The sequence below is a fragment of the Strix aluco genome, chromosome 3, assembly GCF_031877795.1.
Source record: "Strix aluco isolate bStrAlu1 chromosome 3, bStrAlu1.hap1, whole genome shotgun sequence".
NCBI lineage: Eukaryota > Metazoa > Chordata > Aves > Strigiformes > Strigidae > Strix > Strix aluco.
Window position 1 is genome coordinate 83,110,454 of NC_133933.1, and position 144,179 is coordinate 83,254,632.

At 39.6% G+C, this 144,179-nt stretch overlaps 1 protein-coding gene across 2 annotated transcripts; it reads left to right on the plus strand.

Annotated features, from left to right (window-relative positions):
• Positions 1-10,315: 10,315 nt before the first annotated feature.
• PREP (prolyl endopeptidase) lies at positions 10,316-119,142 on the plus strand. Of its 2 annotated transcripts, XM_074819426.1 has the most exons (15): positions 10,316-10,553; positions 11,834-11,908; positions 18,792-18,925; positions 21,887-22,017; positions 24,792-25,001; positions 25,601-25,722; positions 38,680-38,785; positions 64,310-64,501; positions 74,760-74,957; positions 79,130-79,233; positions 101,852-101,988; positions 107,936-108,030; positions 110,932-111,063; positions 115,874-116,030; positions 118,330-119,142. In XM_074819426.1, exons 1-15 carry the CDS (start codon positions 10,347-10,349, stop codon positions 118,622-118,624), a joined length of 2,295 nt encoding a protein of 764 aa, XP_074675527.1. In that variant the 5' UTR covers positions 10,316-10,346; the 3' UTR covers positions 118,625-119,142. The 2 variants fall into 2 exon arrangements, with proteins under 2 accessions (XP_074675527.1, XP_074675528.1); XM_074819427.1 differs by lacking the exons at positions 115,874-116,030; positions 118,330-119,142 and adding an exon at positions 111,242-111,979.
• Positions 119,143-144,179: the final 25,037 nt, after the last annotated feature.

The following is a 144,179-nucleotide window of genomic DNA, read 5'->3' on the forward strand; positions in this document are numbered from 1 at the left end:
GATTAATTCTTGAGTTTGCTTTCAAATTTAGTCACACATGGAATGTCTTAATTGTTTGTTAAAGGAACAGCAGGTTGTGGTCAGGGTCAAATGCCCCTGTGCTCAACAGATTTTAACTTTGCGTAGTACTAACTCTTGAGACTATGATAAGCAAGCAAAGCAAACCTAGAGGAAGATCTTCATGCTGTATGTGAGGGAAGCGCTGAGTGTGCAGGTATGCAAGGGCAGGGGAAAGGGAGGAGGGGACCTGAGTTCATGGGACTGGGCATTTTTTACCATACTGGACAGCATAGTATGTACTGGTAAATGGGCTTTCAGTGCATACATGTCGAGGAGTAGAGGATTCTGCAAGATTAGTAGCAAAACAATGTGAAATGTCTCCACTGCAAAGTTAACTTGGATGTTGGAAGAAAGGTTTAGGTATATGAGCTGGAAACTTGGTTCTGTGTTCATTCCTGTTAGTAACGCATCACCTGCTTTGTAGGTGCAGGCTGGACCACAGACCTGCTGATGGTCCTCCAGTGGTGCCATTCCAAAATTCCCTGTTTTCCTAGACCAGGTAGGGTCCTCCCTGAGACACTGCAGAAGGATCTTCAAGTAGTCTAGTCTAATACAGCACATTGAGATTTCTGCTCACACATGGTGAAGATGTCGTTCAGATGTACATAAGGAAAGGCTAGGGCCTAGTGGAGTGACAGAACCATGAGGTACCACAGGACACTTGCCTGTAGGCGTAAGACCACTGGTTGGACTAGTGCAGTCATGAGACCCATGGGCTGGTTGGGTGGTTTCTAAGGCAGACTCCCAGGGAGCTAGGGGATGAAGGTTCTTCTCATCATTTCCTCGCTGTCCTTCCAAACCTGACCTTGCCCATTCAGGGACACATTATGAGGGGGATTGGAGTGGTTGGATGACAATGGGGAAGACATGTGTAAACCTCTTTTTATGTGATCAGGCTCAGGTGTAGCACTCTCCGTGATCACTGAGTCCCTCTCCCCAGTGGTGAGCAAATCCTCCCGAAAAGGAGCAGTTAACAGAAGTAAATAAGGGGCGCTTGACCTCCCCTGGCTGCAGTGGGCCAGAGGAAGTGGAGGGCTCAGTAGGCAAACTGCCTGTTCCAGGTTGGTGGTTGGCACAGTGTCCTTCTTGCATATCAGGCAGCCTCTGGGGAAGAAAAAAGGGTTATTTTAGCTCAGTCAACCACAGTTTCAGCTCTGTGCTCTTCTGCAAGGAGAAAGGGAGGCGTCTCCTGCATCTGGGACCAAGGGACTAGTTCTGTTTCGTTTCCCTTGGCGAAGACCAATTGCCAACTTTTCCACTCCCTGGAACAAGGTGGGTTGGCTTCATTTATTTTCAGCAGCCTCCAGGAAATGAGGCTGTTAGGTTTATTATCCTGAAGCTAGAAGGCCAGTTCAGTCTCTTTAGTAGGTGTAGGGGCATGGTTACTAAATTTACTGCGCTTTTTCCAAAGGGTTGAGCCTTGCAGCAAGTCTGTTATTCCCACTCATTACCTGATGCCCTGATGTGTCTTTGGCTGAAACCTGCCAGCTCAAATCATGACCTGCCAGCACGAGCAAATACTTTATGTAGGCAGCAACCTTCAGTTAGCTCTGGTAAAAGAGAAATCCTAAGAGCTGTGTAGAAATGTGTCTATTTCCATATGCCTGCAGTTGTGTCTGTATGATATTTAATGCAGTGGTGGTATCAGTTAAGGGCAATGAGTGCACAAGTGATTAAGAAGGCTGGTTTACAGCAACATGCTAGTCTCCTACAAGACAAAAAGAAAATCCAGGTAGCATTACACAAGAGAAAGGTACATTTCTTTCTCTGATCTCTTTAGTGCTTACAAGATTTAGATAATGTGCTTATCATGAAACAAATGAAGATATTTTGCAAGTTTTACTTGGTGTGGTAACAACTATTACCCTTTATACCTTTGTAAATACCCTGAAGTTTGCAAGAGTAAGGCCATAAATAAAGTGAACAAACACAGCCTAACTCCAAATACCTCTTGGCTTTTCACATACATCTCTAATTAAATTATGAGGATGAATTTTTGTGAGGTTATAATAAAATACAATTATTTAAATAAATATCTGAACAAAATAGTCGTACGGCCAGAATAAATTACCGACATATTTTTAATTACTGAAGTAAGTTTTGGTAGGAGGGAATGAATAATATTCAAAGATTTAATTAGTGAATTCAGAGAGGGGTTATTTACAGCACTAACATCAACAACATAACATCTAACATAATTAGAGATCAAAAAAGCCTACTACAACACTAACATCTAACATAATTAGAGATGAAAGAAAGTCTACCAGGCAAGCAAGACCCTTCTTGCAGAAGAAGATGTGGTCTCCCAGTCTTTAATTCTTGCTTTTCTCTCCTTTAAGTTTCTTTCCCAAGTAGTCATATTTCCTCTAGAATATTTAACCATAGCTAATTAAATAATTTTTGTAAGAGATCAAATAACCTGCAGCAGTAGCTTGTTGATTCTACAGGAGCTAGACGTCAGAAACAGTTGCTGAATATTGATTTCACAATACCACTACATATGAGAGGAACAGGGCAAGGAGAAGCAAGACATGTCATTGCTATGTAGTACAAATGCTAATTTAAAATTTTTTTCCCAGGATATATAAAGTGTCATTCTGACCTGGGTAATTTCAGCAGTGCTTTGGAACAGTAGGTCTATAAAGCTATAGGGCAGAAGCCTTGTTCTACCTTGGCCTTGTCATGTGCCTTTTGATGAGTCTCAGGCATGGGCAGGGTTTACAATAGGACTCCCGTCAAGAGGTAAAAATTAATTAGCTTAATTAGTTTCAGTGAATTAGAGGAAAGTTCATGAGGATTTTTTTGTGGAATTTTCTTCCACCCAAATGTGTCATGCGTGTTTCTTCAATTTCTCTGACTTGCTCCATGTTTCCTGGCTGTGCTCAGGAACTTGTTCCAGTCTAGTGAAAAGGATGCCTCCCCTGCCTAGACTGAAGGCAAAGGGAGAACATCTAATTTAAATGTTCAGAAGAGGAATTTATTTTCATGAAATTTGTCTCAATTTCTCCTTCACCTCATTTTCTCTCAGGATTCAAAACCCTATGGATAGAAAATTTCTTTTTAAAAAAAAGCTTGCAAAAATTTCATTAAAATTTCCCCATGAAGAAAAATGTTTAATTTGTTCTAATATGCATTGTATCTTTGAAATTTCTGTTCTTCTGAAATTCCTGCACACTCCTCCAGGAGAAGGAAATAATAAAATATGTAAAAGGTATTAATTTTCAGTAATATTCTAACTTGAGAAACTTAAAATTAATCTCCAAAAGTGACTGTTTACTCAGTAAACCACATAGGGCTTCTGTATCAGATCCATGCTACATTAGAAACTATTCCTTTAAAAGTTTTTGTAGTAGGATTTAAAATTAGTTATTAAAAGCGTTTATTATCAACAAATCACATGCTGGAGCAGGAGAACAGCATGCCCTCATTTTTATTCAGCTCTCTGTGGGTTTCAAAGGGCTCTGCTCTTGGTCACCTTCCCTCCTCCCTCTGGAGAGGGCACCTCCTCTCTGGGGTAGCTTGTCTGTAAACACAAGCCCAACTGCTCATGATGATGACTCAAATCCACCCGTATGCTGCCTTCTGTCCAAGCCCAAAGCTCAGCCTGCTTCTCTCTTAATGTCTCGCCATCGGCTCAAGCTCAGTATGGCTCACCAGAGCTCTTAATCTGTCTTCTAAACTCTCTTTGCTGCTGCTTTTTCCAGTCACTGTGGCTAACATCACTGGCCTGTCTGCTGCTTAGGCCTTGAACTTGTCAGCACCTCTGGACTGGGACTTTCTCCACCTCGTCTTCTCATATCAAGGCCCTGTGTAAATCTTGATACATAAAACTTCAAAGCTATGACCTTCCTCATACTTCCATATAGCTAAAATTACCAGTCTGGCTTTCATCCTTTTGCCACAAGATGCTTCTCCCTGGTTTTGACAGAGCGCGTTTCCTGCTCTTTCCTCTGTGCCCACAGCTGTAAGCAGGTTTCCTCTCTCCTCCCATCTTCCCACCAGCTCTCCCGTCATCATGGACAACATAATTCTCTTCTGTGCAGATTGTGGCCCTGCTGCTATCTCTGATAACCCACAGCACCAGCCGTCATCACACATTTGTAAATCTTTCACACCAGTAACGTCCTCTTCCTACACTGCCCTGCCAGATGGGGAGGAGCTTTCTGTAAAAATATACAGCACTCTGCCTTTATGCACCTTCAAAATTTCCCTGGCAGCTTTCCTTTTTCACACTGTCTGCAAAAAACAGGTTGCTGGCATGCTGTGTTACATGCATAATGACCAGTGACATCACATTATTTTCCTCCACATCCCTGAATGTAGCTACCTGTTGATTTGTGGTTTTTACTTTGATCATAAATGTTAGATCATAAATGTATCAAGCGTCTCTACCACTTGGCATGTGTGGAAAAGGGCACAGTGAAGCCCTGGTCCACATCTGAATTGCACAGATGCTGCAGTACTAGAAATACAGAGATTTCACATTCAGCTACACAAATGTTGGGAATGTGTTAATTCAGTTACAGGACTAAGTTTAACTCATACTCCTTTAGAGGAGAGGTTAAAGTAGTCCCTGGATGTTAAAAAAAAAATTTGATTTTTTACAAATATAATTATTTGGTGTCAACCAAAATTCAGCACCTTTCCTAAAAGGCACTTCTGGAATTGAAATTTTATCTTTCTTCTTATTTTTTTCTCCACTGTGGAATTGTAGTGGCAATATTTTAAACAAATTGTTATACAGGGTGTCTAGAGCACTACTGTGTGTGATAACCTTGCACATTCTCCAATGTAGTTTGAATTTCAGATTTGGTGGTCACTGAATTGCATAGTTTTCTTTCTTTCTTTTTCCCATGTATCGAGAGGTTTTTCTCAAAGGCATGTGCAAGTCTCACTTGGAATCACATTTTTGGTGCTCTGACTCTAAAGTGGTTTTTTTCTGCAGAGATTTATAGTTTCTATAGTGTTATAACACAAACCAAATGTTTTCTGAGGCACAACAGAAAGCTCTGTTTTGAAGCCATTTGAACACATGTATTTAAAATGTATTAAACATGGGTAGATGATGACTGCAGAAGAAGATATTTCTAGATGTGGAGTCTTTTAAAAGGAGCTAAAACTGTTTTCCTTTCCAAGAAAAATATATCAGTTTCCCTGTGTTTAATGTATTCCAAATTCTGTCAACAAGTCATAAGCTGTTAACAGGAAGCTTCCTCCCGTTTTGCTCACTGCCAAGATTAGGGGTGACATTTCTACCCTCTTGAAATCAGTGACAAAACTTCCTTTGACTTCAATAGGGTGAAGATTTCATCCAAAGCAAGAAAATTATTATCCTTACATTTTCAGAACTGAAAAGAATAGAAAGTCTCCTTCCAATTCATACTTATCTCCATTTTCAGATACTGCCATGTAAGAATTATTTATACTGTCATCCTTTTCAATATAAAGGTTATCTTAGTTGGTTTTGATGCCTGAAGACAGGAATTAGCTTATAAAGTATTTTTGCAGCATATAACAACAAAAAAAAGAGAGAATAGTTCAGAAAGGCAAAAGCAAACACATAAAAAGAAGCACTTCTCTTTCCATTTTATTAATATGGATTTGCTGCCCTTCCACACAAAAGAATGAATATCATTTCATTATACAGAAAATGGTGCTTAATAGTTCTTTCTGCAGAGTGATGTTTGGTGGGAGAAGATGGAGGAATGGTTGATTCAAAGATCAGTGAAATAGATGGGGAAAAAGTAGACAGAAAATCTTCTATTTTAACTGTGTTGGGCTTTATGTCCTAACCTTCCCCCCTGTTAAATACTGTGTAGCAAGGAATGTTCAAACCCTTCTAACTTTTCTGCATGAGCCTTCTTGAGAAGAACAGCAAAATACACAAGCCCTGGAGTATGAATTGTATAAGAGAATACATTTCCAGAAATGCTGAAGTATGTATAACCTTGGTGTCAGGAATACACAGTGATCTGGTGCATAAGCAGACAGTACCTCACTTTGCAAACAGTGGAGGTCTCCCTGATAACTTATTAAAAGACTCAAACACACCAAATTCAGTGAAAAAGTATTGATTATCTACCCAGGGACACAAGAGTCCAGATTTTCCAATGACATCACTGGTATTTGGCAAAACTTTCTTTTAATGGTCAATTGTTATCAGTTAAAAATTGAAGAATAAAAACAAAGCATCAATTAAAAATATTTGGTCATCAACCTCTTCTAGGATTAGAATTTTTTTCATTCTTCACTTCACAAAGAAGGTCGCTACAGAAGGAAAAAATTCCTTCAAAGAAAAGTTATTTCTAATTGGGTGTAGTTATATTATGATCTGCGTGTTGATACTCATACGTCAGTTTAGATATGTTTATCATACCATAATAATGGTTTAGATTGCCTACCTGATGAAATACTTTGAAATACTACTTTGTAATTGCTATTCCATACTAACTCCCCATGTGGACATCCCCACATGGCTTAATTGACTTCACAGCACCAGGAGTGTAAGTATACCACTGCACAACCCCAAGGCAAGCTAGAGTATGATTCTGCATCATGCCACTGACTTCAGTACATCCACCCTGTTCCATGGTGTGCACAGCAGTTTACCAAAATGAAATACTGCCTTACTTGATTGTTTCAAATATCGACCAGACCTATTTCAGGTAGAAGCTTCTGTAACTGAGATAATAAAACCATAAGCTGCTTCATAATTCAGCTCAAAAAACCAAGCAACCCTTCAATTATCCATAAACAATACACAATCTTCATAATTAATACATACAGTAGATGAACATAATTTAGGAATCAAAGATTCACTGAAAATCAACAGGATTTAGGCTCTTGAGTCAGTACTTTCAAAACAGAAATCCAGCAGGACAGATACTTTCAGAGTCACATTCCTCTGAAACTCGAGTTATTTGTACACCTCAGCACATGCTCATGATAGTGAAAGACTGAGGTTCTGCTGACACCTGTTGATAAGTGTCTGAACAGCAGAGCTGCTGTCTTATAATTAGGTAAATGAAATTAAAAATATATGTAAAAAAACAGGAGTAAAGGTACAGACCTGCCTTCTTTCTATAGCAGAAAAGTTTCCAGTCATTGCAAAGTCATAATGGTGGAGTGAGGTTGGGGAAAGGACAAAAAGGAAAGGTAAAAACAAAATTTGCTGCTAGATTTTTTGTAAGATCTTCTCTGACAAGAATGATGAAGTCACTTCCTACTGAGTCAATACACTACTTGTAGTGAGTCATTGTGGAGATGCTGACTAAGCTGAAAGAGATTTGCTAATGACTGGATGATCAGCAGAAGTATAATTAATATCAGCAGAGACCAGTATCTGGTTTTGAAATGATCAGATTCATGCTAACATGGGAGTGCGATAAGATGACAAAGACTAACAAGAGATTTAAAAAAATTTTTTTTAAATATGGGAAGAGAATTTTTTGCTTACACAGCAGCTTATCCTCAAAACAGCAAATACCATATCTGAACTTCTCTGGGGCTTGTTAGACCCAAGAAAAAGTAAAATTTTATTAGAATTTTACTTGTTGCTACAACACCAAACCATTAAGATAGGCTCCAAATTTTGTTACACTACAGCCCTAACAGTAATCACTTTTAACTCTGTGTTAAGCAAACATACTGAAAAGGGAGAAGATTGCTACACCTTTCATAATAAGTAATTGTGTTAACAGACTGCACACTGCACTCCCTTTCATTTGTACAGGGGCTCTATGGTCCCTAGTAAGGAAAACATGTTTTGGGCAGTGTTTTAGACACCATGTAACCTGTACTAATTGCTTTTCTGATAAGAAAAGATCAGACAGCACAATTTGCTCCTTTTGCTGTTGTTCATGTGTGATCCTTCCCTGCCCGCCCCCCCCCCCCCCCCCCCAAGAAACAAAGGAGAAATTTACAGTAAAGAGAAAATTCACTTTCTGTCCCTGGTGCTCACCTTTGAAAGAAAATTACTGCTTGTAAAATACAGGCCCAAAGATCTTATCTTGGACAACCATGTACTTGGGTTTCTTTGTATGTTCCCGCCTTCTCTGTATCCAGGGTGAATTGGAAGGTATTGTAATGGATAATTACTGTGATTACTGGATGTTGGCCAGCCCATCCTTCGGGAATTACCGTGCCCGGGATTGAAAGGGTTGCTGAAGCCTGAAAAAATACGGGCGCTGCTGTGTGTCAGCTGCACAGTGGTGTGCAGCCCGGCTGCCCTCTCTCGGCAGGTCGGATCTCTTCATAGGCGTAAAGCACATCTGCCCAAAACTTTCAGTACTCCTCAGCTTGGCTACTTTCACAACTTGAAGCTCATCTACGGAGACGTGGTGGAAATGCCTAGGATATTTGGATGTACGGCTGCTCAGTCAGAGCTACTTGCAAGTCTGACCGAGCTGCCTAACATCCAGGAATTCTGGATAAATGTAAAATATGTTCATCCCACACCACATCTTCAGGCTGAAAAAAAGACGTTTCCTTCAGGCAAACTGCAGCAGTGAATCAGATCCAAGGCCTTTGCTGTGTATGAAGTAAATTTGCAGTCGAGACTGCTCAAAACTCTGACATACTGTGCACATACAGCTTGTTTGCGTAGCACACAGGCAAGCTGCAATGCTTTACAGAGGTATTGAGCTAGTATTTCTCACTATGATGCAAATTTGTGTGCATATATAATTCTGTCCAGGAAACTCTAGACAGAAACGTGGCAGCCTTTGCTTGCCAGTATTTATCTGAGCAAGTTGCTCAGACAATTAGCAAGCTTTATCAGCATTGGGCATGTCAAGGCACTGCCATTAACCACCTTGCTGGATGCATGTTCTTGAGAGCCAGGACAAAAGGTGTAGTCAGCAACTGTGCTCCTACCTGGAAAAGGGAGAAGATTAACAGAGAAACAAAGCAAGAGGGGAAAAGGACCAAAAGAGAAGGGACAAGAGAGAAGCAGCTGTGTAAGTGTGGTTTGGGACGTAAATGAAGCTGATGAACACAGTTATGTCACTTAGTAACAGTGATCATTATGGGTCTGGTGTATTTCCTCATATGCACACAACCCTCAACCTGCCCACAGGATGCCCAATTAGAGATGGTAACTCTTTTCATTAAGAGTAAGCAATCAAGGCACAGTTCTGAACTGGTAACTATAAATGTTTGATGACACTTCTGAAATGTTTTAGATTATTGTCATTCCTGGTGGTTACTTTATTCGCAACTGTGAATGCTCTTCTGGCTGATTGAACATTTAAACACCACCATGTGCAAATCTCCTTGTCTCCCTCTGGTGCCACGCACCGCACGTACACACGAGTTTACCCTGGGATAAGCTGTGGTGAAGTCCTCCCCAGGCTGACAGGACAACTGGGTGAGGGCTGCTGGAGGCAACTCTGAGGCAACACCCCTTTGGAAGAAAAGCAGTTCAGCCATGTTGCTAGCTGAACCACAACCTGTCCTCTGCACGTTTCCAGTGTGTGGGGGTACAGCGGGTCACCACCTGGGAGGAAAAATGTTTGAAAGTTTTCTGACTCGGGAAACTCTACTGTAAAATAAATGCCTGGTGGGTGAGCCCGAGGTCACCCACCCGAAACACCTTCAGTGGGTGCACTTTCATTCAGGTCGGCTGCACAGGCCAGAGCCTGCGCCAGCACGGGACTGGAGCCCCTGAAACCAGCCAGCCAGGCCGGTACGCTGGGGTGGCCATCCTCCCTAGGACTCGGTGGCCAGCTTGGCCTTTGCTTTTAGGGTGGTGGGGAGTCTCAGGCAGCTTGCAGAGAAGCGCGTTTGATGGAAACACACTAAAGGGTTGGGTGGACCTGGCCTCAAGCCACCCAAGCCCCCACCCGTGAAACAGCTGCCGGTTTTGGGCAGCGCAGAGGAGAGCTCTCCGGGTCGGGCCTGGGCCTCTCCCCTACTCCCTGTGTCAAGGCTGGGGAGCTGAAAGGAAAAAAAAAAAACCACCCCATGACTTTTCTTTTTTAACATTTACTATAAGGAGGATGAAACCCGTTGGCCGGGTGGTGAGGGGGAAACAACTCCTCCGTCGGCGCACGATGCGCCAGGAGGGGTGAGCGGCGAGCCAGGGCGGCACGCACAGGGGCGGGCGGGCGCTCTGCCCGCCTCCCTCGGCCCGGCCCGGCCCGGCCCGGCGCCGCCTGCGCCGCTCTCTGCCGCCGGCCGGTGCCTGTGCGGCGGCTCCCTGCAGGGGGCGCTGTGCGACTCGGCCCGCCGCCGGCGGCCTCTCTTGGCTGGGGCGGGCGGCGGCTCGTTGGCAGGGGGCGGATCGTATGGCGGCGCCGCTCCGCCTGGGCCGCGCTGCGCGCCTGCTGCCGGCTGCCGCTACGGTCCTAGCCCCAGCCCCAGCCCCGCGGCCGCCTCCGCGCCTCGCTTCATCTTCCTTCTCCTCCTCCTGTTCTTCTTCTTCCCGCCTCTCTCCGCTGCCGCCCGCCATGCAGGCCTTCCAGTACCCCGAGGTGTACCGCGATGAGACCGCCGTGAGTACGGCACTGGCCGGCGTGTGGCGGCCGCCGGGCCCGGCCGCGGGGGCAGCCTCTCTCGGCAGCCCCTGCGGTGCTGCGACGAGCTGCCTTGGGGAGGGGGGGGTTGGGGCTTTCTCGGCTTTCAGGTTTAAAAGGTCTCGGGTTTTTAGCGTCTGTGGGCCGTGGCGGCTGCTGGGGGCTTGTTAAAATCAGGGTTTGTGGCCTCTGGGCCGGTGCCTGAGGGCACGTCCCGCGTGTGCGAGGCCAGCGCCGCCGGCCGAGCTGAGCCGAGAGCCGGGCCGGGGCCACGGGGCGGCCGGCGGGGGCTGGTCTCACGGCCGTGCCGAGCCGGGAGCCCAAATCCCGGAACTGTAGTACCGCCGCGTGTTTCGGGGACATCCAGGCCTCCAGCTGGGCTGGAGTAGCACGCAGAGGAACAAGCACTCTATTTTTGTGTGATGGCACATCTGTAAAATAGTCCCTCTCCTTGTGTTCCCACAGTAACTTGATAGGCAAGGGTTACGGTCTAAGTTTAGCTAAAATGGGTTCAGTTTTCTTCTCCTTCCGAAAGGATTGTGCTTTAGGCGCCAGCCCAGGAATTATTTACAGAACTAACATCGCTTTTAAACCAAAACGTTTGCCGACGTGAGTGAACACTGGAAAAACTTAAGTATTATTTTCATAGTTGAGCAAAAGACTGAACTATGCAACTCCTAACGGTAGGTATCTAGTTTTATTTTGTATACTGGAGGAAGGAAGGTGGTAAATTCAACCACGTGGGTTAGGGTTTTTTTTAAGTTTATGTATGTATTTTACTTGCATGTTTGTGAGCAGCAGTAGTAGGTAGGGCTAAACCAGAGACGATTAATTGCATAACTCGAAACTACATTTTGGGTGCATCGAGCGATCGGGGTTTGTGATTTGACTTGAACACCTGGATTTGGGGGAGGGTTTGGGTTGTTTGGGGTTTTTTTAGGGGTTTTGATTTGTTGTTGGGGGTTTTTTTTATTACTTATCGGTCTTGTGGAAGGAATTTATGTTCATGTTCTGCATTTCTCTGGTGCTCTGTGTTTTTTCTGAGGACAGCTCTGCTGCCTTGGTGCCATCACCAAAGAATGGCAATACTAACAACTCACTTGGGAGCAAGTTGTTGCTTTTCGCTTCCTTTGCTTCTTAGCACTGTATGCTTTTGTGAAATTCCAAATACCCTTCACCTTGATGACTAGCATTCCTTGATGACTAGAGTTTGCTTGTGTGCATGTCTTTTTTTAAAGTGTTGTCTTTTATAAATTTAGGTCTTGGATTACCATGGCTGTAAAATAAGTGACCCATACTGCTGGCTTGAAGATCCTGATAGTGAACAGACAAAGGTAACGTTTCTTTGTACAGGAATGGTGTTTTGACATGGTTCTCTTTTATAGACTAGGTTCATGGGTATTCTGTTTTTGAAGGACCTGCCAATACTTTCTGAGAACTTACATAGTGAATGTAGGTGTAGTTCATGTGATATCTTACGACACCAACAGCAATGCCATTATTTTGTACATTTGTGTTAATGGGGGAAAGACTGGAACACTTAGTATAATCTAGATCACAGAATTTGGAAAACAAAGGCCTTGTTTATCTTGCACCCATTTTTCTTAGACAATTTGAATGCTCAAGGTGGTGTTGTCACACTGAAGAGAAACACTCTGATTTTAAAGCACTTCATCCACTGTCCTAAGTACATCTAAAGTTGCCATAATGAAATAGTTAGGAGAAGATAGAAAACTCCATTGGTTTGCTTTCTTTGTACAGTGACAAAGTGTGTGAATGTATCTTTTTTTTTTCCTTTTTTTTTGAAATCCTTTTTTTAAAAGAAAATAATGAAACATTTTCCTCCTGAAGTTATGCATTCTTAGTGGTTTTATTACAGATTGCAGATGTTGCAGTGTTTTCAGCCTGAAGTCTGGTGTAGCTAGACTGTGCTGCTGGAACTGGTCTTTTGCTGAGGAAGAATACTCAAGAATAATAAGTATGGCTGTGATACAGTTCCTCATGGCATAGGGAGTTGCAGGGGTGGTGGCCAGAAAGTGGTAGGTGGCAGTGTGGAGGGGTTTCCTCTGTAATGGCTAATAACTTTGTGATAAATGTAGTTCCGGATCTAAAACACTGGCGTCTGTCTAGTATGTGTGATTGTGTCAGGAAGATGGAGGGCAGGATCTCCGTTTAAAAATGTCCTGCAAGGTGGCTTTCCATTAGTGAGATTCCTTCCAGGTTCTCTCGTGTATGTGCTTCCATAATACATTTTGATGAGCTAGAGATTGGTTGACTAGAATTTATTGTAACTGTCAAGAGCAAGATAAAATATGTACAGTTAGGATCCTATTCCCTACTTAGAAATGTGACAGCAAATATATAAACTCAGGTAGATTAAAAACGTTCATTTGAGACCAGGTTTTAGTGAAAAACTCCGCCATGGACGTTAACACTGAAAATTAGATATTTAGTAAGTTGTGAGTATTTTAATTTTTTGATTCTGGCATCCTTAAGAAACAGTACACACAGGATAGCTTTGTGCCAGATTCAGAGGGATATAGGCGTGGGGAGGTATGGTTATGTCTGTCTTCTATAGAGACCTTACAAATACCTATTAAAGTGGTTTTCGGGATCCAGTGGAAGAATTGGGATTGAGAAAATGCCAAGACCTGACTTTTTGTGTCCCTGTGTTCTTGCCACATACTGTGAACAGGTTGGGTGAGAATGGTTGGAGGAAGCTGAATCTCATTCTCCAGAGGTTGTAGTTTATATAGGAGGCAAAAAAAAGATTGTGGGATTATAACATCCTTGTAAAAATGCAACAGCCCAGACACAAGATGTCACACTGGTGGAATGAAAATAATGTTAAATCTTACTTGCCTACACTCTGAAAAAACACACACCTTGTCAGAATTTTTCAGTGCAGCAGTAGTATGGAGCAAATAGTGAATAGAGTTCCTGTGTGTATAAGTACGTATGACATCTTTTTCTGAAATTCCGGGAGTTACTGAACAAAGGGAATTATTTTGTTGTTCTACCTCTGTCATAGAAGAGGTCAGAAAAAAATAATTTTGAAGTGCTAAACTCCTTTCATCTACTTTATCACTCACTTTGTGCCCTGCAGCAGAGGTTGCTGACAGGCACTCTTTCTTGCTAGCTTTTCCTAATAGTTTTATCTCCAAGTTCTTGAGATAGTTTGGAGAACTCCTGCAGAATAGCCGTTCTGCACCTACCAGGTCAAAGAATAACCATATGCTGGTATAGAGGCAATTGAATGACATGCAGGCTTCAGAGAGAATTTGGAGCATGCTTTGTAAACTTCTCAAGCCTTCAGGTTGCTGACCTTGAGACCTGTGTGCTTCCCATTCTTCCTCCAAGTTGCTCTCTTTATGCATGCCTAAATGTCCCAAACCTCCATTTGTTTTGAGGAAAAATAAAAATATCCTGTGTACACCTGCAACAATAGGATACCTTTACTTTTCTACATATTAAGTACAGAACTAGAAGAAGAATTCCTTGGTCATCCATGCTTATCTGTATGAAAGAGTCCCTATTTGATTCCTGTTTACAACACACTTGTTTGATTTGAGTATGTATAACAGTGAAAATTCTGGTTTATGCCAGGAGTGAAGACTGAACGTCATTCATTTATTAAGTTAGGAATCTTTTCTCATATGCAAACAGTCACAATTATTTGGTGTGTGCCATCGAATAAATAAACATATATGTTGGAATTCTTCTTTTCTAGACTGAGCAGAAATACTCATGTCAAGCATTGGTGTGGTCACAAAAAATAAATGGGTAGGCCTCACTTTGTTTCTGTGTTGATGTGAGTCAGTGAAACATCAAGTTTACTATTTCTTGAAGCATGGAGAGAGAAGCACAGGCAAGTGAGATGATTGTTTTTAACGCTGGAATTTTTGTGGTAGTTTCACCTGATGTCCACTGTAGGGTTAACAGGACTGGGACTGAAAAAAAATTACCCACAACAGCTGTGAGTATAAAGAATTGTGCTACTTTTTCCTGTGGCTAGCCCAAATGATCTTGTGGGCTCTGATAGTTAGCAGCTTACAAACAAGTGAACATAGAAGGGTGGGACTTTTTTGATTGGCTTAATCAGTTCTTTTTGCAATGAGAGTAGAGTGCAGATGGTCCTGTGTCTGATCCACTGTAGTTTGCAGGTTTACATTAAGTCAGGTGGTTCTGTGGTTTCTCTCTGCCCTCACTCCCCTTCTTGTGCTGACCTGAGTGTTTCTGTTCCCCCCCATGCCTGGGTATAGCCATCGCAAGGTGATGTTCTGGGAGGGGGAGGCCTTTGGCAGATTCGTTTTCTGTTGGCACACACGCCTAATTTAGGTCATTCCAAGGCCACGTGATAGTTGGAACTAAGATGGTTCAAGAATGGGATCTTTCCTTTTCTAGCAGCCCACAGCCTACTTTTAATTAGGTGAAAGTCAAATAGGTCTAGAAATTTTTCAGCCAGGTCACCAAGATGATCTTATTCCATACACAGTGTATATATCTGCTATAAAAAGGAGGTTATTGAAATCTGCAGGTGTCTTAAGCAGGACTGTTTCTTGTCAGATGCACAGTCTTAGAGCTGATTAAGACAATCATCAAGCCACATCCTCAGTCTCTTGTGGAAAAGCTGTTGTTCAAGAAGTATGCGCTTCGATGTTCACGATCTATGTGCTTTACTATATCACTGTTTTCCCTGTGTGTGCTTGGTTGGAGTAGTCACGCACAGCTGTAAGCAAACAAAACTCCCTTGTCCAATATGTAAATAAAAACTTTGCTCAATACTGAAGTAAATGCTAAGAGGTGAGCCACCAGAAATCTGCTTAGTTTTACCTTGTAATACTTAAAGGTGTGTACCTTCTTGTAGGAGTTGCACTGAACTACCTTTTACTGAGAAGATATATATGAAGATTTTGGGGGTAACTATTAAACTGTAAATACTTTACAGGTTAATAACAAAGACTGCTGTTAAAACAATTTCTATCTTAAGACTTCTCCTTGGAAGGCATACTGTGAGTGGAAATCATTATCTTGAGAGAATAGCTTAGTGACATGTGGAAAGCTGATAGGTTGTAACAATGCATGGTTAAAAAATTTGGGGGTTTTAGATGAAATTTCATGGGGTTTTTTAAATAACAGTTGGCCTGGTCAAGTAATGGCCAAACACTTCAGCATTGAGTAGAACATCTGTACTCTTAGAACAACACTTCAGAAATTCTTTTGCTTTCCAGATACCATAAGCATATGCCTTACTCAGACCCTTATTCTATCCTTTCTTCTGCTAGCAAATTCTGTTCTGGTTCAAACCTTGTGATAGGTTGTCAGGTGCAGGTTTCTACAGGTAAAATAAGAATCTTTCTCTGTAGGCTCATGAAGATGTATAGAGTTACTATTAGCCCTATGGCCTGGGTGGCATCTGTTTAGGTCAGTGTGGTGGATGGAGTTGTTTACTGTGAGAGTTTCTGCTGACATCTGTTCCTGTACTTTACCTAGAGCAATATTTCAATTATGTATTGCTTTTTGAACATGAGTGCAACCTTGTGCTCGAAAGCGTAAGAATAGACAGTTTCCAAACTGGACTAGTGGACTCAATGGAAGTCTTTCAAAAATTCCTACCTCCTTTTTCAGATAGCAATGGCATTCTCTTTTACAAATAGTCTTGGAATCTTTGGTGCATACTAAGTGGAAATGGGAAAAATATATTAAGTTCCTCTAAAAGCAAAATTACTAGTGATTCAGTTGTGAGCGCAATAGTTAATATGTAAGCATGCTCTTGTGCAGTGAATGTTTGTGAAGAAAAGTTTGTGTCTCCTCTTTGAATATCGGTAATGAAAGCAGATGTGGTAAGGTCTGACTGCAGTTAAAAATGGTAATGCAGAGTCCCTTGCAGCAAGGTTACCATTTTGGTTGAGTTACTGATAGATGAAACAAAGATGTGGGCCAGTTTGTGTCCACTAAATGCAACTGAAAAAAGCTTTTGCCCATCCAGTACAATGGATTGTTTTATACGTGTTTTATAAGACATCTTTTCTCTGAAATGTCACAGCACTTTGAATAGTTAGTTTGTTTGTGTAGCATGTGGTGTCTAGATTTTTGTGTATGTGGTCTTTGAAATTCATGTGTTTGCATTTAGAGAAATTCAGATACACGTAATTCTTGGGTAGATTTGATTAAGTTCTGTCATGATCTGATGGGAGGGAACAATTACAGCAGTACTGTATGGAAGCTGCATGCCATTTTGACTTACCACTGGGATGTGCTGTGCTGCCGTGCTGGGTGTTAAAGCTGTCTGTGCCAGTATGATCCTCAAAGGGAGAACAGAAGCAAAAATTGGTCTTCCCTTGACAATGCATTCACCTTTTTCCTTTTTCTCGGGATTGCTTCCTGACTTGATCCTTGCTGGTACATAGAGTCCAACTTTGAGTAAAGGTTCAGAAGTCATCACTGTTAGCCATCTGTATCTTTTCTTATCTGTTCTTTTTCAGTGCTGTAGTGCTTGCTTTCTTGTGTCGTCTTTGAGTGGTGACTTGTGTGTAACCAGCCCACGTGTTTTTAAACTAATACGTTTCAGTACTTAGCCAAGTGCTATTAGGGCATTACTAATTCTGCACTCACATGTTTAAAGCTTATCAGTTCCTCTATGCTTTGTTAGGCATGAACAAATACCTCTCAAGTGGAGCTTGACCATAATTAATGCACTTTCTCCTCTACCTTTTGGCCTGACAAGTCTCTGAAAACAGCTGGGCATGTAATGCAGCTCTTGACTGTGCAGTGCTGTGGCAGTGAGGCAAATGGGAGGGAGAGTGTCTCTCTGTTTGCCCCATGTGCTCAGTTCTCACCACGTGAAATGTCTGTAAAATGCTACCAGAAGAGTTTTATGTTCTATTCTTTCCTTTTTCTCACCTGAAGAATTAAATGAGTAAACACTGAGAGCATTTTGTAAATGTGTGACAGGTACTCTGTACAGCAGTTGGCTTTTCTGAAGAACTGTGAAACACAAGTTGTGGAATATGGATTGTAGCCCTGCTGTTCCTGTGGGTCATGCCCTGTGGTGAAGTGTGGTTCAGATGTTAACATGTGTTGATCTGTTTGCTGCATGATAGATTCAGGACAGGTAGAAACAATAGCCTCTTTCAAAGCAACTGGGAAAGAGACTGTGTAAGCAAGAGGTGAGTGGACAGGGTTTCAGGCTGGAGGCAAGAGGCTGGGGTCCGAGAGTGATACAGCAGCCATCATTGTGACATCTGGCTGTGAATTACAGTCTCACGCGCACTGTCCTGTCCTTCCTACTTCATGTTAGAGACAGAAAAGCATGTATGTCTGCTTCTTAGCAGCTGTGGTTCACCTTGAGACACTTAGGTATTAATTTAATGTTAATGTACTGTACTATAAATAGGGATGGTGAAACACCAGCAGAGCACCAGTTTTTCTATGCATGCCATGGGAGCAGCAGCCTCTAACAAACAGCTGGAGTGGTAATGGTTTTGGCCACTGTCATTAAGTGTTTGTAGTGGGGAGGTGGTGTGTTTTAAAGAAACCAGACTCCTCAAAATTCTCTTCTCAGAAATTAGGCATTCTTGCCTTTTGTAACTAAGAACTATCTGTGGACAGTACTTTGGCCTTTCAAAGAAATACTGGCTGGGATTAATCCTGTGTGATATGTTAATAGGATGAACAGATGGTGCACATGATGTTTTGTATCATCTTCCAGCCCTTCACAGCCCCTGAAATGATAGTGCTGTCTGTGAGCAAAAGGGACTCTGTTCGTTATCGATTTCCTAATTTTTTTATCATAGAGTATTGGAGTATTGTATATTTGTGGTGAAGTAAGGGAAAATGGTATTTCCTATGTATATACTGTAAGTTAGCTTTTTTATGCCATTTCGGCAAATATAAGGAGGGTTTTTAAAAGCATGAGGTTTGGAGTTTGTTTTTAGAGGAGAATTACATGAATCTGGCTTCTCCTTGGCTGAACCACTGGTTACCCCAGTGCATGCCCTGAAGAGATGTTATTCAAGATAAAAGATCAGTCAGGCTTATTACAGTATTGTGACATAATGCAAATAAGTAAGACCCTTCAGGTGTGACACTACACAACCTATATGGGGGGGGGAAAGATGTCTGTGATGCATTGCTTCAGAAAATAGTGTTTCCTGTAGGAAACATGTATTTCTCCTTGAGTTCATGTCTTTTTTGGGGGGTATTGTTTTCTTTCAGGCATTTGTGGAGGCTCAGAACAAGCTTACAGTACCCTTTCTCGAGCAGTGTCCTGTCAGAGGACTGTTCAAAGAACGAATGACTGAACTCTACGATTATCCTAAGTACAGCTGCCACTTCAAGAAAGGAAAAAGGTATGCGAGGAATGTCTTTGGTGATGAATGTGAAGCAAGTCAAAAGCAACTACTAGTTAGGAAAACAAATTATAAATTATGTTTGTATTTATTCCTTTATAGTTGGGAAGTAGGAAAAGTAAATCAATGTTAATACATATGGTTGCATGATGCAGAGCATAATGTGCTTGACTCTCCAGTTCCCAGTCATATTGTTTTCTTGTTGTTTTGTCTTTTATTTTTATAGGAAGATTTGTGAGTGTCGATAGACAACTTTGTAGAATAACTGTTGTAGAAGTAAAAGTTTGAGGAATTCCTTTCAAGGTTGGTCACTGTCAGTATAGTTAAAGGCACCTCATCCTGAAAACAGCACAAGTCTGTCATGTGCATGTTGTTCTAAATATTTACTGAAATACTGCTCATGGGTTGGTCATACTTAGAGCAACTGGTAGGATTTTTGTGTAGTCATAGCCAGTGAAAAGCAGTGGGAATTCCCTTGTGAAAAACAGCTCCCGTATCTGCAGGGGATAGGGAAAAAATAATTTGGAGGATTTAAGGCAAAAAGATCTTCTAAGAGATAAAGAAATCCTGCTATATTCCAATACCTAGCCTATTTACATCCCTGTTTCATTCCTGTGGCTAGATAAAGAGATGGTGCTTCTGTAGTTTACCCAAGGTCTGGAGACTGCGGCTGCTACTCAATTTTATGTGACCTCTTTCAGAAACACTAGCAATCTCCTAGAGTAAGAAAGTAAAGGGATGAAACTGCTAGTTAACTTAGTAACATCTAAAGATTGTTTTAGCAGTTGAAAAAGAGGTAGTGCAAACAATCGGCCATTTTCTTAATCATAGGCAACGCAAATAGTCTTTTTCAGTATTTTCAATTTGTTTGATCCTTGTTGAGTGGGCACTCAGATATGCCAGGTGTGTTTTCACTGTCATCCACAGGAAAGAGCAGAAGATGTGTCATTGCCTTAAGATTTCTGCACAGATATTGATGGGAGATCTGCTGCTCTTTAGTTACCTGTTCTATGCTGTCAGGAGGGTGTGGGTACTTGTTACTAAGGAAGGGAAAGTCTGTACTGTGTGGGCTTTTATGAAAGTATATTGTGGGTAGTGAACCCAAGCTGATGCTGATTTAACTTGTTGCTGATGTGGCACTTGTCAATGTATAGAGGTGTGAGGTTTAAGCCCAGAAGCAGTGGAACTGTTCAGGGCAGTGCTGCACCCGGGGAAGTAAGCCTTGTTGAGCGAGTCAGGCAAAGCTTATTAGTTTGTATGTGATGCTCGTGCAGATGTAGCTATGCTGAATCTGATTCTGGAGCAGGCCTGGTCAGTGACTGCTCTGGATTTGCTGATGCATTCTCCCTGTGCAGTGCAAACATGCCTGAGTGTGGTTATCTTCAATGCTGATAAAGCTTGATGTTTCAGAAGTGCTCATGGCAGTGATGAATATAGTCTCCACTAGAGATAGAGTCTTAATTTGATGCAGCTGACTGTCCACCAGGAAGAACATTTATGCCAGGAGCTTAATGTGCTTTAACTTACGACAGTACTTTGATTTTAATAGATGTCTTTTAAGTTTTTCTGAGCATTACTCTATGTCTCGGAACATGCTGAACTTAAGTCACAGTGGTTTAAAAATCATACCAAAACGCCATATATCATGGTGTTTGAGGAGATCAAAAGGGCTCTATCGAGTAACAGTAAGGGGCAGGAGGAGGAACTATTCTATTTGAAGAACTATCTTAACTTCCCATGACACTTAGAAATTCTTAAATTTAATTACTCCAGTTTTCTGCTGAAGAATAGCTGCTAAAGGACAGTGTCTCAAGACCTGTTCTGTAGAATCTGCAGAAGGCAAGAGTGCCCAGGGAGGTGCTGTGACTGTCGCATAGTTTGACCTTTGCTTCCCAGCTTATTGCCCAGCATTGCAGAGGTGAAATTGGCTAGAAATTGCATGGTCAAATGGAAAATAATGTATCTTTTTCTTCTATTCCTTTGAATCTTTCAACTTTGTCACTCTCTGAACATTATTGTTAGTATTTGAACCTATTGTTCAGATCGTTAGCCAGGCCTTTGAGTATAGTTCTTCCTTCTGGGCTTACCAGGTTCCCATGCTTGTATCCAAGTACTGGACAGTCTTGGGAAATACGTGAACTTATGTTTAGGTTTGAACATTACCCCATAAATTCCCCTGTTCCCCCAGGTGAAGCTTCTATTTGATTTGTTAAGTCATGGGTTTGTGTGGTGAAAGTCAGAAGTTCTATGAAAGAAGAAGAGTGTAGGTACCTATGAATTGCATAGAAGAGAGTTATTTAATTTCTTTGAGCTCTGTAGTGTCTTATGATGTGAAGAGTATCCCTCACTAAAGAGAATTCTGTAAATCTCTGTTCCTACAACTTTTTAAAAACAGTTTTAGGGACATTGGAAAATACAGATGAAACAATTTCAGTTCTGTTTCATTTGAACATCTGTCTGCCACCTGATACAGATTGAAAGCAGCAATATGGATGACAAAGCTTAGAATATAGGGGATGGGAATCTGTGCCTATACTTGTAACAGAGAAACACTAAGGCTGCCAGAGCTGTTTAACATACAGTCATGTAGATTTATAGTATACTTCGCTTTGTTTGGAATGCACCTTGGCAAATGCAGCTTCTATTTTTAAAAGATGTTTTGGATGCATCCTGCAGTCTCTTCACATTGGGATGAGAGACCTCTAATTTTTAGAGGCCTGGAAATTGGTATCTGGACTTCCTCTCTGCTAAGAGGGAGAGAAAGGCACCTACAGAGGATGGTTAAATCCCTGGCAGCCACAGAGGAAGCCATGATTCCTACTCTGCTGTGAAGCTTGTGTTTCCCTTATATATTTACCTGTCTTTTATTCACTTAATGACAATCTCATACAAGTTTTGCTTGCTTGCCTAACTGAAAATCTGAGTTCTTCCTACTTATTTTTCCCTCTTGCATTCTTTTAGGTATTTTCACTTCTACAATACAGGACTCCAGAACCAGCGAGTTTTATATGTACAAGACTCCTTGGATGCAGATGCCAAAGTTTTTCTTGATCCAAATAAGCTTTCCGATGATGGCACTGTGGCTTTACGAGGTTAGTGAGACAGCAGTTCCTGCTGAATGAGTCTGGGTCTTCAGCAGAAGTTGGAAATGGTTTCCAGTTCTTCACCTATAAAAGTATGGCTAGAGTGGCTTGTTTTAATCAAAGTAGTCACAATAGCCATATGTGGATTTGTATTTTGTTTCAGAAGAACACTTCTAAATCTACACTGTATTCATGATTGACTTGATTCAGTTTCTCAATGTCTTTTTTCACAACTCTGTAACAGGTTTCCACTGAAATATGAACAGATCTTGAGGGTGTCCATAGCAGAGAAAAAAAGTTCATGTATTTATACTAATTCTCTTAAAATTGTGTTTTGCATCTTTAATACAAGCCAGTAAGTTCAAGTAAGAGACTGTGAAGGAATGTAGCATTAACTTTTATGAAAATCAAAAAATTACTTGTGTTCACCAGGGCTTTAACTTGTGTTAGCTGTCCATTTTCCCACTCCCTGCTGGCTTATTGTAGGAGCAAGCCTCTTAGACCTGGAAGTCCTTTAAGTCTGTTCAAGGCCAGTTAATAAAAACAGAGGACAAAATTAGTGGATGCTTCTTTATGTGAGACCTAGTTGAAGAGAATCAATATGTTGGGGTTTTTTTAGTGAGAAGTCTTGCCTTAAACTGTGGATATAAGGAATTGGGTTCATATAATATTTCTGTATTTCTAAAAAGCTTATGACAAAGTCTCTTTCCAAATGCAGTTAGAGAAACAACAGTCATGGAACAACAGGGGTCAACTCTTGGTGTTGATAAATAATTGATTTAAAGGCAGAGACAGGAATAACTGATCATCTGTCAAAGTGGAAATCGCCAGTAGAGTTCTCTCAAGGACTATGCTAGGACTTGCACTGTTCAGTATGTACATATATATTAGAAAAAGGAATGAGCAGTAAGGTAGAGTTTGGTGACAATACAAAGTTATTCCAGGTAAAGGCTGAAGAATGACTGAAGAGCTGCAGGAAGACCTTAGCGATAGTGAGTGGGCAATAAATTAACAGGCAAAAGTCTCTGTGCAGATACATTAAGTGATGCACAGGGAACAAACAATCCTAACTTCATTTGTAGAGGAATGGATGGAATGGACTCTGAGCTGATCATGACCACTTGGGAACAATTCTTAGGCTGTAATAGATAGTTCCATGAATATGTCATCCTGGTTCTTGGTAGCAGCCAAACAAACACATCAAATATCAAAAATGATTAAGAAGGAAACAGAGAACAAAAAAGAAAATGACGTTACATTAGCAACCCAGGGGTTTATAGAGTAGCATCAAATACGAAATATAGTTCTAGTCCCTTTGGCTCAAAAGGGGCTCTGAAATATGGTTCAGAGAAGGGCAGTAGGAACAATCAAGGGTATGGAGCAAAGGTCAGAAACAATTGAGTATGTCCAGATCAATCAGCTTGGAAAAGGGACAGTTTAGTAGGGATGTAATAGAGGTCTAGAGAATCATTTGTGGCATGCAGTAGCATGGAGAGAGTGAATACGGATTGGTTAGTCCTAATTTTTCTATTACAAGAATGAGGGGATATCAGTTGAACACAGTGGGAGTAGAATCCAAAGCAAGCAAAAGGGGATGGTTCATGCCCCAACAAGTAGATTTGTAGACCCCTTACCAATTGATATTGGCGGTGCAGAAAACTTACAATGAGTTTAAAGGCAAGCTGGGCAAGGTCAAGGAAGAGGGAAGCATTGACGATTATTAATCAACTACTTCATGGAAAAGAAGTCCCCTAAGCTAAAAATGGTCAGAGGCTGTACAGATATTTGAGGGAAGTATTACATGTGCTTGCACTGTTCCTTTGTAGGCATCTCATTGTGGTTATTCCTGAGGATAGCTGGGAGAAATCTTGTTCTGAATCAGAATGGCTGCTCTTATGTTCTTAAGGGGGAGAATATGTTAGGGTGGCACAGTAGTGCCTCTCAAACCTATGATTTCTATGAAATGCAACTTTTTTTTGTGCTTTTTTTTCAGTAGTTACTTTCAGGTCTGTATAGGCCTGTGATAATTCAATCTCTTCACCTGAGTTGATTTTAAGAGTGAGTTTGATCCTTATCAACTATGATGGAAGCTCTCCTGAATTTTTGCCAGAATCATGTTTTCCTCACAGTTTGGATAGAGTGACATGTATCAGAGAGGTCTTAGCTGAGAATACTGGTGATTAATCCATTTGTGTGCTAGTGGCAAATTTTTCCAGTTACTTCAGTTTTCATGGCTTTGCAAGGTCTAGTTTTCAGCAACTCCAATCATTTATTTCAGGTTGCATTGCTTGCATGTCAGTTTCTGTTGACTTCTTTGGTACTGTTTCTCTCTTAAAATCTTACTTTAAGTTCCCTACCTGTGTGCATTTTCAGTCTCCACCTCTACCCCCAAAACTCAGGGAAGTAGAAGAATTATTACTCAAATCATAATTCAGATGTTGGGCATAAGCAATGTTATTGAACATCCGTATCAAGTATGCATGCCTAAACTCAGTTCTGTGAACTACTTGAGAAGTCTACAGAGACTGGAAAAGTGCTGTGAATCACAAATGATAGCAGATGTAGTTTCTTACACTGTCTTTAAGAAAATAAACCCTCTTCTCTCAGTGTTTGGTGAGCACAGTTCTTTTAACTACTTTTCCAATTTTACCTCTCTTTCGTTGGAGTTTGGCTAGTGTGTAGTAAAATAAAAAGCTGTGTGGCAAAATAATGAAACAGTTTTTTGAAAATACTGATTCCTTGTGCTGGTTCTTACTTCATCATGTTTGGTTCAAATTTCCTAGGTTATGCATTCAGTGAAGACGGTGAATACTTTGCGTATGGGCTGAGTTCTAGTGGCTCTGATTGGGTTACTATCAAGTTTATGAAAGTAGAAGGTCCTGAGGATCTTCCAGACACACTGGAGAGAGTTAAATTCAGTTGCATGGCATGGACCCATGATGGAAAAGGCATGTTCTATAACTGCTATCCAAAACAAGATGGGAAAAGTGATGGTATGTATGGCTATACTACTTGCATGCTATGTGGAAGCAAAATGACGTTTTTGGTAGATTGGTGCAACAAATAATTAGCAAGTAGTAGTTTATACTGATATAACTAGCTATACTAGTTTATACAGTTAGATACCAGATTATGTCTTGTATGACCAAAGCCTATACTCATTTAGTGTGAGTATCCTCTTATCTGCCTGTCCCTCTCTTTCTCTTAAAAGTTTGCTGCTCCTTTTCTTTTTCTCTGCAATGATTTACTTAGCTTTCATACAGGGTGTTATTGTCTGGAATTTGATGTCTGGTGACAGCTTACTTAAATGTCTTCCCCTCATGCATTTGTGTGGGCATAGGTGAACTGGCTTGGGAGATGGACCTGATGAATAGCAATCTGGGACATAAGGTTTTTGTTAGTGATCCAGATTAATTCATCTGTGGTTCACAGCACAGCAACACAAAATGTTTATGCTAGCAGAACTCAAGGAGCAGCAGACAAAGTGAAATAAAGTGCTGAGAAGCATCAGTAAGGAAGGAATTTAGCAGCTTTTATTATAAGGCAGTGATAGTGAAAAGTTTAATTGGTTTAAATATCTGCATTTCACTAGGCACTGAGACCTCCACTAACCTGCACCAAAAGCTGCATTATCATGTATTAGGAACTAACCAGTCAGAAGATATCCTGTGTGCTGAATTTCCCGATGAACCGAAATGGATGGGTGGAGCTGAGGTATGGTAAACACCCTGAAGCATGTCATCGTTATGTTCAGTTTTTCAGATTCTAACTACTGATAGTAGGTATAAAGTGGAAAACATTTTATTAAAAGAACGCTTTTTATTAGTGTTGCAGAGTTGACCATTGAACTAAGAATCATTGATAAGGTTGCTGAAAATAAGACTATCTAGTTTGCTTTAAATCAGTCCTCAATCATGTAATGACACAATCACATGCCCTTTTTCTTCATTGAGCACACTTCTCCCTGATACACATTCCAGAACAGAGAAGGATCATTTGATGGACAATGTGTCACTGTTCTTGTTTCTTCTTAGTCAGTGCTGAGCCCCAGCCTTTGTTTCCCATGCAAAAAGCTTATTTCAATAATCAGCATGTGTGGATATTCCCTACTGTGTGTTTATTTTGTTTCCATTTGTTTTCATATGTCTTTCCTGAAAATGAAATGCACCCATTCTACATACTTGAAGAATGGAGATATATAGGTTAAAATCTGTTAATACTGTGTGTGTGCACAGTTGGAGGCCTTTAAGCTTCCCTACAACAAGCTTTATCAGCACAAATATGGTGTGGATTGTGTTATTGGAGATGGAACAAGTGACTGCTGGAATTGATTTCTTAAGCTTATTTTGTTGAATTACTACTATATTGTGCAAAATCCTAGTGAACCAAAATGATAGGTAACTATGCTCTGTTCTCTCTTATTTGAATGATTCAAATGATCCTAAGTTTTTTAATTAATGTGTAGTTTATACTTAGATTTAACAGTGCTTGATTGAGTGCACTGTTCTAAATGCTGTGGGAATGTAGCGGTGGTCATTCTGTTTATCAGGGAACTGACATTTTTGCAGTGGATAAAAACCTGTTGTAGTTCTTTGTACTCTCCTAGCTACTGTATTTAATCAGTACATTTTGTTTCTATATGGGGTGTCTTGGTCTGACAGTTGATAAATATGATATGTTTTTACCCTGATTTGGGATATTCAGTTCCTGGAACTAGTCTTCCCTGAAACTATACACCTCTTTTAAAAATTTGATCATCAGTCTGTGTCACTTTTCAACACATGAACCCGTGAAAATGTTGAGGGTTTCTTTTCTGTGGGCTGCTAGAAAAGAACAGTTCTTTCAAAGAATTTGAACAGAGGGATTCAAAATGAGACGGTGAGTGAGAACGTGAAGGGCTCCCCAGCAGAGTGACCAAATGTCCGGGTTTTGGCTGGGGTAGAGCTAATTGGGGTTTTTTTTCTTCCTTCTTAGTAGCTAGAACAGTGCTGTGTTTTGGATTCAGTATGGGATTTGATATGAGAAGAATGTTGATAATGTACTGATGTTTTTAGTTATTGCTAAGAAATCAAGGACTTTTCAACTACTTGTGTCCTGCTAGTGCGCAGGTACACAAGAAGCTGCCGGGGAGCATAGCCAAAACAATGGACCCAAACTGGCCCATGGAATATTCCATATCCTCTAACGTCATGCTCAGTATATAGATAAGGGTTGATCAGGAAGCTCTGCTTGGGTTTTTGGGATGGTGGTTTTGGGATTCTTTCTTCTCTGGAATCACTAGCTGGGAATAGGCATCAATGAGCAGGTGGTGAGCAATCACATTGTGCATTACCTGTTTGTGTATTCTATTATTACTATTATCATTATTATTTTCATTTTATTTGAATTATTAAATTGTTTTTATCTCAACATATGAGTCTTCTTACCCTTACCCCTCCAACTCACTCCCCTGTTCCCCAGGGTGGGGGGCTGCGTGATGTTTGGCTGCCGGCCAGGTTTAAACCATGACAGTACTTTTTGGCACCTGAATATTGGTGTAAACTTGCAAATGGGGCTTTGAAATGTTTTTTTTTTTACCATTCAAAAACTAGTCAGTTCTGTTGAGTTTAACTGGCAATAAAATGAAATTTGGAAATCATTATCCTTATCTTTCCCTAGTTCTGTAAATAAATGGGCTTTCTGTTGGTGACAGATGTCTTGTGAATCAGTGGATACATCACTACAAGTGATGCATATTATTATTATTGCTTTGCAGTGTCGTGAACTAAACTACACATGTTGTTGTGAAGGCATATTCCTTTTCCATGGGGGAGGGCTGTTGCAGTCTGATTTATTAGACTATACAGCTTTTTAGGGTAGTGAAAGTTTGCAGTCTCAGATGGTATTAATTCCTGTGGAAATGATGTCTTCTGTATTAGGTGTAGAGGTACACTTGTCTTAAAGGTAGCAAAACCTCTGAGATAATAGCACACTAACGGAGCCTTTTCTTATCTAAGTTGAAGAAACAGGGCTGGAGAATCTCAAGATCAGAAATACAGAACTGAATATGAGGAGGACCATGGAAGAGAATTCATGGTACAGTGCTTGTAGTGAGTAGCAAAGAGTTTGCCTGTCCAGAGCACAGAGAAGCAGTCGTCCCGCATCTCCTGGCTCTTCTGTTGTGAAAGAAAAGCTTGAGGCAGCTTTAAATGTAAAAGTAGTATGTGTTTTTCTGATACCAGATGTCTCAGGTAATTTTTGTGATTAATGAGAATATATAGCCCTTACAATCAAAAGGTCTTTGGAGTGGGAAGAACAGACTGGTAGTAGTAACTTTTGCTGTGGAATAGGAAAATAATAGAATGTAGTGCAACTAGCAGTTCTGAAGCTACAGGAATCGAAAACAGACCCATAAGTACTGGGAAAGTGGGAAGGGTGGTGAGTAGAGAAACACCTCACTGCTCTGGGTTGTTGTTTAATAAATTTGTATTGCTGCTTATGACTGTTCTGTTGACGTCTAGAAGGCGTAAACTTCCAAAGATGTTGGTATTTAACAAGAAATGCTATTTTAAGGAGAAATGGTAAAGCTGAGATCTACCTTGGTAAATAATCATGAGCTTATCTAAGTGAAAGTACTTTAAAACAGCTGATATAATCTGGAGTTCTGCTGTGAGCTCCAGCTGTAAAATGTGGCTCTGTCATCCTGAATCAAATGAAAAGTGGTTTTTAATGGTCAGGAAAAAACATATTCTGCAATTAAAAAAACCCAAGCCAAAACAATGCAATTGCAAAATGTGCTGTAGGTTAAAAATCTTCTTTTCAGGCCATTCAAACAAGTTTTCTGGTCAATTTTTTTGAAGTATGTGTTTGAGAAAGTGGAAGACCACAAAGTAATGGGGGGAAAATTAAAATATCTTTAGTAAAAATCAAATTATATGGCTTATTGTCACTGTCCTGAATATTCTTACTTGGTGCTAATGTACTGCCACAGATTTTAAAATACAGCTTTGCACAGCTCAACATTTTATGAAGGTCCACTTTCATGCATTCCTGTCAGATTAATAAACAAATGTTTTTATTTTACAGGGTCTTGTGGGACCAAATAGGTAAAGACATTTTGGTTCTTTTATGTTTTACACAAGCTCCAGTGAAGACAGCTGGATTATGGTGTGGGTGGTCTAGTCTCAACTACCAAACCTTTCTCTATAGTGGGGGTGGAGCTTGAACTTCTGTACTCAGGTTTAGAGCAGAATTTGCAGGTCTCACAACCATTGGGTCGAGGGAGAGAAATACCTTGCTTGCAGGTGAAAAGTGCCTGACAAGGAGATCCTGCAGAGACTTTGAAAGTAATAATGTTGCCATGATTTAAAAAAAAAAAAAAAAAAAAAAAAGAGTAATCTCAGGTGCACTGTAGGAAGTCGGTGTGGTGTGTATTTTCAATGGAGAGAAGAAACTAGGTTGCTGATTAGGACAAAAGAGGGTTGTGTAAAATTTTGTCAGCTTAATACATTTACAGGACAACATGCAAGAAAATAGCTTCAGGTTTTTTCCTCATTACACATTCCACTCCAGCCCCAAGTATGGTTGATTTTAAATCTGTGGTGCTGAAAATGGTGTTGGCATAGAAATATAGATGCATTTCCAACTCCTTACTTGAATGGATTGCTTGTGAGGTAAAAAACCCCTGTTTATTGTTAGTCAGATACGTAAGTTTTGTAAAAGTCTATCAAATCATTTTGTTAGTCTAGAAAAAGCATATGTATTCCTGGAACAGATTCTAGGGTGGTGGGGGAGTTGGGAAGAGCAGGGATGGAGGCTTTTTGAATAACATCCCAGTAGAGGGCAGTCTGGTATGAAGATTTTTAAAACCTTGGCAATGTCATAGCTGCTCTCAGAAAAAAGGAGCTTCCCGTGCTTCTCTGTTTAAGTAGCATGTTCTTGCTTCCTCTGCAGACTCACGGAGCGTATCTGTCTTTCACAGCCAGACTGTTATTCTCAAAGTTAAACAATAAGTTATATAAGAGCCTTTCACAGTTGGTAGTGTTATAAGTCCCTATGGTACTGGCAGGAAAGTAAACAGGAGAGAAAGGAAGCGGTGAGGGGAACCTTTCCATCCCATTTCTGCCACCAGTGAAACAAGTACAATTTTTCATGTTGTCTAACACACATTGTCCCTGAATTGACAATTTTATTTTATTTTTTTTAGAGCTGTCAGTTAACATCAGTGGTTCTCAGCCAGGAAGGTGATCTTGCAAATGAAATTCAGAGCACAGAGGAGTAAGCTGTGCCAGATGTGTGCTGCTTATGGTGTGTTTTCACTGCAGGAATGTGCAACTGCAGCATCCACATAGAAAGAGTGAGCAGCATGAAGGGGAAAGGCTCAAAACATTGTCAGTTTGCTCAAGTGAAACACTGCTGGATGAAACAGGTCTATGGGAATTTTTCTAAAGCCTTACACTATCTTTGTCAAGGCTGAATTTGGAATAGAAGCTTACTATGAATATCTTCCTACCACCCTGACAATAGCTCTGGAGAATTTTACCATTAAGAAACAGGCAGGCAATATTTCTCAATATTTCTGGCTGCACATGAGGCTGTGGTAGAAGGTAATCTCTTACATAGCCAGGGTCCTGATGCTTTGGTGCTTTCATTGCACTCAAAAAAAAAAAAAAAAAAAGGCAAACTGAAAGCCACAAGAAAAATGATGATGATTGTCACTTCAGAAGGCTACTGATTTTTACTCTGCTAGATTTAAGAAAGAGAATGCATGTAAATAAGCATGTACATATTGCTGTGTTTTTCTTCTGAACAAGGCTGGCTGGTGTCCCGCTGCAGTTGAAACAGTCATAAGCACGATGAGCCTAGGGACAAAATCCCAGTTTTCTGGCTTTGGTAGGTCTCCTTCAACCCCAATCTTAGAAGTGTATGGTCAGAATAGAAATGCTCTTTACACCAGCTGTCATCAGAGGTTCTTTATACTAGCACCCTCTATCTGAAATCCAAGAATAAATGATTGTCTGGAATAAGGTAATTGAATTAATGCCCAAAGCAATTTTTCTAACCCAGAGAACGGAGGGATAGCACACATCAGCATGTTGTTTCCTTATAACCAGGCCGTGTCCTTCCTAGAGTATGTCAGGCCTGCTCCTCAGAATATGGTAAGTGGTTTCTGTTGGACCTGATCTTGAAATTATGCATTAATGTGATCACCCATCATTAGGGCTTCTGAAATCTAGTTGATTAAACCAGTATGATGCAAATAGAAAACAAAACCAAAGCATTTGTAGCCTTTAAGTACCAGTGCCAGGAGCCTTGGATTGTGCAGACGGTCCTAAGAGGTCGCTTAGTGAAAGGCAGTTCTTGCCTCAGCCTTATCTTCTCGAAAGACTGCTAGAACATAAAATGTGATGGGAGCTATATGCAAACTTCATTCAGTGACTTTGTGGCACCACTGCAAAGATAATGTTGGAACATAGCTTAATGTTCCTTTCATTACCAAAAAAAACCACATACCCCTAAAAAACCAACCCTTCACAATAATTTTATCTAATGAAAAAGTTGTTTCCTATTCTAAGAAAGGAAATAACTTTGCTTTTTCTAATAGTTAATAAAATTGGAATTCGAAAGGCTGGGAGATTACAGTTCTTGACTTTGTTGTTGTGCAAGCAGAACTTTGTGGCACGGGGGCATGTGCGCATCTGTGATGTTAGAACACTTGAGGCTGTTCAGACAGTGTAATTGCTCTCATCTTTCACTGACCAAATGTTTCAGCAAGTTCTACAGGAATTTTTACTTACCACTCTCTGTAGAAGGCATGTACTTGTGGTTTTTGTGTTCAGTATTTTACTTTACCTATCTGATGAGAAGCTTTAAAATACTGATAAGTAACACAAGGCAGGTAATTTCTGCGTTGATCTGAAATGTCTCTTGCATGTATATTCTTAGTCAAGTCATTCAGGTTTGGTGGTGTTATGCAAAAATCTTTGTGCAGCATGTACCTAAAGTTTAGGAAGTAACTGCTGTCATCAGTCTGTTTTATTGTGGCAACTGGGTACATTTCTAAATGAATATTTTAAAAAAAAAAAAAAAAAGTCTAGTCAGTCACTCTGGGTGGTTTCAAACTGTTACATAGATAGTATATAGTGAAAACTGTAGCAGTGTTAAAATGCAGCTTATTGATGCTATGAGTTTTTAATTTCTAGCTTTTAATGCCATGCATTGCATGGGTGCATCTTTATTGCCACCCACCTTGCCTTCTCTGGATGGTTTGATCTTCCCATGACTGGGTACATGGAGTCCAGTTACTAATTTAACCATTTGGCTCTGTTTGAAAGCTTTGATTCTGTCTGATTTTTGTGAGCTTTGATTTTTTTGGCATGTGATTCATTTGCTCTGTTTCATTGGAAATGCATTAGATAGCAATGACGGTTGCCGTGTTCCATATGCAAAGGGCACTAGTGCATGAAGAGCAGTAGTTTGTAAAATAACTGCAGATACAGATCAGGTTGTAGATTAAAAGGAGTAGGTTTGTTTTTTCCTCAACACAGATGCATATTACCTAATAAATAAATTTTACTTATAATTTTTTTAATATCCTGTGCAGAAACAAATTATACAGTGATTCATTTTTTTCCACCTTGATGATAAAAAGAGCAAAGGTGGTAAAACTTTCAACGAGTTAGCTTAAAAAGGAATGATGTGTATATACAGTTGCCTTAATATAATACTATGCACTCAGAGCTCCTGTTTGTGGACTAAAAATAGAGACCTCTTCCTTATCCTGAATCTTGCAGTGGTGACTACCCAGGTAGTATTCAAAGAACTAGCATTAATATTCACTGGGGTTGCTGTCATGCACTTTACTTGGAAGCAAAGCACTTTAATGTCTCTCCTATTGACGTTTTAGTTGAGGACTAATACATAAAGCCAGGAAGTCTGAAAACCCAACAACCTTCTCCTGTTCATTCTTTTTCTTCTTTTGTTTAATTATGTATGAATTTTTGATCTGAAATGTGCTGCTAGTAGACAAAATATTTAACTTCACTTTTGCTGTGGATCCTTATAGATGGTTACTGCTATTATAAATGCAGAACACATAACCCTTTGGGGTTCCTTATATGGCTTATATGATGAATTAACTATATTTTGTAATGAAAGAAAAAATTTAAGTAGTTGAAAAACTCCTTTTACTAATTAGGCTTCAAATATTTTTTTCTCTTTTGCTAGCAGTCAGTCTATTGAAGTTACAGGTAAACCACTTCACCTCTTAATGTTTTTCTAAGCAGTGGTTACTTTTCATCAAAATGGAGAGAATGGGTAACATTGGAACAAAATTGCTAGTAAAAACAAAAAAAACCCCACTCCACTATAAACCAAAACTTCTCTATAAAGATTTTACTTTAAAGAGTTTGACTTCTGAAAGACTAAATAGAATAGCACTTGGGAGAGCACAGTATCGTGATACTTCTGTATGTTTGTATGGTGTAAAGATGGTCACAGCAAATATTTCAGAAATAATAGATCTAATTAACTTAAAATTGCCAAGTGACTGAATGGCAGCAGTGAAACTACAAACTATATACCAACATCAGCTCTTTGAAATAATCCTTCCTTTACTGGTGCTGAGTTAGGGATTAGTGCTGTGTTACGCCAATAAAATCATTGTTGTGCTGAAGGTTTTTAAAAGCTCCAGTTGAAAGGCTACAGGATATCTTCTGTCCTATTTTGACAGGACTGAAATGTCATTTTAACACGCTCAGTTGCTTTATATCCTCCTTACCTTTTACCAGTGGTTGCTGTTTGAAACGTTAGAAATTATTTTAATGAGAGAAATATACACAGACTAACATTCCAGATCTCTCTCAGAAATTCTTGAGATGTGTTTCCTTTTCAGCTTGGATGTGAGAAACCAGGAGAATTTACTTCTGATCGAGGCTGTCAGTTCTGACATTACAGCTGTCTCCCTTATGCTGAACCATGAATGCCTTCTAAGATTTGAGTGAAGTGCTGGTATGAAATTTCAGTTCATAAGTTTGTGGGCCAAGAGCAAGGATTGCAGTTCAGCTCATAAAGATGATGTAGCAGTGTAAGGATAACCCAAATGATAGTTGGGAAATCCTATTTCCTTTTGCCGTTCTGAAACACAGACTCTTGTCTGTTTACAGTATAGAAGAGTCAGTGTCATTCTGGCCGTGATTACACATTCATCAGTAGTGCCATATGAGATGCCTTAAGTAATCTCTGCCCCTATTATTCATGTTTCCAGCTGCTTGGTGCAGTGTGTGAGCTCAGACATTTGTGCAACTGCACAGTGAACTGACTGAGATACTAGTCTGGCAGAGGGACTTTTTATTCTTTTTTTTTTTAATTGTGTGGTTTTCTTTTTTTACCTTCCTGGATTCTTCTTTGGTTTATTTTTTCTGGATTCTTCTTTGTTTTCTTTTGGTTTTTTTTTCTGGATGATTTCTTTTTCTTTTTTTAATTTTTATTTTCTGTTGGTTTTTTGTTTACCATGCTATTTTTTTTTTTCAGCTGAATCAGCTCCCCAGTCTGGTTTACCACACAGATGGTAAATGGCTGTACTGACATGACTTAGGGGAATGAACTTGCATGCATAGAAGCAACCGTAGCAGTAGGAAGAGCTAGAGGTGGAGACCACATAAGCTGGTAGTGCCGCCAGTATTTACTCATCAAAATGTAACTTTTCAATGTGGATGTCTAAATCTGCGGTATAGTACTAAACATTTTAGCATGCTGCGGTCAGCAGTGTCTTGTCATGTTTCTGTCAAACTCCTTTGGGTTATAGAACTCCCTGATGTAAGAACAGCTTTAGTGATAGAGGCAGACCTAATTGGCGTCCCACCAGCAATATGGTTTGGGAATTCCTAATTCAAATTAAACATAAACTGCTATCAACCCTTCACTAGTCCAGCTGGGAATGTGGAAGGAAAAACTCATTAGGTGTATTCAGATTTGCTGTCATCAGAGGTTCTGAATCATCCGTGTAACATCATAATCAGACATTTGCAAATAAGTTTTGGGGAAGCGAACAGTCTTCTGTCAACCATTAACTCACAGCATCAAAGAACAAATTTATGTGGGTTATCATTATGCCTGAAAAAATTTTGTGTGTCTACTCTTGAGTTTTAATGGAAATTTATATTTGTATATACCACTTGCAGTTATTTTAACACATTTTATGAGTTGGTGAGGAAGAGGAGGAAACGATGCTTTTACAAGTATGAACAGTTGTTTAAGCAGCATATTGCAGTCACTAGTTTAATTAAAACTGACAACTGTAGTTATTGTTTGTCTGAAAACACTGAAGGTGCTTCTTTCAGAAAAGATCACCAAATCTTGTTTTCCATTTCTGGATATACTTCAGTCTTGGCAGGAGGAGGCAAAATGTCTCAATTTTGCAGGCTGCCCTGTTAAAGCTGTCTTAGCTGTTTCGTTTATTTTTTTTTTGGTCCAGTGGGAATCTTAGGTGTTCTTTTCTATTTGCCTTGTGAGCTTTTGGCTGTATGGGGTTTTTATAGTGGTATAATTAGTTGTTGACAAAATGCCTGTAAAAAATACAACTTGTAAATACTCATTTGGAGTTTTTTTAGGTTTTGAGGAGTTTGTGGTGGTTGGGGTTTTTTTTGTTGGCTTTTATGTACTGAGATTCGGCTCTGTATTCTACTAAGTTCCCTTCTTGTGTCTGCAAAACTGAATCTATTTGAATAGCAGTATAGTTAGGACCTAATTCTTCTGAAATTTATTTTGCATAACTAATTCTACAGATATTTTGCACAACTAATGTTACGAATTTTAAGCAAAGTAAATCTAAGAAGTAATTACAATATATGAATAAGAAGTTTTTTTAAGATGTGATTAGGGCCAAGTGGAAAGTTTCCAGAACTCAGATTCATATTTTGTGACTAGGGGTTTAAATTTCCATTAGATATTGTCATGTAAAAATGTGGACAGGAAACAGCTTTCTGTATCAGCTGTTAATAAAATATCTAAATCTGGGCATTTTGGAATATGCTCAAAACAGCTCAGTCAGGAGAGGGAAATTTTAAGTTGATGACTTCCTGTTACTTCCTGCCTTTCCTTGATGGACTTGCACTTTCAAAAGCTTTGCCAGGAAACAGAATATGTTTGTAAAGCTTGAGTAGAAAGAAGGATTCATTGATGACTTTATGTACCAGCAGATGCCATTTTGGAAATTTTATCGTGTGTGTAGATGTGCAAAAGCAAGCCAAGAAGCTTCATCAGAAGATTTATAATGTGGTTGTAGCTTATAATGTTGATTTAGTAGTAGCATTAGATTTTTTGTGTGTGTAAGCCTAATGAAAATTACAAAAATGAAAACTGTGTCATTTAGTTTGCCACAATAAGCAAAAGTACCCTTAAAATTACAGGCTTGGATAATTTCTAAGAAATTTCGTACTGCTTTGTGACACCTTATTAATTCTGCCACTTGAGAATTTGAGGGAAAATCTGCTGTGAATTAAGTGGCTGTCATTCAGATGGACTAAGCTGCCAGCCTTCTTCCACCTCTGAGATGGACTTTGGCATATACCTTAAGGCAATCAGAAATCCAAAGCTAGCCTCTACCACTTAGGTAATTTTTTTCTGTGGGATGTCATACTGTGAATAACAGTGTTAAGTAAGTGTGTATTCAGCTTTTGCAAAACTAGATTAACAGAGCAGCTATGCAGAGTAAGCATGTTTGCCATATGCCAAGTGCCAACTTTATGGTTTTCACTGTCCTGCCATTGTGAGCAAATAAATTTTGTTTTTTCCATTTGAACAACAGGTACTGTTTTGATTACACTCTACTGCTCTCTACGTAGTACTGTAATGGCATGTGTAGAGGAGTGCATGTGTCAGCAAAATGATCTTACAGGGCTTAATTCACCAAGAGTGTGAATCTGGAGTCATTTGATGAACCTAGATTTCAGCGTATCTAGGATATTCACATCTCTAACACTTGACCATGTTGGAGTTACTAGAGAGAGGAAGCATGGTGAGGAGCCCTTGTCTAGAGGAGGCAGCAGTCAGTTTATGTAGACCTGTAAGATGTACTGAAGGTCCATTTTAAGAAGTTAGTGAAAAACTCTTCTATAAGTTCAGTTTAGCTGACAGGTTACCTAGGAGAACTTAATAGGGACCGAAATAAAGACTTGACTGAGATAAATGCTTCTTTCACTTAAGCATTAGCAGTTTCAGCAGCACAGTTTTTCCTTTGATGAGCAGGTATAGTGCTGGTACATCTCTGCATCTCCTAAAATACTTGAAATAATAATTATATTCCAAATTAACTGTTTTTCAGTGAGATACATGTCACTGATCCTTCTCATATCACTGCTGGACTCCATTTATTTTCATAGGATTTTGGGGAGGGGAGGTAAACTTCCTTTTGCATGGAATTGATACCTTGATAAAGGATTTTGAAAGTTCAGAAGTTTTGATGTCATCTTCACAAAAAACTTGAGGGTTTTTTGGGCAAAAGCCACTGGTTGCTCTGTAGTGTCTTTACAAAGGTGGCTAAATTAGCATATACTCTTGCACAATTTAATATTGGATTTGAATGCTGACATTATAGTCAGTGATTAGAGAGAAACTGAAACACCTATATCACCAGAAGTGGCTGCTGCACAGTTTTTTGAGAAATTTCTATTGAGCTACATGAAGTTATGTTTTAATTGATGTAGGAGTGTTCTTTTTTTTGAGTACTGTAATTCAGTAGGAGCCTGGCAATCCAGTTGATCACAGGACTAAACAGTGCTTTATATTCAACATAGTGGATTCAATTAAGCTTCTCCATGTTGAAGACATTGACTGTGAGATATTTTTAATGTGACTTGTGTTTTTGGTGGGGCGTTTTCTGTTGTTTTGTGTTTTTTTTTTTCTTCTTGCCAGCAGGTTGTAGTTTTAGACTGTTTATACCGAGTCCATTCTTAGTTACTGATATCTCAAGTTAGTACTGTACATTAGTTGTATTGGGTTTTTGTGGCAAGGTTTTGGTACCAGGGGGGCAACAGGGGTGGCTTCTGTGAGAATAGACCAGGGCTGCCTCTGTGTCGGACAGAGCCAACCCCAGCTGGCTCCAAGACGGACCTGCCACTGTCCAAAGCTCAGCCCAGCAGCACCTCTGTGATAACATATATAAGAAAGGGCAAAAAATGCTGCACAACAGCTGTGATAGAAGAGTGAGAGTATGTGAGGAAAAACACCTTGCAGACACCAAGGTCAGTGAAGAAGGGGGGGGAGGAGGTGCTCCAGGGGCTGGTGCAAAGATTTCCCTGCAGCCTGTGGAGAAGACCATGATGGGGGAGGTTGTCTTCCTGTAGCCCACGATGTCCATGGTGGAGCAGTTACCCACCCTGACTCTTTTAGACACCTTTTTAACTGGAATACTTTTGATAATCATAAACTTTCTTTTTTTTTTATTTCACAGTGGAAATAAACAGATAATGCTGTTTGATTTTGATCTCGTGAAATGTCATCAGACTATAAGTTATTTGTTGATATAAGTGATGTGTGCGTTCTTGGTGTGTTCTCATATTCCATACATGTCTGTTCACTCAACTAACTGTAGCATCAATTTATTTTTTGCTAGAGGTTTAGGAAGTACCTTTTCAAATTGGATTTTTTTTCAGGAGGATGAATTGTCTTTGATTTTTCTGTAACTTTTTATAGATATCGGATGACGGTCGATATGTCTTGCTGTCTATCCGAGAAGGCTGTGATCCAGTGAACAGACTGTGGTACTGTGATCTACAGACAGAGTCTCAGGGTATATCAGGTATGTGATTTTTTTGCTTTGTAAGTTTTGCTTCATTTTAAGACAATGTAAGACTTGAAATACTTTTATGTTTAAATATATATATTTAAATGTGTGTTGCTTAACCTGCTCTCTTTTTTTTCTAATGGAGAGATTGTGAGAAAACCTGCACTGCTTCTGCTAGCATTCCATTTTCTGTTATGTATCAGCAGATGGAAAACTCCATTCTTGGTTCTGTAGTTTGTTTAAAAGGTCACAAGGAAAAATAGAGATAATATAAGCAGCCTTACTAGCGTATGTTCCATTTCTTTCCACACCACTAGTGCTTTTCCATGTTTTAATTTTTTTTTTACACTTTAAAATGTGTCTCCCTTCAAGTGCTGATCTCCCTTTTTTGGAAAAAGTACCTGGTTTACAAGTAACACTATTTTTTTTTTCTACACAGTACTAGGAAATGAACAAAAATCCTCTAACATTTTAGTAATATAACTTTGCTTTGTAGCATCGTTATTATTGCAATAGAAATACCTACTCATATTTCAAATACACATTCATGAAATGCTCCTTCCTTGCCTTCTAGTTGGATTGGCCTTTGGCTTTTGTGTATTTGTTTTTTTAGCCTTAATGGTATGAGCTGGAAGTATGGTACTTTGCTCGATATAGCTGCTGTTGATGGTTGGCATAGTGAGTTGTTTTACTGAGCAGTGTTTTTGTATTTCTACAGTATTGGATTATTGAAATCTCTTCCTCAATGCATGCTTTACATAGAACACAACTTAGTTCTTCTTGATTCTTTGCGGCTTCAGTCTTCAAAAACTTCAGAAACAAAATAAATACTGCAGTAGCTCCTCGTTAAATATTGGATCTCAAGATGCTTGTTCTGTTGCCATTGAGGCTTATGAGCACGATTAGAACTGACAGCAGCTCTGCAATACGGAGTGTATAGTTCTGTTTCTCCCTTACTCTATTACACTACATGGTTGTGTGGTCTTCCCTTAGTTCATCAACAAGTCCTAGTGGCAATATTTTGAATTTTGGTGAGTTGATTGTTAGTCATGATAGTTAACAGTTTTATACTCCTTTCTGGGGGATTTTTAATTTTGTTTTGTGGACATGTCACTCTGTCTTATAAAGGATATTTCTTAATTACTTCTAAACTTGTCTTGGACAACTGAGTAGTTGTTTAATGTCCTCTTGAATGGAGAAAATAACAGGCCTAATCAAAATTATTACAGATGCTTTCCATGCAACTTTATTAGAAACATAAAACTGTAGATAAAACTGCTTAGTACAGTGAAGCATTTTCATAAATGATAAATCGCATCATCATTCAAGTTGACACTTTCCAGCTAGAGATAGAATACAGAAAGCATAGCTCTTCTCCCATATTCACCTTCCCATTCACCCCCACACTGGACAATCTTGAAGAGAATACTAGTGTTGAGCCTTGAAAGACCATGGCTGAGATAATGAAGCTTCTATTTTGTACTACCTGGCATAAGGTAAACCTACAGTTTGACCTTTTCTGGGCTTGGAAATGCTTCTTTAAAAAAGTTTTTTCTCTGAACCAGTCTTTGACTTGCCTTACTATTTGTTTGTTGTTGGGTGGGAGTTGTTCTGTCCCTCCAAATTCTCCCTTTTTGCCTATAAAAGGAAAGATCCAGCTGTAACAATTTGCTTGCACAAATTCTCTATTTGAGAAACTTAAGAACTCTCCATATCTCTCTCACTAAGTTGCCAAATGCATTTTCAGTACAAAGACTCTTACCTTTATCCATGTCTTTCTACCTCCATGTTAGTAAGCACAGACCTAACAGTAAGCATCTGGGATGTTTCCTAAAGTTGATCTTCCATGCAGATGTAAACACCCTGAACCACTGGTCCTTCAGCCTTTGGTGGCCAGAGGCAGTAAGTTGAGCAAGCAGTAATATATGTAAGCTTAATTCTTAGCTCTGCCTATCAGTCTAGACCACAGGAGGTGTAATTTCAGTTCAACTTGTCATTTTCTGGGACAGCAAGTGTAGAAGAGGTTGCTTATGAATTTAGGAGAAATGAATGCCAAATTCCATTATTTCAGCTGTTTTAGGCAAGTAAATAAGCAGCTCTAGAATAGTGGGGTTTAATGACAAGTCTGCTTTTTGATTTAAGACTTGCATTTAACTGGCAATTTGTACAGACTGCTCAGTAATATCTCAAGGTATGTTCACGTGGGTTAAGATTAAGCAATGCTTAGAGAGCTATGTGTAACAGAAGCATGTTCTTAAAACCATGAGATAAAAATACTGGCTCTTGTTATGCTGTCTGTAGAATGCAGTGTTCAGTACAATGTCTATGTAAGTGTCAAACTATACCACTTGTTATGAATTGTTAACAAAATCAAATGTCTTGGAAAAGCATGTGTACTTTTAAAATGTATTACATTATCTTTCTGTCCCTTAGAACAGACTTTATGAGTAGACCTTGTACCTTTGGTGACATCTAAGATAGTACTTGCCATTTTCCTCCTTCAGAACTATTGAATGTTTAATCTGAGCCTTTTTACTTGACCTGTTTGCAATGATCTCTTTGTTCAGAAATCCGTTCTAGTGTTCAGAATACCTCATCTTAGTTTTGAAAAAAATATAAAGAAAAGGAAAGTAGGATAGCTAGTGTTTTTTCCAGTGTCCTAGATGGTACTTGATATAGATAATTAGGTTTTCGAGCACTTTTTTTTTTTCCCTACTTGCTCTTTTAATCCAGGTTGTCCAAGAATATGCTAGTTCCTTAGAAAATTTTCTTTTCATTCTTTAGATGTTTCAAGTCTCAAACTTTTTTAGACTTATTCAGAGGACATCAAACACAAAAGGCAATGAGGCCTTTTAGAAAGGTAAAAGTCAGTAATATTTTACATGGCATCCATTACTTATACCACATATTTCTTTGTGAGGAAGTAAAAACAACTGCTAAGCAAAAGTTAATGGATGAGATACTGATTGTTACGAAGTTTGTGGCAAAACCCTAATTATAGAATGACACACTTCCACGGATTGTTTTTAAAGCTGCGCTGTAGTGTATATTGTTTATAAAATAATGTTTCAATCATGTAATTGTGAACTTCTCTTTTGTAAAATACTTTTTGTCCCAAGGTAAATATACTGCTGCATAATTTGAAATGCTACATGCAGAACTGTGAGTTGAGGAATTTTTTGTTACTTAGAATTGCACAAAAATGCAAAGAACTGATTCTCATCTGTGACTTACTATCTGAAAATCCTGGTTCAAAATGTCATGTTCACTAATTTAGGGAGACCTTTCTTGATTTTTTGGATTGCTAGTAGTACATTCTTTTCCTTTGATGGGAGGAAATAAAATTTCTTGGTTGTTTAAACAACTTTCATTAAAAAGAACAGGTTCTCATACTCAACGTATATGACCACTGAAGAGTGAATTTCTTTTCCTTCTGATGTATTAAGGCCTTGTGGAGTTACCCATAATTCTGCAACCATCATCTCTAAGAAACAGTAACAATGATAAAGGCTGTTTATTTGGCCCACTTGCTAACAAATGGCTGTGAAGAAGTTGTTCAGTGTTGCAACCTCATATAGACTGTCTCAAAATGCCAGGTGGTTGTCTGTAGGAAAGCTTCAGGGATAGCTGTGAAATGCAGTTTCTTATGGTTATAGATCAATAGTTTTTTCCCAAGAGAGAGAAACATTTCTTTTTACTGGGAGATAAATATCCATATTTCATGATTTAAGAAAAGTAATGTGGAATAATTTGATTTTTAAACAATTAGTGCAATTACTTGTTTATGCCTCTGTATATTTTGGTGGTTCAAAAGCAAAGAAAATGAATTCTGAAAACTGAAAATAAATGCTGTTATTAACACTTTCTGCTTCCAAAAAAGCAGAAGGAGTTTCTTGGAGATGGGACGTGTGAAAGTGTCTTTCATGTTAGGAACTGTAATAGCCAAATCTAGAAGAGGAGACAGTCTCCTCTATCTGCAGATTAGATGTATATTTGTGGAGGAAGAGTGAAAATAGCAGGGTACATTGAAAGAGTGAATGCGTGTGCTTGCACGTTCCCTAAACAACTTTCTTTTCTTTTATACCTGTGGCAAAGTTTATATTAGAAAATTCTGCATAATGTCTCTTTCAGCAGGAAGGATGTCAGGATGATCCCAAGGGTCTTTTCCAACCTAAATGATTCTGTGATTCTGTGTGATTCTGTGACAAGATAATAAAATATAACCAAAAAGTTGCATCAGACCTAGGTCCAAGTGTGTCCTGATATAATATGTTTTAAAATTGGTGGTTTATTTTTTACCTAAGATCTATCAGATCTTTTAATTGTTGAATCTTTTTAGCGGTGCTGATAGTAACTTCTGTTAGTTTCATTCTAATACATTTAGTCATTTCAGACTAATATTATTGAAACCGCAAATGGCTTAACTTCTTGCCTGTTTATTACAGAGAGGTATGCTTCACAGCTTTAAAGTTGACTTCTTTAGTATCACACTTCAGGATTGTTACTGTACTGATAATGGTCTTAATTTCTAGACAGAGTTAATGTGACAGTAATAGTTGTTTGTTTAAAAACAAACTTTGGTTATCTTAGGACTCGATCCTCAAGATTAAAACTTGCTTTAGAGGTACTGAATAAATACTCCAGAGAGTTCACAATCCAGGGTCTGCTGAAGCCTTAAATGAATCAATAGGAATGTGACAAGTTGAAAAATGTAGTTTCTTGAAAACAGTCCAGCCTTACCCAAAAAGAAGTACTGAGTTGCTCTATTCAGTGAAGATTGTGCAAAGAAATTTCTCTTAGCAATAACATGTCATCAGCACCATTCCTTGAATGAAATAAGAGGTGTCTTCGTTGCATAGTGTGTACAGTGATAGAATTTATTAACGTTTGTTATTTCATACTTCATCTAATAGTCTGGTTCATTAAAACAGTGAAAAAACAGTAATTATAGTCTCTTCCAAAGTTGGACCCAAATGATCTGATTTTTCAGTATTTAGTGTGTTTTGAAGTTCATAATTATAATTTCATCTTTTCCAATTCTGAAGTGTCTTCCTTCTTGTTTTATAGAAAATGAAAATACAAGCTGAAAAGCACCATGTTAGTTTGCGGTGAGAGAACAGAAGAAAATATATCTAGCCTCTTCAAAGAATAGTGGGGTACATTTTCATGGTGTGCCTTTTAATCATCAGTGATCTCCAAAACTGACAAAAATCTGATTTCCAGTACAGTTGGGTTCCAGTTATCCTAATAACACTTCCAAATGCAATTATTAAACAGATTATCTCAATGAAGTCTTACAAACAAGTAGCATAATTAATTATTGCTATCCTCACAGGTTAAAAAATGAACTGAAGGCAGTAAAAAGGCAGCTCCCATCTTACATCAGTGTATCATCTGTACCCTTTATATTGTGTTTTCTGAAATACTTGGCACCCCTCCGTGAAGGTCCCAGTCAACATATCCTCTTCTCCCTTTTGCTGTTGCTGAAACAGAGACCTGGCACAGAATTAGCAACCAAAAGTGAGGAAAGAGCAATGTAGCCATAGTTTGTATTTGTGGTGTTCTCAGTATCATCCTCTTGCAGGAAGTCCTGAGCCCTTCAGATCATCTGTCTGATTGAAGCATGTGTTCAGGCTTCCCACTGCTTCGTCATAGGAATGGGGTATGCTGCCAGTGTAACTCAGGGGCTATGTCTATACAGTAGCAGTTGTCTGAAGAAGGCATCATCTACTACTTCTTCCTGATCAGGAAATCTATAGCATATACCCACTACAGTAGTACCCATGTTGGTCTGCCTGCTAATCTTGATCCATAAAGCTCTTGACTGGCTCCTGACCCTGTCCCAAGGCAGAGCTCCATGAATTCCAGCTGCTCTTTCACATAAAGGGCAACTCCCCTCCTTGCCTTCCCAGTTGGTCCTTCCTAAAAACCCTTTATCCATCCATCGCAGCATTCCAGTCCTGTGAGCTATCCCACCATGTCTCTATGACCCCAATGAGGTCATAGCTCAGAAACTGTGCACAGACTTCTAACTCCTCCTGTTTGTTCCCTGTGTTGTGTGTAGAGGCAGTTCAGGCAGGCACGCAAGCATGCTGATTCCCTAGTACAGGTTTGAGAGCTTTCTCCATGAGGCTGTTCTGCAGGCACTTCCTTCATTACATGCCTATGCTTGGAGAGATTACACTTCAGCTCTGTTCTGTGGATTGCTGTGTCCCTTCTCTTCCTATTACCCAGTCCCTTGGCTTGCCTTCCCTATCCACAACTTCTTTACTTGTTTGTTGAAGAATCTTTCTCCTCTGTCATTTCTAGTTTAAAGCTCTGCTTACTAGGTTGGTCAGCCTGCAAGGATACTTTTGCCCCATTTAGTCAGATGAATAACAGCAGTAGGACAGCATGAGATAGCCTAGAATAGCTACTGAATCACTGTTTTCTCTAATGAATGTGGATGGATGTCTTCTGTTCCTTATTTGCATGGAAATAAGAGATGCTTAATCCCACTTTGCTTTTTGAACCATTGCCTCCCAAATTCAATCAGTTGTGATGGAAAGGTAGGAGTCCCCATGGTGCAACTGTCACAAGGAGGTCAGGTGGCTTGTGAGAGGTGAGAATCTGTTAATGAAGGGCTATGGCATAAACTTGATCTCGTTATACCTTGAAGATTCAGTCGGATGAGCAATATTACGGATGCCTGAGATGTGGAGAAGGCTTCAGAAGAAATTTTTGATTAGACTTAAGATGCTTTTCATCAAGGTTCTCTTCCTTGTGGATTGTCAGATACATGAAAGGGAATGGCAGTTTGTCCTTCAACTGTGACATTCATAACAGCTCTCTTCTGTGTGAATTCTCTGATGAGACTCTGCTTATGCTGAATCTTAATATGAGTTAAAATGTCAGCTGACTTCATATAAATTTGTACGCCAGGTTCCATTAGTTCCAGTGTTCAGAGACTTAAGTGTCTCTTCATTGCATACAAGATTATGTTTATGCTTCGTAGTTTTTTAAGAGGCACCCTTCCTGTGCGTTTGTTTACCCAAATTGTTATAGCGTTCAGCAGGGCTTTGTCATCGCGAGCAATTGTGGTGACCTGAGATGGCACAGTTTCAAAACCGATCCGTGTATTAGAAGGAGCAGCAATAAGCACAGCTAGGTTTCTAGAGAGCTCCTTAAACAACCTGTTTTCTGTTCTGACTTTTCTCAGAGGTGACAACTGATCAATTCGTAGTGTGTTAGATAAGCATGTTCTCCGAGTTGAAATAAAGTCTAACCGCTATGACTGGGAAATGCACTGGAATATCATAGTATTAGTTGATGTGGTGGTATATGATTTAAAGGACATATAGGGTAGATGAATATGGCAGTTCTGTCTGGTTTTAAATTTGTATGCCCATTTTCTTGAATGAACTATTAACTAACGAGGCTACGTTGCTCTAAGCCACATGTTCATTAATGTCATCCGACAGCTACTTGCATCATTGGCTGCTGTGAGATCCAAAGGATGGATGAGATGGTTAATGAATTTTCCTACATTATGCTGTACTGCAGGAATTTGGTCACTGCCAAATTCTGTGTTGGAGATAAAGTGAGAATCACTTCCAGACCCTAGATGTGTTAGAGGAGATGATGGACTGAATTTACCTGTTTAGACCATTAGCTGAGGCTCCTGTGTTCCTGTGCTTGCCCTGTAGCTATTATGCAGAAACAGTCTGTGTGAAATGAGAGTCCTGAGGATAATTCAGTTCATGTGGGATACAGGTAGTACTCTGGACAGTTTTGGACCTCTGTACTGATTGCGGAGGGTGCCCATGACTGTTAGCTCATGTGCTTATAAAAATAAAGGTAGGGAAAGAAAAAGGAAAAACCACAAAATTGAAAGGCATTTTCAAAAATTAAAACAGGAACATTCCTCCTGTGGCATTTGAAAAAAGTACAAAGCTGAGGTGAGTGAGAAAATGATCTGATTAAGACACAGGTGTTCATGAAAGAAGATCTTAAAAAAAAAAAACAAAAAAAACCACCAAAAAAACCCCCACCAAAAAACACAAAACAAAACCAAAAAAAACCAAAACACGAGCTGCTGGACTATTTAAGTGAGTGTTAGTTATTTCAGAAATTGTACCGACTGGCAAGGAGGGAATGAGGGAAATTAAAAAATGAAAGAAAATATTAGGATATTAGAAGTAGCCTAGGATCTAGCAGATAACACATCTGATACAGGTGCTTCTTGTATGTTTTAAGGACAGAGTACTTTGACAGTGAAATGCCAATTTAGTAATCTTAAAGAAGAGGTGAAATAACATTAGATTAGAAAGAGGAGAGGCTCTGATTATTTCAGTTGAGATGCTTTTACATCCTGGAGATGCTTGCTGAGGAAAGACGTGTACAAGTAGCCTGAATTTGCAACTGAAAGCTGAGAAGATGACCATTTTAAGATGATATTGACTAAACTGGTTACTGGATTGTTGAAGTTGATTGAGCGAAGAAAACTTCTGTCAAATGTGCCAGCCATTGGACTACAGTTCTGTAATGAGGAGAGAAAAAAGAGATGGTAATTAATGGAAGGGACCTAATATTTAGAATGCACCACAAAAATTAAGGGGCACGACTGGTTTTCTTTTATTATAAATGGTCTTACAGTAATTCTGTACTTGGGTCATCTACTATTTTTTTCCCCCTCCTTTTTTTTTTTTTTGCCTCCTTCTGTAATAGAGCACTAACACCCCTGTTCCCTATGACAATTGCTTTGATCTGTCCTTTAAAATCTAACAGAGGGTGGTTACAGGACTGTCCTTTATCCTGTTAAATGTCCTTGAGTACCTCAATTTAAATACTCTTTGAGCAGCAGGTAAAAATAAGTGCATGTGCATATACTTAAGGACTAAAGCCACACTACCATTGTACTAGCTCACATGCTCAATGTACTGGTTATGTTACTCTACAGCAGCATCCTGGCTGTAGCAGAAAGGCTGAAGGATGAGTAGGCAGATCCAGCTTCACTTGTCTAGATGGGGCAAAACAAAAGGTAGGGCTTCCCTTGACTATAAAGGGGATCAAGGTACTAAACTACTCCTGTCCCAGACATTTTATAGGCATGTTACATTTTGCTAGCTCTTCTCATACTGAATAGTAATGTTCTGGTTTCTAGGTTGAGGCCCTTGTATTAAGTGAAAGACGTTTGTGTTGCCATGAAATGATTCATAGTTTGGATCCCTTTGGTGGTGTGCTGTACAGCTTATTTAGAAATAGTAATTGCTTTTATCATTTTTCCCATTTAAAGAAGGCCTTAAGAAAAAAATATTGAAAAATTCCATGCAGTATGGCAATATTACACTGGATATAATTAGAGGTTGGGAGGTAGCAGGTTTCATAAAAGCATAGATAACTTTAAGTCTTCTCTGTCATGTATAGAGATTATGATATAGTTTTTCATTATTCATCTTTAGGGGTTTGTTTTATCTGATCTCGAATTAGAATTCAGCACACAGGAGGGGGTTATACTCTTGTGGAATATTTCAAGTCCGATATCAACTAACTTCCTATAGTTCTGAATTTATATATAAAGTCGTAGTTTAAAAAGTTACATTGCAATAGAGTAAATACTCTGTACTTGGGGAAGGTTGTTAGAATTAAGGTTGGCTAGCTCACTTGGGGGATTTGTTTCTAGCAGTGTATATTAGAAATGTGGTACTTTTTTTTTAAATTTTTTTTTTTACCTGTACGTTAAGAGACCTGCTTGAGCAGAGTGAAGTTTTGTTTTATTGGTCTGCAAGACAAAAGAACCCCATCATTTTCCCTCAACAACACAGTATCTGGTTCAATTATTTTGCTTAAATTTGAAGGGTAGAGTGGAGAAGCAGGGCAGGGATTCATCTTGGGAAAAGAAGGAAGGAAAGAGGAATGCAAAATGAGACATTGTTTCATGTGTGGAAATGAAAAACACTTATCAAATATCTGCCTGACAGAACTCAGAAGATGACTGTGAATTCACGTATGAGTCAGCTACTGTGGGAATTATTGAGCAACACAATATAGCCCATAACAGGCTTACAGGAGTTCAGATATGTCTTTCCCCAGCAGATGGAAGGAATGTGTAGTGTTTCCTTTTTACTTTTATTTACATGTAGCATATTTTAATAGCAAGAAAAAGATTTCCTTTCTATTTCAAATTAAATTAGTTTCTGGCTGTTTTGAAAAGATTAATGCAACAGGATAAGCATATCCAATTGAAAAAAACAAAGCTGTAAAACCTTTTATGTCTCCTTAAATCGTGACCTTTTTCCATATTTATGCTCAATTACATGCCTATCCTGTTTCTACTGGATATCTAGACAATACAAATAAATAAGTAAATCTGCAGCTTTTCCATCTTGGAGGCTGAAAAGGAAGAACCAGGAACCTCTGGCTTAACTTTCTTGCAAGTTATCTTTTTGTGAAACATGGTTTGCCCAATATTTGCCACTTCATTATTTCATTAGTAATCTTGAGTTAATTAATTTCATTAACTCTCTGTACAGCATGAGTTGTGGCTTCTCTTTGCATGTACAATATAAAGGGAGTAAGTGAGGAGATAATGGTATCATTAAAGGCTCTGTGCAAGCATGACATTTTAGTAGTTCTGCTGTGCTGAGGGCAGTTGTATCTTGTGCATTCATTGATTTGTTGGGGTTTTTTTTGGGTTTTTTTGGTTTTTTGTTTGTTTGTTTGTTTTTGTTTGTTTTTGTTGGAAATGTTTCAGTGACTGTGGACCAGTGGAAGTTAACTTGCCCTGTGTTGGGCAGGAAATGTTCTTGACTCAGAGTGGAGATCACACCTAATAAATGGGAGTAGATTATTACTAAATGTTTAAGAAATGTAGAGGATTTTACTTGCTTATTTCTACTGCTGAAACTTTTAAGTGTGTCAGATAGCTCTTCCCCCTTTATTATATGTGATTACTCATGATATTTTGTCAACAGCCATAGGTTAATTGAACTTGCAGTGCAATCTTCTGTAATAATCCTTGTCAGCTTGTTTTCCCCAGAAGGTAATCTATACAGCAGTGTTCCTGTTTCTTTCCACGAACATTACAGGGAGCATCTGGGCATTGTTTCTGCTTCCCAGGTTAGCTAAAATGTTCTTCATGCTTCTCTTCTCCCCACTTCACAAAATTTATACTGTATACAGACTGAGTCATCTTCCTCTTCAAATATTCAGGTTGTTTGCTAGGTTTTTAAGTGGGCCATTGTGAACTATTTGTGCCAAGAATGCTCCTTTTTAGAATAGAAAATCACTGTGATAAGTAATTTATGACAAATACATAGCTATTTTTTATGAGAATTTTAAATTAGTCTGAAAAGATAAGAGGTTTAGAGGATGTTGTTTCCCCTGCTCCCCTACTACCACATGCACCTTGTGAATCCCACCAGGTTAACTGTTTGCAGCTTAATTTTTACCACAGAAACTCTTTGTGTTAGAAATGAGCAGGTCTACTAATTGGAATTTTATGTTTACAACTAACTTAACAATGTACACTTTAAAAAAAAGCTTTATCTCATATCAAAGTGTTTTGCAAATACTCCATTCATGAAGACTAGATACCTGTGGTCATAATTCACAGTATTGTGGGAGAAGATGCCCCTGGGAGAAGACAGCTGGGCTATTTCTTTAAGCTTCTGGGGAAACTCCCTTGCTATACTCTGCTTCAAGTAGCTGTGGATGTGGGGGCGTTTCCCTTCATGCTTGCCTCTTTGGTTGCTTATGGCGTGGGGATTAGAAAAATTAGGGAAAATTTAAAATTATGGGACTTGTCAGGATTTCACCACTCTGTCAGCCATTGAACCAACTAATACAGTTTAATTTTGATTTATGAAATTTCAGTAGCAGAGGTGTAGCAGCTGTACATTATGTCAGGAAGGACAGCACTGTGGGTTCATGTCCAGAAGATTATCCCTCACTCAAGACTCCAGATTTCCCTACTTATCTTGCCAAACTGCAAGTAGAATTTTCAGGCCTTGACTCTTATAACAAACACTTAAAAGTTATCTATTGCGAAGTATTGCTTTAAAAAACAAACACACACATTCTCCCAGTAGCTGACATCGTAAGGCACAATTTTTTAGTAGCTATTTTATCAAACTTGTCTTCTGTAATACAGACAGCCCTCAAGTTTGCTTGTATGTTGAACCAGTCAAACAAAACTTCTCTCACTAATCGCTTTGCTTAACTGTTGTTCTTGGTATACCTGAAAATGCCTTGTATTAGCCAAACAGCTGGATACACAGTAATCAAGCAATTTACATTAGCAAACCTTGTTGTACACCTTACAAAAAAACCCCAAAGAAACAAACAAAAAAAACCCCAAAGCCAAAGGAAAAACAGCACTGCTTTTTCTATAGCATGTCACTTACTGTTTCTGTGCCTAGTAATAATTTTGTTTTTCCATTTTCTTGAGAAATTGTTTCTTTTAGATTAGATTGTCAGCCTTGAGTATTTATTCTTCTAAATGTGTGGTTTGGTGCTGGGAAGAGTGGATTTAGCACAAATCTGTTGGTGTGCAACAAGAAATAAAAGCTCTTTAATCAGCCTTGGCTATGAACTTAAACCAACATGACATGGCCTATTGGTCTTCTTGAAGTTGTTCTTAATATTGACCTTTTTCTTTATTTCGTATTATGGTAGCAGCTAGGAAGCCTAATAAATAAATCAGGATCCTCTTGTTGTGAGTACCATAGAGCTGATTTATGAGTCACTGACTCAGAGCTCTGGGCGGAGCCCCACTTTCCTCTTCCTGGGGGAGCAGAAGCCTGAAAACAGAGGGGGACAAAGGAGGGATATAAGGCAGCATGAGGAGCAGAAGAGGTACTTCTCGTTATAACCTCTGTGCACATAGAAACTATGAAAGGCTGCTGTGACTTCTGGAATGCAAAAAGTTGGGAGGGACGGCTAGTTGGAAAGCACAGTCTGGATTGTTGGATTGAAAGGGATTCCACTGGATAGAAGCTAAACAGGTGTGTGTAAATTGGAGGTACAAGGAGTTTGGGGAGACAGGACAGTGGTAGGGACTCTTATGCTTGGGTACCTAGCTGCTTGGAGATTGTCAGTTTGTGTCTGGTGGAATCAGTGGAAGGTGGTGGGAGAACATGTATATGGGAAGAGGAGATAGTGTAAAATATTTGAGAACCACTGGCTTGGAAAAATGCAATAAAAATTGAGAAAAAGCCGAAGCTCATAGCTTGCTGATTGCTTAGTCATTGTCAACTGGAACTGCTTCGTACTAGACTGGCAGAGACAGGTTGTAAGAAGGAATTTAAGAGCAGGGTTATCGGCCATAAGAATTTTTATTTTGTTCCTTTGTTTAGAAGGTTGTTCTTCCCCACCCCCGCCCCCCCAAAGAAGAAAGCATGTATGTGGCTTGAGGGCAGGTGGAAAAACAAAGGTGATGCTTGTCCACTTCCTGCTGAAAACTGGTTTATCTGGCCTTTTGTATTTTAGTTAGTCTTACAATGTATAAGACTCTCTTTTAAAAAAAAAAAAAAAAAAAGGCACAGAACAGTGCTATATACAGTAACATCAAAGGGATGAGTCAGTATGTGCTGTGTAGCCTGAAAAAGTGGATCAAAACCTTTGTAATGAAAATGAAGAAAAAAAGGGTAGTGAGGAGATGTAGATGTCAGCTAGAAAGTGGAATGTGGTAGGAGGGAGTACTCTTCTTTTTTTGAAAGACTTTTCTGTGATTGAAGTAACTTTACAAAAAAAAAAAAAACCTTTCAAAAATCAATATTGAAACAAGGCCATTATGTCCTAGTTCCCTAACAAATAGGGAGGAAAAAAAATCAATTAGGTCTTGGAAGATATGGGTGAAGCCTCAACAATACAGTGTTTACATTAAGAAAACAGTTTCATATCCCTTAAATGGCAATTCCAAAGAGTTTTGCTGTCAGTATCATTTTGTTTAATTGGAGGCAAATCGTTAGCAATAAAATTGCTGTAGCTAATAACTTGCTGTTAATTTGAGCAAGGAGATCTTCATGCTGCTACTCTCTGACTGGATATTTCATTTATAAATGCTATTCATAATGAAGTTATTTTTTAGATTATGTATTTGTGCTTTCCTTTGTGTATATTAGTGTGGCATGTGAGAGAGAGATACACCTTCAGTTCCTGTTTTTCTGTTGCTGTGTTCTGGTACGTAAGGACATAAGCTATAACTCTCTCAAAGCGTATCTATTCTCTTCTCCTGTCTTTCGAGTGATCATTCAAATCGAAATAAAATAGAAGCCTTGCAACTGATTGAGAAATCTCTGCTCATACAAGTGCTTGATTTCTTTCTTATGGGCTAATCTTTGATATATCTTGTCATATCTGAACTTTTTAATTCAAAGGAATAAATATTGCCTCCTTCCATTTATTTATTTTTTATATTGCAAATACCTTTAACTTTTCATGATTGTTGAGTAGCTGTCATCCATCATCTGCGGGATGAGTGGTACTGAGACCCCTCCAAGTACAAACACAGTAGAGTTGCATTCCTTTCAGGGACATCTTAATATCTCCTCTCCAGTATTGCCTTCCTCAGACATAAGTGAAGTCAGGTCCCAAGAGATTAAGAGATCTTACTTTTAAAGAAAGTCCAAATTTCTGAAAATCTCTCTTGCCTTTGGAGACCAGAGTGAGGCAGTTAAGTATTTGTGGCTGTGAAGAAGAAAGAGGCAAAAAACCCCTGAGTTCTTTTGCATAGCTGCCTGGCTCAGATCAAGAGCTTGAGAGCAACAAATATTGCATGATTCAGTTGTCATCGTAAGCATCTTTTTGTTCCTGTCCTCATAGGTCTCTTCTCTGGTGATAAATTATGTGAAATTCTACAGTAGGGATAAAACTTTTCATATTATTTTTAAAAAGAAATTCAACTTCCTTGGGTATCCACAGTAACAAGTGCAGAAATTCTGAGGTAAAAAGTTTTTGACATTGGAAACATCAGAAACAGCACTGTGTTTTTCCTTAATACTTTTTTTGTGTCCAACTGTGTGGTATGTCACTGAATTAGTTAATCGGTAGACTAACTAATTCTTCACTAGATACCAAATATGGAGAATAAAATGTAGGGAGGAATGGCTAGCTATTTACCACAAGCATGATCTGTCAGGCTCTTACGTTTTGCAGTTGGGTTGGTTGTGGAATTTTTTTGTTTGTTTGTTTTGTTTGCTTCTTTTTTAACAACACTGCTGGTGGAGCAAAGTCAGAGGTCTCAGAGGAAGTGATGCCTATAGAATGGGGTAGCTGACTCATAATTTCAGAGTATTTCTGAAGAAGGGTCTTCAGCAGTCAGAAGGTGCAAATCAAGTGAAGATGCACAGTTGATGCATCTGACAGGGGAAGTAGGAAGCAAGAGATTAACATCATTGTGGTGGCTCAAGGTTTGCAGGTAAAGTAAAACTATTTCAGTTAGAGATATTCTAGCTGGTAGAAATCTCCTAAGCACTGAGGTTCTTGGGTATGTTTGTGCTTTCAGGATAGAGCTGCTGAGACAGACTGAAGGGATGGGCAAAATGCATCAATGTATAACCATGATTTCTGCTCTGTCTCATTTCACATAGGAAGGTGCTGTACACCGCTATTTGAAAGCTGTGTACTGTAGCTATCCTAAAGCAAGCTCAAATTGTTCTAACATACTCTGAAAGATGACAGCTGCCTAATATTGGATTCTGTTATAGCTAAATATCCAGCAGTCATTGGTGTGAGAAACAGGATGCTCTCTGACATCATGAGAAATATGGTGAGAATGCATTATAGTGAATTATGGCCATGTGACATGCAGTAGTTAAACATTGCCTGTTACAGTGTATAGGGTAAATTCAAGATAGAAAAGGAGAAAATATAAATGGGAAAATACTAAAAGGAGATGTAACTACCAGACTAAATTGCACCATGAGATTTGGCTCCCCCTGTGATGAAAGGCTTTGTATATCCTGTGATTAAGGTTTCTGGAGATGTAATAGAGGTTGCCAGACACCTAGCAAGTGAAACAAATTTTCAGATAGTGGTTGACAGCCCAAGGGCAAAAGATATTCCTCTGCCACAGCAAAGGTGTTCAAAACTTAACATGAATGTGTGTATATACACATGTATTATAAATTTTAAGCCATTTTAAATATACTACAGGCTATGTAGATAAGTTAATATTGGAAAATGGATTCTATAAAGGATGCAGATGATTCTTGAAGAAAATAAAGTTTGGGGAGTAAGAGCTTTCTCTTCAGTAAGGAACATAAAAAGCAGAAATGATGTGGGAATGAGTGGTTTTCATCCATTTTCCTGCAACAGAGAAAAATATAATAATCCACTAACAGAGTCCTAAATTGTAGAGTTTAACTATTGATTGTGCTTGTGCTTTCCTTCGGTCTGCCATGTCAGTGGAGGTAGGGGATAGAGATCCATGGGGCAGCAAAGACACAAGCGTTACTGATACATTAGAAACCACAGAAGCACCTGAGAATGGTCACATAGGAATTAGGGCTTATCCCCTCAAAAAGGTGATGGGATCAGTAGCCCAACTGAAGTGCAGCAACACGAGTGCATACAGCGTGGGCAGCAAACAGGAAGCTATTGTGCAGCAGGAAAACTATGATCTAGTTGCCATCACGGAAACATGGTGGGATGACTCACACAACATGGCTATAAACTCTTCAGAAGGGATGGGCAAGGAAGGAAAGGCAGTGGGGTAGCCCTGTATGTTAGGGAGTCTTTTGATTGTCTAGAGGTTAATGGTGGTGGAGATGGAGTTGAGTGTTTATAGGTAAGAATCAGAGAGAAGGCCAACAAGGCAGATATTGTTGTGGGAGTCTGTTATAGACCACCCAACTGGGATGTAGAGGCAGACGAAATATTGTACAAGCAGCTGGGAGAAGTCTCACAAATGCTAGCCTTTGTTCTCATGGGGGAATTCAACTTACCAGATGTCTGCTGGAAATACAATACAGTGGAGAGGAAACAGTCTAGGAGGCTCCTGGAGTGTGTGGAAGGTAACTTCTGACACAGCTGATGAGTGAGCCAGCTAGGGAAAGTGCCCCACTGGACATGTTGCTTGTGAACAGAGAAGTACTTGTGGATGGTGTGATGGGTGATGGTTGGAGGCCATCTTAGGCAGAGCAATCATGAAATGATAGTTTTTGATTCTTGGAGAAGTAAGGAGGAGGTTCAGCAGAATGCTGCCTTGGACTTCTGGAAGGCAGACTTTGGCCTGTTTAGGAGACTGGTTGACAGAGTCCTTTGGGAGGCAGTCCTGAAGAGCAAAGGGGTCCAGGAAGGCTGGACATTCTCTAAGAAGGAAATCTTAAAGGTGCAGGAGCAAGCTGTCCTCAGGTGCCAAAAGAAGAGCCGACGGGGAAGACGACTGGCGTGGCTGAACAGAGAGCTTTGACTGGAACTCAAGAAAAAAAGGAGAGTTTATGACCTTTGGAAGAAGGGGCAGACAACTCAGGAGGACTACAAGGTCGTTGTGAGGTTATGCAGGGAGAAAATTAGAAGGACTGAAGCCCAACTAGAGCTTAATCTGGCTACTGCCATAAGAGACAATAAAAAATGTTTCTATAAATACATCAGCAGCCAAAGGAGAGCTAAGGAGAAGTTCCATCCTTTACTGGAGACGGGGAGGATATAGGATGAAGAAAAGGCTGAGGTACTTAACACTGCCTTTACCTCGATCTTTAACAGTAAGACCAGTTGTTCTCTGGGTACCATTACAGGACAACCAGGTCATCAGGCCCAGTCAGCATGGGTTTATGAAAGGCAGGTCCTGCTTGACTAACCTGATCTCCTATGACAAGGTGACCAGCGTAGTAAATGAGGAAAAGGCTGTGGATGTTGTCTACCTAGACTTTAGTAAAGCCTTTGACACCATTTCCCACAGCATTCTCCTGGAGAAACTGTGGCTGCTCATGGCTTGGACGGATGTACTCTTAGCTGGGTAAAAAACTGACTGGATGACTGGGCCCAAAGAGTTATGGTGAATGGAGTTAAATCCAGTTGGTGGCCAGTCACAAGTGGTGTTCCCCTGGGATCAGTACTGGGGCCAGTTCTGTTTAATATCTTTATCAGCAATATGGATGAGGACATCAAGTGCATCCTCCATAAATTTGCAGATGACACGAAGTTGGGTGGGAGTGTTGATCTGCTCAAGGGTAGGGAGGCTCTACAGAGGGATCTGGACAAGCTGGATCGAGGCCCATTGTATGAGTTTCAGCAAGGCTCAGGGCCAGGTCCTGCACTTGGGTAACAACAACCCCATGCAATGTGACAGGCTTGGGGAAGAGTGGCTGGAAAGCTGCCTGGCAGAAAAGGACATGGGGGTGTTGGTCGACAGCCAGCTGAATATGAGCCAGCAGTGTGCCCAGGTGGCCAAGAAGGCCAATAGCATCCTGGCTTATATCAGAAATAGCGTGGCCAGTAGGACTAGGGAAGAGATCATCCCCCTGTACTTGACACTGGTGAGGCTGCACCTCGAATACTGTGTTTGGTTTTGGGCCCCTCACTACAAAAAAGACGTTGAGGTGATGGACTGCATCCAAAGAAGGACAATGAAGCTGGTGAAGGGTTTAGAGCACAAGTCTTATGAGGAGCAGCTGAGGGAATTGGGATTATTTAGCCTGGAGCAAAGGAGGCTGACAGGAGACCTTATTGCTCTCTACATCTACCTGAGAGGAGGTTGTAGTGAGGTGGGTGTTGGTCTGTTCTCCCAAGCAACAAGTGATAGAACAAGAGGAAACTGCCTCAAGTTGTGCCAGGGGAGGTTTAGACTGGATATTAGGAAAAATTTCTTCACCAAAAGGACTGTCAAGCATTGGAACAGGCTGCCCAGGGAAGTGGTTGAGTCACCATCCCTGGAGGTATTTAAAAGAGAGTGTAGATGTGGCACTTAGGGACATGGTTTAGTGGTGAACTTGGCAGTGTTAGGTTAATGGTTGGACTCAATGATCTTAAAGGTCTTCTCCCACCTAAATGATTCTATTTCCTTCCAGAAATAAAGATGAAAAGAAATCCAGAGTTCGAAGATACAGTGACTTTGTAAAATTTACCTTAAAAATACAGTGAGGTAAGAAGGAAATGACAACTTAATTAAAATTAAGATTTGTATCTTCACAGGATTTAAGACCTAAGCGAGAGACACATTCATTTCTATTTATTTATAAAAAATTCAGTAAAATGTGTATTTCTCTTAAAGGAAGGGGGAAAACATAGAAAATGAAAGAAAGTAAATAAGTTGAAAGTGCTTAATAATGCATGTACCTATGAGGCTTCTGCTTTTATAAGGCTTTCTTGCAGTATCCAACTCTTGGAAGTGAAAGTGTTAAGGCTATGAAGTTACTGTCCTCTTATGTCCTACTAAGGTGTGCTGTCATGTAGATGTATGTGTTGATTAATCTGTCAGTAGCAAGGTATTGAACTAAAACAGCATGTTTTTCCCTCTTCTGTCTCCCATGCTGGTAGTATTGAATGCATTGATCATTCAGGTTTAGGAGACAAATCTGTTACAATTCTAGCATAAAACATACATAAAAACTATAAGTTCTAAAGTTAGTTTTGCATGTAGATAGATATTCATGGTGGATGTTAGTATACATATATATGGTATCACAAAACCAAAATTATACCGGTTTTAAGGCTTTTCTGTGAGCAGATTTAAAGGCATTTTTGTTTTGACTTGTATTTTCACTCTTTAAAAAAAAATCTTCCTTGTTGAAATGACTGAGCAAATTATCATCTTTAAGATGAAAGGTAAAGTGAATTCCAAATAACTGATGAACAACTATCAAAATTAATTCAGTTTAGAAAGTCATACCTGTAGCTAAGTTGGAGGCTCAGTTGTTAAGGCGGAAGATGGCTGGGTTTGTTTGTCTTTTCAGATCTTGTTAACATTCCAGTTATGATTCAGAGACAAACACATTATATGTTTATCTTCCAGTACCTCCCTGAAAAATCAATTCAGACTAATCTAAGAGTTGAAAAATCATTATCTTTCCTTGAGTAAAAGTACCTGCTTAATGTGTGTACCGTAATGAAACTTGGTGGGGCTCTTTCAGGTAGAAAGCCTGTCGTGTTGTTATGAGCCAAACCTTTTGGTTCACTTCCTGAGCATTCTCAACACTGCCCTGTTTCCAGGAAAACTGTCTATCTTACAAAAGATATAACTGAATATATATGGAATATAAATTTATGGAGATTAACATTTATATCTTCACCTGATAATTTTGACTGCTAGAGTACGTGAAAAAAACTGAATGAGAGTGTTTACCTTGTGAAAACTTTTTTTTCACATCATCAGATAAAACCTACTATTAGTTGATCACTAAGCCCTGTCTCTCCAGCTGGCACAGTCAAGAGGTTATTTGCCACGAATGGATTATTTGGCCTTTCCATGAAACATGAAATACAGAAGGAACTATTGAGAATATTTTGTGAACTGATGAACAGTGGCTTTCAGCCACTCTATCCTTTCTGTCTGAAAGAAGGTTGATAACAGGCTTTCTGTGATCATTCTTACTGTTATAATCAGTTTGTTCAAATTAGCTTTTCCTTCTGTAGTTGTCATCATTCAGCTGCAAAGCTGCTTCATCATACAGAGAGCTCTCAGCAGACCAGTGAATGTTTGGGGTTTTTTTTGTTCAGAGGCCAGGACAAGATTGAGGGCTTAATCTGTGATGCTTACTGATACAATTTCCCTTTTGATCTTCTGTGGATCCAAAAATTTTGTTTAAAAATTGTCTGTATGCTCTATGTTGCTTTTGTACTAAACATTGTAGAAGAGCAGCCAGCTATGTAGGTTTATGATTTTGTTGTGTGGCATAACTTTATCGTCCATCAAATAACGGTTATAAATCCTCTACTGCAGTTCCTATTGTAATGCAATTATTTGATAATGGATAACTGACTGGTGTAAAGTATGTAGGCAAAAGCATCTATAGCTCTTCAGCAATGTGTTTTAGTGAAAGGACTGACAGAGGAAAGGATTAGGTTATATCAGCAGTATACAGGAAACTGTCAAGATCTTCAACCTCATGCTTTCCCCATGTATAATAAATCTGTCTCATTGTATGCTTATGTGGGTTAAACTGAAGTCTTCAGTGGCTTCAGTGTTAAGAATAAGGGAGCCTGGACTACAAATGTTATTTCTCAGTGGCTCTCCTCAAAAGACCAGACGTTCTCAGAGGGCTGCTGGTTAAACCTGCAAATCTCTATCAAGATCCGATTCTTTCCCTCCCCCCTCCCCTCCTTTCTTTTAAAGAAGAAGGAGCTGAGTGCCCATCCTTCACCTTGGTTTTGGACAACTTTTTAAAGTAATTTGTAGATGTACCATTCTTTTTGTTACTGAGAGGCTGATTGTTCTGGGTTTGAGACTGAAGCAAGAATCCTTCCCTTGCTTCTAGACTGTGGTAACTAACCTCCCGTTCATGGCCCATGGGCCTTGGTGCCCTTTTTGCTGGAGTGCTTCAGAGGTGAGGAGGAACTGGTTTGCATTAACTCTTTGGGGGTCAACAGACCATTCCTTGTTTCTGAGACTCTGTAGTCCCTCTCCTGTTTTGATAATTGGATAGATAGATAGATGCACACCATGTGACAATGTGCACACATTCACTTTTGGTCAGGTATGTAACCAGCAAGCAAGTATCCATCCAGTTGTATGATGGGATGCGTGCATGTACCTCAGGCCATTTGGTAAGAATGTATGTGCTGATCACATGAGTTTTCACTCATGCAATGGGGAACTGGCTGTGGTCACAGTCTAGGACTGGCATCCTTGCTCTGACATAAGGTCTGGGCAACACAGCTCCCAGTCATTCATTGTTTTATATATTTTATCATGCTCTTGTGTATTCATCTTTTCTCTAATGTAAGGCATAAGGTATTTTCATAGGTTGTTTTATATGAAAACTATGGTTTAGGCCTTTTATAATTACTTCTAGTCTATTTTTGAACCTTTGTTTCCTGCATCTGGGGTAGCTCCTGGGAAGACTGTCAGTCACCCATCCCTGCAGAGCCCTTTCCAGATGCTTGTTGTCTTAGTGAAACCACAGAGTTCATCTCTGTATTTCCTTAGCTATATGCACTTAAATAAGGCATCTGCTTTTTTGACTATGGCTGTATATTCATTGATACTTTCACCGATTTTCTTAGGTCCCTTGGGAACTGGTGCATGTAACAAGTTACATAGGAGGCTTTGTGTTCTTCTATCTAGATTGTGTGTAGGTATCTTTATTGTTCTTCCAGGAGTTATAATGTCAGTCCTCCATGATGAAGCACACTTTCCCATATCTGCACTGCGTGCTAAACTTTTTTTTTTGCTTATCTCTGGTCACTGGAACATCCTCTCCTGATGATTAGATGACAGCTCTCAGCCCGTCTCATTCAGCTTCTGTAAGAGCATGCTCTGTTACATGTGTAGAGAGAACATGCTGTAAGTGAGTGAGTGCTGCTTGAGGCCCTCAGTGCATAGTTCACCATGCTTTTGAATGTTTAACCAGTTATTGCGGAATCATCCATCCTAAACTCAGGCCAGGTGAAAGCTCCATGCAGATAACCTTCCACAGTACTTAGTAGTCACACACGTAAACAAAAACAGAAGAGTTATGTTTAATCTACTTGCGCAGAGTTTGAATTGGAAATGCATGTCTGTGTGTCTGTCTAGACAGACTTGTAGATGTATTTCTGACACTTCAGGAAGACAGAATCTTTGATGAGGTATGCTTTACACTTCAAATTCTTTTCGTTCAAGCAGACTCTCCTCCTGGTGTAATGTGCTGCCTTGTCCATTCCCCTGGCTGTTTTGGGAACTGGAGGGAGCAGTTTGGTGAGACAGGTAGAGCCAGACTAAGCAGTTGCTGCCATGGAAAGGAAAGATGTCCCATCTATCTTCTCATGCTCCTGGATTACCAAACACTGTCCCCTCCTCTTGAGCCAGTCAGCATCTTCACTCATCTGACCCTATGGTTAGGTAATTGTACTTGCTAATCTGTCATGGGGGGAAAAAAACCCTGTAAAATGGAGACTAGTTTTCTTCTAGGTTAGCTAATTTAACCGGCTTTACTAGTCACATGGGCAAATGCCAAACGAAGCATGAAGGTGGAGACATACTGATGGAGGAGGAGAGAAAAATGGAAGGGTGCAGTTTTGCTGTAGTCAAGCTTATCTTACAGCTTATTGTTAATGAAAAATGTTGTTGCTTTTCTTCAGCCTCTCTGCCACTGTCTTGTGCATACTGGCTGCCTTGTATGTAGCGGCACTCCTCTGCCTGAGCAGTGAGCTGGTTCAGGCAGCAAGAGAAAGCTTTATTTTGCAGCACAGTATTTTTTTTCTTTTAAAGTCATTTAACTCATTGGACCAGCTCACTACTAGGGTAGATAAGCAAAAGAGAAGCATCAGGCTAGGAGTAATGTGGTGAAGGACAATCTCCTCTTTCACAATGATTAGGTGTTAGCTCAACTCAGCAGCAAGGCCAGAGTGCTTGACAGGGCGACAGTGACAGCTAGTAAGCTGCATGGGCCTGCCTCTCCCTTGTGCTGCCGTTGATGTGACCTGGGGATAAATGGTCCCATTCTATGTAGTCCCGTTCCCTCCCACCACCCCCGATCAGTTTTCAACCATATTAGTGCCCAGTGAACTGGCCATGTTGGTCACCACGTTGTTATTCCTTGGCCCAAAGAAGAGAGATCTGAGACAATGCTAGAATATTCCTTTTAGTCACAGGCCACGACTGGATCAGCTGCAACCAGCCATAAAGATGCATCCTCTTATGTATGATGTCTGTCTCATTGCAAAGGGTTTCTTCCTCTCACTGGAAAACTAAGCGCATACTCTGTACAATAGTGAATGTACCTGATGTAACGGTCTCTTCCGTCTGACTGTAATTGTCTCATTACTGCCTCTTAACTTAGACTAGATATTGGCATATTTAACCACTTCAGTGAGACAATGGTTTAGAGGTAATTCGTCTGCAATATTTGTCTTCTAAGGAGTATATAACATCCACTTTAACAAGATGAATGCTCTTGATTTTGTAGTAACAACTTAGTGTATCCCTGTAGACTATCAACCCTCTTGCTTTTTTACTAACTGTTCACTTGGTAGTGGATGAATGAGTTGCAGTGCAGCAATGTCAATCCCTAATGTCACATTATCGTTCTTTTTCTTCATGGAATCCAACTTCTGTTGGAGTCATGGAGACTGCAGTTATTGTGCACATTTACCATTAAAAAAAAGTGTTTTTTTCCAACAGTCTGGGGATTCCTTTTTATGAAGTTTTGTTGTTCTTTGGTAGAATAGTTTTACTGGGCATCAAAGCAGGTTTTCTCTATAGAACTCTGAGCAACTGGAGTGACTTAGCAGGATTTTTTTCAATGTGAAGTCTCTTGAGACGGACAAAGCTTTGGACCCTGGCGAAAATCAAAATTTAACATGCAGTTGGCTCACTCAGAGAGAGGATACTAAATTGACTGGATTGTCTGGAAAGTTTGTATTACAGCAGTATGAAAAGTAGAATTTAGTTGGCTAACCTATCACTTTGCATGAAGAGACAGGGAAGTTTTCCTTAAACCAAAACAGTAATAAAGAGGTATGAGCTTTATGAATGTACTAGGCCTGGCTATACTCTCCTATTACATTTAAAGGGTTTAAAATAACCTTAGCCATCTCACTGCTTCCTCAGTTATTCTTCTATTTTTTTAAACTTAGAGTAATTACAGCTCAGCTATGATCTACTTCCATTATTCTGCTCAGCTTTTAATATTGTAGTATAAGCTGATGTTCTGTTTTATTGACATGAGCATTATATCATAGTTTCATGAACAGATTTATGCTTCTGCAGAACATTTCACAATGTTTTTTCTGAATTGACAGGGAAATTCCTGATATTGAAGTTTGTTGTACTCACTGAAATAGCATCATTTCTGTTCTGTGAGAAGTTCTGGGCTTAAGGAGGATGGAAAACTTTCCACTTTAAGAAAAAGGAACTTTCTTTTCAGAAAGGAAAAAAAAATCTAATTAAATAGCAAGTTTTAAAAAGCTGTTAAAAATAAAATTGAGCTTGAAAGCTTAGTGCAGAGTCTTTTGACTCAGCTGTGACTCCCCATTCCAAGAAGTCTGTTGAAGTGGGGGCTTGTGAACTCCATTGACAAGAATGTGCTGTGCTCAGCGGTGTTGGCTCCATGGCAGTCAGTGTGGTAGAAAAGCCTCTGTAGCAAACATCTGAGCCTTCCAGCAGCCCTTTAGGAAAGCTGGTGAAAGGCTAGCCATAGTTCTGTCAGTATTCTGTGTGTATTTTGCTAGAAATTCCTCAAACCCAGTATGTTACCATGTCTATGAACTGGCAGTTTTTTACTGCAACCTATTAATCTGGAGAATTCTCTGTAAATTCTTAGTACATATTCGGTCCTTTCCATATCTGTACCTCTTCTGGTCACTGCTGTTGTTCAAGAAAGAGCCTACAGCAATTGTCAGGAAGAACTTGTCCTCAGGTGTTAAAAGGTTTTGTTTCAGGAGGTGAAGAATTTATACATTATATGTTTGATCTTGCAGGAATTCTTCAATGGGTGAAGCTGATAGATAACTTTGAGGCTGAGTATGAGTATGTCACTAATGAAGGAACAGTGTTCACTTTCAAGACAAACCGCCATTCTCCAAATTACCGGTTAATCAACATTGACTTCAGTGACCCAGAGGAATCCAAATGGAAAGTTCTCGTCCCTGAACATGAAAGAGATGTTCTAGGTAAGAGTTCACGTCAAGTAAAAGACTTTCTATTCTGACTTTTTCAAAGTACTGCAGTAATTAGCCGATCGAGTGATCTTGTACAGATCTTCTTAATTTTTTTTTCTGTGTTTAAACTTTGTTTAGGATTTGCAATTAAAAGACTTGCTGAGACTCGAGAGATCCAGGATCCATTTCTCTCTCTTTCTAATGCCCTGTGTGGCCATAGTGAAGTTGCTTCATCTGTCCTTGTTTTAATTCTGTGTTTGTAGGAAATGAGAGGAAAGTATTTTCCTGCTTCATGTCAGTGTAGAAACATCTACTAGACAGTCAGAAATTAGAGCAAGAGGGACTTTGTAAACAAAAAGAAGGGAAAGGGCAGACCTGACAGTAGTGCAGCACACTGTGGTCAGAGTTTCAGACAGGATTTTCTGTTGTCCATTCTTCTTGAACTCCAACAACACTTGAAAAAAAGCCTCAGGAAAGTTGAAGGGCATTGAATTCTCTATGTATAAAAGTGAGTTCAAAACAAATCTTTGGTTTTGATGTAATTAAAATAAAGGTGTGGGGTTTTTTAATCCCATCATTTTGGGGAAAGTTCTATTAAAACTTAGAATCAATTTCAGATAATACAGAAAAACCTCTGAGCTGTTTTTTTGGCAGATGCTGTGTGTACATTTATGTAGTCTGTTCTCCATACAGTACAAGATACAATTATGATTTATCTGACTAGCATAATTATAGCTATTCAGAAAGACTCCGATTTTTTAAATTAATCCATCTTTATACAAATTCATTCATGTCTGCTACTTTTCCAGTGAAGAGCTGCTTTGTAAAATGAGTAGAATTCTCTGTGTGATTCAATATGTGTATATATAGTAGCTTCTGTCTTTCCTCACTAAGACAAACCTATTTGATTGCTATTTCAAATTCCTCTTAAGATCTTGCTTTTCAAGACACCTAAAAAGAAAAAAAAAAATCTTCATTTCTGTCTGCATTTCACAATGTGTCTTGCATGATTTCTGCCACAGTGTAGACACGGGATGTCCCCAGTGTGACATAAATGGTGACGTCCAGAATTGTAGTGAAGTTGCAAATGATGGGGGGTCTAGAATATTGAAAGAATTTTTTGGTAAACACAAAAGTAGGAAATTAGAGCTTGGTGAGACAGAAATCTTTTTGTTAAGATTGTGAACTCTTTGAATCGGGAACCAGCTGCATCTTAAATGAAGTATCTTTCAAGTCCTAAGCAGAGAATAAATAATAGTGTAAGTGAAAAATTGCTTCCAAGTCTAATTCCTGATTGTGTGCAAATTTGCTGACAGTCTGTGAAGCCATGCTTCAGTTATGCTTCAGTTATGAGGAACAGCAATTTATAAAGTGGGACGAAGTTGAAGAATTAACGTAGAGATGGTGAGTGTCCAAACAGAATGGGACAGGAACATGCAGTTGACATGAAATGTGGTTACCGTATGTGGATTTACCTGAGATTTGGTCTAAGCAGCCAAAGGAGCTTTGACCGGTGGCTGTATAGGCACTGGCTATATATTCCTTCCCAGTAAGATAAAGACCACATCTGCTCTTTACTACACTGTGGCATTTAGCTCAACTCCATTTTGGTTTCATTCTAAAGGCAAAGTTGTGCTGAGTTCATGTTTGTGCACACACCAAAAAAAAGTTAATGCATGTAACACTCCTTTAATGGCATATACATGACCAGCCTCAACTATACAAACATGACAAGAGCTGCATTTAGAAAACTGAAAGTTCAGATAAATGGGTCTGCTGAGGGCACTGGCCTTCAGGCTGTAAACACAACAGGCATTCAGTTTTTAAACACTTGAAGGAAAACATAATCTGTCATATAGAGCCATCAGAGTGACTCTCAGGAGTCTGTTGTGTGTCATTAAGCTTCTACTGTATTTGAATGTAAAGCCAGAGTTGGCGGTCGTATGTCCACTTCTCTCTAGCTTTTTGGAGTGGTACATAAAGGAATTGGATTAAGTTAACAAATGAAAGAGTCTCCATAAGAAGATGAGTTATAAGTAGATCTTAGCGCTACAATAAAGTAAGTTTGAATTGTTCAGTTGCTTCTTTGTGGCAGACACTTGCAAGTTAGTGTTGTATCCTCAGCACCAAGATAAGGGAGTTTTCTCATGTTTGGGAGGTTGTAGCCCTAAATAAATAAAAAAAACCACTCCTTGACTTGATGAAGTCAGCAAGCAAGCCAGTCTCTATGTCATGTTGATTTAATAATTTCAAAATTTGATTTAGAAAGGCATAATTATAGCAGAAGGCAGTTAATAATTCATTGTCTTGAAAACCTTGCAGTCAAGTGAATTGATTTTGTGTGATCCAGAGATGACAATGTAATGAAACGCCTTCTGCAAAAGCTAGGACGGCAGTGATTCAACAGGTAGATCAGTATTGCTGCTGGTCCAATTTTACATATGTGTGGGAGTAACTCTTTACCAAGATTTAATTAGCTGTATTAGAATTTCTTTATAAACATTATAGTTAGTGATGCTCTAGGTCACGAATGTGTTTTACTGGGATATATAGATACTTATCTCAAAACTCTCTCTCTCTGGTGTGATCTGCCTGGTAGCTGTACCCTTCTTCATTTCTGTGTGTTAACTTAGATTCAGTTTCATATAAGATGCACTGTGCACATATAGAAATAGATTTATTTATGAATAATAAATTTGGGATTAAGAATTACGAAGCTCTGCCAGTGTCCATCAATGGCAAAAAGAAAAATTACACAAAGTATCGTAACACATTCCTAGGGAAGATGCTATAGCTAATATAATCTAACCAAGAAATAAACACACATGCCTACAAGGTGTTGGGAATGTTATTTGGCTTCTTCAACATATTCTTCAAGATAGACTTTTATTATTGGCTTTGACCTTTTTGTTTTCAGAACTATTTGTAAATGAGCTGATCTGGGAAATACAGGGAAGAAACCAAACATTCCTGCAATGAGGTTGTACACACACCTCATTTTACAACTCTCAGCAGGGATTTCATACAGAGTTGAGGTAAATTTAGATATCTACTATGTGAGCTGAGGGAAACAAATAAATAACAGCTATTTTAAAATGAAATTTAAGGGGGCCTCAGAACATACTGGAGTATGATGAGACTCATTTTCTCTCCTTTAGAGTTTGTTTATAAAGTGTTACTTTTAACTTTCAGGGAGTCTAAAATAGAACCATAAGAGAGGTTCATATCTAATGTTGAATTAGTGCTTTAAATGACCACATAGCTGCAACTACGTGTGCTGAGTTAGTTAGAAGGCGGCTATGAAACTGTAAATGCAGGCTGATCATTAGACACGTGACCCTAGTTTTAAGGCATAGGATAAACCTGCTGTCTTTAAAAGGTTAAGCAATTAATTTTTTGAACTGTGACCCCCCACGAAAGTGCCCAATACTGGTAGAGCAGGGCAACTTGAGAGTGGCAGTTATATCTAGCCCTGTACTTGTGACAATGAAAAGAAAAACAGATTTCGTCAGTAAGGAGGGCTGAGAAATAAGACGCGTTCCTGAATGTGTCATAGATGAGGTGAGTGATCTTGAACAGTTCCTTGCATCTCAGTTGGCCATTTAACAAGCAGGGCCAAAGCTAGCAATGCTCCTATACCTTGTAAACATCTGCACACCTATACTCAATGTATGTAAAATGCTTCCTTTCTCTCAGCTAGAATGTGCGCTCCAAGTGAAAAACAGTATTCTTCTTCATACATTTAACATGCTAGCTAATTCATAAATGCTTAAGAGTTTGGGGAGAGGAGTTACGGCAACTGAAATATATCTTTTGGCACTGCAGTGAAACAAGGAAGGAAAGTCTGGAATGAGTACCATGAAATTGTTGATTCTGAATGACAAGGATGTGCATGGATGTGAGTAATCCCTCATGTTCATCTTAGCTGCCAGGAAGCTTGTGCGCTCTGTTTACCCTGTGGTGTTTTTCACAGTACCCATAGCTCTACACACTTGGGAGTTTTGCTTGAGAAGCAGGTGCGTGAAGGGTTGTGTGACTGTTCTGAGGAGCAGTCGTGTGGCCTTCTGTGTATAGCCCAGAGGAAGCACCTTGCGGAATCGGCTAGTGCAGAAGTGTGGCAGAGAGGAGGAAATTGGCTGCAATGCAAATGACCAGATCGATAAGCTTCTACTGTGAAATGTGAAGAAAAAAACCAAAACCAAAACAAAACCCAAACCAGCTGGGATGTGGCTTAGCTCCAGTGTTTCCCAGCAACAAAAAGCACCCCCTATGACCTGGCCAGGCCAGATACAGTCCCTCAATCACTGGGGACATGGGGAGAGCATGTGGTCCAGATGCATGTCCCTGACAGGAAGTTTTATTCTGCTCCCCTGGTAGGGCTTTTGTGGCTCTTTTTAACTCTGTTTACCATGGAAAACCTGCATCAGTCACAGATGACTAAAGCCTGTGGGTTGCATAAGGAAAATCCTGATGTTTGCAGCTTCAGAAGAACTTTGCCCTCCCCCACTCTGTCTCTTGTTTGTGTGTCTCATACTGAGAGGATGTGGGGTATAAAATCCTTGTCATGTTGAAATTAGTTGAAGCTTTTCCATTAACTTAAACATACAAGCTGTCACTGAGGTTGGTGCCTCAGAGAGAAGACATATGCTTTATGTTGTGAGGGCTCATCAACATTTACTCACATTTCAAATTGATTCATGTTTTATTCTGCAAATTGCTTGCAAGTCTACCCATAAGTTGCCTTAGAGTGGTGATTACGGGTCATTTTACTTGAGATCGGGATGGATACCTGTTAATCTGCAGAGAACTGAAGTTTATGGTCACTGTCTGTAATGACCAAAGAAACCGAAATGACCTTCCAGGTCTATTTTCCAGCTAAAGCTTTGACAGTCCATTGAAATATACTCATTATTTGTTGAGTAGACGCACAAGCACATTGTATAGCAAGTAACTCAGCAGTTTCTGCTGAAGACTTATGGCTACCTAGCTCTTCTAGCTTGGCATGTTCTTCTCCATCAACGTTTCAGCGTGTATCTGTCAAAGCACGTTTGTACAGTTGCACCCTTAACATGCTGTAGCTACTGCTGCAGAAATGAAAGGTCAGAACTGTTACAAGCAGTTAAGGTTAGCAGCACAGATGTTTGTGAGGATTCAACCTTTTTTTTCCTGAAACTATTTGAAAAGTTGTTCATAGCAACATTGCAGGTGCCAGTCTAGTGGCATGCCTTTGCTACTAATGAAAGCTGTCAAAATAAAAAAGTTTTTGGAAAGCGGTAGTATATGAATTTCTAAAAGGTTGAACTAGAACTTCTAGAGATGGTTGACCTCAAGTTTTCTAGGCCATGTTAAGAAGTATAATTCCTCAGCCCAAATTTAGCTATTGAAGGATTGTGTGTAACCTATTGTAGTCATCAGGGTGGTCGCTGTCATCTTCAGAGAGAAATGGGCAACACCAAGGATAATTCTTCACAACCTGCTTTCAGTACCTATGAGTGCCTCTCTGATGCCTGAGCCAAGAGGCTCAGGTTGGAAAAGGCAACTTCTGCATGTTTATTGTTTAGTAAAATAAATCTTTTGCCTGATGGGTGTTGTAAGTATGCTGGAGAACAGTTGATAAATTTAGGCATAGCTGCAAGAATAATTGCTCTGTTCATTGGTATTAACTGAAAATAAACTGACCCTATCCATTGGAGACATCTCAGATGGTTAGCTTTTTTTAAAAAACACTTGTGCGAGTGAAACTGGTCAGCGAGCAATTCACAGTGTTGTAGAACAAGGTAGCCAACATAATTGTGTGAGCTGCATTCTAAAGGTGCTTGTTTCTGCCCATTGTCTATAAAGGGAGCCTATAGCAATGGTGTCAGGCTTAGCTTTTAGACATGTGAAGTTTGCAAGCACACAAGCTTAAAAACTTCCAGGAAATAGAGAGGCATGCAGGATGCGTTCTGCAAAGCATGAGCAAAACCAAGGAGGCTGTGACTGCTAATGCAACAAACTCAACAGTATCTACAGTTCTCAGTGCTGAGGGTGGGAGTAACAGAGGCTCAGCTTGTAGCTTGCAGTCAAAAAATAGCTCTTGTTAATAATTCGCCATTGCCTTAGCTTGCTATGTATATGTGTGTTGGTTCTTAGTGTCTTTTTTCTTCTGCTCTTTCAAGTCTGCTTCAATGTTTTGCTCTGTTTTGATTTTTGCATTTCTTTGTAGTTTCCATTAAGTTTCAGAGACAGTTAGCAATGCACCAAAACAGGTTATAATACAGGTATTACACACAGCAGCTGTGTTCCTAAATCTCATGGAATGTTTTAAAAACATTTTATGTTGTCTTCTCAGCTGTAATCTTCACCTTGTTGAGAGAATGTAATTTGTAAACCAAAGAGGTGATAGAGAGTTAATATTGCTGCTTTGAAGGCAAGTTCTTCAGTATGTAAGCCAGCAGCCTTACCCCTGGGCAATTGAGTCTTTTTAATAAAAGAGTAATATCTCTTCATAATATGTAAGTTGAAGTAATAATGTACTTTGACTTTTAATGAAAACATCCATTAAACTGCAGTGCTTTATCAAATTATTAGTGAGGAATTAACAATCATCACAATTTAATTTTAAAATAAAGATTGCTTAAGTGCTATTTTTACGAAAGCAAAACTACGTATTGTTTGAAGTTGATCTGAGAGTGTCTGTAATTCATTTAGTGAAACTAAGTGCCAGGAAATTTCAAGAGTGAAACTGGGCATTTTAGTTACAGGTGTTACTGAGAACACCGGTAGAATTCATGGGAATCTCATACTTACTGCAGAGCAGTTAATTCTGCAGACAAAAATGGTGTGTTACTGTAAGGATGCTACTTTTTAAATTTATATTTTGTGTTGTTAAACCAGTTTTACATGGGAATGTTGGCAGATTTGTGCAGTAACAACATAATAAATATTTTAAATTACTGCATGTTCTCCTTGTTGATATAGCCAAGGATGATTCTATATTTCAAAATATGTAGTTGGATATAACAATTAAACTTACAAAGTTTATTCTGTTCTCCAGCCTCACTTAAGAAGTTTATGTCACTCCAGAGCTAAAATTACACATCAATTACTGATTTATAAACAGTGTTATGTTGTGCCGTATCTTATTATTTCAGGTCATGGCTTCATGGTTGAAATTTCAATTAGTGTTGTACTCTGGGGCTGTGATTAGAAATTTCCCAGATTTAGGCTAGAAGCTCCTGAGGAATTTAGAAAGTCTGGGGGTAAAAAAACCTGTCAGCGGTGGTCTTTAGGAAGAGGGGAGTAGTAAAGCTTTATTTTGGTGTTTATGTAACATAAATTCATATGGCCAGAAAGTCAGACTAGTGTTAAATTTCAATGGTCCTTTAGGAAGAAGCTAAAAGGAAAGTAGACTCTGTTGAGCTATTAGGATTTGAAGGTCTTTGAGCTCTAGGGGGTCATGACAGACCTGAACTGTATATGAAAGCAGGGACTGTTAAAGAAGCTAATTGTTACAGAATAATGAGTTTTGACCTTCAATTCAGAAAGAGCTTGTTACCCTTCAATGAAGAGCCACATGATACAACTTTGAACTTTTGTTCTGGAACCTGAATGTACAAAGATGCATTTATAAGACTGTCATCAGTACAACTCTTGTGGATTCAAATTATTTGGTTTTATAGTACTTCAGGGAAACTGAAAAAACTGTTACAATGGGAATAACATAAAATAATGTAAAACTGAAATTCAGTCAATTTTGCCTTGCTTCTGTTTTGTTTTTGATATTTTTTCCTGATGTTGGTATTTTAAACTCCCCATCTCACAGTGCTACTTTGACATTACAGTATGCCCCAGTCAGTCCTACCTGATTTTTCTTGCTTGTTTGATTTCATCTTTTCATTTTTTGCATCCAGCAGATAAGAGAAAGCATTGTCCAATGCTGGTACCTTGCCCACGATTTAGGTTTCCAGTCTGACTTGTCAGGGGAGAAGTGACACATGCGTAGTTGGAAGAGGACAAGAATCACCACCTCACCTAGTCCTACCAAAAAAAAAAAACACTAAGGACTCTCATTCCCTCCTTCCAGATATTTTTTTTTTATTTTTAACCTTGTTTTATTTGATTTGTGAATTAATGAGAAGACGTTAAAATACTTTTGTTGCAAATTAAGGTAACTGGTTTCTTAAATGACGGAAATACTAAGAGAGATGAAGATTTTTCAGTCTTTCTCCTGTCTGCACGAGTAAATATATAGATTTGTCACTAAAGATCTAGAGCCAGTGGCACAGGAGACAGGACAGAATATGTTACATGGTATGGTCTGGGTGAACTGGAGCCCTGAAGAGTTTCTACACTTCACAGAATATAAAGATGGGGATTGAAGTGAGATGGTCAGTAAAACTGCAGGGATTTTTGTAGAAATTGCCAGCTCAGACCCTTTTTTTAAATCAGTTTGGATTTTCTAAGGCCCAATTAAAAAAATTAGCATTCCATGAAAAAGTTAATGTATCTCTGGTAATTATTCTGAGGAAGAAACTCAGAATGTGAAAGGTTATGTGAAACAGAAGTTCTCGTTCCTGCACAGCTGCACAGCCGAGGTCAGCAGCTCAGCAGAGGCCCAGGGCTGCCAGGAGAGGCATAAAGGAAATGAAGCTCTGAGGAGTGCTTTGTTCCTGGGTCCTTTTGCCAGACTGAGTTCACTCTGCTGTATCTTGTTCCTACTACCTTACAGTCTCAAGAATGTTGTTTAACAAAATAATCTTCTTGAATAGACATGGAGTTTTTTAAAATGGCGCGTTGAGGATATCACCTCAGCATAGGCCTTTTCTTAACACCCCATAGAGCTTGTGTAAGAGAACAGCCTCCTGAACACTTAGGCAATAAAACCAAGATTAATAGTAATCTCTAGGTTCTATACTTTAATGCGCAATACAGGATCACATGTCTTTTTGTTCTTACTAGTTTAGCTTGAGTCTAAATCATAATGTTTGTTTCAATTTTGACACCAAGCTGTGTGGTGCGGTCAACACACTGGAGGGAAAGGATGCCATTCAGAGGGACCTTGTCTGGCTTGAGAGGTGGGCCCGTGCAAACCTCATGAAGTTCAACAAAGACAGGTGCCAAGGTCCAGCACATGGGTTGAGCCAGTCCCATGCACAAATACAGGCTGGGCAATGAGTGCGTTGAGAGCAGCCCCGTGGAGAAAGACTTGGGGATATTAGTGTATGGAAAACTGACTGTGAGCCAGCAATGTGCATTTGCAGCCCAGAAAACCAACTGTATCCTGGGCTGTATCAAGAGAAGTGTGGCCAGCAGGTTGAGGGAGGTGATTCTCCCTTTCTACTCTGCTCTTGTGAGACCCCACCTGGAGTCCTGTGTCCAGCTCTGGGGCCCCCAGATTAAGAAGGACGTGGACCTGTTGGAGCGGGTCCAGAGGAGGGCCATGAAGATGATCAGGGGGCTGGAGCACCTCCCTTATGAGGACAGGCTGAGAGAGTTGGGGTTGTTCAACCTGGAAAAGAGAAGGCTCCAGGGAGACCTTATAGCGGCTTTCCAGTACTTCAAGGGGGCCCACAGGAAAGATGGGGAGGGAATCTTTATCAGGGAGTGTAGGGATAGGACGAGGAGTAACAGTTTTAAACTTGAAATAGGGTAGCTTTAGATTAGATAAAGAAATTCTTTACTATGAGGGTGGTGAGACACTTGAACAGGTTGCCCAGAGAAGTGGTAGATGCCCCCTCGCTGTAAGTGTTCAATCAAGGCCAGGTTGGATGGGGCTTTGAGCAACCTGATCTAGTGGAAGGTGTCCCTGTCCATGGCAGGGGGTTTGGAACTAGGTGATCTTTAAGGTCCCTTGCAATCCAAACCATTCTATGATTCTGTGATTTTAATGCATTTCTGTAAGTTTTGCTGGCAACAATTAATGTTTTTCTTGGGTTTTCCATTGAAATATGTGATATTTAAGAACAATATTGATCTAAAAGCACCCCAAATGCATAAGCATCTTGGTTAAGCAATTCTTTATTCCTGTGTCTGCATAATTTAGCATCAAGCAGCATGATTAGTGCGTTTCCAAAGAATGTCGGTCTTGGGTTCACTTTTTTATTTCAGAAGACAGGTGACTTCTGAAGTTTTAAGAGTTAAATTCAATGCATGTTAGAAATTTGGGTGCATGTATTTAGGTATGCTAAAGAATTTTAGAATCAGGTTATGTCTGATTGTTTTCTTTCTTACATTTTTTTTTTTTTTTACTGTATTTTCTGTGGCTGTTTTTCTCTTCCACACTCTGCAGAATGGGTTGCTTGCGTGAGGTCCAACTTTCTGGTTTTGTGCTATCTGCACGATGTGAAGAATATCCTGCAACTTCATGACCTAGCTACTGGTGCACATCTCAAGACCTTCCCCCTAGAGGTTGGCAGTATTGTGGGATATAGTGGCCAAAAGAAGGACACTGAAATATTCTATCAGTTTACTTCCTTTTTATCTCCAGGTAAGATTTTTTTTTTTCCCTTAGTTTTGTTCCTTTTCCTTGGAACAGTATCTTTCTCGTTTTCTGTTGTTTAGTAGTTATTAGGTACCTCCAAGATGCAGAAAAACTGCTTCTCCCCATGTAGTAAGTAGTGGTTGTGCACTTCAATCTGTACCAGCCCTTGATCCATGAAGCCTAAATAATATGCCTACTAATATCTGAGACCTGCTTTGAGAAATTACTTGAGACTGTCTTGTACTACGGATGAAATTATAGCTTTCTAAACAGCTCTTGCTTCATACAGCAAGATACAAGTTTACAAATTCCATTGAAGACAATTGTTAATGTATCATGTGATTTTCATCACAATTTTGAAGAACGTTAATAAAAGTCGCAAAAATGCTTTCTCTGACAGCTTTGTGATTCATTTATGCGTAGCCTCATTAGAGCATCCTTGCTATCTGTCCTTACAACATTTGGTGTTCTTGGATTGCTGTAGGAATCCTCTTTGTACAATCCTGCAAAGCCAGAGCTGTCCAAAGCATTATGTAGTATGTGTGTGGCACCAATAAGTATTCCAGGATTTTGAATAGGAAGAGATTTCTACACAATAGTCAAGCTAGTATATGACAAGAAAATGTATTTCCTGTTCGTTTTTGTTTGTGGGGTTTTTTTTTCTTTCTTTATGGCCCAAACAATCAATAGCTAATACAGGACAGGATTCAAATATGGAGAAGGGAGATAGGCTCCAGAATCTTTATCTTTTTCCAGGGTATTGTGAGTGATCATGAATCAGAAGATGATCTGAAATGTTCTTGTAGCATCTGATGTATATTTTCGCTCTGCTTCAGTTAGAGCACAGCCACATTGCAAAATGGCTGTATAATAGTTTTGATAGGTTTGCTGGTTTTGCTAGAAAGGACTGTGTCAAATTATCAAAATTATGTTTCAAACTTAGCAGATAAGAATTGTGATGAATTTCCTATTATTATTATCTTTCCTATTATTATCTTACTCTTTACATAACCAGAAATAAGATATATTATGTTAGAGGTAAATGCAAGAGTGTCCTCAAGCTCTTCTCCAGTTGCAATGGCTGCAATGATCTGAATGCTGTTTAAAAGTTTGTTTAAAAGAGGGCATCTTACCATAGAACAAAGTCGGGCTGACCACATGCATCATCCAGTTTCATTCTTGAAAAGATATGTTAAGCAAAATGTAAAAAGGGGTGAATTTACAACATGTAACATGCTCATTTTCCTAGGCTAAGAGCAAAAGCTAAACCAGTGATACTTCACTATCAATCCAAGTAAACATCTAGGAACCTCCATAGAGAAGGTCAGACATGGCATCAACAACTGCAATTCTTCGCTGTCCCGATGTAATGAAAGTAACTTGTGCAAATAATTTCTGTCACCAACAGGTTCCACGTTTTAAATTAAGTCTTTAATAATTGACCAAACCCAGGAGGAATATGTGCTGCTTCTCTATAATTAGTACTTGATTTAATAGTGCACAGAAGAAACCAAATATTCTCTTTTATTGTTGTCGAGCAATAAGGCTTGAGCAAATGCTTCACTCCAACTTGATGGTTCACATAGTTGCTCACATCCCACCTCATGGGGCCAGAAGTTGCCAGTCTTATAAGCATGCACCATTCATCTCAGCTGAGCCAGTAGAGTCTCTGCAGCTGCTAAACATGTGGAGGGGAAGAGCCCAAAGATCTTTTTCAGCCTGTGGCTTGCCAGCCAGCCAGCAATGGCTGCTCTCACTGCTTGCTGGTTGCTTAAGCAGATTTTTTTTTCTCCTTTTTTTTCTCCTTTTCATCCACGTGCTTAGCATCTTCAGGGAGTTTGCCATGGCATGGTTCTGTTAACAGGGGCAGATCAACCTGGAATCTGTAAGAAAGAGGAAGGGAAGAAATGGAGATAGACTGTATGGGAATAAGGAAAGGGTGAGAAAAGCAGACCAGAGAGGTAACTTTTAGGTAGGTGTGTGTTTATCTTTTAATTTGCATGCAATCTCCATTCGCCCTATCAGTGAAATACCCAGATAAAAGGTATGGGCCTGGTTCTTGATTAACCTAGATTTTCCTACTTTACTATTACAAAATTTATTTTATTATTTTATATTTTTAAATTTATTTTATTAGAATATTATTAGAAATCAATATAATCGGCACTTGTATTAAATTGCACTCTTTTTTTCTAATTAAAAACAAATCAGCATACTGGTGTTTAATATCTACAACAAAAGTAATAGTAAACACATATATGAAATAACGAATAAAGCAGTTCTAAAACCATAGATGCTGACACCATAAAAATTATTTTTGCCATTCCCTGAAAAATATGGTTTGCCCTGCTGTCCACTCCAGTCAGACACTTACGTGAGCACTCTAGTGTTTTGCATGTATTTAGCACCCAGCAAAAGAGTACAGGCCCCAACATTACCATGTTTTTGGATATTAAATGTCATGCTGCTAAAAATAGAACAAGAGATGCAATACCAGAGGTTGGATTGCATGTTACTGTAATATTAGGTTGATTGACTCCTGAAATGCAGTCTATGACTGGGCTTATACTTCATCATGTGATTTCCTAATATGCAGCTATTCTACCTGCTCTGTGTGTAATGTTTGCCGATATGTTATCCAGCTTGGGCAGCTGTACATATGTCAAATGACTGCTCTACTTGTTACAGCCTGGTGTGCTTTCCTTTGTGCTCTCACATCACTTTCTGGACCTAATCTTTAAGGGAAATGCTACTTTAATGCTTGTTTGTACCTGTCACCCTGCATTAGGCTTTCTTGTGACAAATGAAGGGAAAAAATTTAGAGTAGATTAGAGTAGTCCTACTTTTATTCCCCTGTTAATTCCCCATTACAGAAAGAGACTTTATCAGTTATTAGAAATGCTGGTTTTCATCTGTGTTCCTCTGCCAATCTGTATCTTTTTGATTTTCTGCAGTCTATAAAGTGATTTAATGAGGCAATTCCCTTGTATCAGATAAGTTTCCTCACTATTTCATGTTTCAATATAAATTTTTTAGCTATAACCTCTGTAATAATTACTTCTGGTTTCCTGAAAGTATCTAAAATATACACAATACAGCAATATTTCAATCAAGTCCTGTCCACCTTGGTTAATTTTATTACATTGAGGATCCCTGTAGGGGGCTTGTTGCCTTAACTTTCAGTGTTCTTTTCCCTAATACACGTTTAAAATTTTAGAGACCATCTTGTTGTAAAGCAGAAAAACAAAGAGTAATTAACACTGAGGTTAGTTTTATGTATCATATGTATCTGTAGCATATCCATGAATATTAGGATTTTGTAATATGTTAACCAGTGTGGAAACACAACAGTAGTCACACTGTGTGGCACATGCTCAAATGTTAGTAGGGTTGAATGGCAGGAGATATGATTTATAGTCTAAATGCAAAATTCTTCTTGGCTATTTACACATCTGTGTAGTGTCTAGATTGCTACAGTCTGTGTGATTCTGCCTCTGCTGCAACCTAGAAGTTTTATACTGCTTATAGACATAAATTTTCTCATGTGCACAATCCTTTGGAGATTATAGGTGCAACTCAAGCAAGCGAAGTTGCCTTCAAACCTGCAGGATCGACATGTAAAATAAATGAGACCAAATTCTGTTCAGTTAACATAGGTAACCTGTGCTAGTCTGCCACAATTTTAAGTGGATGCTCAACTCTTTCTGTTATCTGGAGGGACCTTTGCATTGTAATTTCAAAATATTTTATCATAAAGAGAAAAATGTTGACCTGAGTGAAATTCTTGATATATTTATTCTCAGTCTGGTGGCTCTAGAGGAGATGTTTGAAAATTGACTTTATACTTCTTTCTTCCGACATTATCATTCTCAATAAATGCTATGTAACTTTATGAAAACAAATCTCTTTTCCATTTTGCTTAACCCACTTTGGATACTTGGCTTTGTATGGGTGGTGAGAATTATTCTTTCTGTACAGAAAGCCTTTGCAGCCTTCCCAGATGAAGTGCATATACGCATGTGTTAAATTGTATATTAACTGAAAGAATGTGTCTGGAGCTACTGTTTTTTCACCCTGCTGAGTTACCTTTGCCATTCATTACTCCGTCACAGTGCCTAAACTGACATCCTTTTAATGATGGACATATACTAAGCTGACAAACTGGCACTCTATTTTAGGTATCATATATCACTGTGATCTGACCAAAGAGGAACTGGAGCCAAGAGTTTTCCGGGAGGTGACTGTGAAAGGATTTGATCCTTCAGTTTACCAGACAATTCAGGTAATAAACATGAATCCTGCTGTCTTGCTCTGAGCATTTATGCAAGAGTTTAACAAAATTGCACTTGGTTAAGGGTGGCTAAGGGTAAGAGTGCTTTTATTAGCTCCTTGGTTGCAGGTCTGTGAGTGCTCTGAAGGAATTCCATGAAGTCTTGTTAGAGAGATTGGAAGATGCCACTGCAAGTAACCAGGGCAGACTCAATCCTCAGTCATCTTACATTATGAGGCAATATGTTTTCTAATTTTTTCCTATGTTATGGTATTCTTTGATATTTGTTTTAACATCAAGCTGCTGCTTTTGCACGTTTATGTATTTCTTCCACCAGGGCAACTTGGCATGGCTCCCATAGGCAAGTGTGCGATAGGGCAAGGCTTAAGAGGCAGTGGATAAATAGAGGAAACTTAGAATAGCAAGTCATCTTCCCAGCACTTCCACAGTATTTCAGGGCCCACTGTGGGAAGTGGCAACAATAGATAAAACACTTCTGTCCCCACCACTCTTGTATAAAAATAGTGATGATTTTTGCCACAAGTTCATACTGTGGATCTCTATTAAGACCTCAAGAAGAAATTGAGAGGAAAGAAGGAAATGCATTGATTCATTTGTAGCGATCATCAAATATGAAATCTGTCACAGAACTATGAAGGGTCTTAACCATGATTATTTGGAAGGAAAGCAGGAAAATATCTAGTGATGTGAACAGAAAAATCATGTTCATTCATGCTGTGTAAGAATTTCCCATTCTGTCCACCTTTCCAAGAACTGCCATAGTATATTATGTTCATTAGTGCATCAGTGCAGTTACACTTGGAGCGACTCACTTTGATTTTCAAAAGAGCAGGATTAGACCCTTGCAGTCTGCTTAGACCCAAGACCAGCTTGCAGTGCTGGAACAACTAGAACAAGAAGCAAAAGATAAAAGCAATTTAAAATACATATATGTAATTAACATTTCTAATGTAAAACCCTGTGAAGCAATTATTGTACAGGTCTAACAGCTTTTAGTATTAGACATTTAAACGATTTGGGACAAGGACCCTTCCATTCTATCTGTACACCACCTAGTAGGATAGGATCTGGGTCCATGGGATATTGCTTCAGTACTTAATAAATAGTAGGTTAGCACTGCATTAATACTGTTTTAACTATTTCCCAAGGTTCTAATGATTCATTGAGACTCCATGAATAAAGAATTAAAAGACAAACATATTTGTTCTGTGTAGCATAGTTTCACGAAAAATGGGTGTTGTCAAATATGCCTGCTACCTCTTAGGAGGGTAAGATTGCATGGGTGGTTTATAACGTCATCAAACGCTCAGATTTCCAAAGAGGCCTTTTGTCTTGATAAAACAAAGATCCCTGGATTTAAAAGTTTGCACAAGTGGAGTTAAAATTACAGACATGGATGATCTACAAACTGGTTCTGTGAGACATGAACACGGAGAGAAATGAGTGAGGTCTTTCCTAGCAAGGTCTAATGCTGTTCAGTAAATTCCTCGGGAATCTAGAGAATAAAATCTTTGGAAATATTTGGAGTCAACAAAGATTGTCAGATAACAAAGTAAGAAGGACAGCAGGGTACTGATTTATAAAGATGTGAACTGCTTGTTAAATGGTCCCATTATGACAATCTGCATTTCAGTGTAGCCAAGTGAGGGTAAGACATCTGGGAACCAGAGAGGGATTTATCCCTCTTCAAAATCTGAAATCAGGTAGGTTGTCAGCTGGTCTCCCAGAGCTCCCTTTGCAATCCCTGGAAGGCATAAGCTGCATCTACAGTAACAAGCAGTGTGGTTTAATAATTACAGGAGTGAAATGGTTCGGGTTGAGGATCCAATGTCCACTTTGAGAGTTTTACTTTGGACTAGCTGTAGTTCTGTCCTTTGAACAGAATTTCCATTATTGGTTGAAGTACTTTTGGTGCACTCCCAGAGTCTATCTGCTACGTGAGTTACATCCAGAAGGAATCCAGTCTGTGTACACTGAAACCTGTTTGCTGTGGGAAGTGAGAGTGGTGAGGAGACTTGCTTTAGAACCACACTTCTGTTTTGAGCTGAAATGCTATTGCAGGTGCACCAAAGGCTCAGGCAGATATCTCAGTTTAGTAACATAGGGATTCCTATGGAAGTGAAGGCATGTAAGAATTAGCTAAGTTTAAGGCTCATAAAGTTAAGAGAAATTATTCCTATGGAAAGCAGTGTATGCTACAGGTGATATAGAACAGATTCAGGAAAATACAGGGCGCTTCATAGACTACTGCATTGACGTCATAACAAGTATTGTGACTAAAAAAATTATGCAAAATACACATTTTTAAGTGGTAAGTAATCTTTCCACTAAACACAGCTTTGGTAAACCCCTGATAAAATACTATGTCCAGTTCAGGACTTTAAGATAGATATGGAACTTCTAGAGAGAGTTCATAGAAATTTGTTGAAATCAGAGGATCATTTAGATTAGAAAAGACCTTTAAGGTTATTGAGCCCAAACTGGAAGCCTAACACTACCAAGTCCACCACTAAACCATGTGTCAGATCCAGGTGATGACATCAGACTGGCCTCCACCAGTGGTGACACCTTACTAGACCCAAGCAGGGTTGGATACACAAGCACAATACACGCACAGATGATCAAAAGGCTTTTATTACCTTGACGTCTCAGCGGGGGTTCCCCAACAATTACCTGAGCGAGGTAAATAGCAAGTGGGGAGGTCCAAGGCACCGTGGAGTGATGGCTTATGGCAAGGAACAACGGGCATGAGCTTATGAAGCTTTTCTGTGAGAGTGTGCATGCGCAGTAAATCTAGATAACACAATGGCTAGTGTATAGCCTTGCAGGTGAACATGTACAGGGAAAGTGCATGACAGGGAAACCCAGCCTAGGGCAGCATAAGCAATGATATGCTACAATGTGAAATAGAAATCTCCGCTGCCTTAACAGAGCATAAAGGGATTTATTATAAAGAATCTTGGAAATAGCTGTACTGACCTCCATTGCCTGTCTCCTCACCATTCTTCTGCACGTAACTGTAAACCGTGTCCCTAAGTGCCACATCTACACATCTTTAAATACCTCCAGGGATGGTGACTCAGCCAAAATAATAAGGGGTCTAGAAAAACAGTCGTCATATTGCGATGCTTAGTATATTTAATACTTGCAATTTACTGAAGAAATATTGGAGGTTGAATTAATTATTTTATATGTAGGATTTTGCATCTGTAGAGTAAGAGTGGAATAAAGGATTTTTCTTTCTATAGACAAAAGGTATAACAAGATCCAGTGCCTAAAGTGGAACTTAAATAAACTTAGCCTGGAAAAGGGTGAAATGACCTAGGAAAAAAAGTTAAGCAACAGTGTGACAGCATGGCTTGGAGTCTTTGAAAGGAGATTAGGTGTTTTTCTTAATCTCTTATTTTTAATTTTGCCTCTGGCAAATACACAGGGCAGATTTTCTAAAAGCATAAAGAAAGTAGTGTGTGTGCATGAGGTGGTTGTGAACAGCCCCATCTGTTTGTCTCTCTATCTCCAGACAGAAATAAGTGTGTTGTAGAAGACAGTTTGCTGGAAATGTTCTCACAGAAAATGTGTTTTTACTACTTTACTCAAAGTCATTAAGGAAAACTTCAGGGCATAGTGAGCTGAAAAAGAGAAGGAAAACAGCATTCTCTTTAGGAAAGAACTTGGAACAATTATAATACTGCCATCAAACTCAGAAGGATAATAATGGAACACAAATACCCATGTAATTAAAAAGGGTTTAGAAGGGGTTGCCATAAATTAGAAATAATGTATTTTTCTACTAAATCAAATTTTATGAAATAAATGTCTGGAAAAACAAAATCTCATTTTACATTTAAATCAATTACATGCTAAATTAAGGTAAAGTAGAACAGTAATACAAATAATTTCAAGGAGGAAGCATGCTGTTGCTATGCCCTTGGAAACCTTCACTTTGTAAATCACTGGCAGAGCTTCACTGCTAGGCTGTAATGGGGTTGAAGTTAATATCACTGTTTCTGGTTTTCTCTTTACTTCTGCTCAGTACCAGCTCTAGGGAAATGTGACCTGTGTAGTTACAATTGCATCAGTGCTTATAAAGGGCACTCTTGGGTCACCACTCGTGCAGTTTTGCCTTTTATCAACAGATGATCTCAAGTGTGGCAACATCTTAGAAATTAGTTTCCCATATCATTCAGATCCATGGAGAAATCTCAGCTGAGCTATGAAAGAGACTGTTTGGGACTGCCTGGTCACCTTTGTAGTAACTCATCCTGCCAGTGCTACACACTTCTGCCAGACTCCAATCCTCGTTTCCATTTGTGGGATCCCAGTGGGACCCTTGATGCTTCTGCTTGGAGGAGGGATAGGGAGATGGCGGCTTATCAAAGCAGTTTATAAATGGCTGTCAACCTAGACTATAGCCTTGCATAGCCATTGCAAAACTCGGGCAACGTTGCAGGGAATTGTGAAAGAAACTCAAAATTAAGTATACTGAGAATAGGCAAAGGAGAATGAACAACACTCTGGAATTTATTTCATAATTTTAATTTCCATAAGACTTACTTAGTAAAGAATAATATTGCTGGCTCTGTTCTGATCCATGTCCATAACGAGAGACATGTCTCCTGCCAAGGTTCTTCCTTTATTCTCATATACCTGAAGAAATACCTGCTAAGACTAGCAATCTTCCTAGCTTTGCCTTTGTAGCATAAATGAAACTTTAATGAGTTGTTGTTCTTTAGCAGTCTTTGAACATAACTGAGTTAAGAAGGCTTGAACTGAAGTGTAAGGTGTCATGTGTATATGAAACGTGAATTAATGGCAATTGGAAAATGCCACAGTGCCTGTCTTTTGCTCTTTCATATCCACTTTACAGTATTTCATAGGTGCTGTGCAGTGCAAGTGTAGACCAATAATAAAGGTTATTACACTAAGTAAATTTATGGTAGAGCAGCTGCTTTGTAGTACTTGAGGTTAAGTTCTTGCCCTTTGGTAGCCCAAAGTAAGAACAAATTTGCCAACTTACCTTGCACTGAAGGGAGAGCTGTTTCAAGGTACCTGATACCTAGGTTGTTGGCTCTATGTGACACCCTGCAAGTACACAGTCTAACTTACTCTGCAGTAGCTTATGCATATGCCGTTACCTTGAAATATTCTGTGTGACCTTCATGAAAAAGTCAGACTGATTAAAATGCTTGCCGCACATCAAAAATTTATCCTGGCTACTTTTGGTGAACAAAGTTGCATTAATAACTTTTCTTCTGCCAAACACTTCTTGAAACTTGTCTCTGCTTCCCTGCACACTTCCATCCATCACAATGACAGACTTTTTCAGGAAATACCCTGGGGTGGGTTTTACAGGAGGAAAAAACACTTTTGCAGGAACTTAAAAATGGCACTTGCCTTAAGCTGTTTACTGCATAAATAACTCAACTGCTGCTTTAAATAAAGCCTTTATTTTATCTTCACAAAATTGCCAACTGAGTTCTTATATGCCTCTCTATATTAACACCTCACAGTGACACTTAATCATGGGTAATCAGTCTTCTGGCCTGGCTCACAACTCACTTTCGGGCTGATATGCAGGATTCTAAGTGTTGAAATTGCAACAATAAAAATGTTGTTTGGCTCCTTTCGCCATTCTTTGAATACCTTCCAGTACTGTCCTTAAAATAGTTTGAGATGAACCAAAGATAGATACTGCTATTGGCAGATGCATTTTGGATTAGCTCTTGCAGGAAGAATGGTGAAATTCATAACCCAACTTAGTTTTACAACTTAGTTTGATTTAAAAGCAGCTGCTATTTAGATGTTGTTGCAGAGATGAAAGAAGGACAAGTCTTAAAAAGGGTATTTCTTTTCTTGGGGCTGAGGTGAATTTCCTCATCTTTCTTTTGCAGAAGTTATTTTTATAGGTGAAGTAATTATCATGAGAAGTTTATTGTTCAGTCTTTCACCTCCATCTTCAAGCCCTTACAGCACTGATTTCAAGTTATGAGCCACTGATAGGGAAAATTTGTTTACAGGCATTCAAATTCCTAGCGGAACTTTACACCGTACAGTTTGGCACAGTGGTTAATCTCTGTTTCAGGAAAACAAAATGCTGAGAGAAGATGAGTCAGGCTTGAGGTTGATTGGCAGAGTTGTGGGAGAAACTTGTGCACAGCACCTGCCCACGCTAATCCTGGATCTTGCCATTGCTGGTGGTGTCATTCCATGAGCATTAAATACCTTCATCAAAATAAAAACTAACAGAGGAAAGCAGTGTCCTGTGAAAGCTGTAGTAAGCTCAACCTGCTTAGCAATGCAAGAGCTGATATTATCATTGTTTTTTCAGTGTGGTTATAGAGATGGTCCTAATGTTGTTTCGTTCCCTTATCTACATCTATATGAATAGATCACTGGAGTTTGGAGAGAAATTCAGTAGCTTTGAATCTATCTCTGTTGAGAAAAAGCACTCTCATACTGGAGAAAAAAGGCATGTACTTCTCACACTGATTCTGAGCAAAGAATTCTTCCTTTTTCTTCAGGGGAGTAAGTTGTTTTGGCATCATTTTCTTCCCCCTCCTGAGAATCCAGCACAGTCAAAAGGGGATTGATTTTCGAGGAGTTGGACTTTCTTGCTTCTAACAGTATTTGGGGTTTGAATCCTGCCTTGATCTCACAGGGTGGGAGGGTAGAATTCATAGTTGGGGGAAACAAGTTGCTTATTGTTGTTTGTTTCTAGTCTACTCCTTTTATTTCTTTGTGGTTCCATATTGCAGTAAGGAAGAAAATGAAGAAATACTGGGGGGACGAGGAAATGTGAACAAATGCGCCAATTCTAGCGATTGCCACAGTGTGGCAGACACTTGCCCTCTTGCAGGGGGAAAATGAGCTTTGAGCTGCTTCCATCAGAGCTCCCAGGAAGAAGGCTGAAGTCTTCAGCTCTGATCTCTGCCAGTGTTTTGGCAGTGGCTGTGGTTTTGGCACCAAGACAACAATCTTGCTCTGGAGGACATCAACAAAATCACAGTGACAGCTGTGGCAGCATTGGCTGTTTGCCTGTGTGAATTTAGCATCTCACACCCTTGGCATGTGGCTGTTACAAACACCACTTTAATCTGCCATTACCTCTTCTAATTGCAGGTCAGTGAAGAAACACAAACTGAAAATGTAGTCCTCTAGTTTTAAGACCCTGTATTTCTTGAAAGGCAAGAGATTATATATTAAATATGTTACTTATTTGCAGCCACAGTACACTCCATTTTAAGGGGGGAAAAGTGTGAAGGACTAGATGTCTAGAAGAGTATCAAGTGAAGGATTTCCCATAATAACCTTACATGCTCATGAACTTTGAGATCCTTGTGCCTGAGCAGAGGAGTGACAATTGGGTCCACACCCATTATATTTAAGCAGCCCCATCCACATCAGGTAATTCACATCAGTAATTCTCACAGACCATAATATCACTTAAGTGTCTGGAGTAGGAACCAGATCTCTCCATTCCAAGTAAGAGAATGAAGGGATAGGACTTCGCATTGCCTTCTTCAGCAATCCAGTTCAAATCCTCGTTTAAGGCCTAAATGCAGGGGGTTGCTTTATCCCTTTCTTACAAACCACAGGGGACTGCTGCACAATTTAGGATGCTGAGAGCTGTTGTTCAGCAGAATGCAGAACAATGGAAATATGGTTTGGGATGGAGGAGTGCAGAATTGCTCTTAGGAAGAATTAGCACAATACCAGACCACACAGCATGGAGGATAATACTAAAATACCAGTCTTCATGTTCATTTGGATCGTCACATAGGCTTTGTGATTCACCAAGCTCTTAATATTGGATTGTTTATTTTTCTGCTAAGTGTGCAGGGAATTGAAGAGCTGCTTAAAATATTAGAGTCTGCAGAACCTTCATGCTCAAGATATTATAAAAATGTTCATTTGTTTTAAGCCTACAAGAGAAGTGATGGCTTAGTAGTTTAACTAAAAGTCATTGTGAAATATTATTCTTGTGCCTTACTCAGTAGAAGTTTTGTTTGAACTCTCAGTGGTTTGTTTTCCACTTTTCTAGTGAATGGAGATGTTAGTTGGCATACTCAATCCCAAGCTGCATTTCATGTTCCATTTCTTTCTCAGAATTCCTTAAAACACAAGGTGAAATAACATGGATTCAAACAGAGCTGTAACCATTGAACATAGTGTAGAGAATCCCTTTTTACATACAGGAGTTTTAAACAAGAGCTTAAGCAATTTTGATGGAGCTTAAAGGATTTACAGCCTCCCATGTCTTAAATGATTGCATCCTTAATTGTGAATAAAAAATAGTTTTGATTTTTACAATAAATGTTGAAATATATTTTGCCATCAGGAAAAAGATTTAAGAAGTCATTCACTCAGACACCTTAAATGAACATGTGTGTTTAAGCCTTCAGGAATTTCAGTAGGTAGATTCTTTGCTGATACAGAGAGATTAAAATGAGAATGATGTTGTAGTAAAAATGCTTGTTTCTTGTCCTCTTTCTAAACAAATCACTGAAGATTTCTTCCGTTCTCTTTTTTCTCCAGCTTTCATGTTCACTCCTGTGATTGATCTCACCTCCAGTAATTAACCATGAACACATTACTATTTTAATTAACTCACAAGATAAGTAAGAATTCTATTTAATGATTCTGAGTGGGAATCTTCTTTTAACTTTTCTTCTTCCTGTTGTATAAGCATATCAGTGTTATTTCTCAAAGGTAGTGAGTATTATTAGCTTCATTCTACAGGAGCAGAAGCATTCAGAATGACATTTGTCCGTGGTTGCTCATTGATGAGGTGTTGCGCTGGGGGTATGTTTTGATGGTTTGCTGTTCTAAAGGAAGTGGTTTGCTACTCCTCTTTTTGCTGATCCTCAGAGTTGAGTCTTCAGATGAGGTCTGAAAACTTAATCAAGCAAGTTATTAAAGTCTTACACAAGTAGCAGTTCATAGAACTTAAGCATCAATAAAAAGCCCCTGTTCTTGATACCCCTAATATATTAAATGCTGACAAAATGCTGTCTTTTGATTAGAATGGTGTTTGTGTGTCTTGTATAGTGCAGATTGAACAGCCAGTTCCATCAGTGATGGAGGATCAAACACACAGGATGCTTCCACAAAAAAACTGCTCTGAAGCTTCTCTGTGGCTCTTTAATTCTTGTTTAGACCAAGCAGTCATAAAAATGAAAAAATTCAGCACACTAGAACTGCATGTATAGTTCCCTACTGAAAGAAAGAAGTGGAAGCTACCACTTTTCTTTCTCTGTCCCTTTTTTGAAGCTAAATGTCAAACTTTGGCGTGCCAGCATTGTTCAGAATGAGAGCGCTCCTCTGCAAGTGTGAGAATATTTCTAGCCATCTGCCCACCCATTACTTTGACTCATGGAGCCTACCCAGGAGGATCTTAAATTGTCATGATAATGCTGCATTGAGGACGGATCACTCTGGGACCACAGTCCTTGGTTTTATTCACACAGCTGGCAGAAGATCATTAGATAATTGCAGTTGTGAGTCATCACTGGTGTGGGCCAGCATTTGAGCCATTGATCAAGCAAGGAAACGCATTGAATTCCTTTACCAGGCCACCAAGATAACCAGACTTTTCTGGTTGTCTTTTTCAGTACTGTGCTAGCAGTGTCATGTAAGTCTGTTGAATAGTCATTAGGCTCCCAAAGAAGGGGATTTACATTTAGTATATGTACATGCAGGTTTATGTCTGTGTCTGCCACAGGATGGTTTTTAAATTCAAGCAAATTTGCAGAATAGTAATTATAGTTGTTTAATGAAGCCCATACTACTTGAGAATAAAATATTGTGTGCTCTGTTTATAGGTGTTTACACATCTGTAATATATATGGGCAAATTTTAAAAGATTTTAAATTTGCTTCTAATTTTCACATTTAAATTTTTAATATTTAAATATTTAAGCCATTTTCTGAAATTTCCCTTATACAGATTCTCAGTGCAAGTGGTGGATTTCTTAATGTGTCTGTTCTCACCAGCTGTAGATTTTATTATATATGTAAAGTCCCTCAATGGCCTTCACATCTCTCAAAACAATCATGGTTTTGTGAAAGGTGAAAGGCTGAGAGAAGGGAGGCCCTTGTTCTCTTTCAGAGTCTTTGTTGTCTTCTGCTTTTGAAGCCTCTCTTCTTGAAATCATATAAATTACAGATAAAAACAATCTCAAAAGCTCATTTAATCCATTGCAGTCCAAGAGGTAGGATATTGGCTGTTCCTGCAAGAAGAGAGGAACCAGCTGTTACTGCCCAGCAGGTGGTTGCAGTTGTGAACAGAAAAACCTGTAGCAGAGCTGCCGTATTAACCAAGGGACAGAAAAACTGGGACAGGGAAGAAACTACAGTGCCTGAATGTGGTTGGAGGTGATTGCAACATGGGCATGTAGCCATGTCCCAAAGCTGGCCATCATGGCTACCAAGGCTAGAGCATGCCGATCTGTCCTGGGCTCTGTGGCAGGTCACTTCTGCCTGTACCGTTCCCGACTGGCTTTTCTCTGCCTTGTGTTTAAAAGCCTTCAGTCTCCCTAGGTGATCTGTCCCAGTGTCTCACTGTATTTACTGTTAAAAAGCTTTTGCAGGGAGCAGGGTGTTTGCCACAAGACCCCACCTGAATTCCCTTGCTGCAGTTGAAATGCGTTGCTTTGTGTCCTCCACAGACATGGAAGACAGGTAATTCTCTTCTAGTTACAGGAAACTTCTGCATATTTAGAGATTGTCACCATGTGTCCCTGCAATTTTTTTCCTTTAGACTGAAAATAGACAAAACAAAGCCTGCACTCTGTTCAGTTTTTCTAGCGGATTGTACTTTCTGGGCATCCTATCACTCTTCTTTCCCTCCCTGAAATCTCTTTAGATGCTCAGCATATGGTGTGCCATGGTTTAAACTGAACACAGCACTCTAGCTGAGGCTTTGCAAATGTTGAATACAGCTGAAATATGCTTCATACATCTTGTGGGTGAGACTTTGGCTTGTATGTCCCAGGATAGGGTTTGCCTTTTCCCTGACAATTCATTGTTTGTTCAAGTTCAGTTTGGCATGTACTATAACTCCAGGATACTTTTCTGAATTACTTTTGTCATTTGTTCCCTATCCTGTGTGTCATTGCACCTGTCAGAGTATAGTATGTTGCATTTCTGTCCTGATTGGGTTGCATTTTACTTTTTCAGGTAGTTTTGCCTTCTGTTGGTTACTCCTTCCAAAAAGCACTCCTTGTCCCCTCTTTTCTGCAGCGTCTCAGTGTTTCCTGTTGGCAGTTAAGCTTCCCCGCAGCTCCATATTCCGTTTAAATACTTTACAGTGGATGCATCTCTCATTCTGAATGGTGTCACTGTAGGCCACCAGGGAACTGGGATGTTTTCAGAATAGAAATGGCTCTGGCAGAGCTGGGAGGTTTGTGTTTCAGAGCTGCAGGCCTCCAAGAACACACAAGTTGGTAACTAGTTTATGCAGTCATTTATTAGGCTTATTCAACTGATACAGATTGGTTTAAGGTAGTACAGCAGCCTGCAGAGAACAAAATAAAATGTTGTTACTCCTTTATTTACTTGTGTTATCACAGCACTTTGGAGTCTTAGTCATGGAGCACGTTCACCAGTGTGCTGGATAACATAGAAATGCAGGCCATCGCAGGGCTCTTACCAACTACAGCTTGAAAGCAGGACAGAGAAATAAATTGTGTTTGGAAGATTAATAATGATAACTATGCATTAACTACATACAGGAGACAAAAACAAATTAGAATTGGTAATATTTAAAAATAATAAAAATGCAGATAAACTTTTGAGAGATCTATTTATAAAAATAAATATTCTATTTATAAACTTTTGATATTTTTGAATAAATATTTTAATAAATATTTTAATAAATATTTTAATAAATATTTATAAACTTTTGAGAGAGAGATATTTGTATATATCACCACAGCCCAATAAAATTATACTTGCTTTCTTCATCTGGGGCCAGAACTGCTTGGTGGATTAGGATTTTGTTGTTGTTGTTAATTAACATTCATCACAGTGGTGGAAAACAGATTAATAGAGTTGAGAGAGGAAAGCAGCAATTTCAAATGTTGGTGAGATCTTACATAGATTTGATTCAGACTTAGTGTAACCAAGTTGTTCATAACCCAAGAGCCTCTGCAAAGTAAATGAGCTGTGTGGCCACTGCCTGGAGCAGACTGCAATTTAGAGATGAAGGGAAGCAAATGATAGCATATCTTGTAAACTAAAGCTATAACTCTTGCTTTTAGTGTGAGCATGATTACCTTAGAAAAGGATGCATATTAACCAAAATGATCATACAATAGTTGTGAGCAGTTCAGTTTGTACTAAGGAAATAATTTTTACTAAATAGAAATGAGGAGGTTTTGGAGAACCTCTCATCAGTGTTCTCTAGCACAGTCACACCTCTTAATATGTTGGCATTGCTGGACATTTTCAATGATGTAGTCTCCATTTATACCAAACAGAAAAAATTTGCACTAGTAACAGGTAAGGCAAAGCTAAAAAGGCTTCTTAGTCAATAGCTTTTTATCTAGACAGATTTGGTATATTGTTTTTTCTTACTTAAATTGTCATTCACTGGTGAAGAGAGAGGACCAATTAAACACAGAGTGCTTCGATAATTATCCAGAGATGCAGTTGTGAACTAGTGTAAGTGGAACACATATGAGTGGGATTGGTCAGGAGTCTTCTGTCTTGCCCGCCCTGAGTACAAGATCAGAAGTAGTAAAAGTTTTAAAATGGCAAATCTTGGGGCATTCTGAAAGAATGTTTTTTCCAAGGAAAAGGAAGGAAGGTTCACTTTCTACCCAGAAACAGTTCAGTCACTAATAATGTGAGTTTTTTCCTGTGGGCTTTTGTCTGCTTATGATCCAGTACAAATTCATCACTGCACAATTCTATTAAGGGTAATCTAGTTTGCATCTTCATTTAACAGTTGATTTGATTTTGTCAACACTGCCCAGAGGTACTGATAGAATATCATCTTTCCTTAGATTAATTATTTCTGTTCTGTCCTTGAGAATTTCTCCCAGGAAATTTATGGGACAAGGGAAGCCTCTTAGAAATACCATTATTATTCATAGTAACTAGTTTTTCAACTGTGTAGATGAATGATATAAAGAAATAGATGATTTCCTTAGTTCTGGCTTGTTGTTCTCACAGACAGGGAAAAATTGATACATAAATTCTCCCCGACAGCTCCCTGAACTGCTTGCTTTTCAGCCAATTTGTCAATTATTTTTGAAGGTAATAGTGCATGGTGATCACTGCTAACAGCTAAAAATAGACAAGATGCAGAAAAGTTTCAAAGCATAATGGTAGAATGCCTAAAATCAGGGAATCTTTTACCGATAGGAACATCCCTGACTTTTTCCTTCTAGTTACTGGTGGTTTTTGAACTGTTGACACTCACTGAAGTTAGCTTGACACCATTAGACATTTGATCTGTTGATTTATTAGTAGTTGATTATTAGTAGTTGAATTCCTTATGACTGATAAGTTTGTGGAATTTTGCTGTCTTGTTCACAGTTTTCCCAAGAAAGGAGATTGCTACAAGCGGTCCTTAGTTTTATAGCTTTAAAAAAACAAAGGCTTTCCTCTTTTCTCCTTCATTTTTCTACTCCTTGTTTCAACAGTATTACAGGGATGCATCAGCACACTTCTTGGTGTTCCTGTTACGAAGTACGTTGAAGTCTTGATTATGACATCTGTTTGGAAATTACATTGTCAAGTGAATTTTTTTGTGGATTGCTTTGTACTAGTTTTAGTTTAATTTTTTCCATAAGTATTGTTAACAACTGTGTCACAAAAACTCATTCTCATAATTCTTTCCTACTTCCTGCTACTCACTGGGTGTTTTTTCTTCATTGTACAGTGAGTACTGCAAATCTGAAAACAATAGATGAGCCTGAAGTACCATCTCCACAACAAGGAGGTGGTCACCAAGACACAACTGTTGAAATCAATGGTATCTGATCCTTAGAATTATTTTCTTCTAAGCTAGCACCCCAAATATTTCCTAGGACTTTAGATTATCCTTAACCATTCTCAAGGTTTTTTTTCTTTTAGTTCTCCTTCAATTTTGGGGTTTTTTTAATCATGTAGGGGCACAAATGGGTAACTTTAAATTCAAGCTTAAGTCTCAGAAATTAAATTATTTGTAGTGATAATTTCAGTGAGAAACCACACATGGAAGTGCTTTACAATACTTTTAAGTGACCTGTTTATTTCAGTTAAGTTCTTCAGAATAAATATTCACAGGGTAAATGATCTGGGACTGATTTTGAAACATGCATTGTCCAGTGCAAGTGATCTCTTGTTTCTTTTCAAACCAAAAAGTAGGAATGAAGAGTATCAGCTATTTTTTCAATATCGTACTAGCACATGCAGAATTTTTATAGGTGTTTAGTGCTTTATAGCACCTCTGGTTTTGGGTAGCCAACTTGACGTCTATAAACATGGTATGATTCTTTAAGGAAGAGAAAGCAGTGTGCTCTGAAATTGTCCAGCTATTGCTTTTTGGCAGTGTAAGTGGAATGTGTGTGTCCTCTTGGGGCTTTGACACAAGCTGGACACTTGACATCACTAGGGCCAAGACTGCATTTGTTCTGTGCAAGAATTTTTGAATACAGGTTACAGATGAAATCTGAACACCCTGAACTGTGTAGATGCTCCTTTTTTAGGGAGAAAAAACAACACTGGTTGTGTCATCTTTTTGAAGCTTATAAAAGCTCAACAGCACAGCTCTGTTGAGATAACCGAGCAAGATGGAGTCAGAAGCAGAAAAGATGAATTAGCCAGTAACTGTTTTGAGTGAATATATCTCTTTCTTAGCATGTTGAATTAGATGTGTGCACCTACCACAGCATAAAGATGTGACCAGCTGTGACTAGCAGAAGTAGGGAGGTGATAGTCCCCCTGTACTCTGCACTGGTGAGGCCACACCTGGAGCGAGTGCAGAGGAGGGCAACGAAGCTGGTGAAGGGCCTGGAGAACAAATCCCATGAGGAGCGATTGAAGGAGCTGGGACTGTTTAGTTTGAGGAGGAGAAGGCTGAGGGGAGACCTTATCACTCTCTACAGCTACCTGAGAGGACATTGTAGAGAGGTTGGTGCTGGTCTCTTCTCACAGATAATTAGTAAGAGAACAAGAGGGAATGGCTTTAAACTCCAACAGGGGAGGTTCAGACTGGACATTAGGAAAAAATTTTTCACAGAAAGAGTGGTCAGACAGTGGAATAGGCTGCCCAGGGAGGTGGTGGAGTCACCATCACTGGATGTGTTTAAGGGTCATTTAGATGAGCTGTTGGGGAATACAGTGTAGGGGAGAACTGCAGAGTAGGGCTGATGGTTGGACTCGATGATCCCAAGGGTCTTTTCCAACCTGAATGATTCTGTGATTCTGTGATAAAGCCATAAATAAGAATAGTTATTGTGGAGTAGCTTGCATAAGGTAAGTTCTCCCCTCCTTGCTTACTCCATTGTAAGTTACCTCTACATTTTTATTCTTACAATGTTTCTCATTACAACTTCAACTGATTTCCAGCATGGTAAAGATGAGTAGTGTTTACTTTCTAATGCCTACATACTATTATGGTGAGTTGTCTCCTGTCAGAGCAGTTTTCTCAAATGAAGTAAAGCTTGATTTAATGAAAAAAATTGCACTAGCCAGCAGCTGTTGCTTATGTTTTTATTTATAACAGTGTGCTACTTCCATTGACACAGCTCTTTGGTTATGTCATGCTATACTACTTCATAGTAATACATTTACTGAATGTGTAAGCACACAAGTAATTCAAGAAAGACTATAGCTTGCAAAGACCCCTGGGACATTTTTCTGTTTAACATGATTGCAATGTATATTTAACTCAAAAGGTAAATGTTATCTATCTGATATCTGTTTGTCTTTACACTGTACACTAAGTTTTCTTTAAGGCAAAATGATGAAAGAAAGGGAATAACTGTACATGGCGATGCTAATTATTCTGGTACAGGAAGCTCTGAGATGACACTGGAAGTGGCAGAGGATAAACAGAGAAGAGGCAAGAAGTTGCAAAAGTGGAGTGTGGGGGGGCATGTCATTGGATCGCATTTACCACTAAGGCTTTATGTAAAGGGAATGCAGCCTTTTAACTAATGTAGAAAAGTGTGCTTTAAAAGCAATTTCTGTGATGCCAGTCTTGCACAATTTCTGAACTTTCAGCTGAATTTTCATTTTTCTGAACTTTCATTTTTCTCTTGCCTTCCCCTCCCTCCCTGTGAGGATAACTCCCTGCAGTCATCTGCAGCTAGGCAGCTGAACTTAGTAAGGAGGCATTTCTTCTAAAAGACGGTCTCCTGGCACTTTGCCTCTGTCAGCATGAGGCTGCTTTTTGTCCCAGTGGGTGGGTGGTGAAACAATTTCTTCTAAAAGGTTTCTTGATTATTTTCATAGTGCTTTTGCAAATGTCTGTGGTGGGTGGTGTTCTTTCTGGGTTTTACCTGCATGAATTTTTACTGTACTGAGTTACTTTGGCCCCTGTCCAGTTCTGTATTAAGCAAGCTTTGCAACCCACACAGAATTGCTTTGAAGCTAATTTAAGAGGCTTAAAGAAGATTGATGAGGATTCCCCTCTGAAAAAAGGAAACCTCAGATCCCGTGAATTTGCTGTGTAGTGGTAATAGTTCTCTGTTACTGCTCCTGACTCCTGGTTCCTCCTGTATATAGGAATACAAAAACTGGTGGTTAGTAAGAGCTGCTCTTACAGCTGGCCATTGACTGGCTGCCAGAGCTGTCCATGGGGCCGCTGGTGGTCTTATACTTGGATCCATGCCACTGCTGCAATAAATGAGGCGTTTTGCTTGTGATGTGCTATATAGTCTTTAGCCCCAGGCTAGTATTAGGTTTTTTGTAAGGTCAGAGGCAATGAGGGATTGAATGGGCTATGGGGAGGTGGTGTGGAAGGCAGCATGTGATTCTGTTTGAATCGATGAGATTTCTGCCCTGGCATCTCAAGGAGAGGATTTCTCCCTGCCTGTCAATGCTGAAGTGTTCAGACTTCCTGGTGTGAAGTCAGGGTCTTTGTCACTTGCTGTCCTGAAGCACTGGTAGCAGCTATTAGGGCTTGTCAGTGAGAGGTGTTGCTGTGTAGCATTGTTCAGCCTCAGGCATCATTATCTCTGTACCTAGATACAGGTTTGAACACCCTGATGCCACTATCTGTGTAGAAGAACTTTCTTTAGGGACTACTCCCTTAAATTTACTCTTCCAGTCATCTTTCAAAGATAGTTGTGGGGGATTTTTAAAATGGTGAGCCTTTAACAAGGCATTTTCGATGCTTGGGAAAACATGAGCGCTGTTACATAATTTACTACAAATTCATTATGTTTTTCTTCCCTAAATCTCAAAACAAAAATGTTGGTGTAAGTGTGATGAGAAATCTTCATTGCACTCTTAATGCAGGAAATGCTTTATGTGGAACTCGATGCTTGAAATGCAGTTCCAGGAAATAAAAACTGAAGTAGTTATTCCCTCTGATCAGCTGCTCATCACAGCCGTGCCTGCTTCACTCGTGCCTGTGGGTGCTGGGACCGAACGGGGCATTGTGCTTCTCGAGGGCTGCCTGTAACTTTGTGGTGGCTTGCTAGTGGAATCACAGCAGCCGTGTGTGAGGGCAGCCACTCTTATCTAGAAGCAGAAAACAATTGCTAAATTTCACAAGACTGCCACATCTTGTATTTGTTTCAAATGAAAAGGAATTGTCTCAGTGAAATGATAGAGGTGATGTTGGAACAAAACTTAATTTTAAAGGCATTGTCGTGGTGTTATTAAATCTGAATTATTGAACACGCATTTTTAATAAGGAGTATTCCAGCATGATTTATATGCCTTTTTAGTTGCTCTTTGTAAAATTCTTTGACATTTTCCACAATGAATGTCAATCTAATGATAAACGTGACTCTTACCTGGTTTTGATTAAGCACACAAAGACAGGGAAAGAATTGATATCTCTGGTATGTAGAACCTAATCTTGAAAGAGAGGTTGAGAGCGACAATTTTGGAATCACTAGTGACTTTCTAAGAATAATTAGTCCATTGTGACTTAGGAGGTGTTTTCAAGTCCCAGAAGTCAAAGTTTCTTTTCATATGTAAAATTCATTTATTATCTGCAGGAAACAATTCTTCTGAAAAGCCAAACTAATCACTTTTTAATTGGATTGTAATTCTCTTTGCCATTAATGAGTGAGTCAGAAAAATTATAAATGGTTTCTAGACATTCAGATATTGTTCACAGCTGAAAAATATATGCATTAGACTTGTTTGGATAAGATTATTCTTTATTTGGTTTTACAGCAGTATTTCAAAACCTGTGTTGAATCTTAACCTTTATAAGGTTGATTTTAAATCTGTACAAATTTGGGGTTGGTTTTTGCTTAGAAAGATTTTTGGTTTTGTAAAAGTAAGATGATTTCAGGTGTACATGCACTTTTTTCCCCGAACAGTTGTAATTACATGCGTCTTTTAATCTCTCCATTACATAAACAGAGAAAATATTTCTGAAAGGGAGGAAAAGTGAAACTGAATACTCACATTGCTGAGTTTTTTAATTTTAAAAAATTGAAGTTTCTATTCAATTTCAGTAGTTTTAGGTATTTTTAATTACGTGGTACAATTGAGTATTCAGGCAGATTAGTTATATTTCTTTATTTGTTGTGATGATAGTATCACTTTAATATTCAAAGATACTGATTTCATATTTACTAACAAGAGAAGTGCGTAGTGTCTGGCTATATTATCTCTATAGGCAAATGAAAGAAAAACTTTGTCTTCAACCTCTCCCTTTCAAATCATCTTAGCTTTTCAAAAGCTAAAATACTTAGTTTTGCCTCCTGATGACTTGAGATGGAGAGGACGCTTCTTGTCACTGCAGAGGCAGAAGTAGATAAAGTCTTTTCTGAATTAGGACTGTGTCTACAATGCTGGCTGATTGTTCCCCTCTTCCCTAAGTGAAGATTCACCTAACATAAATGTTGCACATCTAAAGCAAATAATAATTACGAGGACAAAGACCTCCCCAGGAGTGAATGTACAGAACTCTTTTATCCTACTTAACTCCCAAGTAAATTTACAAATCCTATCACAAAGCTATTAATGGTATTTACTTGTAAAACTTACTCTGTAAACTGTTTTGGAAGTAAACTTCCATTGTCTTTTTTAGGTGAAAAAGGAGAGTAAATTGCTTTCAAATGCTAAGTTTAAAAAACGCAAACCACCACTCTATAAATATACATGTATGCACTAAAGAAGAATGACTAAGATTGTTGTTTGTATAGCTTGTATAGCTTATATAGCTTAATCTTCATGTAGTTTATATTAATGAGTAATTGTGCAAACAGTGTTGCTTTCTCCCTGGATCATAATAAGAGGAATAGGGCTATAAATTTATGCCTCAGGTTCTGGCATCTGAATTGAAAGTGATTCTTTCTGGCACTGAGACCCCCTCTGCTGTGTGACAGATAGGGACATTAGTGTGAGACAAAGTGAGCTACAACTATTTCAGGGCTGCTGTACTGCTCCAGTGGTACGCTCCTAGAATAGCACGAAGGGTTGCATGCAGCAAGAGTGACCTGTCAACCACACAGTGTGGGTGGTGCATTCCTAGAGACTGAAAATACTTATTTTTAGCACCTGCCTCCTTGAATAGTGAGTATCGGCATTCATAATAACACATCTGAAGCATTGTTCTCCATCCTTTTCCCTCCAAAACCACTTTTCTAATTTGTCCTCCTCTTATACGTGCTAATGGCTGTAATGACATGAGTCTTTATTTGAAAATACATGAGCAAGGAGTAATATAATGTGACTGGTACAAGTGGATTACTCCTATCTGTGTTAAAGCAGAAATGGTAGTACCCTTTTATGAGCATTTACTGCTGTAAAAGCTGACAGCTTCTAAAGTTAGGCATGAAATACCGTCTTGGGAAATTTTTCTTTTTAGGGCTTGCCCTTTCCAGTTTACCTTAATCTTTGAGATAGAAGCATGTCCTTTTATTGGTTACATGAATAAACCATTGGACTTGCTTCAGAGATAACAACTAATTTAAAGGTGAGATTGAATCAGTTGTTGAAAATAGTCTATTTGGAGAAGCTTAAATAGCTTCACATATCTTGGTGTCTCACTGAATTGATTTCCACCCCCTTTCCATTTGTTCGTCTTGGAGGGAGACGTAATCATTATTGTAGCAAAGATAGGAGTGAAAACTCTTAAATTACAAATGTCACCTTGACATGCATCCTTTTTTTGTTGAGTTTTCATTTAATGGTATGTTATTTAATCTTAACTGATGATGATAAAAGTCTTACTGAAGTCAGTTTTCAGAGAGTTTGGAAAAAAAACAACCCAAAGCAAAAAACAACAACCCCTTGTTCAGAAAGAAGCAGTAAAATTAATGGCATCCTGTATTAATCAGGAAAGGACTGGCCAACAGCAGTAAGTTGCTGGAAACATAGGAGGGCCAGGTACTCACTTCCTGTGAATTGCCAGCTACAACTAGAGTTGATGGATGGCATTTTAGAGAGGAGTCTCTCTGGAACTCCTCATCACCAGCCTCAGCAGTTCTCATGTCCATCAGATATTCTATTTGTTTATAGTGTTCAGCTAAATACTTAAAATGAAAATACTTTGTATTCTACTGCAGTGAGTTCTGATGAGCGCTTTGCCAGTAAAGATATAGTTGTGGCAGTAGTTGGAAACAGTGATTTCAACTGTGTAAAAATGCCTTCAGGCTTTTGTTCTGCATTTTTCCATCTGGGAACTGTGAAATACTGAATTTTATCTGGACTATGTCTACCGGTTTTGGTGAAGTCTTTGGAGGTAGATGTGGTTTCATTTGAAATTTATCATATTTCCTTAGCAATGACTAAACTAATATTAAATGTGATTATTTTGTTTTCAACATGCTGTGTGGATTTATATGTTTCGCATTACAGGCAATGCTCAGAATAAATGTGGTGCACAGGTTCGTATTACAGTTGAGGTTCATGTGTTATAAAAATAGATCCTGTTGATCATGTGCTTTATAAAGCATGGTAGGTCTGTTTCCTTTAAAAACACAGAGGTTGTAAACGTGCAACAAAATGATAAGAATGTAATTCTTAATTTACTACTTCTTTGTTCTAATTAGACTAGAAATAACGATGCTAAAACCAAAGCAATGAAAAGTAGTCAACCAGAACTTTACAACAAGCAGTAAACTGCATTCACACCCACGTGTTTTGCTTGACTGGCAAAATAAGACACTCTGGATCCAAAGTTAGAGCATGTAGGCAGATACATGCATCAAAACAAGAAGTTGTGCAAACTGTGTTAAGCAATTGCAGTCTGTGTTTGTGTATGTGGAATTTAGCTTTTAAGTTCACACAGTGCTGTAGCAGTAGTAGAAGGACATACGGAAGCATGTGCTAGGTGGATAGTTGGTGTTTTGGCAGCTGATTTCCTGAAAGCCAGCAGGCAGTTCAGTTGTCTTGCTGGATGGGTTTGGGGGTTCTGCAGTGTTAGGGCTCCTCGTTCTGGCTGCTAGGGGATGCCTGAAAATGTACCAAGTGCTACGAAAGCTTCTGTCACGGCTTATGTTACCACCCTGCTTGAGGTGAAGTAGTCATTGAGACAACCTGGAAAGAATGGCCAATGCTTAGTCCACTTTTGGTGAATACAGACTTGCTTTGGTGAATTCGTGCTGCGTGTACAAGTGTTAGTAGTCAGCTTTTTGCTGTTTTCACAAGGCTTTGTAAGAAACAGTGTCTTCAGCTATTCAAAGTTTACTCTTTTGTCTTGAATCTGGTGTGTGAAGTGACTCCATTGAGAAATGTTGTTAATGCCAATGTATTAATACTAAAAACAAAATACTGTGACTTTTTTTGGCCTTCCACTTGCGATTAAATTTATGTTTTTACAAGCAAAGACATCAACTGATATAAAGGAATTCTGTGTGATTTCAGTGATACAAGAACAGATCTTCAGAGAGTTTTACATATGTATTTGGTAGTAACATAGGTCTCATATCCAAAGCAATGCAATGTTTAGTGGGGTCTCACTAAGTAACCACTCTACCATGAGTTTCTTTCTTTTCTATCTACTGTTCTCTGGTGTCTAAAATTTTGAATTTTTAAAAAGGAGAAATTTTTAGAAATTTTCATTTTAAATTGGAAATCTGGTTTTAGTTCTGTTCATTCTGTTTACCAGCTCAGTCTTTTATGCCTTCATATATGATGGACCGTGCAGTTCTTGCATTTTCATGCCAGTCTTCCCTTGGAGAGAATTGTATTGGGTTTCTAGCATTTTCTTAAACCCCCTTGTATGTAGAATTGATGGATAAGATACATAAAATTGTACTGTCATACCCTTTAAATTGTCTCATTTTGATACATTTTCCAGAGCTATTAAGCAACCAAGCAGGTGATGGCCATTACTGAACCTGACCTGTGCAATGGGTACAGATTGCTCAGAAAGTTTTATCCATTGGACACCATGGAAGTGATCGCCTCTGCTTCTTGTTAACAGCAGTTGTGGAGAGTTACAAGAATAACAGCATTTCAGATTTCTTTTTCTCTTGCCTTAGGTTTTCTACCCTAGCAAAGATGGTACTAAGATCCCAATGTTTATTATTCACAAGAAAGGAATTAAATTGGATGGTTCTCATCCTGCCTTCTTGTATGGATATGGAGGCTTCAACATATCAATTACACCAAGCTACAGGTAAGCAGGGTAATTTATACCTTCTTCTGGAGGACCTGTTATTAACAACTGTCACAGTCTGGGGACAGGGTGGAATATGGATCTGATATACTAGTGCATTTCAGATCCCTGAGAAGCAAGGTGGGGGCTGAAAGGACACACATCAGTGTCCAGGCATCATTTGTCTGCTTTGTTCTGCATTCAAGGGTCACAGAAGAAATCTGTGTCAGAGCAGAGAAGTGCAGTGCTCTTCTGAGGTTTACAGCAGGCACCCTGCCCTTTGGATTACACCTTAACCTCTTCCTACGCTCTCACTGAGCTCAACAGAAAAGCATATGGACATATATTAAGCAAACATTTGAGCCCTTTGCTGAACTGATAATATGGGAAGTTTTCTTTTATCCAAATTATACAGATGTCTAAATATAGAGAATCAAATATTTGTTTAAATGGATGTAAATAATTAAAATTTGGCTGTATTTTGATAGTATACTTTTGAGGAGAAGCAAAATCCTGCTGTGTTCCCATATGATCAGGAAAGATGACTCTGTCTTGAGGTGCACATGATATGGGCTCTGCATATGCAAAGCAATGCATTGTAAAACATTGCTGTGTGCAGAACAGGATTTGTAGCACTCAGAAGCCATAAGCTTTACTGAATAGATGATCTCTTTAAAGAAAAGGCGTATTTCTTCAGCAAGGGAATTTGAATAGACTTACCAAGAAGCAGTGATTGTCTGTAATATGTAAGAAATGCTCCTAGGCGAGGCAAGGGAAAACACAAATGCAAGGGGCTGAATGGAGAGCAGTTTTTCAGATAGTAGAGCAGCAGCTTACCAACACAAAAATAATCCATTATGAAACCATCCTATTAAGTTTAGGTGCTACCAGTCTTGCCTTAGAGTCAGCACATTTCAAGAAATACTTAGTAGTGCTTGCTTTTTCAGGTCACTGTGATTGTATTTCTAAATATTATTTATAGTTTCTTGTCCTTTCTAACAAATACCTTGTCTAACAATGGACCTCCTGTCTTGCATTCTGTGATTATTTGAAAGCTTTTTATCTGCCTTGTAAAGCTACATTTTTAATTTCCTGTGGGTTTTGAGAGACACAATTATATAACCAGAATAGTTTTTAAATTCCTTTTTAGATTAGACTCAAACACTGATTTATTACAGTTTATTGTAGATGCTGAAAACTGTGATAAAACTTACCATGTTTTCATTTTTTAAGTAAATATTCTGTATCTATTGATTTAAGGTAAAATTTCACGTACTGCAGAGCTGACACAAGCTGACTGCTGGCAAAAGGAGAAGATATCTCACAGCGCCTCCTTCCACCTCCCATCCATTGGCCCTGGCGCTTGCTGGAACCTTTGCTAAGCTGATTTACCTCGCAAGAATGGCAGAAAACTGTCCTAACAAAATAGGGTGGGTGGTTTTCTGCCGTTTTGGCAAGTTAAAAATTGACTCTCATAGGAGTCCAGCAAACAGCAGCAAGAGGGTGCAGCTGACAGAAGAGAGGAAGATGGAAGGTGGGAGCAGTGACCTATGTCTTCCTGAACCCTATGAAACCTTTATTATACAGTTCGTAAAATAAGAATATCAATCTGTAACAGTCCCTTAAAAGTAAATGTGCAGAGATCTATCAGTCACCTTCAGATCAAAATACGTTATCCCACTGAGAATGTAAATAAAACACGATTGGCCACACCTCCCTCATTCTCTCCCTGTAGTATCAACATATCCATTCTCAGCCTTTCTCTTTCTAAAAGAAAAATAAGAAAAGCTGAAGCCTTCAAACGCATCGTTATGGTTAATAACCTGAGAATTGAGTACTCAGTGAGGAAGTGTGTTCCAAAAGTAGGCAGGCAAGATCAGGGAAGAGGAATTCTAATAAAGAGTTTATGCCAGAAAGGCAGGACATCCAGTCCTTTACCTGGCAGATCCAAGTAATGTTTGACTACATCCCTGTCGCTATATACTGCAGTATTCCACAAGGAGTTCCCAGGTCCAAGTGCTGCTCCTGCTGCTGCCCAACACCATGATTTGGTCTTTTTTTTTTTTTGTAGATGACCACAGGCACAAGTGCTAGAAAGCAGCCACAGAATGGTTAAGGCTGAGGCTTGCCACATCATTCACGTGATCCTAAGCTGAGACATAGCTATGGAAATGCAACTCAATAGTTGCCTGCTTACCTTTAAAAAAATAAACAAAAAAGTTCCTGGATCAGTATTCCTGATTTTTTTTAATTTGAACTTAAGGCTCTTAGGACTTTTCACAAAGCATTCCATCTTCTCCTTTCCAGTGGTTCGTTTCTGTCTTCTATTTCTTCAAACCAGTACAGTGTTTTCTCACTGGTATTTCGCACCCATTAATGTGAGCTTGGGGAGCTTATTTCTGCTTAATTCAGAAACTTGTGTTGCTTTTCATTTTTTCTCCAACAAAATAAAATCTTTTTCACTGAAAGCAATAGAAGCAAACCAACAGGTTAGAGGATCCAGAAATAACTACAAGAATGATAGGCCAAAGTCATTAAGTCAGTTACAGTAGTGGTTTATTTTGAATGCAGGCAGGCATCTTTTATATGTTCCTCTGGATTGAAAAGCTGCTTCTGGTAGCATTTTGAGTATGGTGCCTGCTAGAGCACTGTCATTAATTATACAGCCTGCACAGCAACTGCAAGTGAAAGCTGAAGGAACACCACCAGTGGCTTGGCAGAGCTGCTGGGGAAATGCCATCAGAAACCCACCACTGGTGCCTCAGATTCGACTAGTTACCCTGCGGGAACCAACATGTTTCCCTTTGCTGTTCTGTATGTGCCTGTGTGGGAACAGGAGAAGCAGTTTCTAATGAATCCTGGAATACAGCGGACTGTGAAGCAGACTGTGAAATTGCATTTCACTGCTGCAGGGCAAGGTTGTACCAAGCCTTTAAGCAAAGAGGTGATGCAGGGAGAGAGTATAAGTCCAGAGAAAGGTCAGGCAACATACCAGCCAAGGGTGCAGAGTGCAAGATTACTCTTTTTGGTTACTTTATTACCACTCCCTCCTGCTCTACAAATGCCAGGAAAGCAACCAAGTCCAGTGACTCTGGCTTTTTTCCCCATCACCAGTGCAGTAGCCTGCATTTCTTGGTCAGCTGTAATACCTGACAGCAGATCAGTAATTCTGGGAGAGCATTCTTGCTCCTTGAAGCACAGCTCTTCACATTGTTCTATTGTAAAAAGCAATACCTGTTTTCTTACTTTTTTTGTTATGCTCCTTAAGAGTGATGAGGTCTGGAAGAAGCTCTTCAGGGAAGGAACTACTTTCTGCTCCCTCCACTGGCTCCTTCCTGACCCTGCTGCCCTTTTCAGTACTCTTTTTATTTACCCTGCCCCCAGGAAAGAAGGAAGAACAGGGATAATGAGCAAAAGAGACTGTTGGGAAGAGCAGGGAGTCAGACTTCCCTCCACAGAACAAGACATCTTCTGAGCATCCAGGGAAGTGGGCAGTTTGCTGTGGCTCAGACACCAAGTGGACTTGAAATAAAATCTGGAAGAACATAGGAGGCAGTAGCAGCCTTGTATATGAAACTTGAATCTTGTGCTGTCTGATCACTTGGAATGTTCACATTTTTAAAAAGTTAATGAGTCCTGATTATATATAAAGCTTGTTATAAGCTCTAGGCACATCTACCTCAAAGTATTGGTCAAGTTAGGGTCCTGACTCACTTAACTATTGACCATGTCAGAGTGGATATTAATTAATAGTCATTGGCAGTGACATTACTAGATGTATATGTTGGGGTATGTGGGGTAATATTTTCTGAAATGCCTAAATCCCAGTAGTATTGCTGAGAGTGAGCACAGATATACTACACCTTACTTATAATTTGGGCAATATAATAATTGTTACCAAACTCTTGACTTTATCCCATTGAGGGTATGTGCAACAAAAAGATTGTTTTCTTGTGGAAATGGGGCCTAACTTCATATGGTAAGAGTACTGCATATCCTGTGACATCCCAAGTCACTTAGACCCCTTCAAAATTTATCATCAAGGTACCATCTCTGTTAAAGCAGTCCGCAGACAGGATAGGATGCACTCAATACTTCGGTTTTGTGTTGCTCACAAATTCTTTGCTGGTTAAATATGCTGATCCCTCAGGTGGGCACAGTTTCTTTCAGCAGATGGAAAAGGATGGACTCTCTTGTGGAAGTTTTTATTTTCAAATATTCTCAAGCAATATATTTGGGTAGCAAGCTCTTACCTGCCATTCTTATACTTGCTACCTTTCATTTCTAGGAGATAAAGTAAGTTTGGACCAAAAGGTTTCTATTGATTTTGTTTGGGACAGAGACAGGGAAAAGAAGTGCAGAATGTTTTGGGAGGTTTTGTGGCTCTAACATACCAAAAATTAAGAAGCCACAAATGAGGCAACCTACTGTCAGGCTACTGCACATTAGCTGTGTAGCAGCCTGTCAAAATTAGGCATCCTGGAGTTTGACAGAATAATGCTCTCTGACCTTTGCACAGTGTGCTTATAGAATATCAATCTTACATCTGATCAGCATGTCATAGCAATCTAAGGAAAATAGAATTCACAGTGATGGACTTTGGAATTGATTTTATAGAAGCAGACATAGTTCATGCCTCCACAGCCATCTGATGGCCACAGGTAACCAGCCTAGGTGGAAAGGTTTTGCTTTGATGGATTATGAAAAAAAAAAAATCTCTTACCAGTTATCTTTCTGATTTTCTTTTTTGTTTCCTTAATCCTTGGTATATACTCTCAATAACAAGTGCCAGTACATAGGTAATTGCTTCGGGAGATATGAAAAAATTACCTGTTTTGCTACTACATCCATATGCGACACACTGTAGGACTGCTGTCTTTCAGGACATTTCTGATAAGTGGTAGGGGGACTTAAAGGTAAAAAGGCCTAATCCTTGCTCTTGTGGTTGAATAGGATTGATTTCTGCAGGCAGTGGTTTCTTGCGTGAACGAAGATTTCAAGTAGATAAGGAATTTAAACCTGCTAGAGTTGTTGGGATTAAATTTTAATATTTTACTGGTCTCCTTGGCTTATGTGTGGTTTGCCATCTGCAGCTTCTGCTATGTTAAGCTACTGCCTCAACAGATCAGAGATCTATTTCTCTTCTTAATTGTTAAATTTAATTTAAATTACTTTAGTCCCTTTTAAAAAGATATCAATAGTTTTGATACTTTTGCAATTTGGCATTTAAAAAAAAGTTATGCTACTTTAGCTTTCAACCAGATTCTAAAGGTACAAGGGAAGGCAGAAATTGTAATTTTATTTTTTAGGATTTGTTTTGTATTTAGCAATGCAAATGGAAAATAAATAAGACGGAGATTGGCCAGAACTTGACTGCAGACCCCAGCAGGAAACAATAGTAGAAGCAGGGGTTTTCTTTGCAAAGACAGTTTTATAAAGGTCAAAAAAAATGTACATTAAGCAGAAGTTGAAAATACCTGCTCATAAACAAATGCTGATCTTAAGTCTTAATTCTTTGCTTTCTTCATTTGGGTTAAGCCTCCCTTTTGTCTCTGAAAAAGCAGAGGACCCAAGGAAGAGAAACAGTTCAGAAAGCTATGGTGGTCCAGCGGAATGGCATAGCTCTAGTCCCCACACTGAAGGCTTTGAAGATCAAAAAAATGGTGACATGTCCTGGGGGCATCTTCTGTTAGGTAGAACCACTGGCCACTCTCCTCCAAAGTGCAGAACTACGGGAGGAAGAATGGACCAGCACTGGTTGCTTCCACTCCTGAGGCTGCAGATGGTTTCATTTCCATTGATAACCATTGAAAAAAGCCTGGCTACTCAGGTTTGCCATCAAGGAGGACCTCATTCACGATTTCATCACTGATTTTGAAGGGATCTTTCCCTCAAAATATTTTTGTAAAAGTGGTAGGGGTATAAAAATTGCAGATTAAAAATAATCCTCTATCTGTTTGCTTTTTAGTGTGTCAAGACTTATTTTTGTGCGACACCTAGGGGGTGTTCTAGCAGTGGCAAACATCAGGGGCGGTGGTGAATATGGAGAGACCTGGCATAAAGGTAAATCAGTCCAAGTAGAGGAACAAAACGGCAGGCTTAGCAATGAAAATTACAACATTTTCTCTCCACTCCCTCTTCCGTACTCACATCTCCTTTTGCCTTTTATGTATGCTGTAGAACAGTACATTTTTTCCTTACTCAGATCTGTATGTTGTCCAGTGTTATCTGATGGTTTTCATTAGATTGTTTTAATTTTTGCAACCTGCTTAAAAATAACTTTGTACAAACACAATATTTTCCAAGAAAATAGTTGCATTTTTTAAAAATTTTTAAAACAGTTCCCTAGACTTAAAGATTTGAAAATGCAGTTATTTATCTTGAACTTACTTTCAAAAAATCTGTCTATACTGCAGTAGACCTGGCTTGCTTTCACATACCTCTTTCATTGTAGGTGCATATGGCCCCACAATTCTAGATCCCCAAGACAACAGCACTGACTATTCATACTCTCAGTATCACACAAAAAAAAATAAACCATTTACAGAACTTTAGAGAAGGTGTGAACTTTTGAGTTCAGAATGTAACTTTTCCAAATTGTTTGTGCACAATTTATGAATAGACCCTTTTTTATATTTAGTGAATGTGGTTGAAGTTCATTTGAAAACAATCAGCTCCACAAATGCAGTGACATGTCATTCCCTCCACTCTCTCTTAGGGGGTCCACCTTCTTGCAGGCAGGCATCTGACCTTTTTGGTTTTTTTAAGCTGATTTTTATGCTGCAAGGAAACCAAGTCACTCACTACAAAACCCTGTCAAACTCTCTTCCCCTTTTCTTAATACTTTTGATGCATTCTCTCCATGTTTTTCCCATCTAATCCTTATCTTAGTTCTTTGATTGTTTTTGTCCACTTGCCTTATTGTTGACAATTTTCTCATCCCTTCACAAGAGGAAAAAGCTGGAAAATCCTGCGCGTTTCTGTAACATACCCATCATTATTTAATGGTAACACCTTATTCATATCCCAAGAATCTGGCGGATTGTTGTCAGCAAGGCAAATGCACCAAAACAGTGGTGTTCACAATGCAGCAATTTGCCATGGGAGTAATACATAATAACTTTTTATCAAACAAAACGGTATTCCCAGATCATTACATCTTGGTTTTATTATTTCATCTGCGGTAACTTTTTGTCTGGGTCGTTTCCTCACAATTGAGTTAAATATGTAATAGTTTCATAAATAGAAGCTATATATGCTTGCAGATACGGGATATTATTGCTAAAGATGAAGTATCCTTCATTAATTTTAATTTGCCAATTGGTTTGTAATAGATTTTAATAAAATCTATCTTAATATGATAATGCTTCTTTGGTTCACCTATTTCCTGCCTAATTTTGACCCAAGTCTTTTACTGCAGTTACATAATAAGATATGTGTCTGTTCTTTGTTAATTCCAGAAACAATTAGTTTGTTTACTTAGGTTTACTTGTATAGGTAGGACTTGGACCTTACGTTACACCACACCAGAACTTTGAGCAGCATAAGATTTATTTCTCCTTTATGGCCACACATTTGATGACTTTTTCATTGTCCCAGTATGTCACTCTTCAATGGTTTTATTAATATGAGAATGATGTGTATTTGTTAAAAAATTAAAAATCTACTGGTCCCAGTTCTACAAGATCTGTATGACTAAGTGTCAGAGTTATCTTACCAAACTTTTGCAACATAGACATGAAGCATCCAGTGTAAATTGGGTGTCTAGGATCACTGGATGAACAATGGAGATAGAGACGCTTCCAGATTATAGTTCATCTCACTTACTTTAGGGGAGAATTAGTTGCCCTGGAGGTTCCTGGACTATAGTGGGAACTGTAGGCAATGAGCTTAGGATAAACATCCAGCTTTTAAACAAAGTAGAAGGAACTGGAGTTCCACTTCTGCATCCACTGAGCCCTCTTACCTGGCTGGACCAGAGCCTTTGCTACAGAAATGTGAGGATTTTTTTCCTAGTTCCCATTTCTTACTAGCATTTAGTTGCCTGAGAACGAACATACCAGGTCTTAAGGTAGGATAACCTTTGAGGAGAAGCCTGTTTTAGTCTCTTGCTAAACAAGCATCTAAAGCGGGAAGATTATGAGATTTGGTCAACTGTGAGTTCTCTAGGTTGATATTCTTCTGCTCAAATAGTTGAAAGATTGTAGGACAAAACCATCCTTTTCCTTCCCTATCCCACCCTGCAAAATTTTTTCTTTTGAGAACTGGAAGTCTTACCAATGATGTCATCTGGACCTACATTTTCAGTCATGATTTATTCCTCATACATACGATCACATTTGGAATTTTGTTCAACAGGATGACAGCATCTTAAGCATTTCTGTATTGATAGTTAATTAATAAAATTTCAAACCAAGATGCAACACTGAATTCCCTTTTTGACCATAGCTATGTATAATCTGCTTTGAAAACAACTAATAGAAGGAAAAGTAAATTACCAGCCACATATTCTATGTCCAAAAAGTAAGAAGTGCTTATTTTATATAGCTTATTTTATAAGTTGAAGCTTTATTGCTTTAAGAAACTGTCACTAAGTTTAATGCTATTAAAGTCCCATTAGATTAAACCTCAGGTGGATTGTATGTGGTCATTTTGTATATATTTTGCAATGCAAAGCTTTTAGCTTTCATTTTACTGATCAGGAGCATTACCTGGCACTCACTGCACAGTATAGGTATGTATTATTCAGAGTTTCTGAAAGCATTAGCGTTATCGACAGAACCATCTTATACTCTCTCTGTGTTGAAAGAATCTTTCATTTTTGCTGTCTTTGAGCCGCATCAATTATTAAAGTGTTCATGAAACTGGAATTGTTCCCAGGTATTTTTGCACACATGTTTTTCTGAAGAGATGGTATCAAATGGATTTTATGGCATCAACTGATTTGTTTTATTTGTTTGCTAGGTGGTATCTTGGCCAACAAACAAAATTGCTTTGATGACTTTCAGTGTGCTGCCAAATACCTCATCAAGGAAGGCTACACATCCCCAAAGAAGTTGACTATTAATGGAGGCTCAAATGGGGGCCTCTTAGTTGGTAAGAACTGCTTGTGTGTTTCCTGGGTTTGGTGCTGGATATATCAAAGTAACCAGACAAAAATTCATGAGACCCTCTTTTCAAAAATTACCAGATGTCAATGCATTGATATATACCAAGTGGTAAATATATACAATTGTACTTCATTTGCTGTTGGGGGACATTTTTTCATTTGCAGGACATTGGGATTCTGCAGTCTCTAGCAAATGCTGACTGTTTAAAGCCATACTTACAATTACTGTCTTGTGTGATAGAGCTAACCCTGTGGTAGAATCACACAGTAAGTAAGAATGTTTTAATGCATTTGGTTTTTGATTTTTCTTTCTTAGGGCTAACCATTACAAAGTAATTGCTGAATAACCAGAAATCTGTTATGTAGCATCAGGAAACTGTGTGGTCTGTAGTGTAAGCCAGAATCCCATGTCTTGCAATCCTTCATCAGAGTTTCTTCTTCACTGTTTCTGTAGTCATGCATTCTTCAAGGGCAAATGAAAACATGACAGTTCTGCGTTTAAAGCCTTTGTAGAGAGACATGTAACAATTTTATTCTACTTTCATTGTGTACTTAAAACATGAACACAAATAAAATCATGAGTGTCTCTGGTGAGAAATGTAAAGTACAAGTACAGCTACTCAAAAAAGTCATGAGCTTTTGAGGGACTCTGTAAATGTAGCACTTTCTTACAAATGCATCTTGTTCACATATAATTCACTGCTATGTTCTTAAATTGAAAGAAATTAATAGCCTCCTCTTAAACAGAAAAACTAGTCACAAAAACATCTCATAGTCCAAGCAGTATTTAAAGAGCTACAAAATTTATCTTGGATTAAATCCCTGTATCTGAAAGTAGTAGACAAAAAAGGGAGGTGATTTTGTTCAATTTCGAAAGAAGGAAACACAAAATTAATAATATTGGAGTTTGGGGTTTTTTTTAAACAGTATGAAAGGCATGTGACAGCACAACAGAGTTGAGCTGCTCATGTGAGAAGAAAAAAAGGCATTTCTAGTTCATAAACCACTGATTTATAGAAAATCAGCAGATTTACTAGGCCCACTCTTTCCATGGTCATCTTATACTCTTCCCTATTTATCTGCCGCTGAATACTGGCTCTACTGATTTTACTCTATTTTTCAGTGAACTAGCATCCAGCATAATAAACAGGATTTGGAGTTATACAGATCTTTGGTGTAAGCCATCTTGGCTATTCCTGCATTGTTATTTTTAAAAAGCAGTTGTTTTAATGATAAGTAACAAGTACATGTAAAGTTGCATTTTTGCTTTCTGCTTATATGCTCAGTTACAGATGGCAGGAGGTATTTCTGAATTGTAGATGAGAGCACCAATAGAAATGGATTAATATAATAAAGGATTAAACGTTTTGCACACTGTTGGGAGTGCAAGCATTGCACAAGTCAATTTTATGTGATTGTAAATATCTATTTGGATATGCAGTTAAACTTTCAACACATCAACACATAGCTTCTGAAAATACTATTGTATGCTTACATAGACTTCAGTTTCAGTTGGGGTGAGATTCATCCTACCCAGCTTCAGTCATCAAAAAATCTCTGTTTCTGCCTGAACAAGTCAGCTGGCCTCCTTGTTTAGGTAAGGGGAAGCGAGTAACACCTGCAGAGCATAAGTCATTCCAGTAGGAGACAGGTGTTAGGAATCTAGACCTCCCTGCTCTGAAAAATCTGTTGTTAGAAACCTTCCCTTGCACTTGCAGATGGTTTACAATCCAGCTGGATTTCCATGCTCTTGATGAGCCAGATAGGGATTTTACTTGACTGGGTAGAATTAGGTGAATTTAGGAAATTCTTGTGCTTTTTCATCAAAGCAGAACTAAATTTTACAATAGTTGTTCATGAAATGCTAGGGAGCATAACTCATAATTTAGGTGCAAGGAAAGGACCCACTGCCAGATTTCCTCAGTTCTCATTTATTGAAGAAAAAACTGACAAGGAAGAGTATTGTCACTCTTCCAAAGTACTGTTTCCTTTTAGTCTGCCTAACAGGAGGTGTCTCTGAGGAGTGTAGATCCCTGAGCTCTTGCCTCATTCAAGTGCAAAACAAGACTTCCTTGTCCTGCAGTGTGATCCCCAAGCTGAGTAGAGCAGCACAGCTGTGAGCTGAAAACCTCTTTCATGCAAATGCAATGTTTGACCTCTCATGTTTGCTTAGACAAGCAGTTCTGAGGTTTTGAAATGTTACTTTTGTACTGAATTTTAAAGCTCAAAGTGTGTGTAGAGGAGTAAAATTCACTAAAAAATTGTTGTTCCAGGTCACAGTATATTAATGCTTATAATTAAGTATTATGGCTAATTAAAGGGGTGCAGTGGGAATGGATGAGTGTCTCCATAAGTGATCTCTTATTGAAGTAACTATTTAGGGAACTAGGAGCACTGAGCAACACACAGTGCTTCAAGAGACTGCTCTTCAAGAAGAACTACTAAAATTAAATGTTATGATAGTTGTTTTGGCTCTTTTTTCGACCAGAGTGTAATTCATGTTTATAAAAAGGAGTAACATGAAGGGGAGGGATCTGATCAAAAGCTTCAGTTAAAAGGATAAAGAGCTTTTACATGGCATCTATTTAAGGCACTATACACACCTTATGAAAATGGCTCAGAAAGGACTCAGGAAGAGTTAGCATAATTACATATCAGAGATGACCAGAAGTAATATCACATCCTCCAGAAAATAGAAATCATGTTCAAATGAAGAATATGGGGTAGAGTGTAAACTCTGACAGGGACTGACAGACCACAGGAGACTGATGAGCAGATTGTTTCCAATATCAAGATCAGCAATGAAAGCTTTCTGTGTATATCAGGAGCAAGAAGCTGGCCAGCGGATCTGTGGGATTTACAGATTAGTGAGGTGTAAAAGAAGCACTAAAGAAAGATAATGGCAGAGCAGAACAAGTAAATGGTCTGTTTGTATTGATGTTCCCTCCTGAGGAGCATGGGGAGTTCCCTGCAACAGAGTCTCTCTTCATGGGGAATACTCTGAGAAGCTGACTCAAACTGAAGCATCAGCAGAAGAGGCTTTGGAATAAATCAATTAAATGAAAAGTAGTGTGTTGCCAGGACCAGATGGTGCACACACAAGATCCTAAGTGAACTCCAATATGAAATTGCAGGCTACTAAGCCTGAATATCTGAGGAACAGAAGGGAGCAAGTGTAATGCCAATTTTTTAAATGGTTCATGGTGATCCACAAGCTGCAGATGAGCAAATCTGACTTCTCTGATGGGCAAACCAATTGAAACCAATAAATAATAGCTGAGATATAAGGAAGAATTTTGCAGGCTGAAGTTACATCTTGCAAATCTATTAGAGTTATTTGAAGGAGTCCGGCAGCGTATGGTGCTTGTAACGGTGATCTAGGTGAGGAGTTATTCTTGGATTTTCAAAAGCTTTTGACAAGGTTGCCCATAAGGCTATGCAAGAAAGTTCTTACTGAGCTGGAAGCAAGGTCATGTCATAGCGATATCCTGGTTAGCAGGAGGCAAAGAATGGGAATAAAGGATCCATTTTCACAATGGACAAAATTGAGGAGATACAAGAATTGGGAAAGAGTATAACTACATGGTGATTAGCTCTGAATTAAGAAAGGGATTCTGGGATCCATTGTAGTAGTTATGTGAAAATCTCAGTGTTCTTATTTTTTAAAATTCAAAAAAAGCAGGGGAATTTGTAGAATCACCACTCAACAGATTTAAATCAAGCAACAGAAATTGGAATTGAAGAACTTATTGCTACAGGATATGATGAAAGCTAAATGAATAAACATTAAGAAATTAAATAGATGTATTTACAGAGGATATGTGTTTTGATAGCTATTTAACAGGATGGCTGGAGATAACTCCAACTCAGGGAAAACCTAAACAACTAGTTCAAAAGCTGATAATGTACAGGAAATATCTCCCAGTGTTTGCTTAATGCCTTTTCCTAGAGCCATCTGCCAGTTGTCACTCTTAAAAATTGAACACTGAGCTAGATGGGCCTGCTGTGCTTATTTTTAAAATATATGAGGCAAGCATTATTCTTAAAGAAATTGTCCCTTCCAATAGTAAGAAGATGGAAATCATAAAAAAACATAAAAATCATAAATCATAAAAAAGAAAATACAAGAGTAATTTGTTTTATTAAAATGAGGTTATTCCTCTGATTTTGTACTAGTCTGCTTTTATCAAAACTCTTCGTATGGAAGAAATCTTTCATGAATAAATGGAGGGCATTTGCTCCTTGATGCCCTTTTCTTTGTTGATACTAATATTAAAAGTTTAGACAGTGAATGGTTTAGAAAACTTAAATTTAGTAGTCCAAAAGCTCACATATTTAAGAAGAGCATTTCTCCTTTTAAACCCAGTTTGCTAGTTTGGAAGGCAGTTTTCAAAGAACAGCATGTTTGGTGCCTGAAGCACAGGGAAATAACTCTAAAGCTGTTTTGAACATGCCATCCTTGGGAGTTATAATTTTTATCCATTTGCATGTTTGCTTTCAGTTTTGCTTAAAAGTCTATTTGACTTCCTGTTCACTGGCAGTCTTCTCCCAGTGCAATTGGGTTTATATCAGATAATTTATACTGAAGTGTTTTGGCTCCAGGTATTATACAGTAATCTATATTTCTTCTCACATAGTTTTAACATAACTGTGTTACTGTTTTTTTTTTTAAAAGAAACTTTGAGTTTATAAAAGCTTTTTGAAAGTTGGTCTTTCGTGAACTTGGCAGTGGACCTTTCACTGCTGAGCTTAATTCTTTAAGATATGAATACTAATGGAGTTGTTTTCCTGTTGAAGCTGCCTGTGCTAATCAGCGCCCCGACCTATTTGGTTGTGCTATTGCCCAAGTGGGAGTGATGGACATGCTCAAGTTCCACAAGTACACCATTGGCCATGCTTGGACCACTGACTATGGTTGCTCTGACTGTAAAGAGCAGTTTGAATGGCTGTGCAAGTAAGTGCCTTTAAATACTTCCGTGGTTGTTAAAATGCATAGTCTGCCCAACAGTTTCAGGTTGTCATGATCAATATCTGTTCTAAGAATTATTTCATCCTTTCCCACACTGGATTTGGGGAGTTCAGCATTTCCTTACGTCAGTTTTGCATGAAAGACTTATCTTCAAAGCCCTGTTGAGTCAACTGCTCGTATTTTCAAAGACCTTGTTCTACTAGCAGCTTTAACAACTCATAAGGTTTTCTTTCTGAATAATGGCTCCTTTAGACTGTCACAACAGAATATTCTCAAGTGAACCACTACATAAATTGTATTTTTTACGATGGGGGAGAGACAATCACCATTGTGAATTATATTATACAATGTGGATGGGATTTATTTGTAGGTATTGAATGGCAGTAGACCATAACAGGATATTAATTCATTTCTTAACTCCTTGCTGAGAGGTCTGGAAAGATTAGACAAGAGAGACAGCTGTGTGAGAACAGAAATGATCTGCACATTGGATATGGGTAATAATGAGTGTGTTAGAATAAGTGCCATCATTTTAAAATATTTTTCTGGAATCTCATCTTCTGTTACTGCATTTGTATTCCTTTAATAATGAAGATTGGCATTCCAGGAGAATGCTTCAGACACACTAAACAATTTGGTCTGAAATTTAATAGAGTGTTTAGATATTAAAAAAGTACATGTGCTACAAGTACACTGAGATCTAACTTGACCTAAAGCATTTATTAAAAAAGAAAAAATCAATGTCAGGTCCAAATACTAGATGATCAGTTGGGCCCATTGTAATTAGATTGTTTCAAAACCTCCAGTTGTCTAATTTAAGGTTTCAGTGGCAAACATTTTTGTAAATATAGTGCACAAAACACTTCACAAATTTTGTAATTCATCTTTTATCAATAGGTAGCTTAGATCTTAGATAAAAGATGAACTGTTATAAAAATGATCCAAATAATATTCATGATTTTGGACACTGAAACTTGCCTGCACATCTGTGAGTTCAGATATTCTGAAGAGGTAAAGTAGAAACAAAGTTTCAAATTCATTGTGTGATTAGGAGAAATGCATCTGTAGGAAGGAGTCACTCCATACCTACTTTTACACATATGCTTACTCACAAAATCTCAATTCGTAATTTTAGAAACATCTTATATGGCAATACCTGAAATATTTTTTTGCCTCCTTTTCAACAGCTGTTAATTGATTATCGAATGTAAGAAGATATATATGTAATGTTGCTTAGAAGTTGCCTTTACAGATACCCAAAAAATACATAAGGCAAATAGAGTGGCATGTAGTGACTGTCATTTAACTTCTTTTCAAAACAAATCATAGTCTGTAAATTCACTTACATTGTTCCTTAGATGAAAATGAGGAAGCCAGGAATCTGTTATGTTAGTTGTTCAAATATTGTCATGTGTTCTTAAAAATAATTTGGACTTACTTAATGGGTACTGCTCCAAGTGGGAAATTCCTTCAGAAACAAAGCAAAACTTCCTTCTGTATTTTCTGCCATAAAATAGGGAGAAAAAATTGTATCCCAGTCTTGATTTAAGGAACGTAACTTTATTCCTAGGTGTAGCTTTGTCTAAATGAAGTATGAAATGGTTAGATGGAACTTTGTTAGATGGATCTTCGTGACTTACTATTAAGTTTAATTTCTAATGCTAGAGATTACTTTGTGTTGAGATATGTAGATACACTTTTTATGTTACGTTACAGTAGCTAAAATATGTAAATTCTCCTGCAAAGACAGCAGATTTTGGAAGTTAGATTATTCATTGCTCAAAAAATAGGAATCAATGTCATCTACTGAAAGCAGGAAAACTTACAGTTCTCCTTTCAGTTTCCTGCATGGTGTTCCCTCAGAGTACATGCTTAAATATTGGAGAGAGCAAATTTAATAACTGTATAGCGCAAGCTTACTAGCAGAGACTGTTTCCAAATTTGCATAGGAAGAAGCCATCCACATGCAGACCTGGGCTACATATGTATGCTGGGAAAAAGTCTCTATTTCCCTGTTGCCCAGCCAGATGGATCCTGCTATGACACGACAGCTTTTGCTGCAGTTTCCCTGTTGCCCATTCCTGATACTTTTGGCATTTCTGTGAAATGTATGGATATGACTGCTACCACGTATCAGTTGCCAGTAGTGCATTTCTGATTTATGCAACTGAGAACTGTAGTATTCTGAGTGCTATCAAATGCCACTGTGATGGTTTCAGCATGAGAGGACTTTCTTGTTGGGTCTTGAGGAAAAAATATGTAATCATTTGTACACTCTTTTCAGGTACTCTCCACTTCACAATATCAAACTACCAGAAGAAGACGGCATCCAGTATCCCTCTACGCTGCTTCTCACAGCAGACCATGATGATCGTGTGGTCCCTCTACATTCACTGAAGTTTATTGCTACTCTGCAATATGTTGTGGGCCGAAGCCGTAAACAAACCAATCCACTTCTCATCCACGTTGACACCAAGGCTGGGCATGGAGCAGGAAAGCCAACTGCTAAAGTTATAGAAGAAGTGTCAGATATGTTTGCTTTTATAGCAAGATGCCTAAATCTTGATTGGATTGAATAGGCAAAATGTTTATTACTGTCTCCTTTAGAAAACAAGGGCTTTAACACCATTTAAGACCAACCAGACTACTACTCAGTGTAGTACTTACATTTAAGAACTGCAGTTTAATATTCTATTGATCCAACCTGCTATGGAGTTTTGATCTTCTGTGCTTCCTTCTTTTTGCCGTTTCTTTGAATTTCTTTTCTACCGCATTCCAAAGTACATTTTGAAAAGCATGTTCAAATAAATAGCTGAGCTATTGTCGGTGCTGTTGTGAACATTTAGATTCCAGAGTTAGTACTAGTTGAGCTTATTTCCTGTAAACAATTTTAATGTATTTTGCAGCTATAAACATATGCAGATAATCTGTAATTAAATGTAAGTACTGTCCACATACAAGAACTCTGAGCATACTTTATTTACATAGTAACTTATTTAAGAATGTAAATTGAAAGTGTTCAGTGATAACCATGAAATACTGAAGAGACAGTAATCTGGGTAATTAAGTCAAATATTATTAAAAAGCTTATATTACATGCTGTTCATAAGTGTGTTACAGTCTATAATAATGATGTTGTGAAATTGTTCTTTCTTTCCAAAGAGACTTCAAAATGTCCCCAGTTTTCTCTTTGGTCATTTATTTCCACACAGAAGAGAAAATTGGAGGCTGGAAAACTTGAAGAATGCTTAGATTCTCACTGTAGTCTCAGTCAAGCTATACCAATACTCTTCAGCAACCCATCTGCTGTTAGCTCTTTAACTATTTCTGAAGAGTAGACCAGACTCTGGTTTAAAAAAAAAAGAAAAACAAAAACAAAAACCAACCCAACACCACAGCTTTGTCCAGATTGTTCAAGTTCAGTTTTTCCTGATGCCTTTGACAGAACGTTCTCTTAACAAGCCCAAATCTGAACATACATATATAACCTAGCTCTGTCTGCAGAACGAGAGCTTGTAGTCAGACTCTCTGATGATTTGACACAGGCACAGTATTTGAACTGCCGTTTCATATCTTTCCCATCTAGGCTGTAGATAAAGTAGATGTATTTGCCTACTATACTCTGATGCACTGCATCAGTTGGGATTTGATTTTGCAGAGTAAAGAAATATTCTGCCAATTATTATTAGTCTTGTTGCCCCTCCAGAAAACACTGCTGCTTCTCAGTTTTGGATCAACTGATATATTCTTCCAGAATTCATGCTCATCATTATATTCATACTTAGACTCTAAGGCCTGTATTTTAACTCTGAGCTTAGGAGTTTCACCTCTAAGCCAAACAGTGTCTCATCCCCAGAAGAGGAGGGAGTGGTATTTAAAAGAGGAGTGGGCTGCTGTAAACAGCAGCAAAACTAAAAATAAATTTGCACCAGATTCACTCTGTTTCTTTCGTGCTCTGGGGCTTCTGCTGATACTCTGTGCGATTCAGGAAGGATTATCCCTTCCAGGCCCTTATTATGCATAATTTGACTTTAGGAGGCGGGGGGGGGGGGGGGGGAATATTTCTGCTTTCCTTTGAAATACCACACCTAAAACCTTTATGTGATCTGGGATTTGTGTGATCCATGGGCATTACAGTTTTACCAGATACTTTATGGACTGATGCATTCTGATCACAGGTTTGAATTAAACAATCAGAATAGGGGAGTGAGGGTTGTGGTTTTTTTCCTTTCAGGCTGTGAAACAGGGTTCAGGTTGAGCACCTCCCTTTCCCCAGAGGTATGTGAACTGCTTCCTACAACGATCTGGGAATTTTCAACAGCTTTCCCTGCATGGCAGAAACAAATTACATAAAGCAGTGTCATCTCCATCGGTAACCCCTCATAGTTGCAGTATCTAGCCTTTTATTGAATGTTAGGGTATCATCAAGGGGGCAGAGCTTCACCTCTGACAAGAGCTTTGCAGGATAGGGTGTGAGGAAAGCATGATCCTCAGGCGTTCGTGAAATAGAGCTGAACTGTGTTGGTGCATTGAATTGCAAAGGCTTGAGCACAGCCACCTCAATCACCTCTTCAGGTCTTAGTTCCTAAAAATGCTTTTCCTTGTTCTCTAGCTGCTCAGAAATAAACCTTCTGGCACAAGTTATCATTCATTTTCCTCCTGAAGCTTTCTGCTGAAGCTGAAGTTCCCTGAACAGCTCAGGATTGGGGCAGATGACCCATAATGTGGGGAGTTTGGAAACAAACTTTTCTCTTTGAGTGGCAATCAATAATACTGAAAGTGGAGCTGGCTTGCTGGAGACACCACGCACAAAATAAGAAGTGTTCAAGAGTGACCCTTGTAGAATGCTGGTATCTCTACTGGGAAGGCATTGAGTTTCTGTAATAGGGTCTTAATGTCGGCATTTTAGTTGATCTTAATCAAGTATGCCAAGTCCAGGATTCGGGTGCCAAAAAAGTGATGTTGCAGAGCTGTCCTGTTAGCTGAGTTGGTCCTTTCGGTGCAGAAAGGGTCATCCTTGAACTGGAAACTGTAATTAACTCTGAGCAAGTAATGCTCTTGTAATATAGTGGGATTTAAACCTTCGGGGTTTGGATTAAATAGACCTGAAGACAAACCATTCCTGCTGTATAAAACCTAATGAAATCTCTGTTAGTCTGGTTTCAAGGTTAACTTCTTTTCTCTACAGTACAAATGCTATTTTATGAAGAGGCTCTATTTTGTGCCTTTTATTTACAGTACGTGAAGCAAAATTCATCTAGCTGGGCAAGGTAACCTCCTCACAACTACCTGCTTTTTCAAAATCACATTTCTTAGAAAAATAGATATAATGTCTTGTGCCAAGATCAAAACCAGAAAAATCTTTAAAGTCCTGTAGGAGGTTTGTGCTACGTGAACCAAAATCTGTTTTTAAGTTGAAATAAATGAACTTTTTACATGTTGCTCCTTCTGATACCCTTCGCAACTAATGTAAAGATATCTTAGTTGTCTTTGCTCTCATGAGAATACATTTGCATTAGAGTTGATTTATATGAAAAAGGTCAAGTATTTTTAAAAGCTGAGAGTCTTCATATTCTTCTCAGAAAGAGATACTTGAATTCCTTTGCATCGGAGTTAATTTACATTTTGGTAGCTGCAATAAATAAAAAAAGGTACTGACTTTAGATAGGTGCTGCACCCTCCCCAGCAATATAACCGCCAGATCGAAGGGTGGAAGAAGGGCAGCTGGCCTGTGGGTATATAAAAATAAAGGATGCTCAAGACAGAGTTTGGACACACCTGTTCCTGGCACCTAGGACTTCTGTTTCACCAGGATTTTCTTGACTTGACTTTGCCATCTGTCTGTAGGAAGGCAGAAACATGAGCAGCAGGGCTTTTGGATTCGATACGGCAAGCAACAGATTTCAAACATCTGTTGTCAGGTCATTCATTTATTTTTAGCCTGAGGTAGCCCCTCAGGATTGCCTAAAGATCTGCTTATAGACTCTTCCTGACAGCTGCTCCTGCAAAAGGGGTTTCTGCAAAGGGGTTTTCCAAGCTGAGTAGGAATGGGGGGGGGGGGGTGGGGTGGCGCACAAGGGAGGAACTTGGAAGCCAAGCTAACAACCAACCACCCAATTTTCTGTCAAGCTCTTTTACTTTGAAAATCTTTAGTAGACAGCTTTTGTGCAATTGCCTCTTTGTGCAGACCTCTCGGGATTTGGATAGTCTGTGCTGTTTGAACAGCCAGGTTTGGCAACTTTGTTCATTTCTCTGTATGTCCTTTTAATTACTTCTGCCTTACTATATTGCATGCCAGGAAAAGAAAAAGCATTCATCTGGCTTTTCTCTTTCCTTGCCCTTGCAGGACGGGGAGGTGGGGTAGCCTTCCAATTCTCACGTCTCTGAAGATAGCCAAGGTGTGTCCTCAAGATAACATATTCCTGAATAGCCATTTCTGAATAAGCTCATGTCTTCAGTTTATTCATGGCAGACAAATCCCAGTGCTGGAGTCCCTCAGTGGTAGCTGGGACTAGGTACTGGCATCTGCAGAAATGAACTGAAATTCTGAACTAGGAGGACTGTGATTTGACCATTTCTCCTAATTTTCCATAAGAAGATTAACTGAAAATTCAACATTTAAAACCAAAGCTGAGCAATAAACATGTCAGTGAGAATCTGTTCTGTAGACATCTCTCAGCCTTGCTAGTAGGGGTAAGAGACAAGGAACAAGCTTGCTGCTCATGCTCTTACCGATAGCAGGGTAAGTTTAATGCTGAAAGTCTGAATGGCAAGAGTCAGTTCGTGGTGGTTTTCACTAAACATTTCTAGCTTCCGCAGCAGATGCAGCATGAGGGCTGGAGTCATGGGATGGATGAGGTCTGCAAATGTGACATTTCTAGCGTGTTGCACGCTGCTCAGGAAACTACAATTTGTGCATGTGCACTACTTTCAATGCCTCTCAGGCCTTCTGTGTGCAATACGGAAGGAGACATTCTTGAACCCCTTAAAGTGAGGGGGCACATGCTATTTTAACTAACAAGCATGTTAGGTAGTGTTCTGCTGATTGAAGATGCCAATTAAATTCAGACACCAGAGTGAAAAGAGTAGGCTTATTTTACTGTTAATAATTAAAGGATATAACCAAGTAATACAGAAAATAAGCAATAAGAAAAATACAGAATAGTACACTTAATTATTACTACATACAGTTAATTATAGAAAATAAGAACAAGCAAGGTACTGCACCTAATCATTACTACACAACGGGGAGAATAGTAATTAAGAAGGATACATCACCACTTGCATACATTACCAACATCCAGATCCGCAGTCGCTGGGGAGCCCCGGTTACAGCGAGGATTTGGAGAGCCTGTCCCGGCAAGTGGGAAATCCTACACGGTGCGTCCACCCATAGGTGAGGCATCCAAAGTCACAGCAAGAGGGTCCAGCCTTACATACCAAAAAACAGCAAGTCAGAATTACTTGCACTTTTCTTTGAGCAGAAACATCTGGTTTCATCCTGCTGTTGGATTTCACCCAAAGCCTGGCCAGGGCTCAGGGGGGAGAACCAAAGGAGTTTCTAACAAGGCCAAACACTTGGGTTCTCAGCCTTGAACGAGGCTAAACAAGGGCAGTTGGATGCACATTCTCACAGCATTTCAACCTCACTATTAATTACATTTTGTCTAAGCTACGTCTTTCACTAGTGAGCATACATATTTCTTTAATGATCAGATACTAATTAATAAATGGTAATACAGATTTTACTAATTAGTACATACTAATAATAGATAACATTTGGTTGTGAGGTTCATCTAGAGGTCAACTTTGTTTCAGGGCCTATTATTCAGGCCCTAGCACTACAAGTAGGTATCTGATGGTGCTAACCAATGCATTAAATTAGATACTTGTCTATAACCTAAACAGGGCAATACTAGGCCGAAAGTATTATCTACAATTTTCATCTTAGCATCACTGTCAAAATACTGGGGAAATAATCAGAAGAAAAGCAATACAAAGGGCTTTATTTTTTAGTATCCATATGGATTTGACCCTTTCAGTACTTCAGGAGATTGGATGAACAAACACTGTGTGGGTTCCAAAATAAGCATTCCCCCAGACCTGGAGGGGGGTTGAATTTCCTGGTTTTAGGAAACAAGGTTGTATTACAAATGTAAGATTGCACACAATGAAGCTACAGACCAGCTGTAGGTTGAGTTGCATGGAATACCTTAATTCAGCAGGGGCACCTGGACTCATAGGTGGTAATTTCATTTAGTTCTTAGCACCATCGATTTTATGCTGCTTTTCTTTCCCTGCTAAGAGCTGTACTTAACCTCTGATGTCTCCTCAGTAGAAGAACTGATGAACATTAAGATACTGCATTTCAGTAATGCCATCAAATAAATACATTCTCTTCTCCTGTGGGACTTTGAAAGTGTCAGAAGACAAGACCAACAGCGAAAAAATTGTGTGTTTTGCCACCTAGAAGTCATTGAACAACCACGAGCATACTAAATAACAGAGGAATTTATTCATTAGTTAGTTATACACGAGTTTGCAATTTTTTAGAAGTTTCTATGAGAATTCTTAGCTGGTGGAAAAACTGCTTTTTGTGCTGCTTTATGCCTCTAGGCCATTTCTGATGTGCAACAACAGCACAACATTTTGACAGCAAGGGACAAAGTGCTTTAACATGGACTATTGTTTCCTTCCTGGGAAAGAAACCAAATAAAGAGTTCGGGCATTTCACTATTCAGAATCCTTTGGAGCTGTAACAGGAGCAGATAAAAAATACTTAGTGTCTTCTGGTTGTTTCAAATGAAACAGTGTCATTTCTCCACAGAATATGATGTTTTCCAGTAGTGTTATATTTCAGAGGAAGCTCTGCTGTGGTAGAACAAACTTTGAAATGTAGGTATGTGCAGGAATCTATTTCAGTAGTTGGGAAAAGCTGTTAAATACTTCCTACTTCATGTATTTGGTGTTAATAATTAACATTTTGCTGCTGAAATTGCTTTTTGGTTTACTTAAAAGCTTCCCAGTTTGAAAAATGTGTTTTCATCATGAATGGTGTAAAGCTGTAGCCTAAAACCATTCATAGGGACCCAAGCTTCAGCTCTTGTATGGTTTACCTTTCATCTTGTGTTTCACTAGGTAGACACAGGTACTAGGAAAACTTTGCATTACAGTAAAAAAGTGAAATAAACATTCATGATTGCTGCCCATAAATTGCAGAGCTTAGAAAACCTCTATTGTTGACTGTACATAAACAAACCTCCACCTGTATTTTGAAATTAAAGGGGTTGCTTTTCCTAATTAGAGATGCTCAGACCTCCCTGAGCTTCGAGGAAATGTAGATCCAAATCTGATCTTTGCAAGAGCACCCAACGCTCAAAATGCCTAAAAGCAAAATCAAAAGTTCTTGAAATTCCCCTTATTCACAATGTGGTTATCCTCCAGCAAAGCTTCAGCTGCCAAGAACAAACTGGAAAACATCCTCCTCTCACAGATGACAGTCACTCACACAACAACCCAGTCATTAAACAGTTTGCTGCTGTGGGCCTGCTGCCCATTCTTCCTGCTTGGTGGAGCCTTCCAGGGCCTTTGCACTTGCCAGAGGAAGTTGATTGAGGGGGAGGGGTATCAAAGTTACAAAACTGATTCCAGCTAATGAATTAGAAAGCTTATTGAGACCATTTCATTAGAGGTTTTGGACAGCTTTCGTTATTTTCGATGCTTGTTCCCTTTGGTGAGAATTAGGCAGCCTATTCTGCCAACCGGGGACAGCAACGCTGGGTCAGAGAAGGAATCACCCTGAGGGTGGACATCACCCGGAGAGGCATTCTGGAAAACATGCTTCCTGTTCATCAGGGTTTAACACCAACGTGCACTGATTTCTGCTTTACTGATCTAATTGGGTACAAGGGAATATCCATCAGAGCATTAACTGCAGAGGGCTGTTGTGGCCCCTTCAGTCCCTCAGAGTGGCTGGTGGGGGGCAGGACACCCATTGTAGCAGGACCTGTCAGAAACATGGGGAGCAATCACCAGCCAAATACAAACATGTCATGTCTCTCAGTGGATGACAGGATAAGAACTGTGGATATTTGTTTTCAGATGCACAGGCCTACAGAGATCCCACTTATGGAGCTGAAGGAAGAGCTGTTCCCTGCAGCTGTCAGAGGCTGGTTTTGAGATGTGTTGGCTGTAGCTCATCCCGAGGTCCTGTAGTCACCAAATCATGAAAGTTCTCTATTTGGCTGGTTTTTTGGAGCCAAGGATGACGTACCAATGACTTGAGGATAGATGTGATAGACTGAATCATTTAACCACTCAATCACTTCACCCTGCTCTGCAGGCCTTGGTGCAGATAGGTTTTACTGGGTTGCCTATGGGCCAGAGTGCCACAGGGTGGCCTCCACTGGTGTCTGAGGGCAGCAGAGTTGAAATGGAGAGCAGATTTTTGTCAGGAGAGTTGGTCCTCTCTAGCCAGCTGGAAAGGGATGGCAGCCTACAGCTGAGCTGCCCTTTTGGCCACCACCAAATGGCTGACAAGGATCTAAACCCCTGAAATGGGGGAATCCTCCAAGACTGGGACAGCGCCAAGATGCCACCCCATCTTGGGCTCCCCTGAGGGTTGTAGGTCCTCTGTTTAGCAGCTCTCTTGTCCCACCTGTCAGCTGCAGCCTGTGCCAGCTGAGGTGGTCACCGAGGCTAAGGCCCTCTGGACAACCCAGTTTCCCTGTGTGGCAGCTAGCAGTGGCCTCAGCTGTTAGCTGGGGGAACTGGGAGCAAAGGCGGACACCAGCACAGACCATGCCCTCACCAACGGGTGCAGTCCTACAGACCATGGTGGGCAGACCTAGGGGCTGGTAATGGGGCCCATCAACAGCCCCTGACACAACAAGCAATGTACCTGGGCCAGGGTCTAGCCATGGGAGCAAAAGGAGATGGAAACAGAGACAGGGCTGGAGGGGTGTTACAGTGCCCATCCAAGGGGTCCATGCAGGAGACAGGCTACCCACAGTGCAGGTACAGTAACAGGGACTACCCAGCACTTGAGGTGAACACTTGCAGGGTGACTTTTAGAAATAAAACTCAGATTTATTTCCCAGCCCCTGAATAAAGGCCCCTCCTTTCCAGGAGCAGATATCAGACCCTCCTCCCAGGGAAAGAATGGGTTATTCAGATATCCCTGTAGATGGTGGTGTCAGCACCCTAGGTGCTGCAGGACTTAGACCCCAGGTGCCTCGCATGCCTGGTTAATACCTCCTGTGACAGTGCTTAACCTGACAGCTACTCTGAGTCCTGTTTTGAGATCTAGGTTTACTTTCCCCCTGCTCTTGTAGAGGTCTGGCAGACACTTTGTTGAATTTTGACATCTTCTTTGGAAAGCCTAGCTCCTAAAATTAGGTATTGATACACCCAACTTAACTGACATTAAATCCCACACCAGAGTTAGCCTGAGGCATCTCCAGTTGACTGTGTGATCCTCTAGGAGCTTTTAGTAAAGCCTCTGTCTGGGCTCAGTTTACTCAGTTCAGATAACTCAGTACCTCACTTGGGGCCAAGTACTAGCTGGTTGCTCTGGTTTAGTATTTTGGGGGATGTGATTCAACAGGCATTTTCAGAGCATGCTTAACAAACAATCTTCCAGGACAGAGCTCCCTGTGAATCACAGCTTTCCGCTCTTTCCCTTTGCAAACATAGCAGCAGCCTTATGTCTGGGACCCTCCCCAGGGAGAGAAGTTTGGGGTTGAGTGACCCTGTAGCCCTCCCTGGCTGGCTGATACCAGCTGCAATGATAAAGGCAGGAGTCATGCCCCAGGCAGGGCACAATAGCAGCTTACCCTTCATAGGGATGTCCTGGGCTCTTTCTTATCTCATGATGTAAATATAAAACACCAGTACCGGCTAAGGCAAATTCCAGGGACCTCCCATTTCCTGGTAAATGCTAAACTATGGAGTTAGGGTCACTCTTTTTCCTTTTTTTTTTTTTTTTATCCTTCTGTGTCCTGAAATCCTTCACTTGTCTCAGACCAGAGGCAACTGCTTCTTTGAGTAGCAGGGAAGAAGGGGGGTTCTCCTCAGGCTTCACACACACATAGTCAAGTGCTCAACCAGGCAACTAAAGGTTGTGCCTTGCGGCTCCTGACTTGGGCCTGTCTTTAGCAAATGCGGCCCACCATGAAAAGTTTTGTACCGCTTTAAATAAATAAATCCCTCTTCCTCAAGACAGCTTCCAGTGTTGCAGACATCTGTTCAGACTCAAACAGCTGGTGATAAATCATTCTGAGAAAAAAAAAAATCTTTTCTTCTCCTTTGTGTCCAAATGTGATATTCTCCCAGCTGACACCAGCCCCAAGGCAGAAATCTGGAGTTAATCATTTTTGCCTGACTGCTGTGGTAAAATTCAGAGTGTCTCACAGGGCTGAGGGCACACAGCCCCACACGAGCACGATGCATGCCCCCTTTGCAGCAGGCAGGCCCAGTGACATGGCACCAGCAAACCTCTGAACAGGTGAAAACACCGTGCGAGGTGGAAGTGCTGGGAGGCTCGTGCCTGTCTCAGCGACTCAGAGCCTGAGGAGAACTCCTCGGAGAAGGACTGCCGGCGCTGTGGCTCCATCTGCTAAGGCTTGAAGGACAGCTGCTGCCACCGGTGTATTTAATACCTCTGTCATCATCCAGACTAATGCACCAACTTGCAGAAAGGCTGTGCTGTCTGTATGCATGCCAGAGCAATGCCGACACTTGATGTGGGTCTTGGCTGTGGAGGAAAATGGGCTTATGTGGCAACTTGGGAAATATATTTGGAGCACGAGGTGTCTAGGACCACCTGCCCTCCCTCAGCAGAGGGCCTGAACACTGTCAAATTACAGAGGCAGCTTCTCTTTCTTTAAGTATAAACATTTCCTGCACTCAAAGCTTTTTTTTTTTCCAGTTTATTAGCATACTCATCTCATTTGTGGGTTTTCTCCACTGTTCAGGATGACAACAGATGCTGAAGGAAGTTAATCACTCTTATGGTCAAGCCCTAGAAGGCTGCGCAAGCCATGTCATCCTTATCTCCAGCACAAATTTTGTTGAAAATTCCAGTATAGCCTAGAAGCCAGCTTCCCAGGAGTCTTCCTCTTTACAACCAATACATGGGGCTGATCTCCTTGGCTTGCCAGCCCAAGACCCACATAGACCCATAGATAACTGAAGGGAGATGCAGCAAGCAAGGACCCTCCTCGAACCAGCAACGGCAACTAAGGCAAGGGAGCTGGGAAGTCACAACCTCTCCAGGACTTACCAAAACCCTGCCACCAACTAGTTTGTTTGAGCTGTCCTGCTGTGCTGTAAAGCATGAGGCCAGCAGGAGAAAAGGCATGCAGGAGCCTAATCCTGCCACTGAATAACCAAGGCCTGTTCAGCACAAAGAAGTCCAGCTCAGGTCAGAGCTTGGGAGCAAAGGGACATCTAGCTACCAAGGGAACTTTCTGGCCCACAGGAGAGACATTTCTGGAGGGAAGCAATGAACTGACAGGGTTTTCTGAACTGTAGTTTCAGACTTAACCCAGAGCCTGTCTGACACAGGCTCCTATTGACTCTGAGTCTGTATCTTGCACCAGCAGCTTCATCCTTCACTGTCTCCCATCCCATTCTCTCTACACTGTATTTCATATCACAGGAATATCTTATTTTGTTCACCTGCTTTGAGCTCCGTAAGATGCTCTCATCTTTCCTAATTGCACTATCTTCATTTTTCATTCTTTGACCTTCTTGATGTTTTAACCTTGTCTACTCCTACTACCTAGAGCTTCAGCATGCAGAAATCACTACAAAGCTTATGGCAAAAACAAACAAGCTGTAGGCTCACACACACATGCAGAGAGAGACCATTCCTTGGGGCTTTGCTTAATTTTCTCTCTGCTTTGTTCCAGATCACTACTTAGAAATCCAGAAATCCCTCAAGCCAATTTCTGAAGACTAGTTGTTCTCCTTGGGTGACATATGGTTCCCACATACATGGCTCTCCGAAGGACTATGCTTCACTCAAATCTTGTTTCTGGGATGCAATGGGGACTCGAGACAGTGTGCTTATTTTCCACGGACAACTGAATCTCACCCATTGGGAATGTTTGGTACCAGTGTTACAATTCCTGTTCTGCCCTCTGGTTTTAATCCATACTTTCACTGCACTTGCACTATCTGTTGCTAACTCCAGCTGTCAGCTTTTAAAGAAACACTTTTTGAATGTTCGTTGTGGCTCTGGCAAACCTTTTTTCCAGGTGCTTCTGTGAGAATTGGATGTCCCTGGTTAACAAACAGCCAGCGCTGCCCAAGACATACTCCTGCTCCGAACTTTCCCTTGGTCTGTTTAATTAGCCCTTCTAGCTGAAACTAGCTGTGGTTTAGCTTCTGTTGTTTTTTTCTTTCCTTCATTATGTCACCAGGGCAAGCTGTCCCTACAGACTGCTGCCACCTCTTGTGCATCTCCTTCATTCTTGTTCCTTGAAGTTTTCAACAGAAGCACTTTGTGTAAGTTTTGCTTTCCACGCTGGAGATGGGCAACTCGCAGAGCTTTCATCCCTGATGGTGGTTTCGCCTCTAGAGCAGTCACTTGTCCCAGTAATTGTCTCAGAGGCACAGGCCCCTGGGAGATGATGTGGTCTTCTACTCCTGCAAAATCCACACTGTTTTCATAACTGCATCTTCTGCAGAGACACAAATAATATGTCTGGCACTACATTTCCCTGTTCTCATTTCAGGTAAACACAGCCAGCAAGGTCTAAATCAAACAAAATCCAACAGAATGGAAGAGTTCAAGTGAACCACTGTCATCCCCCCCAAGGTTTTCAGTATTGGAAGCCAAAAACTGACTGGCAGCAGAAGGCAGTCCTCATCCAAAACACAACGATCGGTGCAAATCTTCCTGTTTTGGCAATGAACTTTCAGATCAGACCCAAAAATAGCAGGGAAATTTTCATACTAATGTAATTTTGAAGTTGCAGCATAGATGGTGGAAAAGGACCCTCAAATACCTTCTGAGATATTTAAATATAACTTACTAGGGCAGTTCTGCCACTGCTAATCTTGTGCCTATATTTAACGGAGTCCTTGAACAATCCTGGGAACTGCAGGTCATTAATTATCATGGTCAACCTCAGTGACGAGGAGGGTGAGAGCACACATTAGGGGATGGCTGGAGGAGGGTCTGTGTCATGGGGAGGAGGCCGGGGAGCTATGACCTATCCCCCGGATGTTCCCTGGCTGGTCCCATGCCAGAAGCTCACCCTGGGGAGTCCTGCAGGCTTTCCTAAAATAGCAGCTCCCTCTCAGCTCATTCCCTGGCAGCCTGACACCCTGTTGCACCTCCTCACTTCAAGCCCCAGGAAGTCCTAACCTAACCTATGCATTCTCCAGTAAAAACATATCCGCAAATACATTTAGAATTAAACAAACAAATAAACAAACAACCCACCCAAAACCACCCAAACCCTCGCACTGATAAGGAAGAGGAGAGACACTGAAGATATTAACCCTCCTCTGAAATTTGGCAATTGAAAATTAGCGTTGGTTCTACATTGAAAAGATGGAGCAAAACTAGGAAAGCACATATGAAAATGAGTCAGTCAGATGCCTGTTAGGAGAAACTGAAAAATTAGGAATTTTTCATACAAAGAAAAGTGAAAAAGGAGGACATAAAAATATATTGACAACAAACACTGTAGAGATGGTAAATTGGATACTGAAGTCTGTACTTTCTCTAGAAACAAAAAGACATTTAAAGAAAATAAAGAGGCAGAGATTTTACAAACAGTGAAGGGGAACAGTTTCACACATTGCAGCATTGCCTGACACAAGATGTTACTGAGGTTGCATGTGTAGCAGAATTTGGAAAAAAAAAAAAAAATATTACATGCTAATAAAAATATGCAATCACCTGTGATACCCAAAATTTAGGGAAAAAGATCTGCAAAATTTGTAGAAGAAAGCACAGAAAGTAAATGACAGTGCACGGGTCCATGGAGGTAACTCTTACCACAGAAGTGTGGACAATCCTCTCTGAACTGGAGTCAATCAGTCTTACATACAATTTACTGTTGAAAGAGAAAAAAAAAGGTGTGAGCATTCTCAAGCCTCCATGATGGACCCTGAGGATTATTCAGGATAGAGAGATGGTGGGAGAAAAGTGAGGAAGGGGTTGTAAAAAGAAAACACTTTGCTTCATTCTTGAAACCCTTTTCAGCCCTTGTGATCTCTGCTGGATAAAGACCCATAGCAGAAAATGACTGAAGCCATTTAGCATCTAAAAAGGGATAAGATTATAAGGAGTAAGCTCAAGTTTTCTTTGAAAGTGGTGCCCTACCACTGATGAGATTTTTCAACTAAAGGAATGCATCTCTATGCTCAGTCCTTGTGTTTCTTCATCCCCTGTGATAATCTGTGGTAGCTTTGCTGACCTGTGGGAAGGTTAAGAAGCACAGTGTTTTGAAAGACAGAAACAGGTAAAAGGCTCAGAGATGGTTTTACGCAAAGGGCTATGTATGTACCTATACATTACTGCTACCCTACCACTTGGATTCATGCAAGGCTCTATCAAGGAGTTTCCTGAGTTCTTTGCTTTCTGAACAAGACAGAACTAAGCTTTTGATGCCAGCTCTTATTACAAGAAATGCCTTTAAACACCTACACATCTTTTGCTCTACTCACACTTTATTATGAGCTCATTTGACAACTGACACTTAATTAACCTGATTTCCTTTCATTCTTTTTCCTCTCTCTTCTAACTTAACTGACTGTGCTATAGATGCTAACATTGATGCCACTGCAGCCCTGGTCTTTGCCTTTTCACTTCCATTTTCCATCCCTGTTACTTGTGCAAAACATGGTTTTCAGTTTTCTGGCCAAACTCAGAAATAATGTGTTCAAAGTCTTTTTTTTCTCCCCTCACTGAAATGCACATCCCAAAATTCATTTTTAATTGAAGAAAATGTGTCATTTGACCAGGAAAAAAAAAAAAAAAAAAAAAGCACTCTATCCCAAAAGAGAAGCAATTTGAAAATGCAATTACTCGACTTTGCCAACATTTTGTGAGACTCTTTTCTAACAAGTCACTGATTTTGTCATGAACACATCATTGTGTGGTCCTAAAATATGGGGTCCTGTTTGCTCATATTGTTGCCCTTCACAGTCCTTCATGCACAAAACAATCCAACATTACCATAAGACTCCGAAGTTTTTCTAAAGCATTTGTAAGATTTTGAGAGATTTTTGGTATGGTTCCACCTTTACTTTTATAAAGCTTCCTCAAAGAACAGGTCTGCTTCTGGTCCTTTGTTTTTCCTACCAGATTGCTGCGAAAAACATATAAGCTCTCAACAGGAGCTAGTGCACAATATCATTAATCAGTGCCACCTGCCAATTTCTTGCCAGTATCTCAGAATAGCACTTGGGGAAATATTTCTCAGCCTCCATTCATAACCAGTGACCTCTTGCTTATTATTTTTGCTGCAGTGACAGTTTTGCTGGGTCAAGAGACTTCCCCATGTGTCCTCTGCTGGATTTGCAGCAGTTACATTTTAGTCTTCCTAAATTCATATTTGTCTCCAAGTTTCTTGCCTGTTGTAAGCCTTATCTTCAAATGCTTCTGCCCAGTGGATGAAACTGGCTTTGACCCTTCTCCAGCTACTTTGTGCAAGGGGTCTGCATCACAGGAGCAGCATGCTTTCTTCTTTTCTCCATTCTGCATGCTTTAGTTTCCCTTTCCCTTATGGTCTCAGAGAGATGCAGCAGGTAAAACCCCGATCTCCAAGGAGGAGTCTGAAACGGTGGTGAGAAATTGTGGGTTTCAGCCTCCTTCATCATTTTCATTTTTCAGAAAACAAAACCTGTCTCACAACTACACAGCAGCAGAGACACAGGAGCCACCAGCCTCCCAGGGGTCTGTGGTCCCACCACAGTGGCCAAGCCCTGCTGTCCAAGGCATCGTGTCCAGGGCCTGGTTAAGTCACCTCCTACCAGTGACACTGTCCACCAGTGGCCACGCAACCTCAAGGTCAAGGCAACCTTTTCTATCAGAAAGTGCGATGATGCTGCGGGTGCTGCAGACATGTGGGTAAAGGCAGGAATAGTTTCAGCAGTAAAACAGACAACAGGATGCTGTTCCCACCATACTGTGTTTCTCATAACATTACTGGAAGCCAAGTGTACTCCAAGCTCAGTTTAAAGAGGTTCAGGACAAAGTTATGAGGACCCTACTGGAAGACTTCTCAAGTCTTTCAGACAATTCAGGTTCTACCATCCCATTTTTTGTTCATTCTTGCCTGCTTATCATAGTGCTACAATGAATCTCATAGACACATCTAGAGAGGGAAATGGAAAATATCTTTCAGTTTGCCAGCAGCGCAAAAAAAATAAAAAAATAAAAAGATTAACTGCTGTTGTCAGGTCTGTTAACAATGTCTTTTGCAGATTTGTCCAATCTTAGTTAGTGTTATTTTCACACATAGTGAAGTAATATCTATTTTCTCTGTCATAAACAAAAAATTCCATTTCTTTAGCAATGTGCTAAAACCTGAAAAAGAAAAATTGTCCTTCATAATTCCTGACAAGATTCCATTATACTGAAAGGGAAAAATGATCTAGTATTTTACATACCCAGAAAATGATGTCTTGAAGGCTGTGATGCTTCTGTTAACACGAAGAATATTTTTTCCACACCAGTGCAGTTACTCTTAGACAACACATACATTACTTTCCTCCAAGTATTTATTTCATATAATATGGGAGTGTGTTCTGTGGAAGACACACAATGACTTTCATGTCACATCAGAATTAATCAAAATATTACAAAGAAAATAATTTTTTTTTCCTCAAAATCTTTAAAGCTAATAAATTCTCATCAGAAATCTGTGGCTTATAATAAACAGATAATTCTTAACCGTCTCAATAAACTACAATACTGTTTCAGCGTATAGTTTTGCACCTCTGGAGTATTACAGCAAAGAGAGCTGGAGGAATTTATGACAGCTGAAGATGAAAAGACAAAATTCTTCCCTAATATAAATTCTCCTAACTTCATCAAGTTCAAGCAAGCTACAATGATTTACGCTTCTCTGGAGTGTTTTCAGCACAGTTTCTTTCATAAATAGAAGGGTGAAAGTGGGAATAAGAAAAGGTAGAATTATGGATAAATAAAATAGAATGGAGACTGCATGAAGTCTGCTAGGGAACCCTGTTCAAATGTAGCTCAGCTAGGAAGTGCAGGTGCAAGATCTTTAGAAAAGTAACCTATTGTGTCCCACACAGCCCCTGTGTCAGATCAGTTCATCTGTGATTGCTAAGTTCAATTGTGTCATTAGGGGAGCAGTTCAGTTGCCCACACATGGATGTCTAGTGACATTTGAGATGCTCTCGGGCATCCCCTCAGCCTCCAGATGCTCTCCCAAAGGGTGCAGGTTTCCCAGGTCTTTAGTGGTATGTGCCAGCCCTGCACAGGCATTGCAGGGCATCTCAAACTGAACAACCTTCATGTCTGGGCACTGAAACCTGCCCCTGGCAGGGAGCCAGATCTAGATTAAGACACCTAAATTTAGATGCCTACATGTAAGCCACCTGAGATGCCCAGGGGTGTCTGAGAGTCCACACAGGGCTGGTGGATATGACCCAGGCTCTGCAGGAGACCCACAGCCCACTGGAGAGGCAGCTGGAGCTAGCCAGGATACTCCTGAGCATCTCAAATGGCCATAGGTGCCCATGTTCGGGCAATTAGATGCAGCCCTAGGTCTCCGCTGACCATGATGGGAGCTTGACCTCAGCTCATATAAGCACACTACATGTACACCCACAACATGGACAGTAAGGCTGAAAAACTTCTGGAAGGAAACCTTTGAGTCTCCCGAGTATTAGCTGCCCCCCAAAAAAGCTTAGTTATTTTTACCTCCTTTGGCAGAGCAGGGCTTGAAAGTGGATGCCCAGTCACACCTCTGCCAATCAATATCCCTGTTCTAAGGAGATTACTCACAAATTTACAATTCCAGTGTTTAAGTATGTTTTAATACTACCCTGCTGCCACAAATATGGAATTTATAGTCTACTCACTCCCTTGGCTTCAAAAATAGAAACTGTCCAGCAACTACAAATATAAATACAGTCTTTATCAGATGGCATTTTGTTATTTTCAAATTTTTTTTGTCCTGAGATGACAATGAATTAAACTTGGATACCAAGTTAACTCTTTTCAAGGATGAGATCTCAGCAGCTGAAGCTCTGTAGTGCAAAGCCCTCTGGTTACTGATGTGAGTATGGACTTCAGGGCGGGTTTGGATTTACTTCAAAGATTGGCAGCTTAGTTCATCCATTCAGATGCTGACTCTTTGCTCTTGGAGTTAATCTCATATGCCCGTTTTTCAGTGCAAACCATTTATGAATGCTTTGAAGACCTGAAAAGTGAAGTTGTTGTATATTGGCTTCCAAGTGATGCTGGCTTGGTTTTTTGAACTCATGTTTTCTGCATTCATCTGTTCAATAAAGAAAATATTTTCCACTGGTTCAGAAAAAGTGGAGAACTCATCCCATGCCTGGTTAAAAGTCTCCTGCACTGCTCTGATGTGCCCCAAACAGAGAGAGCCGCAAAAAGGATTTTGGAACCAAGCTGTCACTGCCTTGTCTCTGCAGACCCCTAAGTCCAATGCTTAGTCATAGACTCTGGAAATTTTTACCTGGATACTTTCCAATTTTCTCATACAAGCATCTAGACTTAAGTGCCTAAATTTCTCAAGTTCCATCTTTTGGACATGCAAACACATGTTCTGACTGAGTTTAGCAATAAAGTATCCAGCCCATACATGAGCCAGACACCCAATACCTTGTATGTAAAACCCATCCGGGACATGCTACCAGAGCACACACCTACCCCATCCCAGGTGTAACGTGGGTGAAGGCAGCAATGCCTTCCTTCCAGGTACTTCCCGAGAAAGGCTGGGGTGGTGTCCCTGTCCCGCTGACTCATACCAGAGTAAGCAATAGACTAAAAAGTCATGGTCACTCACTTACCACTCCAATAAATGTCTTGTCTTCAGCTGGAGAAAGGGTGGGCCACACCTCTTCTTCCTACAGGCTACCCCGAAGTCTGTGACTGAAGGAAGGACTGAATTCAGGTCCAGGCATATCCCACAAGGGCCAGTGGGTAAGAAGAGGACCTACGCCACCTCCTCACTTGGCTGTGAGGCAAATGTCCCTGTTGTGAGAAGTGACAAGCTCTGGTGCTTATCACAGCCTCACAATGAGTTAACCCAGCCACAGACTGTTGCCTTTTAGGAGCCCTAAATCCACCTAGGTCACAGGGAAGAATGTGGCATTTCTGTTAGCACTTCTCAAACAGCTCAGGCAGGTTCCCAGGCAGTGTACCGGGTTTCGCCAGTGGCTTTCCCTGGTGTCTGCACAGACAGTGGAGATCCACAGAGTCAATTCCAGTTCCAGAAAGTGCTGAAAAGTCTAGAGCCTCAGTGGATTGCTATTTGGGATTGCTGCCCTATATAGTTATTCTTCTGCTGGTGTATGTGACAGTGATCTAAAAGAAGGCTTTTCAAAGAGATTATTTCACAGAGGAATGATGGGTCTATTTAACAAACAGTGCAAACAGCATCTGGCCTATACAGAAAGAAACAACAAGCTAATTATAAACAATTCTGACTATACCTTCTATTCCATATTTTTTTGAATTCCTTCTCTGATTTAATTTCATTTTACTATTGTTTCAGGGAAATAAGATCTTTTGCTTTAAGACTTCATCTGCTCTCACTTGTCATAATTTAGAAGCTAATAGTCCTCCTCATGACATCACACACAGTCACTGAAACCCATTATGCCAAGGACAAAGTATGACAGTCTCAGGCATGGGGAATAAGAACAACAGATGAGAGACAGCAACAGATGCAAATTAACTGCTAAAGACAAAGAATTATATTGTATCCTTTCAGAAGAAAACTCCAGGAGGAAGGCAAACAGCCCAGCAGTGCTGTCTGTACCCCAGGGACGCTTTCTAAAATCCCTCACCCATCATTAGCAGCAATGGAATTGATCAGACCAAAGCTTCTCTTCTTCACAAAGGAAATGTAGCGGGCTAACAAATGGCAGCTAAAACACCGTGTTAAACACAGCCTAGCACTTAGTGTAACCAACTCATGGTTAACCTTAGGTTGCTTTTAGTACTAAGTAAAAGCATGGCTTTACTCCAAATCATAGTGTTATGTTTTCCCACGCAGTTTGAAATTACGTTCGGTACTTTTTAAACAATTGTATTTTCTTTGATCATTTCTAAAAGATAGCACCGTGGGCTGAGCTGGGTAGGAGTTATAAAAATGATTGGGATGTTTTGATAGCCCCCAAGCCTATTCAGTCTCATGTTTAATGTGGTTTTGGCCAAAGGAGTCCCACGTTTACTGGAAAACCTAATGCTGTTAATAAACATTGCATTGTACTACAGTTGAGTGGTGGAAACATGTTCAGAGACCGTGGTGGTCACAAACACAGCTTTTACTCAAACAGGGGGTTCCCATGAGTGCTCTCAGCTGGGAGACACAAGGAAGGAAGGTGAGTTGGAAGGGTGCAACACCAGGCCCAAACTTAAAGGGTCAAATAGCATGTCTGTCTTTTCACTGTAGGTTTCTGTTTTCAAACTGCAGATCAAGAACCACTTATCCTGGCCAAAAAAAGTTCTGCTTTTTTTTCTTTAAAAAAAAAAAATTTAAAACTGCCTTTTAAAACATAACAGCAGAAAGGTTCTTTAAGGTGGTGCCTTGTCTCCAGCAGTGACTGCAAGCGGGTGTACTCAGCGGGGAGAGTACAAGAACATGGCAAACACACATGGTCCTGCTACCAAGTACATTCGTGTCACCCTGGAATCCTCAGCAAAGGTCTTTACCATGAGCTTGTCCTGTACCCCTTGACTCCATGCAAACTTTGAGCATCCATGATGTCTGTGAGCAGGAGTTCACAGCCCAAGGACACCCTGAGGGGAAACAATCTCCTGTGCTGTCAGCTGAACCTGCCACCTACTACGTTCATCTGCTGGTACCCCATTCCTCTAGCGGAAGGAGTGTGCTGTGGATCTCCTTCCAATGCCTTTCATGATTTCATAAACATCTGTGAAGCCCCCCTGCCGTTTAGTTGTCTCTTTTTCAGACTGTTTCATTCCCTCTCTCATTGTTCCTCATACAGAAGCAGTTTCATACTTTTGATCATCCTTGTTGCCCTTTTCTGAAACTTTTTCAGCCTTTCTACATCTTTTTGAGAAAGAAAGACCAGAATTGCATGCAGAATTGAAGGGATGAGCAAATCATGGACTTATACAGTTGCATGATGATGATGTCCAGTTTTCTCTTTCTTTCCTGGCAATTTTTAATACTTGCTTTGCCTCAGACTGCGTACTGATAGCAAGCATGAATAGTTTTCATGGAGCTATCTATCATAACCCAGAGCTTTTGCTGCTGAAGGAAGCAATCAGCCCATCTTTTAAAATATGAAACCAGGATTGTTTATCTGCCACCTTCATATTCATCTACATGAAATTTCATCTGCCATTTTATTTTGCACTCAATATAGCAATCCCCTTCTGCAACTCTGCACAATCATCTTTGTTATCCTGAATAAATTATTAACTTTGTATCATCATCAAACCTCACTTCCCACCTTCCTTCCATGTCATATATGACAGTGTTGAACAGCATAAGTTCCAGTACAGGTTTTCTTGCAGGATTCCCCTCACAATCTTGCTTCACCATGAAGAATGGCCATTTGCTCCCACCCTCTGGTTCCTTTCTTTTAATAAATTATTTATCCACACACAAACCTTCCCTATTGTCACATGGCTGCTTTGCTTCCTTAAAAGCTTTTGGTGAAGGACCTTGCTGAAAGCCTTTTGGAAATTCAAGTAAACAGCATAGCCAGCTTTTTCTTTTTCAATTGCTGTTGACATTTTCAAAGAACTGAAGGTCTGAGAAGGTGATATTCACCTATAAAAGCTATAATGATTATTCCCTAGCAAAAGGGATTGCTGTTACTCCAGACAGGAAAATTTCCTCCGTGAAATGACAATGCAGGGAACCCAGCACCAATAAAATGGATAATTTTTCACTCATTTCCAGAGGAAATCACTCAGGTCAAAAAGTCAGCAGGATTCAAAAGAAGGTTGGGCAACCACAATCAGAGTTCTCTTGCCTTGTTTTCCACTAGCATGGGAAGGGATATTGAAACTCATGAATCGAGCTTAAATGATTGTCTCATAGAAGATCAGGACGAAATCTAATGAAGCTTAGTAGATGATCCCCTTATTTTCTGAATACTCCTTCATTTGAAGCTGATCTGACAAAAAGAGGCATAAAACTTAAAGGGTACATTAGCAGGAGAATCAGACGCTCATCAGACACGGAGCTGCAGGCCATGGAGCCGGTCAGAGGAACTGCATCCTGCTGATCACCAGGCTGCAGCATCACTTGCTTGGCCTACACATGAGGATAAAGACTAAGACTAAATTATCTGCGAAGCTTTTCAATGACTTATTGATCTTCATTTTAAAGCTGACACTTGCATTATAATGTAAGCTATATGAGATCTCAAAATATTAATTTAAATTATCCCATTTATAATCCTCATAAAATAACTTGCAGCACTCTAAATCCAGTCTAATATTTGTGCTTGGTATGTTTCTTATATTGGTTTGCCCTTCCCTTCCCAGCAATTTGCAGCAGGACGAGATTCTCACACTGTTCAAGCTGAATCTTGTGATATTTGGTGTATTACAGCCAGTACTACAGCATTTCCTAATGATAAACATAAAAGCTGATCAGCAGGTTGGGAAATATTTTGGAGCTTTGCAGACATAACATTCTCTTGGGTTTTTTTTTTTCTTTGTTGTTCCTTTACTCCACAGACCATATGGTAAAAGGTAGTATGATAAATGATGTTTTCACTTTTTCTTTTTGTGTAATATTTTGTATCCTGTGCAAATAATAACCAAAAGTAAAATATTAACCCTCTAGGTTCCATCTTGCTTCTTAAAAACTTCTGGTCATAATTTCTAGTGCATCTGCGTGACTCCAGGACTGAGCTAGTGTGAGAGCGGGACATGATAGCTAGCACAGACAGCTGTGACTTAACTTTGCACTAACTAGATACGTCCACTTTACAACTGTTGCATAGAAACGCCCTAGCACAAAAAAATTAGCATGCTCACAGGGCTGTGATTTGAAAATTAGCTTGGATAGCTCTCTGATACGTATCTGTCCACACATGTTTGATTCAGAAAGGTATCTACTCCTTAGCACAGAAGCAGGAAAAAAAAAATTAGCACAAGGTAATTTTTATTTACTTCCCTTTGTTTTCCATATGCAGCTGATCACTGTAGTATCTGAGCATGTCATTCCAGACAGCTTCATTTCTGAGAGCAATCCCAGTGACACTACATTTTAGCCTGTGTGTCTGCAATTAGATCTGTCTGTGTTACTCTATTGGCTGAATGTGTTCAGCCAAAACATGCACTACAAATTGTACAGATAATGCCAGAAAAGACTAAAGAAAAAAATATTCTCAGTTACTTTAAATAAGTGCAGTCAAAGTGCATGCCTGAAAACGGATTACGAAAAGAGTAATTGAGATACTCTTTTAAAGTAATTAAGCAACTAGGAGAGTTAACTCAATTGAAAGACAATATCCTTATTAAGGGAGAACAAAATAAAGAAACATGTTGAAGTGGATGACACTTTCCATAAAGAATAAACTACTTCTGAAGTCTCTAAATTGAATTTCAATTCTTATCCATTTTCTTATCTAAGCTTGTATATGAGTGCCTGGTATGAGTACATGTATTCTGAACTCCATCTTCCCTTAATGTATTGATTTTCCCTCCCACTGGGCTGGCCTGGTAATATATTTGTACTGCTAATACACAGCAAAGGTGCCCCAAGTACATGCTGTTCAGTGAGAACAGCATCATGTTTCTGTTTGGGGGAAAGAAGTCCCCAAGCCTTGACATACTGATACTCGCTGATCTTGCATATTCTGTTGCACTGACACCCTCCTGCTGATTTCCATGGCATAGAAATATGCTTTCACAGTCACAATGGAGCTCATTAACCCATTAATTGCTTCTTTGCTGGCTGTTTCCCTCATTCAGTCTGGTCCTGTGTATGGACAGAGTCTGGGAGAGCACCTGGAGGTGAGGAGGAGGGAGCAACCTGCGGGGACAGTTCAGAAGCCAGATGCTCTCCAGTGCCGCAGAAGTTCCAGGTGAGAAAAATGCAGCTGTCCTGATGTCACACCACGTAGACAATGCACTAGCTCTTCATTGCTTATATCTTTTTTCATCTGTACCTGAATCAATGAGGAAGGCACAAGCAAATTCATGTGTCAGGAAGGTGGTCACAGCTGCTACTTCAGGCTAATGAGCCTGGCTAGCCAGAGGCTTCTTGGTAGTAACAGGAAAAAACGGGTTTTGCCAAAAGCGGCCAAGTAGCTCTTGCAAGGACCACTCTGCCCAAGGAGACCAGGGAGGAGGCAAGTCAGGGCCTGGCTCTGGGAGGAGATGGCCACCTCCCTGCAGCCAGCACCTCTGCTTTCCCTCGCGTCGGCTCAAGGAGAGCAGCCGTACCCAGCTCTGCCCAGACAGGCTGACTCCAGCAGCCTGAGAGGAGAGAGCAAGGGAAGTGACAGTCTCCCTGGGAGCCTTTTCTTGGGTTTTCCTTCCCTCCCTGCCACACAGCCTGCAGGAGCTGCTCCCCCTTCACGCCGCAGGACTTGAAGGCACTCATCGTCCTGGCCTGCCTGCCTCGTCCCAGCCGACCAGGCTGTGAGACCCAACGGCTGAATATGGCAAAGTCACTGCAACAGCTGGGATGTGGGTTTTGCCCCACATGAGGATTTTCAACAGTAGGACCTACCCCAAATCTTTCCTTATCCAGAGCTACACCTAAACTCCCCAGAACTTCCATAATGGATTTGGAGAGGGCTCACCCAGAGGGCCACTGACTAAATACAGCGAGCTGCACATGTAAAAACAAAGGCATGTTTGAACCAAGAAAGAGTCATATTAATAGGTGAAGAAAATTGAAAAAAAAAAGCACTATCAAATGCAGTCAGGTGTGGTTCAGGCACTCTGCCTTTGTCATCTAAAACATTTACAAAATATTCACATTTTAAAAAACTTTGCTTTCCTCTTCTGTAAGTTACTGATTTTGTTTTACCACAGCCTAGGTACAAGACAACTCTGAGTATTTCTTTTTACTAAACTTTCACTCAAATCAAATATTTTTAATTTAATTTTTTTGATCCTTTATGTCTGGATGTTCTTCATAATGGATTAATTGTATTTTGGTCTTTCCTTCAACTTTCATCAATTTTAGCTAAACTGTGCACCCTGAAGGCATTGCATCTGACAGCCAGGATACCTTCCTACTTACTCTACCCCTCCTCTTTTCCCATCACTGTAAATTGATCACTTCACATTATGGAAGATAAACCATAGTAAATTAATTATCCAGTGCTTCTTCCTTTCTATGTAAATCTACATGTTGACTTACTAGATTAAAGTAATCTGCTTACTGACACCTAAGTAGTTGGGTATGTGAACCAACATCATTAATTATCTTTACTGACATGAAGCCCATCGGTGCCAAGGACAGTTGGCAGTCAAGGTTTTCTGTGTGTCTTGTGCTAGGAAGTCAAAAAGGAATACTTAAGCTCAGGATTTACTTATTTAAATTCAGTGCAAAAGCATTTTTCTCCACCCGTGACCACTTTCATTAAATCAATCCTAATCTTTCAACAATTATGTGAATGCCATTATGCAAATGAGCAACTGCTTTTCAGACTTGCAGAAATGATGACACCTATACAAAGATTTCTCAGGCTCTTTAATAGTGGCAGTTGCTGAACTTCATAAATACTGTTTTGTAAGTATTGCATTCAGTGATAATGATTTTTTCTGTGAGACTGGCCACTTTTAAAGCCATATCTCAAAGCTGAGAACTAATGAAATGTTTAATATTCTGGAATAATTCATCTCTGTGCATCAGAATGTTGTAAAAAGGCTCCCATCTGATGATGCCTATAGCCGGCACGGTACGCTCTACATTTATCACAGTGCTCCAGATAATATTAGTA

Bases quoted from the DNA above. Each gene is read 5' to 3' on its own strand.
- PREP (XM_074819426.1), top strand. From the start codon at position 10,347: ATGGCGGCGCCGCTCCGCCTGGGCCGCGCTGCGCGCCTGCTGCCGGCT. The intron at 64,502-74,759 runs GTAAGAGTTCAC...CACACTCTGCAG, and splicing joins ACATGAAAGAGATGTTCTAG to AATGGGTTGCTTGCGTGAGG. The intron at 101,989-107,935 runs GTAAGCAGGGTA...TTTGCTTTTTAG, and splicing joins TCAATTACACCAAGCTACAG to TGTGTCAAGACTTATTTTTG.